Here is a 106,598-nt window from a genome sequence, read left to right on the forward strand (position 1 = left end):
CATTTTGTTAGATTCGGTCTTCTACTGGTGGCATGTAAACAAACAGATGGTAAAGTGTCGGGTGCGACTCGTGTTTCTCACTGCTGCGGTCGGTCCACTTTAGCTAGCAGCGAGCAGGCTGTCTCAGCCAATCAGCGCATTCATGCATGCTCTTTCAGCCAATCAGCGCATCCATGCAGGCTCTCTCAGCCAATCAGTGCATTGTTGTCAAAGCGATGACAACAGAAGTGGGAACATGGGGGATATTTGACTAAAAATGAAACAGAATTTAGCGATAGAATAGTAGCGCATAGCGATAGATCGGCTAATCATACAAATACAATCTCGGTTTTTTTATTATAACGTGGCATTTGCTCTGGGTCCGCAGAGAGGTGTGCCGTGGTCCGGTCGTGGACCGCAGTCCGCTAATTGAGGACCCCGGCTCTATATTATATATTGCAGTACTGTACTACCACTACTACCAACTAGGCCTAGTATTTTTTGTTTTCCTACAAATAACTGCAAACTACGTGTTCTGTGAGATAAGCCAAGAGTTGGCGACCGTAGCCTCATCATTACGGTAATGAGCGTCACGTAACGGAAGTGCTATTGTTGTAGCATTTGGCAAGATCAAGGCTACCTACTCCTAGCTGCTTTTGCGTTCCATTTTTTTCCTCGCCGACGATACTTTTCCACCGGCATCGGGCTGACTAATGTCAACAAACATGCCGACGGACAATTTGAATCTTGAGTCGCAGCTTTTGTCCATCATGGACGTGCTGGTGAAAGCGGCGGTGCTGGAAATAAACCAGCTATTCTCAGAGAGCTCGGCGTCCCTGCGGCTCCACCTCAGCCAGAGCCTGAGGGACAACGAGAACCTGAGGATGAGGATGAAAACGATGAGGAGCGAGATCTTCTCCCTCCGCCTGCAGACCAGGAGCAATCGGCCAGCCAGTCGCTTCTCCGCCTTCAGAGCAAATGTGAACAAAACCCGAAGCAAAACACCAGGTAAGCAAGCTGCTCAGGCGCGAAAAGTTTAAATCACAACCACCGAAATCATTTTGTTGTTGTTTTGCTTTACGTTCAAAGTCGTGATGAACCCTTTCAGGGACAGTGATCACGACAGTGGACAGCTTTTCAAAAGTGGACTCTTAAAGTTTTAACCTTTTGTATGATAAGTGACTATTTTTGGTCTTTATAAAAACATCTTAAATATTAGTAACTTGTTTTTATTTTAATATCAAGCATTAATGGATTGTTTTTAATTATTTCTATACTGTATCATTATAAATGCATTTATTTGTAAATGCAATGCTAATGAAAGCAAAATTAATGATTAAAAAAAAAAGAATAAAACCAGAAATACACTGGACCTAGTATGAGTTACCAGATTGACTTTCATGGATCTGTGACTTTCCTAGCCAGAAATGGACAGGGGGTTGATTTTTGGTCTGCCCGAGAAAAGATGCCGACCTAAAATGCACCCCACTTTAAAAAGGTTTTGTTTCAGCCAGCTAGAAATCATTTTCACTGTGCAGAGATGGACCTAGTATGAGCAACCAGGGTGAGTTTCATGGATCTGTGACCTTCCTAGCCAGAAATGGATGGTGGTTCATTTTTTGGTCGCCGCACGAAAAGACACCGGCCTAAAGTCCACCCCACCTTAAACAAGGTTCTGTTGCAACCAGCAAGAAATGCTTTTCACTGTGCATGAGTAACCAGAGCGAGCTTCTATGACTTATGACCTCCTAGCCAGAAATAGATAGGGGGTTAATTTTAGGTTGGCGTGTGAAAAGCACCCCACCTTAAAACATTTACTTTTGGAGCCACTATTAAATGATTTTGCATTTTGCAAAAATGGACCCAATGTGGGTAACCAGAGTGAGTTTCATTCACTTATGACTAGGGAAGGTTGTGCATATCCTGGCACAACACATCCCGCTATGAAATACGTTCACTTTGGCACCAGCATCAGGTACATTGATCAGGATATGTTTGGATCATTTGTACGTTATAATTTCACACGTTTGGTGTGCCAATGGTAGGTAGGTACGTTATTTATTCAACCATAGTAAAATGTATTCATATGTTACGTGTCGTGTGATGACGAGAACAAAGTGAGCAGAAAACATTCGTCTCCTGTCTTGTCTGTTGAGAAATTGAGCTTATTTAGTGTAAAAAGGTCTACGGGAGAGCACATAACATTTTTCAATGCATCTGGTACTCAGAAGGTTACTGTTTTGAATCACTGGCTAATCTCAATTAAAGAAACTCGTTTACCTGTCCATCGATTGCGTTATTTTGCCGAGGTAAATACTTTGAACTTATTCAAATGCTTTACTGCTCTATGACTTTACCAAAAATTACATTTTAAAAAATGAGATGCAAAGTAGTTTTCTTCCTTTTGTCGTAGGGATATTAAGTCTAATCGCTATACTAGCGATGTATGCGCGCTCCTCCCATGGCGTGCATTTTACGGCGCAACAACGGCTCCAAGTAACACTAACACTTTTTTTTTTCATAGTACATATTTAACTGATTGAATGTCACTAACGGCGATGAACGTCCAATTCATTTAAACTGGGCGGACAGGCAGTGAATGCTCATCTTCAGTGCCATTGACATTGACAATACTAGACGACCCTCCCAGTCAAAGTCGATTGGACTTTTAGTACAGTCAATGGCAGCCAATGAGCTAGATGAGTGCCCTGCCCATTGGTGTTTGCCTGGCTTAAAGAGAATACGACAGGAGAAAAAAAGTCTTAAATAGCATTATTATGTGAATTAGAATCATATTTTTAGACGATTCGACTATATACAACAATTTAGCAAAGCGCAGATGACGAGAAATTAGTCTTTTAATCTGCTGGTTAGCCACGCCTACCATTATAGGGCTCAAGTGTCCCCAACCAATGGATGACGTCAGCGGGTGACTGGGCACATCGGTTTTACTATTCAGCCCATTAAGGGGGAACTATTCACAACGAGGAAAACACGACGAAGAGAGCTGCAAAATGTCATTGTTTCTGTCTCTTTACTTCAATATTTTTTAGAGCTGTCCCGACTAGTCGACATAGTCGACGTCATCGATGACGTAAATCCGTCGACGAGCACAACATCCCGTCGACGGTTAATGAAGGGTTAAAAAAATATATGCACGGAAAGTTCAGAATGTCGGATGCTCTGTATGCAAGCGGGGAAAGCGGCACAAAGCCAAAAAACCGCACCAGAGTGTCCAAAACATTGACTTATTTCAAAGAAACAAAGGAGCGTACACTCTTCCGTCCTGTCTCTTCAATGCCAAGCTTGGCTAAACGTCGGCCGTGAATAAACACCTCAAGCGCCGTAACCCAGTTTGTAATTTTGTTTTTTTTGTTTTTTCATTTTTTGTACACCAGAGGGTGCTGTCGCCTTACTAAATAATAATGTTTCATTGACAATGGGCCTGTAAGCGCTATTAGTATTGTTCTTAATGCTAACTGAAAGGTTTATTTCATGTTATGGTTTATTTTATAGTATAGAAAATTATATAAGGTTAAAAGGTCATAAATATATACAGTATATACAGTGATTGCACTTAAGGGAGAGATTGTCAATGATAAGGTAATAAATTAAGGTAAAGGCAATTCATATAGGCAATTCATTGATATATAAATAAGGTTTAAAAGGAAAAAGGTGAAAAGTTTTCGTTAATTTCTAATTGTGTTGTTTTATTTGTGTGCACCGTAGCTTTTACAGTGTGATTACATCAAGGATGGAATAAAAGTTGTAAACCATCAGTTTAAGAGACCATCTTTTCAATCAGGATGCTACACTAGTTAATTCTATCAGCATTTCAACTCATTGTTTATTTGTGATTTATTATTGTTATTTACGTGCTTATTTGTACTTTAATAAATAATGTAAGTGTTCCAATATGTTTTTTGTGAATTGATAAGCGTCAACAAAAATTTCATTGCTAAATTAGAAAGCAAAACAAAAAAAAATTTTTTTTTTTTAAATTATTAGATTAGTCGACTAATCGTAAAAATAGTCGGCTGACTAATCGGGAGAAAATTAGTCGTTTGGGACAGCCCTAATATTTTTACAGGATATTCTTTTTATCCAAGTATTTTCCCCAATTGCTAAATAAATGGCTTGAGAAGGACCAGTCAGCCCGTCGAGGGGGAATTATTCACAACGAGGAAAACACGACGAAGAGAGCTGCAAAATGTCATTGTTTCTGTCTCTTTACTTCAATATTTTCACAGGATATTCTTTTTATCCAAGTTTTTTCCCCAATTGCTAAATAAATGGCATGGTCATGGCAAATAACAGTCTTGTGCTAAATGGAATATGAAATAATAAAAATGAACTTATTCAGGATGACATGGCAAAATTACTCCATAATGGTCAAAACTGTCGACTTCACCTTTACTGTCGCACCTCCCGAACGATATTTTATGACACATAAATCGGACATATGTCATTTCCCTTCCCCGGCTTCGGAGAATGTAAACAAACCAAGAGGCGTGACAGCTAGCCGACATGCTAACCCGAACCCATAACACATAACTAGCCCGGATTATTTGACATGACGACTGGGTTGTCGATTGTCTTCGCGGATCGGCAAACCGCCCGGCGGAGAGCTATTTACAGTTCGTTCCCCGGAGGAGGGCGGCTGCAGTTGTTTTGCAGCTAACGTGCAGCTAATGTGCATGAGGAGAGCTTTTTATATTCCTATCAATGATCAAACGTAAGTAGTCCTTTATTTAAAGAAAGTTTGTAGTGTTTACTTTGTAATCGCTGTGTTCGTATTTGACATAATACAAAACAAGATGCTTACTCACTTCTTCGGAAGTCCAATGGTCCCACAGTAGTAGGGCTTGTTTTGGCCAATATCCACGGTGAATGGAAACCTTTTGAAACTCCAAAAAGGCGCACACGTCTCTCCCTCATAAAGCAAGATTTTTCTGCAGCCGTTTGGCTGGCGTGATGCGAAAAATAAACGTATTAATCCGCAAAATGAGCTGAATCCTTAGTCCTCATACACAACAGTACCGCTGTTTAGTGAAGAGGACGCCTTCACCCGTACACGTTACAGCGCCCTCCTCCACAGCCGGAAGTCACTCATTTTCATGGCGCGGGATTAAAAAAACTAAATAAATATAGCGATCGCTTCCACACACATCCAAGCAGTCCATATCATTCAGGAGCATAAAATACCGCGTGTATTATGAAATAAACATGCTTTTTTGTGTCACATGCACTTTAAGGTGTCCATAGTTAGTAGGTTCCTGAATGAACTAGGTTGATAAATAAATCATACCCCTGATCCTTTGAGTCCTTCGGTTGGTTTTCAGCACACAAGGTGAATTAGCAGACTTGATTGTTGTGCTTCACTGACTCACCGAAAACAACTCCCAACTCATATGATATGGTTCGCCGACCCAAGCTGGCTTACTCAGATGGTTAGGTTCACTGACGCAATGCATTCACAGGAAACACAACAGACACATGATTTGGTCCACTGCTCTATCAAGTGAAGCATCAAATATTGTCTGTAACAAGTGGTTGAGCACAGTGACTATTACAGAGGTCCTATAATCTTTTTTTTTTCTCATTCCATAAAATATTTAACATCTGAATTGAGAAAGAAAAAAAAAGTAATTTTGCAAAAAATATTTTACTGGGATATGAATCATTATTGGGTCTGGAAATGATCTGTTTCGGGATACACATTTTTCTCAATATTTCACACATCTACCTTCAGTTTTTAGTTGCTACAACAGAACAGTATAGTACAGTGATCCCTCGTTTTTCGTGGTTAATGGGGACCAAAACCAGCCCCATAAGTGAAAAACCGTAAACACGCACAAAAAAAAATGTTTGTTTTTGTGTTTGTTCAATGTATTTATTCAGATTCCCTTTTTTCGCTCTCAAAGTATAATAAAAAAATGTATGTGCATATTTCAATAAATGGTTTTTAAGCACTTCAAATGTAATACTAATGTGTTAATCATGTTACTGTCCCACCGAATGTTTTTAAAGAAGAATACAGTATAAAAATGCTTGTCTTTATTAAATGCTTCATTGAGTGAGTCCACTCAACTCCGCTCCAGCTCCTCACTTACACACAATGAGTTGCCACAGCAACTGTTTAACAATTGAAACGATGATTGACGCATGCAGCGCTTCGATGCTGAGGCTTCCAGGGATCTGTGGCAAGATCAAACAGAAGACATCTATCAATCATCGTTCACTTTAATAAGCAACTCCAGTGTACAACAAAGGGCGGAGAGAGGGAGGGAGAGTGAGACTACGCAATTGGCTCGGAACAGCTCATCTGTATTTTTTTTTTTTTTAATTGGAAAAAAAAAAGCGATGGACTGCGGGCGCGAAGTTTGAAGCGTGAAGTAGCGAGGGATCACTGTATAACTTTTCCACATTTTACGTTGTTGTTAAGTTTGGGTGTTGTAGTTTTTATGTCTCCGTCTCGATTCTTACCACACAATTTTGAATTGGATTTCCAGTTGTCTTAAAGCCTCCAGCAACCCAAGAAACTGCTTCAGCTCCTGTGCACGTGGCAGCTGAGGCATCCCCTCCTCATTCTAAAGAGGTATTTTTTTTCTCTTGACATTTACTGCTACACCAAATGTAATGTGTTTTTAATGCACACATGCTTTTTTGTTAGCGTGCCGTTGAAGACATCCCTGATATCATCTTGATCAAAGATGAAGAAGATACTGGACTAGAAAGCGAACCAACTGAAAGTGAGTCAAGTGTGTGTGATCCTATTCCATAAAACAGTTGTTGTCCGATAATGACTTTTTAACCGATAGCCAATATCCCGATTAAATCTGGGTGATATGACAATTTTTATCGTGATAACATGTTTTTTTTTCATTAGTCAATATCGATAATTATCACGATAATTTTTTTCTTTCAAACTTGAAGTCCGATTTTTGCCATTGAGTAATTTGACAAAATCAGATGCTGCTTTAACCAATCTTTAATGTTAGATGGATGCATGGTGAAAAACTACTACACATCATTTCAGAAATATGAGGAACATTGTACAAAATTAAAAGTTAGCAAAATGCAGAACATTGCACATAAGGTAATACAAATGCACAGCATTGCATGTCTACCTTAGATTTTGTGCGATTTCTGTCTCTAGATACAACAGGATGGCGGCAAAGCACTACATTTATTTTAAACAGGTCTCACCATCCCCTTACTTCAACATTTTGCTGTAGCAAAATTTACCTTGGAAGGTGCCAAAACAATACTTTTATTATTAGGCAGCAATATGCAGGACCAAGAGTGCCAAAATTAAATAATGTGTCGTGAACATTTCAGTATCTCTAAACATTGCAATGAATGCTTGTATTTTGTTCTTAACGGACTTCTGAGCTTTCTCAGTGATATTTTATTTGTGTTTTTACAGGTCATGATGCCTTCATAAATCCCTCTGCACAGAGAGAGAGTGTAGCTGCTGTGGCACCAAATTCAGAACCAGCTGGATGTTCTTCTCAGATAGCAAGTAACGAGGAGCTGAAAATCGTTAGCGTTCACGGGCGAGCGCATGGGCCTCTCCAGGATGAGATTGAAACTCTCTTTGCTGCGGCTGACCAGCAGGGTATTAACTCACAGGAAGTTTTCCATGATGGTTTCTTGAACATCCTCCCTGGTGGCAGTGACAGAGCCGCGCTGAGAAACAACCAGCTGGACGGAATTCACTCCTCTCAAACGAACTCATTAAGAACAGTGGACAGTAACGGAAGACATCCCGGTCACATGGTCCAGTACCCCCAGCAGATAAACCCTGTCTTGCCATCTCACACTGTCAACAAATCCATGGATTGCAATTTCTGTGGTGTGTACTTCCCCAACCGCGAGGAGCTGATGGCGCACCGGGCAACACACACGGCGGAGCCGCTAATTTCCTGCTCAATGTGCGGAAAATCATTTGCCAGCAGGACCACGCTAGGCATCCACATGCGCATACACACGGGAGAGAAGCCTTACGCGTGCTCACTTTGCGGGAAGCGCTTCACACAGAACGGTAGTCTAAAAATCCACTTGAGGACTCACTCGGGGGAAAAACCGTACTCATGCTCCCAGTGCAAGGCCAGTTTTAACAACCCGAGCAATCTCCGCAGGCATATGATCACACACAATGCTAACGGACCACTCTGACTGTGAGAAACATCATATACAGTGCAATGACACAAAGTAATTGCCTGGTTCCCACAAATACAACACAAGTAAATATAAAATGCAGTTTTGAATGAAGATTTTATTGATAATTAGCACTCCTGGCAGCAAAGACAAATTAGCGATAACTGGTTAGGAGTTTTTGTTCATTGCTGTGGAAGTATTTTGGCTTACTGATCTTCTGAAAAATACTATAACATAAGCTTTTTATCATCTGCCTTACCATCTGACCTGGATTGAAATGCAAACTTTGACTTAGCCATATTTAACTTTCGTTTTGTTTGTAGCCATTCAGAGATAGACTTCCAGGTAATACAAGTGTAAGAAATTTGCAAAAATAATAAATCAGGAAGGGCAAATGCTTTTTCATGTCACTGTTGTGTTTTCTTTGCAGTTTTTAATGCACCTGAACAAACAAGAAGCATTTTGTCACTTTCCTTTTTTTGTCCACAAAAAGTGAAAGTAAAACAACATGAATGACTCATATGCTACTTACTGTAAGTGGATTGGCTATTGTGATATATGACTATTATAAAATCAGGACGGGGCAATTCATGTCACTATTGTATGCTTTCTTTGCATGTTTTGTGAAAATGTCTAGTAGTTTCAATGTGGTTTGGAAACAAAACAAATATGGCGTGATACGAATACCAGCAATTGCAACTGTGTATACAGTCATACACCCCGATGACCAAAATCAATCCAAATGATATTGCTTTTTATTGCATTAATTCTATTTCCCTTTCCCCAGCCACCATCAGCGACAAGTGAAGACAATGGACATCATTGTACTTATAGTAGAGGTATTTGCTAGATTAGATGAGATATATATCACCACTTAAACTTAACATTAGGTTTTAATTAATTTCTTTTCATTGCGTGATCACAAAATTGCAGATTTGAATTAAACATTTCTTCCAGTTTTCAGATCTTTAAAATGTTGAGTCAATTTTTGCAGTTTTAAAAGAGTAAATTTTGTCTGATTTATTTTAAACCAGAAAATTTGACCTATTGTGACACATGTCTCAGCGGTAATTTTTCTTTCAAAGGGTATTAAAATGGTTGAATCTACCTCCATTGTTGTTAAAATAGTGTGAGCTTTTTGTACTTTTGTACTGTACTTTCTACTAGATACTACTGGAGAACCTTTAGTGTGTGTGCGCGTATTTTTGTGTGTTCTTTAGACGATAAATAAATAACAATGTTTTACAATTACAATCCATTCTCACGAGTTTTTTTTTTTAGTAGACGCAATTTTCAGTTTACACCGCTAGAGTGCAGCCTTTCTGTGTTATGATTACTGTCACAATGCAGAGCAATTTGGCTTTGGGAATTCAACTTTATAACTCATTGAGCATTAGTACCCCGCCCATATTTATTTCAATACTGTAGGTTTGTATCTCCGTCAAAATACTTAATTGAAATGTATATTTCAAATGTGCTTTATTATATTTTGAATGACAAAAATACGTTTGAGATATTTTTGTGTACCGTATTGTATAGTCAAGGACCAACAATATGTTAAAAGTGGTTTGAAGTAGCAGCAGGTTGTTTCTTTTGATCAGAAAGTAGTGGAAGGCTTGTGTGTAGCGTGTCAGTTGGTGTTTTTTTTTTTTTTTTTTTCTTGTCATAGGCCTGTGGAATGTCGTGCGTGTATTTCCACAAGTGGCGCGCTTCCTCTCGGGCTATTGTTCTTGAGCAATCACTGAAATGACATCAGTGTGAGTTCATGTGAACGAGAAATGGGAGGAGAGGTGACCAGTTTTTGTTTCTGCTGTAACAGCGTTTAAATCCCATATTACTCATTCATAACTTAAGAACAAAATCTTATGGCAAACATTGCTCAAACTGTTATCATGTCACGCAAGATCTAACATCATTACACGGTTGTCAAATATACTGAAGTCGTGTCTCATTAGTAATAGGGAATGGGACGTACTACGTCATTGTTTGGACGCGCCTCCATGCTGGCAATATGATTCACTTCCGGGCCGGCAGACTCAATGCGGATTGTAATGTGTGGTCGTGCTAAGCTAACTCTTTCGGTGTTTTAGAAAGAAATTATGGGTGTGTATTGTTGTGTTACCGGGTGCAACAGCTTCTCCTACGACTAAAAAAAGGGCGAGGAAAACTCGACTCACTTTTCACCGTTTTCCTGCATGGAGGACCAAATATCAGATCACGAAGGCACGAAGGATGGCTGGGGCGCAGCGGTTCGTTGGAAAAGCATTTCTCTTGATCATATTTCTGCTGGAATGAGAGTATTCCCCTCATCTCTACTCTTGTAAGTTGAACGATTTATCCGTTTTGGTTTCAATACGTTTTTTTGTGTGTTTTTTTTACTGTTGTGTAAATCTGCCTCGGTAGCAATGCTAACCTTCTCCTCCTCCTCACCTACCTGTTGTGTTACTAGGAAAACCTGCATATGAAATGCTGACAACACATCCTGAATGGTCACCATATCTCTTCTTGGGTTATTCTGAGGTCAAGCGCACCACATCGGAGCGTTATGAGAGGTTGGAAAGGCGAAGAGTGCACGCTGAAACTTCAGTTTGCTCTGCTCTTACAAACACGATCCCAAGTGTTGTTGTGAAAAGTCAATAAAATATGAATACCAAAACATGACTTGAGCAACTTCTTGACAAACTGTAACTGCTTGTTGTTTACTTCAGGTCTTCATAATAAACAGGTGTAATAATTACAAAGTCAGGTGACTTAATTTTGTTATTCTATTTGGAATATGCATTGACAATTTTTGGACAGTGTTGTAGACAAGAACTGGGACTGATAAGTTGCAATAGAGTTATTTCAAGTAATGCAATTTCTCCAATACGATATTTGAATTGACAGTTTAAAATCTTTAAATTAGTGCAAACAAGGCCCACCCTCTGACGGTGGCAGCAAATATTATATAATTATAAGTAATACACAAATACAAGATCACAATAAACGTGTCTTTGTCAAAGCAGTTTAAAACACTATTTACTGGCCTTGGGTAAATTGCCAGACAGGATAAATATGTGCTTTAAAGTTCTTGCATTTCCATTTTAAGTATTGCAAGTACTAGTCTCCAACACATTTTTTTTGAACTGACAGTTTAAAATCCTTTTAGTACAAAATGCCCACACTCTGGCAGGGGGCAGCAAATATTATAATACATAATACATTATAAAAAGCTATATACTATATAAATACAAGATCAAAACAAAACCTGTATTTTTCAAAGCAGTTAAAAAACATCCAGTGGCCTTAGGTAAATGAAGGTGTATAAATATGTACTTTACAGTTCTTGCATTTCTATTTTAGGTATTGCAACTTTTCCAACACTATTTGAATTGACAGTCTAAAGTCTACATAAGTGCAAATAAGAATATTATAATTTAAAAATAATAATAGAATATATAAATTCAACATTACAATGAAACGTGTCTTTGTCAAAGTGGTTTAAAAACAAAAACAAAAAAAAAACGTCACTGGCCATAGTTAAATAGCCAGGCAGAATAAATATGTGCATTAAAGTTCTTGCATTTTCACAAGTTAAAAGCCCGCAGTTCATCGACGAGAAGGGCAGACCCAGATGGCGTCTGCTGCAGGGGCTTGTTTGAGTCCGACACAGGACAAATGGAACCACTCCATTGAACAAATTTTCTTTGTCAAATGATCCAAGAAGAGAGATGGTGACCAATCGGGATGTGTTGTCAGCAGGTTTACCTAGGAACACAACAGGTAGGTGAGTCGTAGTAGGCAAGCATTGCTACCGAGGCAGATTTACACAACGGTGTAAAAAAACAAAAACGTATTGAAACCAAAAGTGGATAAAGCGTTTAACTTACAAGAGTAGAGATGACAGGAACACACTCTCATTCCAGCAGAAATATGATCATAAATGCTTTTCCGACGAACCGCTGCAATCCAGCCATCCGTCGTACCTTCGTGATCTGATATTTGGTCCTCCATGCAGGAAAACGGTGAAAAGTGAGTCCATTTTTCCTAACCCGTTTTTTTGTCGTAGGAGACGCTGTTGCACCCGGTAACGCAACAATAAGCACCCATATTTTCTTTCTAAAACACCGAAAGAGTTAGCTTAGCACTACCACACGTTACAATCCGCATTGACTCTGCCGGCCCGGAAGTGAATCATATTGCCAGCATGGAGGCGCGTCCAAACAATGACGTAGTATGTCCCATTCCCTATTAGTTGTCCTAAAGTTTTTCCTAATGAGGACAAAGCGTGTACCTGTACAGCGATTCTCACCTGGTGGATCAGGACCTAAAAGTGGGTCACAAATACATATTGGGCAAGGGCGTAGGTTTGGTCTCAACATTGGTAGGGACGATAACCTGCACTTTTTGCTTGGGATGGCACATTAATAAGACCAAACAGATTGGGTGAACGGGGGTCAGGGCTACAGTTCTCACGAATATGAACCTAATTAATTGATATGCTAAATCAGGGGTGCTCATTACGTCGATCACGATCGACCAGTCGATGGCATTGCTAGTGTGGGTAGCTCGCGGCATCCCCCGTCCAAATGTTTGTTTTTTTTTAAAAAAAATGTACTTAGTTAGTGATGATTATGTTGTATGTTGTGTTGTGTGAGGAACATATGAGGTTATGCAGCACACTTTTCTCTCTAAGCAGCTTCTTGCTCATATTTTCCTAGTTCATAGTTTCCAACAGAGAGTTAACTACTGTACACTTCTCACAGTTTAATTAACGTAAACAGTGGTAAACACAAACAGCAGGACACTTCACTCTAAGGAGCTTCCTACTCGAGTTTTGCAGGTTAGCAAGTTGACACAGTTTAATGCTATTTATGCTAACTCTCATGCAGGTTGGACTTTCAGTAGCAAAATTAGTGGTGTGTTTCCCACCTCCACAACATTAGCGTCTTTTTAAATACCCACAGTTGCTGCTGCAAGCGGGGGAAAAAAACAACAACATATATCCTCTCCTTCGAAGGGGGTGGAGCAGCAGCATGTTGTCGACATGCATTTCTGTCGGGGCTGTGTGAGTGTGAGCGTGCGGGTGTGTGTCGGGAGTGGGTGAAGTCATCAGCCGATCAAACGTGCGTTTGAGGGAGGAAAAAATGGACTGGCGCATTCAGCAAGTGAAAAGGGGTAAATGTAAGTTTGAACATAATGAAAATAATTAACTTAATCATGGTAGGGTCAATTCTATCCTTACAACATATGGGAAGACTATCTAAATGACCGAAAAAACTGAACTCATTATATAATGCATATAAGGTTACTTAAAAGTTGGTGGGGACAATTTGGGCATCCTGAAAAGTTGGTAGTGTTATGTCCCTACCGTCCTATGCAAACCTATGCCCTTGATTTTGGGTGATCACAAATATGCAAAAAAATAAAAAACAAATACACTAAATTCTCCATTGGTGTGATTGTGATGCGATTGGCTGGCAAGCGGTTCAGGGTGTGCCCCGCCTCCTGCCACTTGTTTGCCGGGATAGGCTCCAGCACCCCTGTGATCTCCGTGAGGATAAACAGTACAGAAGATGAATGGATATATACAGTACAACACTCTACAATACTGAAGCAACACAGTACATATAATAACGCGACAATAAATACTTCTTCCTCGCACCCAAACCACTAATTAAGGTGTAACTCAGTTTAAGGCTTGTGGACGTGTTGGCTAGTAATATGCTTAATGTGCATGTTTTTAATAGCTCTTATAAAGACGGCTGGTGGCTTTGCAACAGTAGGGAAAAAACTACATTCATGAACTAGTAGAACAACTTCGTCGTAGTGCATTTTTCCCATTGCACTAGCATAACTGCATGTTACTACCAAGGCAAGATTTTACACATGGTTTATTGACATCTCTGTGCTCATAGTATTACCAGTGAAGCAATCTTTTTATAATTATATATATTATATATAACAATTTTATAATGCCACTAGTAAATACTCTATACTACTGCACAGTTTTGTGTACGGATTGTTGTTTAGCTTTCTTTATGTAATTGTTCTGTACTCTTTTATTTATACTGTGTGTATATACAGTGCCTTGCAAAAGTATTCGGCCCCCTTGAACCTTGCAACCTTTCACCACATTTCAGGCTTCAAACATAAAGATATAAAATTTTAATTTTTTGTCAAGAATCAACAACAAGGGGGACAAAATCGTGAAGTGGAACAAAATTTATTGGATAATTTAAACTTTTTTAACAAATAAAAAACTGAAAAGTGGGGCGTGCAATATTATTCGGCCCCATTGCGTTAATCCTTTGAAGCGCCACCTTTTGCTCCAATTACAGCTGCAAGTCGCTTGGGGTATGTTTCTATCAGTTTTGCACATCGAGAGACTGACATTCTTGCCCATTCTTCCTTGCAAAACAGCTCGAGCTCAGTGAGGTTGGATGGAGAGTGTTTGTGAACAGCAGTCTTCAGCTCTTTCCACAGATTCTCGATTGGATTCAGGTCTGGACTTTGACTTGGCCATTCTAACACCTGGATACGTTTATTTTTGAACCATTCCATTGTAGATTTGGCTTTATGTTTTGGATCATTGTCCTGTTGGAAGATAAATCTCCGTCCCAGTCTCAGGTCTTGTGCAGATACCAACAGGTTTTCTTCCAGAATGTTCCTGTATTTGGCTGCATCCATCTTCCCGTCAATTTTAACCATCTTCCCTGTCCCTGCTGAAGAAAAGCAGGCCCAAACCATGATGCTGCCACCACCATGTTTGACAGTGGGGATGGTGTGTTCAGGGTGATGAGCTGTGTTGCTTTTACGCCAAACATATCGTTTTGCATTGTGGCCAAAAAGTTCAATTTTGGTTTCATCTGACCAGAGCACCTTCTTCCACATGTTTGGTGTGTCTCCCAGGTGGCTTGTGGCAAACTTTAAACGAGACTTTTTATGGATATCTTTGAGAAATGGCTTTCTTCTTGCCACTCTTCCATAAAGGCCAGATTTGTGCAGTGTACGACTGATTGTTGTCCTATGGACAGACTCTCCCACCGCAGCTGTAGATCTCTGCAGTTCATCCAGAGTGATCATGGGCCTCTTGGCTGCATCTCTGATCAGTTTTCTCCTTGTTTGAGAAGAAAGTTTGGAAGGACGGCCGGGTCTTGGTAGATTTGCAGTGGTCTGATGCTCCTTCCATTTCAATATGATGGCTTGCACAGTGCTCCTTGAGATGTTTAAAGCTTGGGAAATCTTTTTGTATCCAAATCCGGCTTTAAACTTCTCCACAACAGTATCTCGGACCTGCCTGGTGTGTTCCTTGGTTTTCATAATGCTCTCTGCACTTTAAACAGAACCCTGAGACTATCACAGAGCAGGTGCATTTATACGGACACTTGATTACACACAGGTGGATTCTATTTATCATCATCGGTCATTTAGGACAACATTGGATCATTCAGAGATCCTCACTGAACTTCTGGAGTGAGTTTGCTGCACTGAAAGTAAAGGGGCCAAATAATATTGCACGCCCCACTTTTCAGTTTTTTATTTGTTAAAAAAGTTTAAATTATCCAATAAATGTTGTTCCACTTCACGATTGTGTCCCACTTGTTGTTGATTCTTGACAAAAAATTAAAATTTTATATCTTTATGTTTGAAGCCTGAAATGTGGCGAAAGGTTGCAAGGTTCAAGGGGGCCGAATACTTTTGCAAGGCACTGTATATATATACAGTATATAAGCTCAGGTCCTGGGAGCTTGAGGGTCCTGCGCAGGATCTTAGCTGTCCCTAGGATTGCGCTCTTCTGAATGGAGATGTCGGACGTTGTTCCTGGTAGTATCTGTTGGAGCCATGCACCCAGCATGGGGGTTACTGCCTCTAGTGTCCCAATCACTACTGGCACCACTCTTGCCTTCACGCCCCACATTTTCTCCAACTCTTCCTTCAACCCTTGATATTTCTCCCTTTTTTCCTGATGTTGCTATCGCTCGGGATTGCTACATCTATCACTACTTCACTACTGCTGTCTTCTGATGTTTATCCACCACCACTATGTCAGGCTGGTTGGCCATCACCAGTTTGTCTGTCTATATCAGTGCTTCTCAATTATTTTCTGTTACGCCCCCCCAAGGAAGACGTAAATGTTGCGCGCCCCCCCCAACTCATGCCACCACTGTAAATAGTATCATTCGTCTATATTACTATTATAAGTACGCCTCAGCCTAACATTGTGTCCTTTTTTTTCTATTAAAGAAAAAAAGTAACATAGATCAACTTATAATAAAGTATAACTTTTTTAACATTGTGTTGCTTGTAACAGAAAAGACTTAACGCGCATCAATTTGCCTGAAGTTAAAAAAAAAAAAAAGTCACATCCAAACTGTAAAAATACACTCAAGGTACATTTTTGACCATTTGATACTGAAAAATAAAATGTAATAAAATCAGTAAATAATAACGAATTCAAATTGATTAGACACATTTACTCTTCAGGACAACGTGCCAAAACATTTGACCGAAAAACAAAACTGAATAGAAGGGGGGGGAAAAAGTCTTTGGACAGAAGGAAAGTTTTTATTTTCGCTGATTCACCACAGTGCTCACTGGTTTACTGATATAACACTGACAAAGCGGGACGATTGTGACAATTGGCAATATTCGGCACATTTTCGCTGAAAAACAATCAAGCGACTTATCAATGAGATTGAGGTCGAATGTCTTTAAGTGGCGTCTTAACTGATTTGGCTTCTCCGCTATAATCATTTTTAGACTCAGTAAACAGTGGTCTTTCCTCATTTCCCACTATATTAAAAGTCAAAGGCAAACGGCCGCAAAAAAGCGCATTCTCGGCGGCCGAGGTAGAACCGTAGGTGAGGGCGGTGGTCGTGACGATCCCAAGCCGAAAACGGCACTTCTCGGCCGGACACGTGAGAACCGAAGAAGACAGTGGGTCGCTGCGTGAGTCCAGCTCTGCATGAGTCTCTTCCGTGTGCTCTTGCTTACTTCAAAAATACTGCACGCACTTTGAAAATGAGAGCGCCACTGCCACCCACGGAGTGGATGTGCAAGTACACTTTATTCTAGTACGGCAAAAAAAAATAAAAAAAATAAAAGCATGTTCCCCGAGGTCACTCGCGCCCCCCCTGGCATCGCTCTGCGCCCCCCTGGGGGCACCATTTGAGAAGTACTGGTCTATATATATATATATATATATATATATATATATATATATATATATATATATATATATATACAAATGTATATATTAGGGCTGTCAAAATTATCGCGTTAACGCGCGGTAATTAATTTTTTAAATTAATCACGTTAAAATATTTGACGCAATTAATGCACATGTCCCGCTCAGACAGTATTCTGCCTTTTGGTAAGTTTTACAGCAAGGCTTTTTGTGCTGTCTAACAGCGAACTCTTGTGGTCGCTTTGCGACATGGTTTATTTTTTTCTTGCCAGTTCAATATGGCTGCACGACGTTTCGGGCTGACGCCGACGTTGTAATGTTGTGCTTATATGATCCTTGGACAAGATTTGTCCGTAAGTATGGTTGTTGTAAAGAATGTACATATTATGTTAGTAAGCGAAATGTTCTATTTTTTGTATGAGACGCTTTTTGTTTATGTTTAGTGAACCTGTATAGCGTGCTAAGCTAACGTTGTTGCTAATGCAATGCTTGTGTACTTTTTTTTTTTTTGTAGTTTTACGACGGTCTAAAGAGGACAATGGTTTGAGGCTATTTTATTAATACATCAGATGAAAAAGGAAGAAGTCTGATTATTAAGGCGTCGTTCACTAGCTGTCTAGCTTTGGAAAAAGTAGACGCTTCGGAGTGAGGACAGCATAGACAGATTTAAATGACAGTAGAGTGAAATGCCCACTACAGTCCTTATGTACCGTATGTTGAATGTACAATGGGGAGAACAAGTATTTGATACACTGCCAATGGATTGGCAGTGTATCAAATACTTGTTCTCCCCACTGTATATATCCATCTTGTGTCTTATCTTTCCATTCCAACAATTTATTTTACAGAATATATATATATATATATATATATATATATATATATATATATATATATATATATATATATATATATATATATATATATAATTTACAGAAAAATATGGCATATTTTATAGATGGTTTGAATTGCGATTAATTGCGATTAATTACGATTAATTAATTTTTAAGTTGTAATTAACTCGATTAAAAATTTTAATCGTTTGAAAGCCCTAATATATATATATATATATATATATATATATATACTCTTGCAGCCCTCTTTAAGATAAACTGCTGTATCTAAAGCCAAAAGAACTGTTGTGTTAGATACAACAATATGTCTATATGCTGCCATAGCAGTTTCATGGCGCATTAAGCCCCCGAACTATTTTTAATTTGTCCATTTTACCCTGGAGACACCCATTTACAGAGACTGCGCAACCACTTTGTTTCAGCCCAGAAATAAAAAGAAAGTAATTATATTTTTTATGTGTAATGTCTATCATTTTTAGCTTAGAATCATTAATTGATGTCTAATATTTAGTTATAAAAAAAAAAAGAGCGACTTCAAAAAATTATTCACTCACATATTTTAAACTTTTAAACAAATTACGTCACAATGAAAAAAGTAGTGTCTGTAAATAGGTCACAGATGTCTACCTCATGTCACGTATTAATGTTTCAGCTATTAATGTATTAATGTTTCTGCCATTAATGTCTCATCTTCTTGCATGTGTAATATTTCAGCTAGTAATGTTTCATCATATTGCTCCACACTCATACATCACAAAACCCTTTATTATGTCGCTTCATACTCATGCATCACAAAGTCCTTTATTATGTCATAAAGAATAACTGAGAAAACTATAAAAGCCTCGAGCAGACAACATCCAGTGTCAGGTCGTTAGCAATTAAACATAGCCTTACATGTCAACTTGCCATTATCGCTTGACCTGATAGTTTTCCCTTGCCTGTCAACATCAATAAAATTCTGTGTCTGCGATACGCAACTGGGTCCTCCGTCTCGTACATGACACCTCATAACTATCGCATAATTGTATTTTTTTTTTTATTACTGTCACATTTTCCCCGATATTTTAGATCATAAATAATTGATCCAAACAAAGAAAAAATGGGAAAAAAAACATTTAAAAGGGTAAATATTTGAAAGAGATAATGTCGACCACTCCTTGACGTCTGCGATTTCTGCATTGCGACCCTTGTTATATTACCGTCTTCCACCAATAAACTCCCCAAAAAGTATGGCTGTGGCCATTCACAGTTGTATCTTGACACTTGGTGATAACTTGCTACAATGAGTTTTTGGATCAAAATTGGGTAAGTACGCGATAATATCTCATTAAAATAATGGTGTCTTTAATTATGCTCTCTCATGCTCTCACCTTGAGTTAGGGTTTAGGGGTTAATTTTTTTTTTAAATGCCCTCCAGCTCAAAAAATTTCTTCCACCAGAAAATAGTGATTTTAAGCTTTCCAATGATGTATTACGCATGCACAATTTTGAAATTTGGCCAAATTGGGGGTCTCAGAGCGGAACTTCAAGCCGCCTGAGTATTTTCCACCATATATACTAGTATACATACATGTACACACCAAGAGACATCATAGAGTTGTCCATCAAAGAGGTGGCACCTATTTAGGAGCTTTAACATAACGCTTAACAAAACTGTGCATGTGAAATTTGTTCTTACGCTTCTTGAGTTATGTGTCACTGCCGTGCGAATGATAGACCCTCCCAGCCAAAATGAATTAGTCTAACAGCGTCCAGTAAGAGTTCAGGTCTGCGTAATAGTTTTGTACTAGTGTGCACTTGCACAATTCACATCATGGCAGTACAATCTGTCTTACATTGTATTGTTAGGATATGAATAAAATGTGTGTAGGATTGTATTTTTATAATGCACAGTTCACTTCATTACAGTGCATCATGTTACATTGTATTAGTGAGAAGTGATTTGTGCAAGCTTGCTTTGATCATGATTTTCTTGTGTAATTTTATATCAAAAATATATATTCCTACGAGTGCATTTAATTGTCTTGCCAGTGAGTACTAAAGATCAGTACTGTAGACAAATACAACTACTATTACACGGATGTGTAAATTAAAATAACCGCCATGCATGATTTTGTTCAGAATTACGGTAAACCGCTAAATAGGCTCCACCCCCCTCTTTGATAGAAAACTCTGTGATGTTGCCTAGCTGTTGAAAAGCTTTTGACCCAGAAGCCAGAGAAGGAGAGAAACAGAGAGAAGAAAGAACATACACACCAAACGGAATAACTCGAAGGGACCCTGGAATATTCTAGCGTTAAGGTAAGCGCGTTTATGAAGCTTAATGAATGATATAATATTGGTGTTTTTGTCGCGGAAATAGCGGGTGCACTGCAGCGTTGGTAAAAGGAGTGGTCGTGGTCATGTCCATCGGGAGACCCCCGATACGACTCACGCAGGCTTCGCTTCCAAAGTCAGCTTTTTTTCTTTCCTTTCGCTCACTCTTAACGCTTCCAGCCAATAAATGCCACACAGCAAACTCTCAAAGCGACTAATAAGCGTTTACATGTACCGCTATACGAGCGTAAACGGCCGCTAAATCCGAGCGGTTGCTAGGCTAAAGTTAGCTCGAGCCGCCGTCGTGGGTTATTGTGATGCTAACGTAGGGCGACAGCCGAACCAGGTCACACGGCCACCAAGAGCGGAGTGGGCCTGATTTGATGTCCGACGTTGTCATTTATCACCGTTTGCGTGGAGCAACAACGTGCAGCCCAGGCGTTCCTTTTGTTCGCGGAGTCATTTTTTTTTATATGGCCAACGTACGTTTCGATGATTCCGGAGACTTGTTGAAATGGGAAATCAGAATCTCACATGACTCCTAGTTTAGCAGCTCAGCTGGGTTCTGTTCTTGTTCCCTATTGTAGTGGTGCTTGTGTGCATTGACCTAGATATCTTATCTCGTGTGTTTGCTTCGCTTGCACATCAGCGTTGGATGCGGGCGATCGAATCACCTCGACAACGTCCGTAAAGGAGGACCTGGGACGCCGTGCGAGGTAAACTGAGACGTCTTGTTTTTTGGGTGGTGGTCCTCCTGCAGCTTTGGTCTGTTAGTTTGTGAACCTGTTGGGTGGGTCCTGAGAAAACTTGTTTTGATAGGGATGCCTGAATGGGGAGAAGTGTCTGTTGCCACTATATTATGAGCCATTTTACTACATTTTGATTATATCCCTTTAAAATATATCTTTTATGCTACTGTTTCTATCAAAATCGGTGAGTTACTTGATTGTATCTTCCCGTGCAAAGTCCCAATCAAATATTAGGTTAATTCTTCAACAGGGATAAAAGTGCATACTGTACCAAATTTGTTTAAATTGTCTTAATGTAGTTGCATTTGTTTAAGAGAATTCTAATATGATACTCAAATAAACAAAATAGAGAAGAAGGAAAACAATGTTTTCTTAATTGCACTTCCAACAGGTAGCTGCTCATAACTTGTTCATCTTAAATTGAAAGTATTTAACAATATTGAACTGCACAGTGCTGTAGGTTCTGCTGCGAGGTTACCAATGCAAGCGATCATCTTTTTCAGTTGCCTTACCTGAATAAATTTATACCTAGAACTAGAACTTAACTTTATATATGTACAGATAATAATTAAATGTCTAATTGACTTATAAGTCAATAAGTATCTGCTCTTTTGTTCTAATTGATTGTAAATTGGCTGTATGACTTCGAATGCTATGTTGGCTTATAGATAGTGCCACACTCCTTGCTTGTGGTAAACTTCTGAGCCAGTCCACCTAACGATGATTTAAGCGGCCGTCGTTTTGCCACCGATCAACAGTTGAAAGAGCCGGTGCACACAAGGCTTGCTGCTCAAATGAAAGCTTTTTTTTTCTTGGGCTATTAGAAAGGCTGTGTGCAATGATGGACCAAATGTATTTAAAAGCAGGGTGACATTGTTGAAACATGATGTAAATGTAAGTTTTGTAATGTTGTTGTATACAATAATAAAAAAGTAGTGTAGATACATATTGACCTTCGTCAATACAGGGGTTCTTTAGGTTACGATGTCCTAGACTTGCGGTGTTTCGACTTTACGACGCCCATGCCTTGTACACCATTTGATCCCCAGCTTCTATGTTTCTGCTTAGCTCGTCCATAGTGATTGCCTGTATTTGTGCAGCAGCCGGGAGGATCTTTGCCTTTTTTCATCCTCCTTTTTTCACATGATGGCCCCGAAGAAGAAAGCTGGGTCTTCTAGCTATGCATGTACAGCCAAAAGAAAAGCGGTTACCATGGAAACAAAGCTTAACATTATAAAAAATTGGAGAAAGTAGAAAAACATTGGCCTGAACGAAGAATATCTTCAAGTTAAGTCGTCATGCGGAAACGCGTCGCTCGTCGCCAAAAGCGGTTTTGTGTTCACAGTGTAAGTCCGTAAAACCAAACATTTACTGGTTCATTTAACGTAAAATAAGTATAATAATGTAATTAGTTTGCATCTATGTTTCAGGTTGTAATGATGATGTGTTCAGTGTTGTTTCTGGGCTGTCCCTAAAGGCACAGCAGCTGGAGTGGAAAGTGGGAGGAGTGGGCAGCGCGAGATGTTTTGGTTTCTTTTTGTTGGCGTCACAGTAGTTGTGTTGTAGTGCTTTCGGTTGCAAATAAACCATTGAAAACCATAACTGTCCATCTATGGAACCCCAAAAAGTCATAATTAAATGGATCAACATTTTGAAATAATTCCATTTATATAAATAACAAATTATGTCTCTTAAATTGTAAAATAAGGTATTATTATTATTATTATTATTATGATAAGGAAGATAAAAAGCGTTTTTCATTAACTATTTTAATTTCATAATGCTTTTATTTTTTTTACCACAATGACCATATTCCATAATGTCGTTTTTCTGCACAGTGAATTGTGTTCTGTCAATCACATACATAAGGCAGAGTCAGTTGAGTGATTGGCTGGATCGTGGAGTTTGGTTAGCTTCGTTAGCATTTGGTAGCTTCGATAAACCATCTCAGAAGCCATCTCATCAAAGACACACTGCTGATGAAATGCATTTCACTTCTATATAACTGATTCGCAAGTTCTCTGAGTAACTCTGAAAGTGACACTACCAAATGCTAACGCAGCTAACCAGACTCCACGATCCAATCACTTAACTGACTCCGCCTTATTTATTTGATTGACAGAACACGATTAATTGTGCTGAAAAATGACATTATTGTGCAGAAAAAACATTATGAAATAAACAGGCCATTATGGAAAAAGACATTATGAAAAAAAAAAAAAAAACATTGTTAAAAAAATCCCTTTGTCTTGTAAAATCTTTTCCATAATAATATTACCTTATTTTACAATTTAAGGGCCATATAACATAGTTATGTATCAAATTTGTATTTTTTTCAAAATGTTTTTATTTAATTCACTCTTGGGGTTCCATCTTCATTTACCGCTCAGCAGTAATGATAAGTGCAGAGTCTTATTTTTATTTTAATATGTTTTTGTTTCTGACTTGCATGGAAATTTGGGTTGCGTTTCCAGTGTGTAATGTCATAACTTGTGTACGGTGTACAGAAAATATTCTCAAGAACAGGCGTGTACAGAATGATATATTTTCCGTTGGTGATCCTTTTGTAGCTGAAGAACTATGCAGGCGTCTCCAAACTGGTCCTTATTTTGTTGTAACTGATCAAACACAGGCACTTTAAGCTATGAGATTTTTGCTAAAAGGAGCAGCACCTGACTGCAGTCAACTGATTACACTTGTAACACTAGGGTTGGGCATCGAGCATCGATGGGAACCAGTTCTAACACACCGATGCTCCCGGAATCGTTCGAATTTTAAAATTTCGATTCCTTGTTTCGATGCCCAGACTGCCGAGCGGAAAAAAATTGCACGAGTTTAAAGACTAATATTGATATACAAGTTATAATTAGCCCTGTGAGAAGGTCATTTAATCTGAAAAAATGTCAAGTTAAGACTTTAATATAAACTATGCAATTTTTTAGACCTTGCATTTTTTTTTTGACCCTGCCTCTTAAAAGAATTGGAATTGGGAATCGTTCGGAACCAGAATCGAAACGTGGAATCTGAATCGGAACCAGAATTGTTCAATTTCAAACAATGCCCAACCCTATGTAAGACACTAGATTGGTGAAAGATGTCATCTTGTTTTTTTGGAATGAAATTCTGCACCCTCTGTGGAATAGTTTGGAGACCGTTAGTCTATTGCTCTGTGAACCTGTTGGGTCGGTATTGCACAAACTTGTTTTGGAAGCAATACATCGGTGGGATATCTGTCAACCTTGCTATAACATAACATGATCCTACATTAATTTTATTCAAAGCAAATGTGCTTGCTGCATAGCATTGACAATAACAATTTCCTAGAATTTATAAGCAGACACTACTTTACTTTGGAACAATTTGTATTCCAAAAGGAAATTTCAGTCTCTAACTGTTAATAAAGAGTGTTATTTTGCCTTTTGTCTATTACAATCATTTTTTAGCATTGCTTTTTTGTCAGCACTAGCTGTAAATTTTTAACTGATGAGACTGATGAGCCGTAACTCTTTGACAAGGTTTCCTCAACAGTGTCTTCTCTAGCCTTAACCTTTAAAATTTTCAAAAAGGTTTCGAGCCATTTTTTGTGTGAGCATGAAGTTAAGCGGCACCCTTCTCTGCTTGCATAAGTCCCTCACAAAGAAACTTTAGTGAGAACAAATGGCTTCTACTATGGGTCACTTATAGACCCTACCCACGTGACGTCACAACTCCTTCCTCCTGACTGGTGCCGCCCAATTGTCCGTCAACACATCATGTTTCCCTGTTACGGCTACGTACATTCCTCCTATTTACGACGTGTTTTTCTGCTCGTTAACATTAATAATCAAAATGGTGAAGGCGTGTGTGGCGGTCGGTTGCAATAACAGAGAAGATAGACGGAGAAGACGGAGAGACTTGAAGTTCTACCGGATTCCGAGAGACCCGGAGAGAAGAGAGCGAGATGGGCTGCTGCAATTCGACGAGAAAACTGGGCTCCAAACGATTACCACAGATTATGTAGTAGTCATTTTATATCTGGTAAGATGCATTTAATATATATTTAGAGGGTGTTGGGCTGACAACCACAATTAAGATCATTGCTAGGCTAATCACCGACAACATACACGTATGTATGTAGTGAGAGTGCTATCGCTAAACCATATAAACATTAATAGCCCTAACTCCTTTGACAAACGACATGAAAACTTTCGTGAGAATAGGCTGATTTTGTGTGGACAAGATAGTTGTACAGTTCAGGGTAGCTAGCAGATGTCAGGCAAATACGGCGGAGACAGCGGGTCGAAAAACATCGATTTAGGCATCAAATATGGATCTGGCGAATGGATAAACGGAAGCTTTTCCACATAACGCCTTTTATGCAACGCATCAAGTGAGTTTACGGCATCCGAAAGCACCGGGTCTTCCATGAAATGCATTATAAATTGCTCGATCAATTGAGACCATTGATAATACAGACACAAAATGACGGACAAGTGGGCGGAACCATACAGCGAGCACGTGATTTTGTGACGTCGGTGGGTAGGGTCTATATCACAACGCACTTTGAACTGAACGCAGTCTATTTTTTTGTATGTTCCTATGTTTGTGAAGCACTTTTGTAATGCAAGTCATGTCTTATAGCAGACACTTATTGAGTAATCAATATATTGAGGATGTTTGCAGTGCCATATTAGTCACTAGCTATAGTACTGTAATTGGTAATTTCACAGTAAACTTGGGCCGTTAACTTGTTTTGATTGTTGATGTTATTGTGTGTGGTGTCTCGAGGTGTGCAGGTTAATCCGAAGGGGCCTCATGTCTGTGCATGTACATGAACATGTATGTTTGTGAGTTGCTAAGTGGATTAGTGGGTTGAAGCTTGAATCCCATTACAAAACATGCATGTCTCCAATTCACACCAGTGGCATCACGCTGATGAAGTTCTGCCGTCTGATTAGAGATGGCATACTTTAGTTTTGACAGTGTGGTTGCTGCGGGATTTCATGTGTTTGACAAATGCCATATTGTTGTCAATTTGCCATCGGTCATGGATGTCTGGCAGTCTTGAGTGAGTCATGCTGACTGATGGTTCAGAATCAGGTGAAACTGAGACTCGTGATGTGATAAGATGTTCGAGTAGTGTGTGTGTATGTGCACTACCCTTTAAAGAATGCCCTCTTTGACAATCCCACCACTCTTCCATGTTGTATTTTCTGTCGTCTTTTCATTTTCAAGGTGTAGGATGTGTTTTTATGATATTTTGACTCTATGAAACGTAGTGTATTTTTCAAATTCGATGTTTGACGACATTTTAAGGGTTACACAACAGTTTTTCTAAGATGCTAGGGTAGTCTAATTTTTTAATACTAGGAGTGTGTATTGCCTCATATCTGGCGATACGATTAGTGTCATGATTCGATCCCAATTAATCCTGATACCACACTTGATTTTGATTGAATCATTGATGATGATTTTGCAACATCTGTATATCACTTTAGAAAATAAACAAATCAAAATGGACATGAGTACATTTATATATATATAAATTATGTAAATTTATGAATAATTTATTAATCATATTGGTTGTGCAGCCACCTTTGCATGATATCGCTGTGTTGCAAATGTTGTACTGAGCTGACTGGTCATTTTGCTTTGTGAAGTTGAGCCACACTTTTGAGCGCCGCCGCACAGTGTCCATGATTAAGATCAAGTTGCAATGCACAAACACAAACTTCATGTGGCGTCTTCAACGCGGTGTTCGGCAGCTATTTTTTCCGGTCAGCGGTCAGGGCATCGAAACTTGGAATCGAAATTTAAAAATGCGAATGGTTCTTGGAGAATCGAAGTGTTAGTCCCGGATCCCACCAATGCTCGACGCCCAACTATTTGTTTCTTTAGCAGACTGCAAAACAGTGCTGCTGCGCGCTGCTAACTTGTGGTCGGGAGTAGAAGTGCAGCCACTGAATTGTTTATTTCAACCAAAAATACACGTGTAAGGAGTCGAATCAGCTTTTGCTGCTTCGAGGATTTGTTTAGAGTGACATTGTAATTAGTGATGCACGATAATACATTTTTTCAACCGATACCGATAACCGATAATTTCCTCCTCATTCCTACCGATAACCGATAATGTCAAGCCGATAATTCTATTAAAAGATTTATGTAAAATTTTAAACAAAAGAAAATATTACTGTGCAAAAATATAATTTATTGCTCTTTTTTTTTTTTCAACATAAAATATGAACAAGTCGTCAATTCCAACATCTAAATAATGACATTGTCTGACATTGTGTAATGGTAAACTTTTGGCAACAATTACTTACAGAGTAAATACCTAAGTTTCACAAAAATGCCTTTAAAAGTAAGCCATTCCTAACATAACATTAATACACTGCAAAACACACTTCCTTAAAACTAGTCAGTTTTAAGTGTAAATCTATTGGAAATAAGTGAAATAATCTGACAGCGCTTCAAGTGTATTTCAGATTTCTTTGGAAGAAAAATAGCTAGCTGAAAATAATCTTAACAGCTTTATTTTAAGCAATAAATTATTATACTTAATCCTAAAAAAAACTTGGAAGAAGAAAAGATTTTGAATATTTGTGGCTACAGAATATTATTGTTATTTCATTACAACAGGAATGTGCATATTTAAATTAATAAGTGCCAATAAATTTAGATTATCTACTGTGACTGTAATTGAGCAGACAAATAAGTTAAATTAATTTGAAAAGTGATTGCTAATGTTATATGCTTTGTTGCACACTGTGAAAATGATTAACTCAAAAGAGCGAGATGTCATGTACCCATTCTGCAGCGCTTTGTTTACATTTGCGGCACTCACGAGTCGCGACATTCACTTTACAGCAGCTAAACTGATAAACGGCAGTACTATTTGGATGCAGTTGGAGCTCGCATCTCCGTGCGTGTTGTTTTGTGCCTGAGTTTTGTTAAGCCGAAAATAAAGGCACCATTACAAAGTCATCTGACCGCTCGTCATTTTACATACTGAATGCATTATTGACGGGCTGACTTCGTTTTCTCCATGTTTAAATTATCATCTAACCACTGTGCGGTCATGATAAGCTTGCTTATTGGACATCACTTTTCCAAATGTAGTGGTGAAAATGTGATTGGCATGTTTTTCATGAAGAATGGTGGTCGTATAAACTGCATTATTTTTTTATCCAGGGCTTTGGCTCTCGGGTCATTTCGGTAAAAAAAAAAATCGTGTCTCGTCTCGGCGGCAGCTACGTTCGTACCGGATAATCCGCCCGCACCGGCCGGTTTGCCGCGGCGTATTCGGGGCCTCGCTCTGCTCACACGCCGTGAGGGAACGCTCGAGAAACCGGGGTGTTCGCCGGAGGTCCTGAAGCCGGGGAACCGGGCTCTACCCGCCCCGCCGACGGCGAGGCGGCGGCGGCTGCCTGCCGGACCGGCCAGAGCGGCGGGCTCCGTCGGAAGACTGCTACTTGCCGACTATCGGTCTCCAGCCGTGCCGGTGTTTAGCCTTAGATGCGAGTTTACCACCCGCCTTGGGCTGCTTTCCCAAACAACCAGACTCTGTATCGTCGCAAGCCCCTAGTTTAACTTAGTGTTTACAATAGCTTTAGCATTCCCGCTAGCAGCAGCAGCCTGGCATTCGTTCCAAAAATCTTTGTGATGCAGTTTTAAATGGATGCTGGGTTAGTGATTTTGAATGAGGACGCTTTCTTTCGGGCTCTTGGAACTTCTGCGGTACATGTTTCGCAAATGGCGAGAGCGTCGTTTTTTTTTTAGTAACAGCCGCCATAATATTCAACTATTTCTTGTCGTGTAACTCCGCCTCCTCAGCCCCTCCTCCCTCAGGGGCTTCAGAGAGGGGAGGGGTTGAGGAGGCGGCGTGCTGAATTCTTCGGTTGTGCACATTTGGAGGCAAAATCAAGTATATAATTATCGGATTGCATTATCGGTTGAATTTTTTATTATCTGGATTATCTGTGTGACGTCATAATTGCCATTATCGGCCGATAATTATCGGCCACCGATATTATCGTGTATCTTTAATTGTAATGATTGGTTTTGAAAGTAAATTTAGGTGTGGGGGCATATACTGCCCTCTAGTGGCAACAGTGAACATGCCATAACTTGAATGCATCTGCTCCGTTTGTTCAGACCAACATGAGTTATGTTTTTTATTGAGCTATTATGTTTGTTTATGCATTCATTATTTAATTTAGAAGTATATTTAGCAGTTTTTTTTTATGTGAATATGTGTTTGAAGGATTTGTTAAGAGCGTTGTAAAAAAAAAAAAAAAAATTAAAAGTTGGCATTACATAGCATTTAAGCTAGCGGACTTTTGCTGTGCACGTTAGCCAATTGTTCTTTTGTTGAACAGTACTTCCATCATCATCAGGTATTTTAATTTATTTTTTAAATGCATTTATTGCTTTTGTGAAATGAAAGTGCAATTCTGCAGAGAATGAAGAACTCCGGAATTTGATTTTGTACTTGCATTTATTGTTATTTTGTAAGTGTAGCAAGTCAAACTAAATATTAATGCAAGCATAAACACTTGTTTATTTGTTTTACATATCCTAAAATTTATTCTGTAACTCATTAAATGTTAATAAGCCGATTACTCTATTATTCGAACTGATTGATAGATTAATCAATTACCTAAATAATCGATAGGTGCAGCCTTAATGCGCAGGATAACATTAAATGCAGTATTGTATTAATATTATTTCTAATTAACAACAAACTCTTATCAGTTGTATGATATGATTTAATTCAGTTTCTTTGGACTATAATTCTGTTTTGATTCTTTTCGCTTGTGATCCAGTGATTGATATTGATTTAAATCAGGAGTGTCAAATTCACCAGCCCTTTGTCAATAAATCCTTAATTAACATTTCTCTGTGTTTAAAATCCCAAGATTCATTGGAGAAATTATAGATTTATAGAAATAATAAGAGATATTTACTTTGAAAATACTTATAGAAATACTTTGGCGATTATTTGAGAATTGTTTGTGAAATGAAGATTGTTTGTTTTAGCCGGATCCTTGGATCATCTCAGGGATTATTTCTCACCACAGTACAGTCATTGAAAGGTGGCAGCCAACTTTATCTTTGTGTGTAAACTGGCTAATTTGCGAGTGTTATTTTATGACCTCTGATGCTTAAAGAGCATATGACACCAGAAAAAAAATCTTAAATGGCATTATCATGTGAATTAGAATCATATTTTGAGACGATTCGACTATATACAACAATTTAGCAAAGCGCAGATGACGAGAAATTAGTCTTTTAATCTGCCAGCGGTAGACTGGGCTCATCGGTTTTACTATTCAGCCCATTGAGGGGAAATTGTTCAGAACGAGGAAAATGCGACGAAGAGAGCCGCAAAATGTCATTGTTTCAGTCTCTCTACTCCAATATTTTTACAGGATATTCTTTTTATCCAAGTATTTTTCCCCAATAGCTATATAAATGGCTTGAGAAGGACCAGTCAGCCCGTCGAGGGGGAACTATTCACAACGAGGAAAACGCGACGAAGAGAGCGGCAAAATGTCATTGTTTCTGTCTCTTTACTTCCATATTTTTACAGGATATTCTTTTTATCCAAGTATTTTCCCCAATTGCTAAATAAATGGCATGGTCATGACAAATAACAATCTTGTGCTAAATGGAATATGAAATAATAAAAATCCATTTATTCAAGACGACATGGCAAAATTACTCCATAATGGTCAAAACTGTCGACTTCACCTTTACTGTCGCACCTCCCGAACGATATTTTATGACACCTAAATCGGACATATGTCATTTCCCTTCCCCGGCTTCGGAGAATGTAAACAAACCAGAAGGAGTGACAGCTAGCCGACATGCTAACCCGAACCGAGGGATGTTTCAAAGTCTTCGAAGTGGAAAATCACACGTAACTAGCCTGGATTATTTGACATGACGACCCGGTTGTCGATTGTCTTCGCGGATCGGCAAACCGCCCGGCGGAGAGCAATTTACAGTTCGTTCCCGGGAGGAGGGTGGCTGGAGTTGTTGTGCAGCTAACGTGCTAACATCTAACTGCTAATGAGCATGAGGAGAGCTTTTTACATGCCTATCAATAATCAAACGTAAGTAGTCCTTTTGTTTAAAGGAATTTTGTAGTGTTTACTTTGTAATCACTGTATTCGTATTTGACATAATACAAAACAAGATGTTTACTCACTTCCTCGTAAGTCCAATGGTCCCACAGTAAATATCCACGGTGAATGGGAACCTTTTGAAACTCCAAAAAGGCGCATATGCCTCTCCCGCACACAGAATGATTTTTCTGCAGCCGTTTGGCTGGCGTGATGCGAAAAATAAACGTATTAATCCGCAAAATCAGCTGAATCCTTCGTCTTCATACACAACAGTACACTGTATAGTGAAGAGGACGTCTTCTACCGTACACGTCACAGCGCCCTCCTCCTCAATGCAAGTCCGAAGCCGGAAGTCACTCATTTTCATGGCGCGGGATTCAAAAAACTAAATAAATATAGCGATCGCTTCCACACACATCCAAGCGGTCCATATCATTCAGGGGCATAAAATACCGCGTGTATTATGAAATAAACATGCTTTTTCGTGACACAGGCACTTTAATGCCTACAGTTTATCAACAGAACGGAAGAGTGAATCTTGGCTAACCACGGTAGCTCTCTCATCTCTTGTACTCTCTTCTGATGTCAAATCAACAACATCCTGTTTGTCAGGAAGTGTGTTGAAGAGAAAAAAGCGGGGGTGGATTGGCTGTGGGACAGAGGCAATTGTTTTCATTGTTCTGTGATAGTCGCCACTGACCTCCAAGGCCAACAGAAACAGCTGAATTGAAGAGACGAGTGGAGGACAGAAGTCAGATAAGCACAAAACATAGTTACGGCTTCGAGTCCCTTTTTCATTTCTCATACTTGCTTACAAATGTGTTCACGTTACTCCAGGTTCCCATTCGGACGGACAGCTGCAAGTTCCCTCTTTTTGCACTTAATAAACAACCCCGGATGCACTTACCAAGAAATATCACAGTTTATAATTCATCTTGTATAAATGACAGCTACACTCATTACTGAAGGAGATACTGTGTAACAAGCTAATGAAGATGATTAGTCACTCTGTCGAAAGTTGCGATATGGAAGGATCCAGTCCTCATGTTAAGTTGCTGGACAAGAGTCTTTGAGAGTGTGGTTGGGGCTACAAAATAGCATTAAGTGTTGTATGGTCACACCAAGGTCATTTGGCTGCGGTTGAGTGGGTGGGCTGCTGTGCTGAATTGACAGAAGACAATGTTAGGAATGCAAGATTAGCTTTTATCTTGAATCCACTTTGACTTTACTTATCTTACCCCTCCTCTTCTCGTTTGCTTTTGCTCCTTCTCATGTATTTTTCCATCTTGCTTTTCCTTTGATTTTTTTTTGGGGGGGGGATCAGTAACTCAGTCTGTCTGCAGGGTACAAAACAGCCCAGGTCTGGCTTTGACCATTTATGGGCATGCGTGGTATTGGATAGTGTGTGTGCGCCCTCCACCCCCAAACAGGTGGGAGGTCACTGCTCCGGGGCTTTTACGTGACTGTACCCTATACGCGAATAGCGGTTTTTGTTCTGACGAATTTCCTTGTAGAGTTGTGAAATGCTCTAAAGCCCCGCCACTCCTTGTTTTCTCATCAGGCCGTCCTACCTTCCTCGCTCGCAATGCGCTGAGCATCCCCCCCCAGCATAGCTGTCTCTGTGTGTTGAGTCATTTGTTGGACAGACATACAGGAACAGACACTCAGCTGACTTCAGCTTTAACAATAAAATGACATGTAATGCTGCGTCACTGTAACGGTAATGGTATTTATCACCTCTCTTTCTTTATGTTAGTATCATATTCGAACATGCCATATGCCCCTCGCACGTAGACCTGCTGCCTGAGATGTAATTAGCTCCGTTTGTAGGCCATGTCAGCTTGTATTTACAGTATCTTTGTGTCTTGGTGCATGGTGGCAATACAGAGGCCTATTGAAAATATTTAACCCATACCCCCCCCCCCCCCCCCCCACTCTTGCTACCTTGAACAACCGGTCATGCAGGTGTTTGCTAAGCAGTGGTTAAGTTTATTCAACTTGTGGAGGTCAGCTGACCAGACTCCTGAGGGTGTAGCCACTCTCTGATAAGAGGATCTGAGTCGCCACTTGTTGGGCCCGTATAGCAAAGTGTCTGTTTCTGGGAGGGGTCAGCAGAGATAACAGCAGAGCTAGGTGGATAGGTGTTAAACCCTAGGTCGGTCCGTTTAAGAGCAAACACATGCCTGCTGACACATAGTTTGGCATTCTCACTATGTTGCTGTTTTCCAGTGAACCCACCATTCACTGAAACACTTGTCTCTTTGTTTTTCTGTTTCTGCGAGCAGTCCTCTGTTTCTGAGCTTGGGGATTCACTGAGCTTCTCCCAATGACCAACTAGAGCTTCACCTCTGGCCTTGGCGTGATCCCTCACCTCTTCCGTCAAGCCACACCCACAGTTGAAGGTGTGTATTTTTTACTTTTGATCAAGCAGGCATTTCTACATAAGCATCACAATAAGACACTCAAGTGTTTACACAACAGTGTGCTTTTGCATGTTGGTTTGACTTGATTGAGCATGAGGTTTGCCGTGGAATATTGTCAGCTTCACTTAATTGGTGTTTTTGGGTTGGAACAATAATTCGAGTGTTGCTTCAATAATTTGATTTTAAAATTAAAAAACAAAACAAAAGGGGGGGGGGGGTCATAGCTTTGCAGTGATCATTTTTACCACACAGAATATTGTCACAATTGAGGTAAGCCATTAGGACGGAGTACATAAAAAATGTTTGGGCTTATTTAACATTTAAAAATTATGAAAAATTGCAATGTGTCATTGAACTAACAGAGCGCAATAGCACACTTGATTTCAAGCACAAGGTATTGTTAGCTAATTTTGTATCACCTACCAGTACTTCTTAAAATAGTATTTCAATGCCTTTGGAAGAGGGCAGTATAAATGCAGTCGCTGTGTTTGAACAAATGGAAATGAAACAAACGCATAATAAACACTGTCAGTTTGCAGCTATACCCTAGTTCAATAAAGAGGTGTGTAATCCATGTCTGCGTTTAACCTCTTTAGTTTTTTAAACTGCCCTTAAACCATAATAAAAACAAAACAAACCCCTTTTTCAGATGATGAATAAAACCCGCATAATTCCAATTTTCCATACAAACTGTAACACCCCCTCTTTCCCCTCGGGGTGGTGTAGTGTGTATGGAGCAGTGCGAGAGCGCAGCAGCTCTGCTGGAGTCGGTCAGGGAGCAGGAGGTGCAGTTTGAACAGCTGACCAGGGCGTTGGAAGAGGAGCGGAGGAGAGTGGGCCTCTCTGCCACTAGCCCTTCGGCGCTGGGTCGTCCCCTCCCTCACGCACAGGTAACACCAGCAAAAAAATAAAAGTGTAGCCCATGTTACCACGCTAATACCCTCATTCAGATCTATATCATCGCCTTCCGGTCATCATAATTAATGCATCAGTTACTCCTGCTGACTCCAGTCATCCAGTAAAAAGGTTTTAGAATTCATTACATGCCATTTTGCATTTAAAATGCATCACTCAAGTCCCATCCATCTAAAAATCATGGTGTGTCTAATGCTAAGGCATCAGAGCTTGTCATCTTTATCTTTGCCATCGCATGTTTTCAGCATGCCTTTGCTGTCACTCACCAGAAACGCACGTTTTGTCAATCTATTTTCTCCTTCCTGTTCGAGCATGTTATGGAATGCAGATTTTTGTCACTGTCGCATGCACACAGTCGTAAAAATTTTCAGGGTTTAGTTTGCCTCTACACTACTCTATACCAGTGGTTTCCAAACTATTCCACATATGGCCGCAGTGGGCGCAGGATTTCTTTCCGACAAAACAAGACAACACCTATGCACCAATCTGGTGTCTTACAAGTTTTATCAGTTGATTGCAGTCAGGTGCTGCTTGTTTTTAGCAGAAACTTAATTGGTTAAACTGTCGGTACTCGATCGGTTGGAACAAAAACCAGGGCCCACAGAGGCCCTTGAGGACCGGTTTGGAGACCCCTGCTCTATTACTGACCATACAAATTATGGTACATGGGGGGGGGGGGGGGGGGGGTGTTTATTGTTTATAGTTTGGTAGCCATCAGTATGTCATAATGATTTTACAGAACTAAGGTGGAATAGTTGGAAAAACAGAAATCCTAACCCTGTATTGGGCAAGTTACTGCATTTGTTAAATAAAAAACAAAACTAATCCCCATAACGCAACCCCACGCTTGTATATGAAATGTTAATATTGTGGCCTATATGATCCAAATTGTGATGTCCACAAATGTGACAGCCAGGTATAAGTTAGAATCAGTGTTGTTTTCGTCAGCGATGACGAGAACGAAAACATTTCATTAACGAACATTTTTTTCATGACGATGACGTCATGATGCGCCGAAAACGCTCTTGGATGACTCTAACGTGACGAAAAGATTGCCAACGTACGTCTGACGAGACGACAACGACATGGAAATGTGCCTTAATACCTGATATGTGTTGACAATGCGTGACATTTGATAGTTGTGCACGTAATTTTTTTTTTTTTTTTTTTGGTGCTGTCAGCTTGCTTCCGAGCCAATCATTCACGTGATTTGCGCTAAACAATGTGGAAAATCCACACGTAAAATGATTAAATCAGCAGGACAATATTTTTATGGACAAAGATTTGTGATAAGAGTTCTGTTGTTTATGTCAGGTATGTTGAAGAGTGGTGAAAAAAAAAAAGTGTTTTAGCGAACTTTTAATTTATCATTAGCACATGAGTTGTGCTTGTAATCGAATACGTGTTGACTATATTCAATTCAAATATATAATCTTTTTTTTTTATTCAGGTAGCCCATTACTGGTCTGTTTATTGTATTGTTTTGCACTTTGAGTAATGTCGCTGCACGTTTTCTTGCAGGATGTTTTTTTTTTCTTTTTCCACATGAGGAGAAGGGTTACAGATTGCACTTCAATTTGGACTTGTTCTGAGTGGGCCAGGAGTTGGTTATTAGTTTTGTGTTGTTTTACAGTTTTCAGGGCTTGACCCATTTTAATTTCCAAACATGTTATGCATGTTTCCTTAAGTTCCTTATAAATTGTAAGCTACATATGACTTTTACCTCCCTGCACAGCAGGGATATTATTTTACTGCATTCATTGTGTAAATCTCATCAAAATAAAGCTAGTGTTGTGGAAAATAACAGTGCTTACTTGACTGTCAATGTTCATTCGATATTGTTTGAATCCTTTATTATATTTTTTTTTTAACTAAAACTTTGTGTATCCGTCAACCGATACTAGTTTAATTTTTTTCTTTTCATCACTAGACTAAAACTTGTTTGAACATTCGTCGACTAAAACTAACACATTTTAAAATGACTAAAATATGACTAAGACTAATAAGTATTTTCGTCCAAAAGACTAAGACTAAAATTAAAATGGCTGCCAAAAACAACACTGATTAGAATTACACATATTTTTTATCAATTTTTATTTTTATATGGATTTAATGAATTAATACCATTAAATTAAAAGCATGTTAATGAAAACTAAATGAATAAAATTAGAATAAAAACAAATGCACTCTGGTTTTGGCGTCCCTAGTTTTTTTTTTTTTTTTTTTTTTAATTTCGAAGTATTTTTAACTGATTGACTGCCGTTGACAACAAAAGTTGTCCAATTCATTTAAATGAGATGACTGGCTGTGAATGCTCATCTTTTAGTTTGTTTATAGGGTCACGTTGTGCTGGTTTGAGATGGACAGCTCAGGCATCTCTTGGCCTGCGTGAATTCCATGTGTAAATATTATTCTTCCTTTGGGCTCACTGACATTCATATGACTGTTTTGACTGTGTGAATCCTTGGGATCACTTGATTAGAGGACAGCCCAAAGATAAGGGCCGGCCAGGACAGTGGCATTGACAGTGTAGGTTCATGTTGACTCTTAAATTGCCAAAGAGAGTAACAATTGAGTTATGACTGTCCTTAGAATGCTGCTATAAATTCAGAATAGACTTGAAGTTACGGGAAGGAGCAGATTTTGCAGAACTCTTCTCTTAAATTACCACTTCCTATTTTTAAAGAAAAAGGAGACTTCACTGCCATTAAACTATTGTTTCTGCAGGAGATTCTTTGAAATAATCAAACTGTAGGAGGTGCGACAGGATGTTTTAGCCGCCAACCCCCCCCCCCCCCCCCCCCATAAAAAAAGCGATTCAGCTTGAGTTTACTGTGGCTTAGTAACTTTTCATTATTGTATTGTGTGAAATTGAGTGTTATTCAGGGTCAGTAAAGTCTCTGGTATATACAGGATGACAGACATCGATTATGTAACTGATTAGAGGAGGAAGTAGGGTGTAAAGATGAATGGCCGCATTCCAAAATGTCCTCCCTCATGTCTCGCAGTGACTCAGACTATAAACACAGAGGTATGGTTGAAGACCTTATTATTATGGGTTTTGTAAGAGACGTCCCTGAAAAGATGTGCCTTCACACCCATTTCTGCCTCAGTAGAACTGTTGATGTTTGTACACAATTTAAATGACTCTCTTTGTCACATTCCAGAACGGGCGTTTGGGGGATGCGGACATTGAACGACTGAAATTGACAACTCTTACATAAACGGCACACAGGTACATGACTTAGTTTGTTTACGAACATTGTTTTATTATTGGGTTAGACAATGTTTAGAGTTTATAAATAGAGGTGGGGGTTGTTACAGTACAGAATGGTGGACCCAGCACACGGCGCTCTTGATGAGAGCTACACACCAGAGGATGACTCCCACGAAGCACATTCTGTCTTTTCTGAAGAAGGCACCACACGCCGGCTAGATAATGGGGTAGATTTTTTTTGTATCAACCTTGAAATACAAGTTGAGACAATATAACAGTACCGATAACAAAATTATGTGGCATATATCTGAATCTGAAAAAAAAAAAAAAAAAACTTGTTTCATTTTCTGTCACAGATGAAGAAACCCATCTCACGCACAGTCCTTCCAAATGATTCCATGTCCATCAATGGAGGCATGTCAGTGTCTGGTATGAGCGGTTACAGCGCCACACTGGACCGTCCGTACAGACAAGCGGGAGGGGACTACCCCACTGCCACAGTGCCAAGAAACTACCACTACGGCCCCGTAGGAGGTTATGATGACTACCGAGGAGGACCGCCATCTGAGGCATACACAAGCTTGAGCAGAGGCTCGCATATGGATGATCGTTACAGGTACATGACCCTGTATGCACGCTGTTTTAGTTCATAGATGGTTGACTTTATTCTGACACACACGTTAACATATCATATTTCCTGTGGGATTTTGCATTGTTCTGCTTTTTCTGTCCAAGTGTGTCACATTTGCGTCACGATGCTTGTGACTGTTAAGCTAGACTTATTCACAACTAGTGAAATGTGGGCAAATTTCCCCTCCAGTTTTTTTCAGTCCATGAAATCAAAAGTGACTAAAAGAGGCAAAAATATACTACAATAAATGGTTTCATTAGGAGTGACTGTGGTTCAGTCCACCAATGAATAAATAGACAGCAATTTAAATCCGGGCTCTGAGTGTCTGCTCTAAGTGTCTTTGGGTAACAAACTGAATTGCCTTCAGAATTGGCAATGTTAAGAAACTGTTCTCATTTGCCACTCCTATTAAAACAAAGATCGAATTAGGGGGAAAAAATAAGAGAATAAACTTAACATTGAGTGTATTTATATTACTTCCTGTACATTTATGTAGGGAAAATACTGACATAAATATAAAATGATAAAACTTAAAACATGACTTTAAAATTAAATGTTTTTTTTTCTTTGTACGTTCAGTGGTATCTTGACCTAGTAGGTGAAATCTACTGAAGGCGGAGGTTATGTCCAATATGTCTGTTTGTGTTTAAGATAACTTGGAAACAAACAAAGATACTATCAAAACTGCAGATTTGTTTGTTGTATGAAATGAAAGGGGTATTCAATTTGGGGTAATGAGTCAAAAGACAAAGGTAACAGTGATCAGAAAAGTGATTGTTCATTCAATTATGAATAACGGCTATCGTAACGGATTAGACCATATAACTCAAATTTTCAGCCCTAACCCTAGCCGTGACACAAAGTGAACATTTTTTTCCCCCGAGTCTGCTCACATTTCAAAACTTAGGAATTGAGCTACCGCAGTACAGTGTATATATATCCGCTTACTGCTATTTTGCCCTCCTTCTTTCTGCAGGCCAATTGATGGATATAGAACTCTGGATTCTGGATACCGGGCTCCGAGCCGCCAGCAGATGGACCCCTACGCAGCACAGCCCCAGGTGGGCAGGGGAATAAGGGCCATGGGCTCGGCAATGGACATGCGATACGGCCACGGACACTACGGTTTGGAAGATGACCAGCGAAGTGCAGGCTATGACGAGTACGGCATGGGTCCTCCTCCCATGCACCCTGGAGGTTACGGCACATGCCGAGGCTGGGTCCTGGCCCTGGTGGTATGGACAGGCGAAGACTCAGGTAAAGCCGCACATGCACATGTCATACTTTGAAACCGTACCTTACAGCATTTATCTCATTCTTCACACAGAAGCTGTGAAGATACTCTGGATGGTGATATGGGAGGAGTTGATCCATATACTTGGGGGGTTCCCATGACCCTCGACAGAGGGAGCATGGCTTCATTAGACAGCACCCTGAGGAAAGGTCCTCCCTCCTCATGGAGACAACCGGAGCTGCCAGAGGTGATCGCCATGCTGAACTACCGCCTTGATCCCGTCAAAATCAACGCTGCCGCATTCCTCCAGCACCTCACATTTAAAAATGATAAGGTAAGACAGAGTTCCTAATAAATTACATCTATGACGCCCTGAATCTTTGCTATTTTGCTGATTTTAATTGGGATTTTTCCAGGTTAAGTCGGAGGTGCGGCGCCTTAAGGGTATCCAGCCTTAGTGTCACTGCTGGACCACCCCAGCAAAGATGTGCACCACTCGGCCTGCGGAGCTCTAAAGAATATTTCTTATGGAAGAGATTCAGACAATAAGATTGCTATCAAGAACTGTGATGGAGTGCCAGCGTTGATCCGATTATTGAGAAAGACCCACGACCAGGACCTCACTGACACAATCACAGGTACGTGTCATTGACGTGTATTACTTAAATGTTGAATTATATTAGTTGGATGTAGAAATGGGGAAAACAAATATTTATGATCCAGCCAATTAAATGCTCATTAAGCCAGCTCTACTCTGGCTTTTTCACACATACCAAAACATGTTTCAGCTGACTCAAAGGCTCTAAAATTTGGAGTCCTACGTGTGGTTTTTTTCTTTGTCTACAGTATATGTAACACTGTGATTGTCTTAACCTGTTGATGATGATGGCCCAAAGGCAGTTGGCATAGTCTTGTGACCCAATTGAGGACTAGTCGTAACGATGATGGATATATAATCATCAGAAATTGATGGTTAATGTCATCCTACTCTTGAATTGAGCTTGTCATATTTTCAGACCCAGGAGAAGGATATGGAGGCTTTAATGAAAAACATGACACGCATTTTCCCCTTTTAGAAATTGCCCACACTAACGTCCTTTCTGAAAAAAAAAAACGACTCTTATTTCACGGAAAGACAAATATGGACACTAAATAACCACTAACTCAAATGCAATATGCAATAATCACTAGATAATAAGAATTATTTTTAACCCTTTATAGGACACTATTTCATGGTATTTAGCTCATTGACTGTCTTTGAAGGAACTATAGACCCTACTCACCTACGTCACAAAAGGACGTGTCGCTGTATCCGGCCGCCATGTTGTCCGTATTTTTTAGACCTATTCTCATTGTTTTCAATTAGTCGTGCAAGTTATAGAGCAATTCATAGAAGCCCCGGTGTTATCTGATGCTGTAAACTCATTGGATGAGTTGCATAAAAGGCGTTATGTGGAAAAGCTTCAGTTTATCCATTCGCCAGATCCATATTTGATGCCTAAATCGATGTTTTTCGACCCGCTGTCTTCGCCGTCTTTGCCTGACATCTGCTACTCTGATATTTACAACTATCTTGTCCACACAAAATCAGCCTATTCTCACGAAAGTTTGAAAAACTTTAAGAGCTTGGAGGCTTATAAATACTTCGTTGCTGGTTGGGTGAAACAGGTCCTCGTCCACGAAAATTCGTCAGGGATCTATCTTGTGCTCGGGAAGGTGAGTTGCGAATTTTCAATTAAAAATCTTTTGTTCTTGCTAACATCCACTGTCAAGTCTAATGTATTTCATGTGATTTGTCAATGGAGCTAGGGCTTTTAATGTTTATATGGTTTAGCGATAGCACTCTCACTACATAAATATATAATATGTAATAAATATGAAGTGCGATAGCACTACTCCAGATTGTCCCTAGTTGAATTTATTTTTTGGCTTTTGACCTCAATAGTGAAATTGTAAATTAATTGTATGACAACTGTCTTATTATCCCCTTATAATTATATATTTTCAGGTAGTTCATTCACAACGTCTGAGTGTATGTTGTCGACGATTAGCCTAGCAATGATCTTAATTGTGGTTGTCAGCCCAAAACCCTCTAAATATATATTAATGCATCTTACCAAATATAAAATGACTACTGCATAATCTGTGGTAGTCGTTTGGAGCCTAGTTTTCTCGTCAAATTGCAGCAGTCCATCTCGCTCTCCTCTCAGGGTCTCTCGGAATACGGTAAAACTTCAAGTCTCTCCGTCTATCTTCTCTGTTTTTGCAACCGACCGCCACACACGACTTCACCATTTTGATTATTAATGTTAACGAGCAGAAAAACACGCCATAATAGGAGGAATTTACGAAGCGCTAATGCATTAACATGACGAGTAGACGGACAACATGGCGCGAGGGCGTGGTTGTGACGTCACGTGAGTAGGGTCTATACGTCCTATTAGCCCCTCGCAGTCAATATGGATATGGACATATACCTTCGTCAATGACACTGAAAGATGAGCTTTCACAGCCAGCCCTACCAGTTTAAATGAATTGGACATCAATTGTGGTCTGACAGGCAATGAGTTAAATTATATGAAATAATAATTTTAAAAAACCAACAAAACATTTAGAGTATTTTTGGGATTCATAACTAGAGTGTATTTTAGTTTGTATTTATTTTAATCTTATATTTGTTCATTTAATAATGAATAAATGTTACTTAGATATAGTAATTAATACTAATAAAATAAACAATATAATTATGATTGAAACACAGACATCACATCTAGGGCCATATAGGCCTGCACTTGGTTACAAAATATATATTGTGGCTTACATGACCCAAAATGTGATCCCCACGTGTATTGACGCCAGGTCTTTCTTACCTTGTTTTTTTAAATGACCAAAAATAGTCACTTAAGTATTAATCCTCTTTAGGTTATGTTGCCTTGGCTGCTCCTGAAAGTGTTTGATCTAAAAATAAATAAGTTTCAACAAGCTTCCCACAAAAATTCTACCCCACAGTAGCAGACGAATGATCTCTGATGAAAGTTCTACTGTAATTATCTGTTGAGGATAACTTGTGAACATGTTGCATTTGACTGTGATGGAATGTTTCCTTCACCCTAGGCACCCTGTGGAATCTCTCATCCCACGATTCTGTGAAGATGGAGATCGTGGACCACGCCCTGCATGCTCTGGCAGACGAGGTGATAGTGCCGCACTCAGGCTGGGAGCGAGGCAGCAACAGCAGAGAAGAAAGCTGCAAACCACGGCATCTGGAGTGGGAGACCGCCTTGACCAACACTGCTGGCTGCTTACGGTATGAAATCACGAGAACGTCGGAGGAAGAACACAGCCCAGGGACATATTTAGACAAACATGTAATTATATGTTCAAATGTCTTCTGTGTGCAACAGAAATGTGAGTTCAGAGCGCAGCGAGGCAAGGAGGAAGCTGAGAGAGTGCACAGGATTGGTGGATTCGCTCATGTACGTCGTGCAGTCCCAGATCAGCCGCAATGACGTGGACAATAAGGTCATTCACAAGTTCAGAAATGTTTGGTTCTTGTTCCAATTTCTCACTTTACTAATGGAACCTTTCTGTTAAAAAATCATTTGTCTTTCCTGCAGTTAGTGGAGAACTGCATGTGCCTCTTAAGGAATCTATCCTATCAGGTCCATCGCGAGGTCCCCAGCTGTGAACGCTATGCAGAGACCGCACCCATTAACCAAGGCCCTTCGCCTGGCTCCAACAAGGGTGGCTGTTTTGGCTCCCGAAAAGGCAAAGGTTAGTACCAGACCACCTGACGCTCAGTATTACAAACAAGGTGTCTGCAGCTTATCGGTGGCGGTTTACACTGTTGCAGTGTTTCACTCGTTGTTCTTTCTCTCCTTACGCTCCCTCCTCCTCTTGCTTTCTTCCTCTTCTGATAGATGAGTGGTTTTCCAAAGGTAAGATTTTCTTCGGTGTTATGATCACACCATATGATCATAACTAACAGAATGCTTTTCTTAAGGCTGGGTTTACACAGCATGTTCAAGTGCACGACAACAATTTTTAAAGCCTGCATTGCTATGTGTTTATTACTTAAATGCACATCTGAAACCCATCTGTGTTTGCACCAAACACATGAAATAATCCACATGCACAAATTACAGGGAAATAACTTTCCAAGCAGCAACACCAGACAGTGACAACAGTAGCGAAGAATAATTCAAATGTTAAACGTTTTTCCCCCCCATTCTTCGATTCCAATAAAGGTAACCTTCTCACTCATCCCTTCTGAAGCACAAATATTCTATCAGATGTTACCAATCTGAAGATATCCGATTCCATGTGGAATTTTTCTCCTCTTTATGCTGCCATGACATTTGTCAGAAATGTGTAAGTCCAGCCCCCTAAAATTAATTAACAACGATGCCATGCAACCTCCAACGCATGCTAACTTTGCCTGTCTTACTGCTCGCATGGCTGCACCTCACGGAACATAAATGCACAACAGTCTTTAAAAAGAACCTCTTTTCTGTTTTTTTGCTTCCCTATAGGAAAGAAAGATGGAGATGACGGAAGTGCAGACCAAGTTGACATTCCAAAGAGAACAGTACCTGCCAAAGGTGTGTTAATATTTGTAAAATGGGGTATTGAAAAGATTTTAAACACAAGCCCTGCTTAAGACGTTGTGTCTAATTTCTAATTTTGTGTTAATCAGTGTTGTTTTTGGCGGCCCTTTTAATTTTCGTCTTGGTCTTTGGACAAAAATATATATTAGTCTTAGTTAGACATGTCCCGATTATCGGTTTCAAGGTATACCGTTGTATGAAAACGTCAAGGTTTCAAAACCGCAAAATGTTCCATCATACCGTCCCTAAGGTAATACCTATTTCTTAATGTCCCTAAAATACATGGCGAAATCCCTCGCTTCAGCTGTAAGGCTCAACCCTCCCCCACTGATTATTGCTTAGTGTCAGTGAGTCAGCTGTGCTACACGATGGCTGGAGGAGGTGAACTTTTTCTCCCATCAAGGAGGCAATACCTCCAATATGATTTCGCATTTATACAAAATTAAAGGTTAGTAAACACTGTCATGAACGTTTCCCACCAGCTCCGAGAGTTAACTCCAGCGTGTTTAGCGTGTCAGGCGCTGGTAAAATGTGTTTTGTTCTCTCTGGCAACTGTCTGTGTTGAAAAAGAGAGTGTGTGTATAATGTAAACATGATACAAGACATAAACCTATGCTTTTTATGAAGAATAATTCAATTATTTTTGTTCTGATGGATATAATGTTTAGCTGTGGGTTTAGGCTCACCTAAAGGACTGCATTTATTTAAATTTTATTTAGAATAGTTTTTTTTTTTTTTTTTTTTTTTTTTTTAAAGATTTATTTTTACTTCACATTATACTTATTTTCCAATTCGCTAATACTACAAATCCTGTTCAATGGATTTTTTTTTTTTTAAAAAACTCTCATATCTCAGAGTAACACATTTTAAAGCTGTAATTGCGATACTGTGAAACCGTGATATTTTGGCGTAAGGTTATCATACCATCAGAATATCATACCGGCACATGCCTAGTCTTAGTCATATTTTGGACCTCCGTGAAGTTTGCTCCCCATTAAATGCAAATTTATAGAACAATTATGTCAATTAACAATTGTTTTATAGGTCAATCTGAGGTCAACCAGCAAACATTTTGAATAAAGACGGCTAAAAATGATGTCAATCGTTTTGCTACGTTTGTGCTGGTTTGTGCTGCTACCCCCCCCCCCCCCCCCCCCCCCACCCACACCCCTTTTTTTTTTTTTAACCTGTCCTGTTCAGCTGTTTGACACAGAGAATGGAAGTCTAAGTGCCCGGGTTGTCTGAACAGTTTTAATGTTTCACATTGAGAGTCTGATATACTCCCATTGTGATTATTCAAAATACCTTTTTATTATGACAAAGCAGCGAACAGGAAAGGGATTATGGGGGGACAGAAGAAAAGCAACACAAGAGAAGAAAGAAAAGAAACACATACACAAACAACAACAAGAAATACATAGAACATCTAGACTAATTATTAATATGCTGGTGCCATCGTCAGCGAGATGTATTTCCGGTTTACATCATGTGGGGGCCTATTGAGATATTAATTTCGAGTGAAGTCATGTAGCCCCCTCCATTTACTGCAAAATGTACCAATGGAAGTGGTGCCATTGGTTAATTCTACGTTTTTGCTGTAAACATTTTCCTTTGTGCTGCTATCGTTTTATATATATTGAGATATGAATTTCGTGTCAATTGCAGTGACTCCATCGCGGCTGAAGAAGTGTACTAACTCATTAACAGAAAGGTGTTTCAACAACTACCTCAAACATAGCACAAACGAATGGCACCCCTACAGGTCCATTTTGCAGTGAATGGGGTGCTGCAAGTCACGTCATCACTCGAAATTAATATCTCAAGCCCCGCATTTACTCTAAAATGGACCCAGTGCCATTCGTTTGTGCTATCTTTGCGCTAGTTATTGCGACACCCCTCTGTTATTAAGGTGGGGTGGGGATTCTTCGTCAGCCACGACGGAATTGCTGCGATTGACGTCATCACTCGAAATGAATATCTCAATATCTATGAAACGATAGCGCAAAGAAAAATTATGACAGTGTAAACGAATGGCACCATTTTGGGTACATTTTGCATTAAATGGTAGGCTGTGTGACTCCATCACTCGAAATTAATATCTCTATCCCAAAAACGATAGCAGCACGGATGAAAATCTTTGGAGCACAGACCAACACAAAAGATTGACAACATTTTTAGCCATTTTTAATCAAAAAGGGGGGCTTGTTGACCTCGAATTGACCTATAAAAGAATTGTTAATATCTCAAAAACAAAAGCAGCACAAACAAAAAAAAAATTCAGCGCAAACGAATGACATAATTTTTCTATAAGATTGCATCTGATGCGGGGGCCAGCTTCACGGCGGTATATTTTAGCCATTTCAAAAATGTTTGTCTTCGTCTAGTTTTAGTTGACAGTTACTTCGAATGAACATTGACAGACGAGCACATACTTGTGGAGTGTACAAGGAAATCACAATGTATTTTCATCACAAAGAAACTCAAGAAAAACGTACATTATTTTCTATTAATTAAACTCATCTGGATGCCACAAACTGTATGTAAAAAGTTTTCCGAGAGTTTAAGACGACACTCACAACGCTAAATGCTAATGCGAACGCTAAAAGCACCCGCTGACATGTTTCACAAAAGGCAAGTCTGGAGCCTGGAGAGACACCGGAGAGTAAGCCTGTGTGTGAGGCACGTCACGAGTGACACGACCAAACACTGCTACGATGTGTGCTAACTACACATAGATAAGTTTACAATGCGTGACATTTTCTTATCACGGAAACTATGGTGAATTTCATCTCGTTCTCGTTTTGTCAGATGAAAACCGGCATTCATCTCGTTATGTTTTAAGTCACCCAAAACACCTTTTTAGCACGTCATCGTCATGAAACAAATCGTTCGTCGACGAAATATTTCGTTTTCGTCATCGTTGACGAAAACAACACTGGTGTTAATGAAGTTTAATGATATTATGAAAATGTGTTTTAATAACTTGACATGCATAAAGTTAATTGACACAAATGTGTTTCAGGATATGAGCTGTTATTCCAACCAGAGGTAGTTCGAATTTACACGTCGCTGCTCAAAGAGAGCAAGAACCCTTCGGTGCTGGAAGCAGCTGCTGGGGCCATCCAGAACCTATGTGCGGGCCGATGGACTGTAAGTACTCATACATACAAATACTCACTCCTTGCCAATTTTCCTCTTCTGTAAAATAGCTGGACTTCGGCTGTACTCACAATTTTTCTCTGGCTTTCCAAATTAGTATGGTCGTTACATCCGAGCCACTGTGCGTCTGGAGAAGGGTCTTCCCATGATTGCTGAACTGTTGGGTCACGGAAATGACCGTGTGGTGCGGGCCATGTCTGGAGCCTTGAGGAACCTTGCCATCGACAACAGGAATTGCGAACTTCTCGGTAAAATATTTGTTTCTATTTACTATAGATGATCTTGCTTACAATATGATGACGTGCATTGCCAAAACAATGGTAAATTACATAGTGTCAGTAATTCCTTCTACACTAAAAAAAACAACTTCCTATTAGTCATGCGAAGTGGCGGACTAATATTTTAAGTAGACAACTCAAATTATTCAGTTCTCTTAAAAAGGCACTAAAGTCTTTTAGTGTGTTATGTTTTTTTTAAATTGTAGTCTCATTTGCAAGTTAAACTGACCTTTAAACGATAGGTTTTTAATAGGGCTGTCAAAATTATCGCGTTTACGGGCGTTAAGTAATTTTTTAAATTAATCCCGTTAAAAAATTTGACGCAATTAACGCACTTGGCCCAGTTTAGACAGATTTAAATGACAGAGGAGTGAAAGGCCCACTTGTTAATTGTGTTTTGCGGAGTTTTTCTGCCCTCTGCTGGCGCTTGGGTGCGACTGATTTTATAGTGTAAGTACAGTGGTACCTCTACATACGATCACTTCGACACACGATCTTTTCGACATCCGACGTAAAATTTGAGCCGCCATTTGTTTCTACATCCGACGAGTTGCTCGAAATACGACGACATGACAGCACTGGAAACGAACGCACGGTGGATTTTCTTGTGTGAGAAATCAACACAGTTTTCAAAAAAAGTTGATACAGTTGGAGAAACAAGGAAAAAAATGATGCTTACCTTTGAAACGAAGATGCAAGTTAAAGAAAAATATGAGCTTGGGGTGCGCGTCCCTGAACTGGCTCAACAATACAGCTCCGTGGTCCTCTTCCATACTCTTCCGACCACCGTTCGCCACTATTTATAAGTTAAGGTGACAGTTACCATTGTGGTAACATTGCCAAGGAAATCGCCAGCTTCGTCACGTTTTTATCATTTATTTAAGAACTTATCCAACACAAAACGCCCATTGTCTTAAGCACTTGACTGCTCTCAAGAAAACGAAAGTATTATCTCTACCGCACCGACCTATCTCACTGAGACGTCAGCTTCGCGGTGCGTTCAGGGACAGTAAAAAGTGTCCGCCATATTAGAATCCGCTTCGTTACATTATTTACAGGAATAATTATTAATTATTCTTATTATTATTATATTATTCTGAATTATGTATTCATAACTTATTTGTTTTTCTATGTTTAATTGCCATTTGTAACAGTGCCAGCAGTATTTATTAAGAATTTAGTGTATGTTTTTAGGCTTTGGAACGAATTAATGGAATTATAATGTATTCCTATGGGGAAATCCTGCTCGACATACGACCATTTCGACTTACAAACAAGGTCCTGGAACGAATTAAATTCGTATGTAGAGGTACCACTGTAATTATTGCCATCAACAATGGCGGGCTACAAGTTTATTTTTTGATTGAAAATTTTACAAATTTTATTAAAACGAAAACATTAAGTGGGGTTTTAATATAAAATTTCTATAACTTGTACTAACATTTTTCATAAAGAACTACAAGTCTTTCTATCCATGGATCACTTTAACAGAATGTTAATAATGTTAATGCCATCTTGTTGATTTATTGTTATAATAAACAAATACAGTCCTTAAGTACCGCATGCTGAATATATATATATATCCATCTTGCGTTTTATCTTTCCATTCCAACAATAATTTACAGAAAAATATGGCATATTATATAGATGGTTTGAATTGCGATTAATTGCGATTAATTACGATTAATTAATTTTTAAGCTGTAATTAACTCGATTAAAATTTTTAATCGTTTGACAGCCCTAGTTTTTAAATTTGGAACTTTGTGACGTCCAACCGTGCCTTATGATGCAATTGCCTCTCCTGTTCGATCTTCATTCACTAATATCAGGAGTGATGGGCCTGAAGGTCGCCGTTTCCTAGTTCTAAAATGTGCTACATCAAGCATACTATACAGTATATTAAAAAAACACACTATTTAAATTTATAGATGTGATTTATAGATGTGCATTTGCTGTTGTTTAGTACAATACATTTGTTTGTCTGTTTTTGTCACTTTTTTACTTAAATATTTTTTCGCATTCAGATTTTTTTTTTTCATGATTGAAATGTTTTATTTTTTGATTGAAGTGCTTTTTCTTTTGAAAATATATGGCAGAAAACATAGACAAGACTGAAAAAGCAGTTTCTGCTCTTGCACTCCTCTTTAAAATAAACTGCTGTATTTTAAGCCAAACCAACTGTTTTGTTTGATAGAACAATATGTCTATATGCTGCCATAGCAGATTCATGGCACATTAAGCCCCCAAACTATTTTTAATTTGTTCGTTTTTTTGTTCGCCGAAAACCCCAGTTTACAGACGTCGCGCAACCACTTTTGTTTCAACCCAGCCATAAAACGAAGGTAATTAATTATATATTATTCAAAATGTCTGTCATTATTAGCTTAGAATCAGTAATTGATGTCTAATATTTGGTTTAAAAAAAAAAAAAAAAAAAAAAAAAACTTATTCACTCGCAAATTTTAAACTTTTAAACAAATGACGTCACATTGAAAAATTAACGTCTGTAAATAAGTCACGTATATCTACCTCATAACTATCGCTCAGTTGTATTTTTTTTTGTTACTGTCGCATTTTCTCTGATATGTTAGATAATCGTTCCAAACAAAGAAAAATTGAAAAAAAAAATGTTTAAAAGAGTAAATATATGGAAAAGAAAACATCGACCACTCCTTGATGTCTTCGATTTCTGCATCCCTTGTTATATTACCATGTTTCACCCATAAAATCTCCCAAAAATCCAGCTGTGGCCATTCACAGCTATGTCTTGACACTCAGTGATACATGCTACATGGAGTTTTTGGATCGAAACAAGGTAAGTACGCGATAATATCTCGTTAAAGTCATGGCGTCTGTAATTCTGCTCCCGCGTGCTCTCACCTTCAGATAGTGTTTTGCTGTTTTTTTTTTTTTTAAATGCCGTCCTGTTAAAAAAATTTCTTCCCCCAGAAAAAATGAGATTTTAAGCTTTTCAATGATGTATCACGCATGCATATCGGACAATTTTGAAATTTGGCCAAATTGGGGGCTCAGAGCGGAACTTCAAGTCACCTGAGTGTTTTCCGCCATATATTTTTTTGATAGAATAATAAAGAGTCAAATGTCCTAGCCAAAATGTGGCCCAAACGCAAAACAACATTACTTCAACGAAAAGTTTTTTTATTTGAAGCAACTTTTTTGGGGATTGAATGATAAAGACACAAATCTACCTCCATACACAGCCTGTAGTGTGCTAGCCACACTTTAGCTTGTTTCAAGGTAATTCAGTTAATCAAGGTCAAAATATTAACTTGCATAATAAGGTATGTTGGCCATATGTACGTTTTAGTCAACTGGGCTTAAAATGATACGTTGTGTAAAACAAGTGCAGCCTCACTTGCGATGTATTCAAAAATGATCGATGGCAGCAGGTCTGTTAGCCTGGGTGATCTGCTCTTACATCGGGGGCCTTCCCCCGTGGCACACCTTGCCTGCCACTGACAACAGTATGTATTCAATTCATTAGTGAGAACTGACTGTGAACCTTCATGTTTCAGCCTCTCCCAGTCAAAATGGATTGAACCTATTTGCATTGTTAATGACAGCTAATGAGTTATATGAGTGTTCTATAAAAGAGTTAATAAGGCTACTGTAATTTCTCCTTGCAGGTTTGCATGCCGTACCCCACCTTGTAGCGAACCTGCCTGGTGGCCAGAACCAGTCAAGTCGCAACCTGTCAGAGGAGACGGTGGTGTCTGTGCTCAGTACGCTGACTGAGGTGCTCGGCAGCAGCTTGGAGGCGGCGAAGACCCTCCGGGCCTCGCAAGGCATCGAGAGGCTCGTCCTCATTAATAAAGATGGGTAAGATAGAGCGAAGTACAGCTGCTTCCTTTCATTTGGCTTTTATGACAGGGCTGAAAATTGCAAATTGAAATACATTTTGTCTCCTTAATGCAGTAAGCGGTCTGACCGTGAGGTCCGAGGGGCTGGCCAGGTGCTGCAGCTGGTGTGGGCCCACAAGGAGCTGCGTCGGCCACTGGAGAAAGATGGCTGGAAGAAGACTGACTTCCAGGTCAACCTAAACCCCGGCACCACCAACGGCCCGAGCACTCGTGCCAACGGCACTTACGGGGACAGTACCACACCACTGCTGGACAGAGGTGAGCATTTACCTTTCCGCTGTTTGTTATTACTGGGAGAATCCACATTTAAACTTGCAATGCTTCCTACCACCGCAGGAGAAAAACGAAACATGATTCCACTAAATGACCTCGGCTCTGGTACGTGTTGAAGCAGTATATTTTGGACATGCAATTTAATAGCGTGTATCAATAGAAATCTCATTGTGGTCTTCTTTTTTCAGAGGCATACTCAACACTGGACCAGAGGGAGCGGAGACACACTCTCGACGACACCACAGAGTCTCTACCGGTGAGTACTTTTTTATCACTATTCACTTTTAACAACATTAAACCCTGGCTGTGCCTGACTTAGCTTTTTTACAACCTCAAATTTAACCATTTCTTTTTCCAACATTCATTAACTCCCCTCCCTTTTTTCTCTTTCTCTCTCGCTCTCTGGTTCTCTCTCAGAGAGGGGTGTATGGGGGAAGAAAGGGCTCCCTGCCTCTGTTGGACTCCTATGATGGTTAGCCCTCCCCCCTCTACCCCCCTCTGCATGTAACAGCATGGTATGTCTTCCTAACTTTTAATCCTGCATGAAACGCTGATCAGTGGAGTTTTTTGGTCTCTTATGACATCAAACTCTTGGGCTTCTTCTTTTTGATATAACCGAATCCTGGTTGAAGTCTACCTGATGGTCTACACTATGCTCTGTTGTTGTGTTTTTTACTCTTGTGATCAGTCATGCTGTTTTGAGACCCTGCCATTTGTTTTTGTCATACTCATAATGGCATAATCTATTTTAAGTGAAAATTTTGGGAACGACACCTGCAAAGTCGAAAAATGCCACAAGATGGCGGCCAAGCATCACTTTCTAAAAAGAGAAGCGTTGGCATGTATAAAAAGCTCTTTGAACTGACATTCTCTTTGAAGATTTTTTTTAAAAAAACAGGCAAACTAAGGAAGTATAAGCAAAAATGGGAAAAGCTATATTCTTAGAAAGATATACACATTGATCCTTAGAGCCCAGTTTTTGTTGTTGTCTCTGGCGGATATGAACTACTTTTTTTTTTTTTTTTTTTAAGTGTATATATTGAAAACAACTACAAATTGTGAAATTCTATAATAGGAAATGAAAATATAGCAATTTTTTTTAATTTTTTTTTAATAAAGAAGTAAAGATTTTTAAAAAGAATCTAGATAAATATTTAATAAACTTAAAACATTATAAAATACAAAAAATACAGAAAATACAATAATTACACATAGAGGAGGAAATAATAAATTTCTAAAATTTTCTCAGTTTTTATAATTTATTTAAACATAATTTTCATTTAGTATTTTTTTTTAATGTACTTTAATATTCCTCCAATGATTTATTCATATTTTTCAACTCATTGGCCTTCAATGACAGTGCTAGTTGTCCAAATCCATTCGACGTCTACTAGTGATTGGTGGGAGAATGATAGGACGTCTGGCATCGTCGATGCCATGGAAAGAGTTAAATGTACATTTGGGCATCTAGGGGGTACTCGTGAGATTAAAATTTTGAATCCTTCGTTAATCTTGAACAGATACAATGAAATTTGGCAGGTATGTCATAAGCGTGGATACGCCTCGATAATCTGAGCCCCGATTTATAATTTCTAGTCTCATGGCTGATTATTTGCGCATTTATGGTTGCCTGGAGAGTTACAGTATTATTGTTAATATCGAAAACATTGATGATTAAGAGCTTTCCCAAATATTACATGAATGTTTCATAAATTCACTGTGTTGTTCCAACAGAAAAACTGATCGTGTGCATCACCCAAACTGGGCCGTCCCTGCCTGACCATTGCTACTGAGGAGGGAGGGTCCACATGCGCCGCACGCCTTCCCTGTCGTGTCCCTTCCCCAATCTCCTGTCAGACCAATGAGGTCGGGAGACGACTGTTTGGCATCCAAAGAACATGTTTGTGTTGACAAAAACGACGCTGCGACACAAACACCTACAAGCCTGCTTTTTCTTTTCCCCCCTCTGTATTTTTTTTAATGTTATGGTTATCAATTTACAGTAGCAACAAAATTCTAGTCTGTGTTAAGTTATAAATCCTTAAAGGCAATCATCTATGTTGACAATCATTTGATTCCGGTGTCGTTCTGCTTTTGTACGTTTGCTATTAGCAATGTTGTGGTTAAAGTTATTTGCTCCCGACGCCCGCATTTTGACAAGGGCTTGTGTGTAGACTTCTGTGTAGGATATATACTGTACATAGAGAGAGAGAGACTGCGCACACGTTGGCTGGTTTATTTAAATGATCCTTCACAGGGATCGCTGGGAGGTCAGGATACGGTATGCAGATGAGAGCAGGTTTGTGTTTATTCCACATACACCAAATGTGTGCGTGATTGTACGTTCAGGAGGGGACCTTATGGACCTTGTTTCTTCCCCTCCCAGTGAGATTTTGTATGACCTGACCTAGACCAATACCGTACTTTTGTTTGTTTTGTTCACATGTCAGTTTTGGTAATATGTTCCCCTCCTATTTTTCTTGGTTTTTTTTTTTTTTTTTTTTTTTTTGCATCTGCCTCTTTGCTTTTGATGTGTGGGGAAAAAAGATCCATTCCTGTATGCTTTAGATCCAAAATCTGGCATAATGATTGAAGGATGTGAAGACCACTGAACCACTCATATTTAATCGCTTATTGGTAGATAAGCAACTTAAGATTCAAATTCATCTTTCATTACCTAAATGGTTTTATTGGCTCTCATTCCACGCAATTTTGGTGCATTACATAAATATGCAAGGTTTATTTGCTTTGAGGAGACTCATTTGTGTACAGTTTGAGTTCTGTTTGAATTTAGGCAGATAAGATGCATATTTCCTGTTGTCATTTGTTTGTTTTCTATTTTGTATTCTACATTTCTGTCCATTTGTGATTCATCCACTATTTTTGCAGTGGGTGAGTGAGATCCGTATGCAATTTCTTTTCCACCCTTCCGTGTTACTTCCAGTTCTCCAGACATGGTTTATTTGTAATGTTGCCTGTCCATGTAAAATTGTCACATACCATTCGTACCTGCCTTGACAAGTTGCTTTTTTCAAAAGTATGTTACTGATTATACTGATTTTTTGATAAATAAAGATTGTTTCTTAGACAATATTTTCATGTCTGGTTGTTGTGTGTTTGATGTGTCAACCGTTAGCACACCACTTGGTAGGTACAGTTGGCTGCGCAATTCCAAATTCTGTTCCACTATAAGCCGTTTTATTGTTCATTTGGTATGGATATTTGCCAGATTTATTTTTTTCTTTTTAATTTCCAACTTGAGTTAGTACTTCACTTTTGGCAAGTTGAACACCATGAAAATTAAACACCCCAAGAAATAAATTCCTTGTATACTTAATATGTTAGTCAAAGAATATTTATATAAAGGAGATTTGTCATAATACAAAGTTGGTCTTTGAATTTTTTAATTTTGACAACTCTGTGACACAAATCTGCCTGTCCACAAGAATGTGTTCAAACATTGCACTACTCTAGTTAAACACAACACATCTACTCACATGAAACACAGGTCAACACAGGCAGGGGCGGACTGGGACTAAAAAGCAGCCCTGGACTTTGACTCAGCCCAGCCCATAAGAATCGCTATACGAAGGGAAACACAGACCCCATAGGGGGGTCCGGGAACATGCCCCTCCCGGGAGAATTTTTTTTTTTTTTTTTACATTTTATTGTAAAATGCACCAATTTCGTGCACTTTGAGAGAAAAATGAAGAAAATGTGTCTAGACTGTGACTGTCTGACTACGGGCGCTCAAAGTACTGCAAGGCTGAACTGGAGTTGGATTCATTTTCTGTACTAGCTCTATGATCAACCTGAATAAACAAATGAAAGAATTTATTTTTCAAAGCAAGTTTTATGTATCCAATTGATTATAATATATCTCTATAGATCTCTGTCTATAAAATGACTTCATTGTTTATGCCATAATTCAGTGGTCTCCAAACTATTCCACATAGGGCTGCGGCGGGCGCAGGATTTCATTCCAACAAAACAAGACAAAACCTCTGCACCAATCTGGTGTCTTACAAGTGTAATCAGTTGATTGCAGTCAGGCGCTGCTTGTTTTAGCAGAAACTTCATTGGTTAAACTGTCGGTACTCGATCGGTTAAAACAAAAACCAGGCCCCACAGCGGCCCTTGAGGACCGGTTTGGAGACCCTTGCCATAATTAATCTTGCCATACAAATAATAAATTTCAATGAAAATACAATACACATTTCAAGACAAATCCTGTATACATAAACTTCATTGGAAAGTATTAACCAGAAAACAAAACGATATATAAATGATTAATAATGTATATAACATCAATTTAACTACCTAAACTTTAAAGTAAAACCATTCATTTTATTAATATTTTGTTATATTTCTTCTGAATTAATATTGCTATGCTGCGTGTGCATACATTGTTTTACGGCTAAAATATTTTTTCTTAGGAGAGGGATAGTAGGACTAGCATACTGTAACTTGACACGATTGCAAACGGGTACATCGACTAGCTGGCACTAAACCTTTAATTGTCATTTATTTGATTTAAAATGTAGCTACCTGATGGATAACAATTGCCAGTTTACAGAGCAAGTAACCCTCTTCATCCCAATTTACTTGCCCTGCGCTTGTTTGGGGAACTTCCAACAGTTTATCGTTGCCCCCTCCCTCTTCTTTTCTCTCTCCCAGCACCGTCTGCACGTCAGAGCGGCTGCAGCTCCCTCTCACCATCGCCGGGAGCTGAGCTGTTGTTACCCGACGTGGCCGTTGCAGCCAGACTGCTGCTTGCGAAAATATTTGTCGATTTATGACATTTTAATGCTTCACTCTCCAGTTTCTTTAATTTTTTTCTCTCTAACCTTCTCCGCGCCACCCTGCTCTTTTCAGTTGTTTTGCCATCACCATCCATATTGTGCATTAACACTCGTCGCTATTTTGCTTCCACAAGGAAGGAACCAATGAAGGCTACTCTGTGCTTTCGTCGTTCCTAGTCTATCAGATTGGCGGTGAAAAACCAGGCGCATTGCTGCCACCTGTCGGATTGGATGCGAACTGTAGATAATCAGAGGATAGGGGGGATAAAAACAGTGATGCATAATGAATGGCGGCCGCCCAGGGCACCGGCCGTTCTGTGATCCTCCAGAACCCACAGATTACCAGTCCGCCCCTGAACACAGGTTATAAACATCATTGTCACCTAAATAACACTTGGTGGTGTAACAATTAATGGATCTGAATATGCCGATGTGTTAAGCACATTCTGATAAAAATAATTCCAAATGCAAAATATCAATTAACATCGTCCTCTTTTAATGCTGTTTTGTTAATTACAGCGATCCCTCGTTTTTTGCGGCTAATGGCGACCAGAACCCGCCGCGATATGTGAAAACCCGCGAAGCAGCAAACGCTCCCCTAAAAAAAAAAGTTTTTTGTTTTTTTTTGTTCAATGTATTTATTTAGATTTAGCATTGGAAAGAGATACTTATCGGACACTTTTTTTTAACTTTTGTTTCCCAAAGTATAATTAAAAAAAAAAAAAAAAAAAAAAAAATATATATATATATATATCAGGCATGCAAACTTGCCACCTTTCGGCGAAATCTCGCCGTTTTGAAATCAAAATGGGTCATTCTTCTGAATCACGTAGATCCGAGGAGAAAAAAATGGGGCATGGGGGGGGGGTCTGTCAACGAGCGAGTGAAACCGTTAACTTCAAAACCGTAGTCCATGCTCAAAACTACACTCTAGTCCAGGGGTCCCCATCTGCTGGGCCGCGGACCGGTTCCGGTGCGCATTTGCTACCTGGCCGCACAGAAATAATAATTTAGTAACGACCGCATTCTGGTCAAATTAACCCTAATACTACGGGATAGATTAGATTGTCGTCATAGAAATCCATTGATTGGACCGCTAGCAGTACATCGTTTGTGTATATAATATATCTATGTGCGCTTGTCCTCGATAATAACGTTTTGGTAGGCCGTGGGCGCTACTTTGTCACCTTTTTCACCCCTAACCAGTTTGCATGCCTGATATATACAGTTGTGGTCAAAAGTTTACATACACTTGTGAAGAACATAATGTCATGGCTCTCTTGAGTTTCCAGTTATTTCTACAACTCTGATTTTTCTCCGATAGAGTGATTGGAACAGATACTTCTTTGTCACAAAAAACATTCATGAAGTTTGGTTCTTTTATGACTTTATTATGGGTTAACAGAAAAAGTGAATGGCGCAAAGACGGGCAACCATGATTTTACATAGTTGGTAAATTCATGACCTGCGTGACTGCTCTGTTAACAAACACAAAAATCAATAATCATCATTTGATCTGCCCACTGAAGCAAAGTTAAACTTGTAAATCTCAAAAATAGCAGTATAAATCTGAATCAAATATTCTTTAATATAAAACTGAGCCGCATCAGCGCTGCGGGTTGCCAACCCCTGCTAAACAACATGCATTCACATGTCAGTGTTGTGTGACTGCCATCGACTCAACTTTAGTGACTGTTGTCGTATCATCGATGCCGTTGGCTTTTGCTCGCTGTGATGCGAGTTTTCGACAGTGCAAAAAAACATTCAGTGGATGACTAAAAGAGAACAGGACAAGGATTGTCAGAGCGATGTTCACCTGCAGACACACAAAGAGATTATTATTTTTATTAAAAGAAAAAAGTTAGCAAAAAATAATTCTTGTAACACAACTTTTGTCTAAACTGTAATTTATTGTGTTTGTAAATGCTTCAGCTATCTGTTTTTCATCTTTACTCTTCAGGACTCTTGAGTTGACCAACCTTTTTGACAAAAGGCAGCACATTTTTCTCGCAAATTCCCTAATATTCCTGGTACAGAGTCAAAATACTTAGCCTTATAGTGTAATTTTCTTTGATTGCTTCATTTTGACATTTGTAAACCGAACTGATGTAATGGCCCAAAATCTAATTTTCTCGCAAAGAAGCTTTGAAGTTATTCACTCATACTTTTATAGCTTGCAATGCTTGATTTTCTTTCATCAATCCTTTGTCATTTTATCTTTTTCTGACAAATGCCAACAATTTCATCCACCTGTGAATGCAGCTAAATGTGTAATATTATCTGTAGTCACTAGTCATGCACTCACATATAGAGGATCTCCGTCTAAAACGTCCTCCATCACAGCAAAGCAGGCATATTGCAGTAAACAGAAGATTGCGGAGATACCAACAAGAAGTCCGTAAATCTTCCCAAAATGACACGGTGGGAAACTATACACAGATTACACACAGATAAACAACAGACAGAGTGGTGAGCAAAAAGTCAATATCACAATGTCAAATTTAAGCTGGCATCTTGAAAGAAAACAAAATACAGCTAGTTGACACAAAAAGGCACGGTACCGTAATTTTCGGACTATAAGGCGCACCTGACTTTAAGCCAACATCCACCAAAATTGTCGGGAAAACAGCCTTTGTTCGTAGATAAGCCGCACTGGACTATAAGCCGCAGCTGTCCTCACTGTGTTATGGGATATTTACAACAAAAGATATTAACCTGTAACACTATACAGTGCCTTGCAAAAGTATTCAGCCCTCTTGAACCTTGCAACCTTTCGCCACATTTCAGGCTTCGAACATAAAGATATAAAATTTTAATTTTTTGTCAAGAATCAACAACAAGTGGGACACAATCGTGAAGTGGAACAAAATTTATTGGATGATTTAAACTTTTTTAACAAATAAAAAACTGAAAAGTGGGGCGTGCAATATTTTTCGGCCCCCTTGCGTTAATGCTTTGTAGCGCCACCTTTTGCTCCAATTACAGCTGCAAGTCGCTTGGGGTATGTTTCTATCAGTTTTGCACATCGAGAGACTGACAATCTTGCCCATTCTTCCTTGCAAAACAGCTCGAGCTCAGTGAGGTTGGATGGAGAGTGTTTGTGAACAGCAGTCTTCAGCTCTTTCCACAGATTCTCGATTGGATTCAGGTCTGGACTTTGACTTGGCCATTCTAACACCTGGATAGGTTTATTTTTGAACCATTCCATTGTAGATTTGGCTTTATGTTTTGGATCATTGTCCTGTTGGAAGATAAATCTCCGTCCCAGTCTCAGGTCTTGTGCAGATACCAACAGGTTTTCTTCCAGAATGTTCCTGTATTTGGCTGCATCCATCTTCCCGTCAATTTTAACCATCTTCCCTGTCCCTGCTGAAGAAAAGCAGGCCCAAACCATGATGCTGCCACCACCATGTTTGACAGTGGGGATGGTGTGTTCAGGGTGATGAGCTGTGTTGCTTTTACGCCAAACATATCGTTTTGCATTGTGGCCAAAAAGTTCAATTTTGGTTTCATCTGACCAGAGCACCTTCTTCCACATGTTTAGTGTGTCTCCCAGGTAGCTTGTGGCAAACTTTAAACGAGACTTTTTATGGATATCTTTGAGAAATGGCTTTCTTCTTGCCACTCTTCCATAAAGGCCAGATTTGTGCAGTGTACGACTGATTGTTGTCCTATGGACAGACTCTCCCACCTCAGCTGTAGATCTCTGCAGTTCATCCAGAGTGATCATGGGCCTCTTGGCTGCATCTCTGATCAGTTTTCTCCTTGTTTGAGAAGAAAGTTTGGAAGGACGGCCGGGTCTTGGTAGATTTGCAGTGGTCTGATGCTCCTTCCATTTCAATATGATGGCTTGCACAGTGCTCCTTGAGATGTTTAAAGCTTGGGAAATCTTTTTGTATCCAAATCAGGCTTTAAACTTCTCCACAACAGTATCTCGGACCTGCCTGGTGTGTTCCTTAGTTTTCATAATGCTCTCTGCACTTTAAACAGAACCCTGAGACTATCACAGAGCAGGTGCATTTATACGGAGACTTGATTACACACAGGTGGATTCTATTTATCATCATCGGTCATTTAGGACAACATTGGATCATTCAGAGATCTTCACTGAACTTCTGGAGTGAGTTTGCTTCACTGAAAGTAAAGGGGCCGAATAATATTGCACGCCCCACTTTTCAGTTTTTTATTTGTTAAAAAAGTTTAAATTATCCAATAAATGTTCTTCCACTTCACGATTGTGTCCCACTTGTTGTTGATTCTTGACCAAAAAATTAAATTTCATATTTTTATGTTTGAAGCCTGAAATGTGGCGAAAGGTTGCAAGATTCAAGGGGGCCGAATACTTTTGCAAGGCACTGTATTTGACAGCAGCAGACCAAATGAACCACAATGAAGCTTTGAACCAATTGGCTCAAAGCTTCATTGCTTCTTGAAGCTTCATTGCTTCAAGAAGCTTCATTTGGCCATCACTGCTCCTTTATGGGAGACAGTCAATCTCTGCTGCCACCTGCTGTCAACACTGCTGTCATCCAACATGCCTCCTAGCATGCAATGCAGCACTACAGATGAAAATAACAATCAAAATTCATGTTCGGTGCTAAATATTTCATTAATTGTTAGTTATGGTATTTGGTAACACTTTATTTGACAGTGGCGCTATAAGCCTGTCATAAGACTATCAAAATGACAACATGACACTGTCATGAGCATTAATGAATGCTTATGGCAGTTGTCATTTTGTGTCATCCAGCAAATTATCTCACTTTTGAATGGATGTAAACATCCGGGCTGGACATAAATGGAGTTAGTGACAGAATTCATAATGTCATTCATGCCCATGATAGTGTCATGTCATAATTATGACAGTCTTATAGCAGGCTTATGATGCCGCTGTAAGAGAAAGTGTTACCTATTAACCCTATTAAATCAAAAAATAAGCTGCACTGGACTATATGCCGCCGGTTTCAAAATGAGGGAAAAAAAGTAGCTGCTTATAGTCCGAAAATTACGGCAATTAATAAATCGAAAACGAAATGAAATTTAGTCCATGTTGAAGGGAACCTCGGACTTAAAGATTTATAGGCTGTATAAAAGAATAATATTTAGTACATGTTATGACCTACGGAGGGCGCCATGTTTTATGCGCGCAATGGAGGCTGGGGATGATGACGACGTAGTCACTGTCGCTAGACGAACACTACCGGGTTACTCCAATTCCATCTACGCAGCGCGACGCCAAACACATGCGCACATCGGTTAAAAGCGGCGAGTACTTCCTGTTTGTGTTTTTATTGAGTCTTTTTTTTTACATTTTCATTGCCTAAAAATACTTTTTGCATGTGCTTTCCTCTCATACTTTTAGGCATTGTGTTTTCTTGTGATACCTTTAAAGCAGATTGTTGATCTGTTGACCATATTAGTCATGTAGCATATTTAAACCAACCCTTATATGATATTACTACGCTTAATTATTTTCTCAAGGCATCTTTTGTATGTTCTGTTTGTATGCATCTAAACAAAACAAGCTGAAAGCGCCAAAATCGCCTCTTGTAGACCTTCGCCAGTGTAGCACATTTTGGCAGAACACCATTTTTTTCCCTACTCTCGTCTCGTGTAATCCCGTCTTTCCTGTTCATTTTTCCTTTGTTGCTTGTTTTGTGAAATATTGACAGTGCTGTCATTCTCTCGCGTTCAAATTGAAACGCTTGAACAGATGATATGTTTATGTCGCTAGAGTCATACTGTGGAAGCCCGGCAGCGTAACCATGTGACGTCACCGCCCTGCGACGTCAACAACAATGATAATGGTAATAACGTTTATCATTTATGAACTTCAATCTTTTCTATCTGTGGTTCCCTTTTATATGATTTTATTTAACATAAATGCTAGCTTATGCTGAATCAAATAAACTGTTTTTTAAAAATAGCCTATTATACTGTTGGAAGCACTTGTAAACTAGCTGCATAATTTTCTGAAAAACTATTTGCCCTCTTCTTGATTTCTGATTGTTGCATATTTATCACACACAAAGGTTTCTCACATGTACTCTGTTGACTTCATCAAGCTGTGATCTTTAACTCTTGCTGGAGCGGTTCATAAATGAGTGTGAAACTGTTGGGATGAGAATCAGCACCTTCGATTCTGAGACCATTGTTCACGGTTGATCAAGTTGGAATGCCCTCTTCGGATCAAGGATTAAGTCTTTCCTAATTGAAGGAGTATTGGTAAAGTATATTGGGTTCTTTTCCATGAGTGAGGGAAGAATGGATCGACAGGCAGATCGCTGTGGCGTCTGCAGTGATGCCGACTGTATTGGTTTGTCATGGTAAAGAAAGCTGGGTCGAAAGGCAAAGCTCTCTATTTGACCTCTCCGCCTATGTTGCTATCGTCAAAAACTGTGAGTCATGATCAGAGGTGGGTAGAGTAGCCAAAACTTTTACCCAAGTACAAGCAAAAAAGCATTTGTTGAAAAGAACACCCAAGTAATGAGTAACATTGTGAGTAACTGCTTACGATGTTTGATTTTTTTTTTTTTTGTAACCGTGGTGTTTTTTTTTCTCAGCACAAAGTTATCTTTATATTAACTGTTATTGTTATACAAGTACTTACCTATCCGCATTAAGCCAAAGGGGGAAAAACATCATTTAATTCTGGCGAGAGAGAAAAAATTTGCAGAACTGAAGCATCATTCGTCCAACTCTGCCCTCTAATGGAAAAAATAGTTCCTAGTTTGAATAATTGAATGGTGAATAGTTCCTTCGTAGTTCCTAATATGAAATAAAATACTTCTTAATAGGACTAGTTGTTATAGATCCCAAAGTAAATTAATCAGCACAGCAGTTGAGGTCCTCTTGGGTGGGGTGGACTTAGTCACTGACTGAGCGGTGCCACCAGCTCGACACATCATCAGTTGTGTGCCCCAGCTTCATCAGGTGTTTCGGCCACTTAACACAATACACCCTCTGCTGGGGTTGGCCCACCACAGGCTGATCAGACCTGGGTGAGTGTCAAGCGGTGGCACCGCACGGTCACTTGGCAGCCCATGTTGCGTCCCTGCGTTTCAGCCACAGCCAGTGACTGCTCCGCTCTGCTGCAGTGGCAAGTTCTTTGATTGCCTTCCGTTGGGCCTGCCCTCTGATCCCCACCTCCTTCAGGAGCCTTGTGGTGGACCTTGCTACAAAGTCTCTGCAGCCGACCTCCACTGGCCACACCTTCACGTTCCAGCCCCGCCCCTCTGCTTCAGCGGCTAAGTTGGCATACCGCAGCCTCTTCCGTTCAAATGCCTCATCGATGGCATCCTCCCACGGGACAGTCAGCTCAACGATGAAAACATGCCGGCAGGATTTGGACCAGAGGACCAGGTCTGGTCGCAGATTGGTTGCTGCAATTTCGGGTGGAAAGGTGAGCCTCTGGTTGAGGTCCACTCGCATTTCCCAATCCCGGGCTCAATGGGGCAGATTCCGGGGGAGATGACTTGTTCCGCCGTTTCTCCCCTTCCCGGACAAACATTTTCTGTGGGACGGTAACCTGGGCGTTTAGAGGCATGGCATTGGTGGATACCCTCTTGTTCTCAAGTTCGGCAGCCAAACACTTTAAGACCTGGTTGTGGCGCCAGGTGTATCTTCCTTGGGTCAGGCCGGCTTTGCAACCCACCAAGATGTGTTTGAGGGTTGCTGAGGCTGCACATTGGTGACAGGCTGGGTCCTCTCCATACCAAAGATGAAGGTTGGTTGGAGAAGGCAGGACATCATATGTGGCTCTTATGATGAAGCTCAACCTGCTAGACTCCATGCTCCACAGCTCGTTCCAGGTGATTTTCCTCCTCTCCACACCCTCCCACTTCATCCAGCGAGAGAGAAAAAATTTGCAGAACTGAAGCATCATTCGTCCAACTCTGCCCTCTAATGGAAAAAATAGTTCCTAGTTTGAATAATTGAATGGTGAATAGTTCCTTCGTAGTTCCTAATATGAAATAAAAGGATAATATCTCTGATTTTCCATGGTCAGTCGGCGCCAAATAAAAATTGGGGCAGAGGTTAAAAAGTGTGCTTTCGAGTCATGTTGAGGGCAGCGCTCTATGTCAAATACTTCATTTTTTATGGTCCTTTAAAGGTGCAACGTGACTGAACAGAATGGCGTGATAGGTATATTGGAGTCATGTGATTATTGTTGCGACATCTCATTGTTGAAACTGTAACAGCTACTGTTGGCATCGCTGGACACCTCCCTGGTGAAGTGTACTGGGCACATCTCTTTGGGTGGACACCCTGGGGTCAATCAAGGAAACTCTAGGAAGACTTAAAGTGCTCCTCTACATTAAGTACATGTAGGCTCTAATTAACCACAATTGTTCTTTTGTACTAAAATATGTTGTTAGAAACACATAAAATGTTAAATCAATGGCAATATTTTATAATATTTAGTACACATTTTGACCGATAGTTGGCGCCATGTTTTGCGGGCTCGCAGTGATGACATAAATGGGAATGCCCCGATGTCCTGCTTTTGGATGCAATTTCCAGTCATATGGTAACTAACAAGTGGAGTGACGTGAGTGGTCAAGGTGGAATTATTATTTTTTGGGAATAAATGTGCATAAGTGGAAGCTTCTCCCCTTTTTGGTATCCTACCTACCACGCGTTAAAACTGGCGCCCGGACATTTTTCTTGGATCCGCAGTCAAGTAAGGGATCCGTCTAATTTCTGGATCCGACGGTCCCACCCCGGCGGCAATATTGGTTTCGGATCAGTCTATTTTGTGGATTCGACGGCCTGATCGCGGTTGCAACATTGCCATGAGATCGGTCTAATTCCTGAATCTTCGAGTGAGTGAAAAAACGCGGTTTTGGATTACCATCGCTATCTTTTTTGTTGACTATTCTTCGTGGGAGTTTTCCCCAAATCATACCAAATAATTAAAGCACTATGGCACGCTACAGTGACTCTGACATGGACCTTACTTTTATGTTGGAGTTCGTCTGGAAACGCGTGTGTGCGTACCGCTGAGCTCCCGAGTGATGAGTGGTCAAGGTGAAAATATATATATATTTTTTGAATAAATGTGCATAAGTGGAAGCTTCTCCCTTTTTGGTACTTTTATGCACGTACCCTAACTACCACGCGTTACAATGTACAAGACATGGATTACACTCAATTCCAGAATTTGTTTCCGTCAAACTGTTGGCTTGTACTGTATGTAAAGCATACGACAGCTCTGGACACTAACAATCTACATAATTATACTGTGATAAGTTTGAAAACACAATGTCTTACCTTGAAGATCTGCCAACAAAAACTGGAGTTCTCAACAGCATACACTCTGTCGCTCCGTTGTCAATGAGACGCACTTGCAGCGAGTACATCACCAGTTTTGCCCAGTTCTTCTCTTATAAGGTACTGTATATCCTGTTCTCATTTTGCCTTTGCTGCTCGTCTTGTGAACGACCGACAGTGCTGTCCTGCTCTGCACTTTTCCGATCTGGTTCAAATTGGAAGGGCAGAACCGACCACATGTTGGAGTAGCTCAGAGTGACACGCTGGAAGTTCGGCCCGGTGACGTCACGCACTGCGATGTAACAAGAATGGCGACCTATCACTTAAAATAATTTTAGAAATGTTATTAAAACGAAAACATTAAGAGGGGTTTTAATATCAAATTAGTATAACTCATACTAATATTTATCTTTTAAGAATTACTTGTATTAAAGATTGAGAATCACTTTAAGTCTCCTGGCTGGCCTGGAAACGCCTTAGAATTCCTCTAAGGAACATGATGAAGTCACTGGGGACAGGGGACTAGGCTTCTCTGTTGAAACTGCTGCACCTGTGACCCAAAATTGTATGAAGCAGAGGAAGATGGCATGCTGGCTGGCGATGTACTCACATGTACTTGTACTCACATCAGAAAATTGCAAGTATATATAAACTGCACTGTGCTTTAGCGGCGGGTCTGTGAGGTGTTTTATCAAATATTAAAAAGACACGCTATCTGGTAATCTATGATAACTAACATATTTTCATCTCATGGAATGGATACCCTGTTTTTTTTTCTTCCAAAATAGAATAAAATAGAAAAAACCCTTTGCTTTTCTTCAAAAAAAAATTTTTTTTGCACAAGTTTACTTACATCACTGCGACAAACACAGTCATTCCGCCATACAGGAAGCTGATGTTGATCATTTGCATGACAAAAGTGAAGTACTGAAGTGGTAGCACGGGGATGGTAGAGCAAATTGAGAACACCAATGCCATCAATGACGTCAGGAAGAAAGAGAGAACTGTGGAATTCAGATCTGCTTCCTTTTCTGTTATTCCTATTCGTGAACATATGCACACACAAAGCCATCTGAGTTAAGATAGGCCACCACTATTCTTATTAATTAATGTTTGTTGTATTTTTACACTAAACATTCTTTCATTGGAAAAGCATGCTTCTGTCTGCATGAGACTTCCCCACAGTATCTCAGGGGTCGGGAACCTATGGCTCACGAGCCAGATCTGGCTCTTTTGACGGCTGCATATGACTCCCAGACAAATCTTTAATTATTAAAAAAACAAAAGTTTTGTTATAATCCTTTGCACATTGCGCGAAACGACGATGATCACCGTCGACTAAAAAGCCAGTTCGCAGTAATTTTAGTGGGAAATTGGCAAACATACATCTCGTTGTGTCTATCTATCTATCTATCTATCTATCTATCTATCTATCTATCTATCTATCTATCTATCTATCTATTCATTAATTGCATAGGCAACGCAGGTGAGGCAGAGACACTGTTCAAGTGGGGTTGCCGTACTTTGCTGTCAAAAATAGTGGCCGATGTGCGTAAGTGCATCAGGAAGTAAACTTCCCTCATTTTCATTTTCATTTTCTGCGTTGTCAGCTAATTTTATATACCCTTTTGAGAAGATGTCAAAAAGAAAAAAAGACAAGGAGTATCGTACTTTTCAGCGGAATGGACAGGATAAGACAAGACAATTAAACAGACAAAAGACATGCCTCTGTCGGCAAGAACTGTTCACGATCCAACCATCATGACGTCATATCAAATTGAGGCAACGCAAGTGAAGGACATACTGTAAATGCAGCACCGTTTTTTTTCTCTCGCTTTGGGTGATACAATTTATCCCAGTTCAGCGTGATTGCAAGGTTTTGACTATAAACGGGACAACAAGAGGGGAGGATTTATTCAAGTCCTTCACTGAATTCGCTAAAGAAAAAAAATCTACAGATGGATATATTTGTTTCGCTGTGGACTGATGGTGCTCCGTGCATGGTAGGGTAAAACACAGGATTCGTGGCGCCTTTGCGTGAACATGAAAATAGATGCATCTGAAGTTTCTTAACGCCTGCATGAAGCTTAACCTCACCAAGCATCAATCAGACTACAAGGCCATCAGCAAAACCATGCAGCAATAATGGTAAGAAATACTCATCATTGATTAGCAACAGCATAACAATGTTATTAAAAAGAATTCCGTGACTTATTGTAATTTAAAAGAGTTGAAATTACATAAAATTCAATTAATTAATTAATTAAAATTCATTTTATTTTTTGTTTGAAACATATTGTATGGCTCTCACGGAATTACATGTAAAAATATGTGGTGTTCATGGCTCCCTCAGCCAAAACGGTTACCGACCTCTGGTGTATCTGATGTGAGATGGAGTGAGATATTTTTGCAAAAAGATCGGAGAAAGTTACAGACGTTCAACCACAGTCGTACCTGCCACCGGGGGTTTGCGCTTGTGTCGGTCTAGGATGGCGCCATGAATGGGCGCAACCAGCAGTCCGCACAGCTGGGTAAACGCAAAGGCGTTGATGTACTTGCTCACTGCCAATGTATAAAAAGTGAGATACAGTGGGGCAAATAAGTACTGTATGTAGTCAACCACCAATTGTGCAAGTTCTCCTACTTGATCATCCTGTGGCGTCAAAATGATAAGAAGAACGGTGAGCAAAAATCCCAGAACCACATGGGGGGACCTAGTGAATGACCTACAGAGGGCTGGGACCACAGTAACAAAGGCTACTATCAGTAACACAATGCGCCGCCAAGGACTCAAATCCTGCACTGCCAGACGTATCCCCCGGCTGAAGAAAGTACACGTCCAGGCCCGTCTGCGGTTCGCTAGAGAGCATTTGGATGATCCAGAAGAGGACTGGGAGAATGTGTTATGGTCAGATGAAACCAGAATTGAACTTTTTGGTAGAAACACAGGTTCTCGTGTTTGGAGGAGAAAGAATACTGAATTGCATCCGAAGAACACCATACCCACTCTGAAGCATGGGGGTGGAAACATCATGCTTTGGGGCTGTTTTTCTGCAAAGGGACCAGGACGACTGATCTATGTAAAGGAAAGAATGAATGGTGCCGTGTATCGAGAGATTTTGAGTGAAAATCTCCTTCCATCAGCAAGGGCATTGAAGATGAGACGTGGCTGGGTCTTTTAGCATGACAATGATCCCAAACACACAGCCAAAGCAACAAGGGAGTGGCTTCGTAAGAACAATTTCAAGGTCCTGGAGTGGCCTAGCCAGTTTCCAGATCTCAACCCCATCGAAAATCTGTGGAGGGAGTTGAAAGTCCGTGTTGCCCAACGACAGCCCCTAAAACATCACTGCTCTAGAGGAGATCTGCATGGAGGAATGGGCTAAAATACCAGCAACAGTGTGTACAAAGCTTGTGAAGAGTTACAGAAAACATTTGGCCTCCGTCATTGCCAACGAAGGTTGCATAACAAAGTATTGAGATGAACTTTTGGTATTGACCAAATACTTAATTTTCCACCATGATTTGCAAATAAATTCTTTAAAAATCAAACAATGTGATTTTCTGGGTTTTTCCCCACATTCTGTCTCTCATGGTTGAGGTTTATCCATGTTGACAATTACATGCCTCTCTAATATTTTCAAGTGGGAGAACTTGCACTATTAGTGGTTGACTAAATACTTATTTGCCCCACTGTATCATTATGAATTTTCAATGTCATCATTAGCATTTAAATCAATGGTGATCATACCAACCAGGATTTTACTGTTGTGGATTGATTGATGGATACTGGTAATGTGAAGTCTGTGTAGTCATCTGGAGTTGTATAGGCAACATGTGTTGGTGTTGTTGGGACATAGGCTATAATTTTTGCGCGAATAGTGTATGTACAGTATATGGTCAAGTATCGGTGTTTGTGTGTGTGTGTGTGTGTGTGTTGTTGGCTTGTTGGGTGGGTTCCAGTATGTGTTTGTGCGGTGTCAGATCCATGTGAGGGAGACTGCCTGTGTGTGTGCATGTACAAGGTCAACTGTCGATTTTTTAATGGGTTGGTGTAGTGTGGGTTCAGGTATGTGAGTGTGTGTGCGCACATACCAATTGTTGCATCTCCATCAACCAGACGCTCCAGCACGGGATTGAGGGTCCCAATGAACACATTGTGTCACAGTTGGATCACACACAACCAGAGGAGGACCAAGAAGAAGAATTTGGACAGAATGCACTCACGGAAGGTTTTCTCTGAAGAAGGCAATGTGGGTGAGCTGTGTTCAGCATGTTTACTTTGTATAATTTATAATTGCACTCACCAGGGTTTTCAGAGTCTTCCTTTTCAGGAAGCTTCTCGTCTGTTGGCATCTGAAAGTCAATTGCTACAGTTGTGTTGGCCTTTCTTGATCTGCAGGGTATCCTGAGGTCAGAGAGGAGAATCATAAAAAATAGTGCGTCTTCTACGGTACTTCAATTTGCTAGTATGGAAAGAGTGATGCAATTTTTACAGCTTGAAGGCCTGTCAAGTCACCACTTAGATGTATTTTCTTCTTTTTGTGGACACTTTTAAGTCCTACTCCTTCATCAAACAGGATCCAATCATCTTAAAACTTGGCATGCAGCATGGACAAGTATCTATCAATTCTCAGATCCCGATTTTTTTTTTTTTTTTTTTAAATCAAGACTGTAAATTCTGAGTGAGTCATTGGAAGGCAGTGCAGACTTATTATTGCCTATACGTTACAAGTTAGCCAGTAGAGTGCAGTCTTTAGCCTGTAATAGCAGACTAATCTTTGTTTACGACCTCATTTTTTGCAGCATATCCTCTAATATTGCAAGAATGTGTTGTGACGGATTTCACCCATATCGTATCATCTTGGCTCATTTGGACCCTCAAGTTGAAATTTGTCTCACAATTTCCAAGGTAAAATCAGAAGGTCAAATTAAGTTCACCTGTAAAATGTTAACGTGTTTTAGATTCATCCTAAATTTCACCCTAAAGAACAATATTCATATTTTTCGTGACTTGTGTATATTCAATGGCACTAATGTGGAAGAAGTTGGATAAGAGAATTTATTGAACGATCAAGCGTAAAAAAAAAAATAATAATAAAAATAAATAAATAAAATTACTACTAATAAATTAATACAAAATCATTTTTAATGTAACACAGGTTACTTGTCTTGAGCTGCATGAATGAATGAGCTTGGTCATGTTTTTTTTTTGCCTTGAGATACAGCCAAATTTTTGAGAGGATTTGAAAGTATTTTCTTATCACTGGATAGCAGTTGCAAATTTCACAATATACTGTTAATGGACCAAACCAATTCTTTTTTGTTTTGTACTTACTTTTTTTGTTTTTTTGAGTTGCTTGGAGAGCTGGTTTGTCACGCCTGGGTGTGGGTTGTCATGTCTTGGTATATTGTTGTCTCTTCCTGCTTTATTTTGAAGGCTCAACCTCCTGTTTCCACCACTCACCCTTCCTGCTGTCTCACCTGTCTCTGATTATGATTAGCTGTTGTTCCCACCTGTGCCCCATTCCTCATGTGCTTAAATTGTTGTCACTCCCTAGTCTTGTGCCAAAGTGTCTTCGCCCTTCGTTGCCACCAAAGCCAGTCCATAGCCAAAGATATTCAAAGTTGTTCATAGTATTCTGCCATAGCTCTTTGTTATTTTGTGCCTCATGCATAACCCTTTGTTGTAATTGTATACTCCAGTGCATTTTGCCTGGCTCTCTTGTTTTTCATTTTTATTTTGTTTCATAGCCCGTTATTTCCTCCTACTGGAGCGCCCTCAGTTTGTACTTACCTCTGACCATTTTATGTTATTACAAGACTGAATTCTGCATCTGAGTCCGCTCATCTTGTCTAAGTGTGACATGGTTTTATCACTGTGTGATTTTTATTCAGTACAATAATGTTGAATGTAATTTTCTTACAAAAAACCCCCACATTAATACAAAAGTTGGTATTTTTGGGGGGTGCTGGGATAGATTGACTGCATTTCCATTCATTTCAATGAGGGAAAATGTGATTTGGGCATTTTGCGATAAGAGTGGTTGTCTTTGTTACTTTCAACTTTATCATTTACACTTGTTCGTTAAGCATTACTTAGGACTCATACCCATACTTGTAGTCATGAGGCAGCGGGTATGGGATTGAGGTTCTGGGAAATAGGAAGATCGTCCTGAGCAAGTGATGAATGCTGCCAGCAGCCAAGAACAGGAAACCGGCCTTGAGAGGGATGCCAGATTCGTATGCTAACTGTAAGGACAAAGCTGAGATAATCATTGATGAACAAATCCTGTTAATTTGACAAAACAATGTCCCTACTTAGAGGCACCTTAACAAGGACGAATATGCCCGTGGAAGAGTCGAAGGACCCACTGTAGATAGTGATGATGGTGGAACGATGAGCACCAAACAGATTTGCCACCTTCAGGGGTAGAACTTCAATGAGTGAGTGCCTTGCCTCTAGTCAAACTGTAATTTTAACATTAACTCGAACAGCTGTGGAAATTAACACTTAAATAAAATCGGACTGTGACTGGGGTTGCCAAAAGTCCAGGATTGCTCAGGACATCCTGGAATTTAGGAAGTTCTGATAGGTACCACCGTTGGCAACCCTAACTGTGACTGTCAGAGCCACACACCAAGAAATACCGAATAATCTGTCGTTGTGTATTTGTTGAACACATTGCGCATCCACAAGTTACATGGCCTGCAGAGAGAACAACTGGAAACTATGATGAGATGCTCTACAAAAGAAAAGAGATACAGTGGGGCAAATAAGTATTTAGTCAACCACTAATTGTGCAAGTTCTCCCACTTGAAAATATTAGAGAGGCCTGTAATTGTCAACATGGGTAAACCTCAACCATAAGAGACTGTTAGGGTGTGCGACGAGAGGGGATCCAAATGCAGACAAGCAGGGGTTGTGGCGAATAATATTTTATTGGCGAGCACAAACAATAACGTGGCGGGCGTAAATTGTTCTGCTCGGTGTAGCTGAGCCGACGCGGGGTGTGGAAGCTCGGAAGGAAGGCAGGCGTGGGATCCGATAGGGGCGCGCAAAGTCAGGACCTGGGGCGAGAAGAGAAAAGTCGTGAGCCGGGGATCAGATAAATAATTAAGTACGCGAGACACAACTGACGTGGTAAAACAGACTAGTTGATCGGGCGACGAGGTGGTGGCGTCCACTGGCTTATGAAGATGGCTGATTGTCATTGCCAGCAGCTGTGGCCGCTCCACCCGTCTGGCGTCCAACCTGCAAATCAAAAACACTCACACCTGCCCAAGGTGGGCCAGGGTTCAGGAGGGAGGGGCTGAGGCCCTAACAGGACCCCCCCGCCTACGGGCGCCACTTGGCGCCCGACGAAGACGACCGGGATGGGCACGGTGGAAATCTCGGATGAGCTCGCGGGACAACACCCACCGAGCCGGGATCCATGACCGCTCTTCAGGGCCATAGCCCTCCCAGTCGACGAGGTACTGAAGCCCACGGCCTCGGCGGCGGACATCGAGAAGCCGCTCTACCCTGTAGGCAGGACCCCCATCGACAGATAGCGGCGGCGGAGGCGGCGGAACAGGGGGTGCCAAAGGACTCGTGGAAACAGGCTTGACTTGGGAGACGTGGAAGGTAGGGTGGACTCTGAAATGGGCTGGGAGCTTGAGGCGCACGGCGGTAGGATTCACCACCTTGGTGATTTCAAAGGGACCAACAAACCGGGGGGAGAGCTTAACTGACTCAGTCTTGAGCGGTAGGGTCTTTGAGGAGAGCCACACCTTTTGGCCAACAGTGTAGACGGGCGCAGGCCTACGGCGGCGGTCAGCCTGAGTACGGGATTTCTCGGACGCGCGGAGGAGTGCGGAGCGCGCCTTCTCCCAGACCCTGGAGCAACGACTGATGTGGGCTTGGACCGACGGGACGGCAATGTCACGTTCCTGTGAAGGGAACAACGGGGGCTGGTAACCCAGGGAGCACAGGTAGGGAGACATACCTGATGAGGCATTTGGCAGGGAGTTGTGCGCATATTCGATCCAAGGCAGGTGATCGCTCCAGGTGTTTGGGTGAGCTTGGGTGGCACAACGGAGGGCTGCTTCGAGCTGTTGGTTTGTTCGCTCGCACTGGCCATTGGTCTGCGGGTGGTAACCGGAGGAGAGGCTTACGCCAACGCCCAGGGCAGCACAGAAGGCCTTCCAGACCTGTGAGGTGAACTGGGGTCCCCTGTCAGAGACAATATCTACCGGGATGCCATGTAAACGGAATACATGTGTGGTGAGCAGGGTTGTGGTCTCTGTGGCTGTTGGTAGCTTGCGTAGGGGAATGAAATGGGCGGCTTTGGAGAACCTATCCACAATTGTGAGTATAACAGTGTTTCCCTTGGAAGGAGGCAGACCGGTGACGAAGTCCAGGGCTATGTGGGACCAAGGACGGCTTGGGACGGGTAACGGGCGGAGGAGTCCAGAGCTGGGCTTGGTGGTGGTTTTGCTGCGAGCACATATCGTACATGCCAGGACGTAGGATCTGGTGTCCTCTGGCATTGTCGGCCACCAGAACCGCTGGCGTAGCACAGCCAGCGTCCTCCGTATGCCAGGGTGGCAGAACAAGCGGGAAGAGTGAGCCCACTCCAGCACCTGGGAACGGAGTGACTCCGGGACAAAAAGGTCAGTTTGAGGACCCTCTCGTGGGTCTGGATACTCACGGTGGGCTTCCTTCACTTTGCTTTCTATTTCCCATTCAATGGAGGCAAGGAAGCAGGTCGGCGGAAGGATCGGCGTAGGTTCCCCCAGGGGTTCGGTGACTTGAAACTGGCGTGACAGCGCGTCGGGCTTGATGTTCTTTGAACCTGGGATGTAAGACATGGTGAAATTAAATCGGCAGAAAAACATGGCCCACCTGGATTGTCGGGGGTTCAGTCTTCGGGCAGACTTGAGGTATTCCAAGTTCTTGTGGTCCGTTAGCACAGTGACGGGCTGTAGTGCTCCCTCGAGGTGGTGGCGCCATTCCTCCAAGGCCAGCTTAACTGCCAGGAGTTCCCGATCCCCTATGCTGTAATTGCGTTCAGAGGGGGACAATCTGCGGGAGAAAAAGGCACATGGGTGTACCTTGCCATCAGCTGGCTGACGCTGGGATAGCACTGCACCCACTCCTATCTCAGATGCATCGACCTCCACGATGAACTGAAGAGACGGGTCGGGATGGACGAGCACTGGAGCAGTGGTAAAACGCCTCTTGAGGTCGTTGAAGGCGGAGTCGGCGGAGTCCGACCAGCGAAATGGTATGGCAGTGGAGGTGAGGGCAGTAAGGGGGGCTACGATCCGGCTGTAGTTTCGGATAAACCTCCGGTAGAAGTTTGCAAAACCAAGAAAACGCTGGAGCTGTTTTCTATCGGTGGGGCGAGGCCACTCCAGTACTGCTGTTAACTTGGCTGGGTCCATCCGCAGGTTCCCTTTGCCCACAATGTAGCCCAGAAATGCCGTTTCTGGGACATGGAACTGACATTTTTCAGCCTTCACAAACAGCCTGTTCTCGAGTAATCGTTGTAGGACCTGACGGACGTGGTTTTCATGCTCTGTGGGGGTACTTGAGAACACCAGTATGTCGTCCAGGTACACGACCACAAACCGATTAATCATGTCCCCAAGGACATCGTTGACCAGGTTCTGAAATACCGCTGGGGCGTTTGTGAGCCCAAACGGCATGACCAAGTATTCGTAATGTCCCAGTGCTGTATTGAAGGCGGTCTTCCATTCGTCTCCCTCTCGGACACGGACCAGGTGATATGCACTACGCAGGTCTAGCTTAGTGAAAATGGTGGCACTATGGAGGGGGGTGAACGCGGAGTCAATGAGCGGAAGAGGATATTTATTCTTGATGGTGATAGCGTTAAGTGCTCTATAGTCAATACAGGGTCTCAGGCCACCGTCCTTTTTGCCCACAAAGAAGAACCCTGCGCCGACTGGGGAAGAGGATGGACGGATTGTGCCGTTGGCTAGGGACTCCGTGATGTATTTCTCCATGGCCTCCCTCTCTGGTGGCGAGATGTGGAACAACCGCCCCTTGGGAAGCGCAGCACCAGGAAGGAGGTCTATGGCACAGTCGTAAGGGCGGTGTGGAGGAAGCGACATGGCGTGGTCCTTGCTAAAGACTTGTCCGAGGTCATGATAGCACTCGGGGACTTTGGACAGGTCTGGCTGCACCAGGTCCTGGACCGGACTTGCAGGCACCAAAGCAGATTTCAGGCAACTGGTGTGGCAGAATTGGCTCCAGGTAGTCAACTTGGGGTGGGTCCAATCAATGGAGGGATTGTGTGTTCTGAGCCATGGCAACCCAAGGACCAAGGGTGTGCGAGGACATACAAAGACAAGGAAGGAGGTGACCTCTTGGTGGTTGCCAGATAGGAGGAGGTTGATGGGTTCTGTTTGTTGGTTGACATGAAAAAGAAGTTTGCCATCCAGTGCAGTAGTTTTTAAAGGCACTGGGAGTGGGCGTGTCACCAGGCCGAGTTGAGTTACCAGTTCATGGTCAATAAAATTCTCGTCGGACCCACAATCCACAAGGGCAGTGACTGTGCGCGACTGGCCCTTCCAGGAGAGCGTCGCAGTGAGCTGCAGCCGGCGTGAAGAACTGTGTGACATGTGACTCACCCTTATTCCCCCTTCTATTGGCGAGTTAGGACGCACAGGACAGTTGTGTCGAAAATGCCCACTTTTCGCACAATATATACATAGGCGTTCTGCATACCGACGTGAGCGCTCCTCCTGAGTCAGCCTGGTGCGCCTAAACTGCACCGACTCGGCACGAGCAGCAGGTGGCGATGTCGCGGCATGGGCTGGAGGCGGGGCCGGCCGAAAGACCGGGGAAAGAGGAAGTGGTGCGGCAGGCTGTTTGCGACGCTGTCGTTGGCGTTCACGAAGTCGATTGTCCAGACAAATCGCCCTGTGTATGAGGTCATCCAGCGAATTTGGCGGCTCTTGGGTGGCCATTAGGTCCTTGAGGGACTCGTTCAAGGCACTGGCAAACACGGCCTGTAGTGCTTCGTCGTTGAAGCGGCTCTCTGTGGCTAACGTCCGGAACTCAACTGAGAACTCGGCGACGCTGCGTCTTCCCTGTCGAATGGACATGAGACGACTGGCAGCCTCCCTGCCGCGGACGGGGTGGTCGAAAATCTTGCGCATCTCTTCGGTAAAGCGGAAGTACGAGGCACACACCGCGGAACCCTGCTCCCATACTGAGGATGCCCAATTCAGCGCCACACCCCGAAGGGAGCCGATGAGGTAGGCGATTTTTGCTTTTTCCCCCTGATACATGGACGGCTGCTGTTCAAAAACCAGGCTGCATTGGACCAAAAAGGCCCGACATGCACCAAGGTTTCCGTCGTAAGGAGCGGGTGCGGGGACGTGAGGTTCACGGCTCGTAGAAGGTGACGCCGCGTTAGATGCGGGCATGTGGCTCGGAGGTGCGGCGGTGTGACGTGGGGCTAATTGTGCCTGAAGAATGGGTGTGAGTTCTGCTTGTATGGCCTGGAGTGATTGGGAAATGTCTGTTACCTTATTGAAGAGTAATTCTATGGCTTGGTGGTGGTCTCGGAGTGACGTGGGCGAGCCAGTGGGGTTGTCTGCGGGATCCATCGTGGCCCGATCAATCTGTTAGGGTGTGCGACGAGAGGGGATCCAAATGCAGACAAGCAGGGGTTGTGGCGAATAATATTTTATTGGCGAGCACAAACAATAACGTGGCGGGCGTAAATTGTTCTGCTCGGTGTAGCTGAGCCGACGCGGGGTGTGGAAGCTCGGAAGGAAGGCAGGCGTGGGATCCGATAGGGGCGTGCAAAGTCAGGACCTGGGGCGAGAAGAGAAAAGTCGTGAGCCGGGGATCAGATAAATAATTAAGTACGCGAGACACAACTGACGTGGTAAAACAGACTAGTTGATCGGGCGACGAGGTGGTGGCGTCCACTGGCTTATGAAGATGGCTGATTGTCATTGCCAGCAGCTGTGGCCGCTCCACCCGTCTGGCGTCCAACCTGCAAATCAAAAACACTCACACCTGCCCAAGGTGGGCCAGGGTTCAGGAGGGAGGGGCTGAGGCCCTAACAGAGACAGAATGTGGAAAAAAAACAACAGAAAATCACATTGTTTGATTTTTAAAGAATTTATTTGCTAATCGTGGTGGAAAATAAGTATTTGGTCACTACCAAACGTTCATCTCAATACTTTGTTGTGTACCCTTTATTGGCAATAACGGAGGCTAAACATTTTCTGTAACTCTTCACAAGCTTTTCACACACTGTTGCTGGTATTTTGGCCCATTCTTCCATGCAGATCTCCTCAAGAGCAGTGATGTTTTGGGGCTGTCGTTGGGCAACACGAACTTTCAACTCCCTCCACAAATTTTCTATGGGGTTGAAATCTGGAGACTGGCTAGGCCACTCCAGGTCCTTGAAATGCTTCTTACGAAGCCACTCCTTTGTTGCCCTGGCTGTGTGTTTGGGATCATTTTCATGCTGAAAGACCCAGCCACGTCTCTTCTTCAATGTCCTTGCTGATGGAAGGAGATTTTCACTCAAAATCTCTCGATACATGGCTCCATTCATTCTTTCCTGTACACCAGTGGTGTCCAAACTATTCCACATAGGGCCGCAGTGGGTCCGGGTTTTTGTTCAAATCCATCATGAGGATGACCTTTCAACAATCTGGTGTCTCACAAGTGTAATCAGTTGATTGCAGTCAGGTGCTGCTTGTTTTAGCACAAACTTCATTGGTTAAACTGTCTGTGCTCGATTGGTAGGAACAAAAACCAGGACCCACAGCGGCCCTTGAGGACAGGTTTGGACACCCATGCTTTACACAGATCAGTCGTCCTGGTCCCTTTGCAGAAAAAAGCCCCAAAGCATGATGTTTCCACCCCCATGCTTCACAGTGGGTATGGTTTTCTTCGGATGCAATTCAGTATTCTTTCTCCTCCAAACACGAGAACCTGTGTTTCTACCAAAAAGTTCTATTTTCGTTTTATCTGACCATAACACATTCTCCCAGTCCTCTTCTGGACCATCCAAATGCTCCCTAGCGAACCGCAGAGGGGCCTGGACGTTACTGGCTTCAGCAGGGGGACACGTCTGGCAGTGCAGGATTGGAGTCCCTGGCGGCACATTGTGTTACTGATAGTAGCCTTTGTTACTGTGGTCCCAGCTCTTTGTAGGTCATTCACTAGGTCCCCCCGTATGGTTCTGGGATTTTTGCTCACTGTTCTTGTAATCATTTTGACGCTACGGGGTGAGATCTTGCATGGAGCCCCAGATCAAGGGAGATTATCAATGGTCTTGTATGTCTTCCATTTTCTAATACTTGCTCCCACAGTTGATTTCTTTACACCAAGCATTTTACCTATTGCAGATTCTGTCTTCCCAGCCTGGTGCAGGTCAACAATTTTGTCTCTGGTGTCCTTCGACAGCTCTATGGTGCATAGAGCTGTCGAAGGACACCAGAGACAAAATTGGAGTTCGGAGTGTGACTGACTGAGGTTGTGGAAAGGTGTCTTTTATACCGATAATGAGTTAAAACAGGTGCAATTAATACAGGTAACGAGTGGAGCCTCGTTAGACCTCGTTAGAAGAAGTTAGACCTCTTTGACAGCCAGAAATCTTGCTTGTTTGTAGGTGACCAAATACTTATTTTCCACTCTAATTTGGAAATAAATTCTTTAAAAATCAAACAATGTGATTTTCAGTTTTTTTTCACATTCTGTCTCTCATGGTTGAGGTTTATCCAACCCCTAAAGGCCTCTCTAATCTTTTCAAGTAGGAGAACTTGCACAATTGGTGGTTGACTAAATACTTTTTGCCCCCCTGTATCCATCTTAAATCTGTCCTACAACAATATAGTAAAGCATTGACAGCAAGAAATAAAGTACCATCAATTACAAGAAAGTCTAACAAAGTGAACTCACTGACTGAGGAGCAGTGCATTGAGAAAGAACTATTTGTAAGTGAAAGAGTTACAGTACAGATAGCCTAAGATTGCAAGAGACACAATTTGAGATCAAATGGAGGAAATAGATGGCCTTCAGAAGAAAAGAAGATGATACCAACAACCCAAGACACTTAAGCTCTTCCACTCTCGGCATGTACATTCCATCAACTTGAAGAGGGCAAGGCACCTTTTTCTGGTCGAGCGCCATGGCGTCGGATTTGGAGATGTTGATTTTCATCCCACTTGTTCGACACTCTGTTGTAAACCGTCCCAGTGCACACCAACTGAAGTGAGATCCTGTGGCCTCTCAAACAACACCACCTCCAGCCCCTGGCTGCGTCTAGAAATTCTGTCTGTCTTGCTCATTAAAACTCTTTCAGCTTTAAAAGGCACTCAGATGTACTATTCTCTATGTCTCATATAAATAATAATATAAAGGAAGCTATAGCGATCGAATTGACAAGATCCTCAAAGTACTCCTCCCAACGCCAAACAAAGTCCCTAGTCGAGGTTAAAAGCTCCTTGCATTTTAAACGGAGCACTGCTTCCCCTCCTCAGGTGCCAGACAACGTGCCAGATTTTCTTTAAGGGTGACCAAAAATCCTCTCCTTGGCCTCTCTGAATTCCTTCTGGACCTGAGTTTTTGCCACTGCAACGGCTCGAGCCACGGCACGCTTGGCCTGCCGGTACCCGCCAACTTTTTCAGGGGTCACAGTAACCAATATAGCCAGATAGGTTTCCTTCTTCAGCTTGATGGTGTCCCTTACGTCCAACTGCCAGCACAGGGTTTGGGGATTGCCACAACGACCGGCACCAGAGACTTTGCAACCACAGCTGAGCGGCGACATAGACAATGGATAATAGAACATGTCTACAGCCTCCCTCAGAATCCAGGAGAGTATTCCCGGCGGTGGGAGTTGACAGAGTTCCCCAGCAAACCCTCACGATACGTATGGGTCTAACAGGTCGAACCGGCTTTTCCCCCTACTAGTAAATCCATTTTACCGCCAGTCAGTAATCAGTAACTCTGCCCCTCTCTTCACCTGAGGGGCCGAGACTCGTGTCCAGATGTCAGGACAACAAACTCCTTTGTTCACCGCATGTCTTGGTTATCCTGACGCCTTGTGCACTTATTGACACACCTGCACTCAAACATGATCATGATTGACAAAATTTGGCAAGCACCGAATCAGCCTCCGGCTTGAACACAGCCCTCCCCTCAGCAAGGTGACATTCCACGTGCCAATCACCAGATTTCATGTATGCAGAATAGGTTCTCGAGGCACCTGCCTTCGACAACTGCTCAGTCCTCTCAAAACCCAAACCTCAATGTGGGTGGTGGTTAAAAAGGAGGTTGGCTCTAATCCCAATAGAGTTCCTAACCTTTGGCCATGTCTCAGTACTTGTTTTTTGTAAGCCATAGGTTTTTGAACAGTTCTGTATCTGGCACGTCACCTAGGACCTGTCTACAATGGGAGACCCTGCTGGGTGCATAGTGCCTCAGACAACTTACTATAGCTCCTGGGATCGTTCGGGCACTCCAACTCAACCACAACTAAAAGGTGGCCATTCAAGGGGGAGACATACCTAAACCCTAACCTAACCCTGTTATGTGTATAGACTAAAGGTGTAACGGTACATGTATTTGTATTGAACCGTTTTGGTACGTGGTGCTTGGTTCGGAACGGAGGCTTACCGAACGAGTTTCTGACGTAATGTAACCCTTACTTTTCGAGGCGGTGAGTCGATCGGGTTACAGTTTCTTTGTGTAGATCATATTTACTCCATCTTCTCTACTATAATGAGGACCAACACGGTAGGACAGTATAACCCAGAAACGTCAACGGTGCGACAAAGTGGCCGCCACGAGAACGCAGTGAAACGCGGGCGTTAAAGTCAATCAGCCACTGCAGACCAGTCGCAGTGCGGCCGCGTGTTAGACGCGTCCCAGAAGCGGCTCAACACGACGCACGCGAAAAGAACGGCAGAGTTTATTATTTGACACGAGACGTGACCCTCCTGCGTCAATACTACTACCGGTAGCTAGGATCGGGCAGACCGGAAGTCACTCGTATAAAAATACGGTGGATCCGGTCGATTTTCAAACTAATATGCAATCGAAACCCACTTTTTGAGTCCATCAGATCCCTTGAGTGGTAGATCGGGGCACAGTTGACTTGTCTTTGTTGATTTACTGCTGTCTTCTCCGCTTTCAGGCAAATTATTCCATATTTTGTGACTGTCAATGGTTCTCTTTCTTTGGCCAAACTATCCCACATTTTTGTAACTGTCATTGATACTGATGATGATGACAATAAAAAAATTCATTAATTAATTCATTCATTCATTCATATTAATAACCAACACGGCCCCGTGTTCAATACAAAACCCTCCTACCACAACAAAACAAGCAGGAACTAATATTCACATAGGAACTAAAGTTATACAACATAAAATATACTGTACAATATAAATGAATACTACATCACATTTGTAAAATATAACCACATAATACAATAAATAATAGCCCCATTTAAATAAAATAAACTGAAATGAGCTAAAACTTGTAACTGTAATTAAATAATAAGAATAATACACAGACCCTGCTTACACAATTAAATTTATTAATTTCTGTGTGGCGCTTTAACTTGAGAAAATCCACCAATAAAGCTTTTGAAAAAAATGATTCATTGAGGCATTTCATTTGTAAAATAAATGTTAAAAACTTTGTCATTGGGATTGCTTTTCTCTTTAGCACAAGACTTCTTTTTTTCTTCTTTCTTTCAGAAAGAAAGCTGACCAATACGCGGGGTCTAAAAGGCAAATTGTTGTTGGATTATCTTTAAATACCCGCTACTTTTTGAGCAGAATTCTAGCTTTGTATAGGCTAATGTTCCTATTGTTGAAAGCACAAAGGTGCGTAATAAACAACTAGCACATTTATTTTTTGCATTTTGTTTTCTTACTGTACCGAAAATGAACCGAACCGTAACCTCAAAACCGAGGTACGTACCGAACCGACATTTTTGTGTACCATTACACCATTACATAGACCGAAATCTTGAATTTCAAGCATTAATTATTAAGCAATTTTCTTGCAATATGAGACCACCACAATATCAAAGCAGGCACTTTCAATATCGCAATTATTGTGACATCTATATTGATTTGCCATAATCCTCCACATGGGGGAAAGAGTCATTTGAAGAGCACAAAATCTATCGGCGACTACCTACCTGCATGTTGGTGAGGAACAGCATCATGCCACCCACAGCTATAGACGAGAGTGCAGGGTAAAGCAGCATTGACAGAGCTGATGGAGAAAGATAAGGAATATGGACAAGGTGAATCTTCACCTACAAGAAAAAAAAAATCTATCTTGACAATCTATACCAGGGGTGTCCATACTTTTTGTAGAGGGGGCCAGATTTGGTGTGGTAAAAATGTGGGGGGCCGACCTTGGCTGACATCCTTTACGTAGAACAATATATTTAAGCAAATTTTAGCAAGCCATTCTGTGCGTCACATTTGCTTTATTATTTTTTTTAAATTAATAATTTCAACAATCTCGCAACTAGCCTTTGTGGCGTTCTCTTTCGACTCTCGGGCTCTTGCGAAATACTACTGTGAAATTAAACTAGCTTCAAGTTCTCGCTGCGTATCTTCCCTGTAATCTTGTCGTACATGTCAACGTGTCTTGTTCGGTAATATCGCCTCACACTGAACTCTTTAAAAACAGTGACTGTCTCTTTGCAAATGAGGCGGACACAGTTGTCGCGTATTTTAGTGAAGAAATAGTCCAATTTCCACCTGTCCTTGAAGTGTCAGCCGTCGCAGTCAACTTTTTTTTGTTGATTGTCGACATTTTCAGAAAATTGGGAGTAAAGGGTCACACGGGGTAATATTGCTTAGAGTGCTGCTGCCATTTAGTGGGTAAATGAGGAGCAGCATTTAGTGTGTAAGCTACTTTAAATGCTGGTAGCAGTACTGCTGACCAATTTATTAAGTCTGTGTGTGGGCCAGACGTTATTGATTTTAGGACAGAGGCTGGGGGGCCGGATGAAATTTGACCACGGGCCGCATTTGGCCCCCGGGCCGGACTTTGGACATGTCAGATCTATACAATGAATAGTCTAGGGGTCAGCATCAGGGTGCCCCAAGTAGAACATGAGTAGCTCTCTTCTAAAAAGATTTTACTGCTTAGGGGACATTGAGATTCCCAAGGAATATTCATTTATAATCATTTTCATACAACCAAAGCTGAATGTTACTGCAATGATGATTTGAAAACGTAAATTCTTGTATACTTTTTTTTTTTTTTTTTTTTTTTTTTTTACAAATTTAGCAATGACATTTTTGGTGACGCTAATTAATTCACAAAAACATTTTGAAACACTTAAATTCTTTATTTATTTGTTAAGTACAAATAAACACGTAAATAATAACAATAAATTGCAAATAAACAATGCGGTCAAATGCTGATAGCATTAAGTAGTGCAAAAGAATGGAATGTAAACAGATTCAGAACACTGACTTTTGTCTTTCCAACATGATTAAAAACAATTCTTCAAAAATATCTAGCATTAATATTATAGTATACGACTATATTATAATCGTAGTAGTATGTGAAGTATGTGGGATTAACCCCAGAAATCGTTATTATATGACGAATATGAGGTGCTTTTATTTTGAAATGTTCACTGGAGGTACGTTCGCTAAACCGCTAACAGGAAGCTTTACACGCTGCAAAAAAAAGCTCTTTTTTTTATTGCATGGGGTGTCAGTAATCATTTTTTCTTCATTTTTTTGTTTGCAAATTCTGTTGAGAAGCGATTTTTCATGTTTGAAGTGTCACCTTTTAACCGCAAGTTTGCGTTTTGGAGAAGACTGCCCGTGTTTTATAGCAGGCTAAAGTAGGTTGTCTTTTTTCCTCATTAGCCTCAATGCAGCAATGCTAACATTTACAGTGTTTAATATAAGATGCGTTTCCTTATTTTGTATGTCTGAACTTTAATTCTACCACGTGTTAGTGACCAATAAACATCTGTGAAATGAACTTGAGTCTCATATGCAATCAACACGCACGTGTACACGCACGCACAAATGTACGCACGCACAAACGTGACGAGTAAAATTACCGCCCTCGTTTTTATTTACCGTGCGAGAAATTGATTCATTGCATATCATTGCATATATCGTGACCGGCTTAGCAACTTCAATAAAACATGTCGTTAGTTAGTTAGATGGGCTTACAATCTGTCAGCTTGTCTCCTGTCGTCTTCCAAAATTACAACTGGGTGACGGCGCTTTAGGTGCTCATTCACGGCCGAAGTGCAGCCAAGCTTGGCATTGAAGAGACAGGACACAACAGTGTATCCTCCTTTGCTTCGTTGAAAGAAGTCAATGTTTTGGGCACTCTGGTGAGCTTTTTTTGGCTTTGTGCCACTTTCGTCAGACATTAATAAAAATCTCACTCACCCCCACCCCCCCACCCCCCCTTAAATATTTTCTCCCCGGATCTACACAATTCATGTAGGTCACCCTTTTTGACTTCAAAATGGCAAATTTGGCCAAAAGGTGAGAGATTTTCATGCCTGAGAGTATGTCTGAAATGCTCAAGTTGTCACGTGTTTAACAATCTGACACTGATCGCATTAGTCTTAATAGAGGGTAAATCTGACTGGCAGAATTTGATCTGCTGACTGATTGAAAGGGTATGATTGGCTATCAATGCGTCTGTGCAAGTTTTCCCACTTGAAAATATTAGAGAGGCCTGTAATTGTCAACATGGGTAAACCTCAACCATTAGGGACAGAATGTGGGAAAAAAAACAACAGAAAATCACATTGTTTGATTTTTAAAGAATTTATTTGCGAATTATGGTAGAAAATAAGTATTTGGTCAATACCAAAAGTTCATATCAATACTTTGTTGGCAATAACGGAGGCCAAACGTTTTCTGTACCTCTTAACAAGCTTTTCACACACTGTTGCTGGTATTTTGGCCCAGTCCCCTATGCAGATCTCCTCTAGAGCAGTGATATTTTGGGGTTGTCGTTGGGCAACACTGACTTTCAACTCCCTCCACAGATGTTCTATGGGGTTGAGATCTGGAGACTGGCTAGACCACTCCAGGACCTTGAAAAGCTTCTTACGAAGCATCTCCTTGGTTGCCCTGGCTGTGTATTTGGGATATTGTCATGCTGAAAGACCCAGCCACGTCTCATCTTCAATGCCCTTGCTGTTGGAAGGAGATTTTCACTCAAAATCTCTCGATACATGGCCCAAAAAGTTCTATTTTGGTTTCATCTGACCATAACACATTCTCCCAGTCCTCTTCTGGACCATCCAAATGCTCTCTAGCGAACCGCAGACGGGCCTGAATGTGTACTGGCTTCAGCAGAGGGACATGTCTGGCAGTGCAGGATTTGAGTCCCTGGCGGCGCATTGTGTTACTGATAGTAGCCTTTGTTACTGTGGTCCCAGCTCTCTGTAGGTCATTCACTAGGTCCCCCCGTGTGACTCTGAGATTTTTGCTCACCGTTCTTATCATTTTGACGCCATGGGGTGGGATCTTGCATGGAGCCACCCAGATTGAGGGAGATTATCAGTGAACCTGTATGTCTTCCATTTTCTAATAATTGCTCCCACAGTTGATTTTTTTGCACCAAGCGTTTTACCTATTGCAGATTCAGTCTTCCCAGCCTGGTGCAGGTCTACAATTTTGTCTCTGGTGTCCTTCGACAGCTCTATGGTCTTGGCCATAGTGGAGTTTGGCGTGTGACTGACTGAGTTTGTGGACAGGTGTCTTTTATACCAATAATGAGTTAAAACAGGTGCCAATAATACAGGTAACGAGTGGAGCCTCCTTAGACCTCGTTAGAAGAAGTTAGACCTCTTTGACAGCCAGATATGTTGCTTGTTTGTAGGTGACCAAATACTTATTTTGCACTCTGATTTGGAAATAAATTCTTTAAAATTTTAACAACGTGATTTTCCGTTTTTTTCCCCCACATTCTGTCTCTCATGGTTGAGGTTTACCCATGTTGACAATTACAGGCCTCTCCAATCTTTTCAAGTAGGAGAACTTGCACAATTGGTGGTTGACTAAATACTTATTTGCCCCACTGTATGTGCAAACTTTGAAAAACCCTGCTTGGAACCAGGTAAAAATGCAAAAACACAAAAAGAGCAAACTGTGTCATTGTCATTGGTGTTTCCATTAAAGGTGCTATGACATACAGTACAGATAACAAAAATCAAGAGGACTGAATTTATGTAATTTTTCACCTGACACTTAAATCTTGCGTTTTTTTCCCCCAGTTCATAGTTATTCCATCCAAAGTAATTCATCAATGAACGCACACATTTTTATCCAAAAGTCGGCAATCAGTCATTCTCGTTGTGATGTCATAACCAGAAGGAATAATTGTGACTAGCTTTCTAATGCTATGCTAGTACTGTACGAATACTAGGGTTACCAACTCTGTGAAAAAAAAAAAAAAGTGACACCTCATTGGTAGAGCTGGCCGGCCTGATAACTGTCACCCTTTAATTTTTTTTTTTTGTATGTGAAAAGTGAACTTTATTAATTGTTATAATATTATAACAATTTTACTCAAACCTATATTAAATAGGTACATATTTGAGTGATATAAGCACAGGGGAAAAAATAATTATGCACAACATGGTAGCAGACTGCAAGAATTTCCAGTGTCTAGTTGGGAACTCAAATCTATTTTATGAATTACAGTGGTACCTCTTCTTATACAAGTAATTGGTTCTGAAGGTAGTTTCTTAACTTGAAAATTCTGTACGTAGAGACACATTCTCGATGTAATCTGTTCCCAGACCCCCACAATTCAGTGGAAGTCCATTTTAACCAGCTGGAAGATGCTAAACAATAGCCAATGGCAGAGAAGCTATAAGTATGTTACGTTCAGTAAACTCTGGGAGCTGCGAGTACCAGCCATTTTTGCCTTTCTTATCCTGAAATTTCTTTTGTAACGAGAGGCAACTTTTTCCCGTTGAAGCATGTCTTAACCTGAAAATTCTGTATGTATAGACGTTATTAAGTAGAGGTACCACTGTATTTAGTGGCATCTGAGAAAGGAGCCCTTCGGAGGACTAATTTAATTATTAAGCTTTTCTGTCACTTTTCCCCCCTGTCATTTTAAAGTCACTTGCGTAGTATGTCAAACCGCATTAGCAACATTATGAGGTACCTTGCACGGCAAATATTGTAAGTTCCTTTTTTTCCCCGATGCTGTAAATCTGGTTCAATATACCCCACACAAGCAAGTACAATTGGTAGCAGGCATGTGATCATTTTTCAAACCTTTTGCCTGCCATGCCTTTTAAGTTAATTATAAGCCTCAGACACTACAATATTTTGTGACCGTACAGGTAACAGAAAGATATAGACATTTACTTGGAGTTGCGAAGGCCAACATCAGGAGTCCCCCAGTGTGAAGAACTCTGGTGCAACAAAACACAAATCATGAGTAGTAAATTCATCTAATCTAGATCATGATGCAATTGTAGACAGAAATAATTTTAAAAAAGGAAAGAAAAAGGAAAAACAAAAAAACCCACCAGTTTTAGTGCCAAATTGGAGCTCAATATATTAATATTTACGTATATATACAGTATATATATATATATATATATATATATATATATATATATATATATATATATATATGTATATATATATGTATATATATATATATATATAGATAGATAGATAGATAGATACAGTGTATCACAAAAGTGTGTACACCCCTCGCATTTCTGCAGGTATTTAAATATATCTACATGGGACAACACTGACAAAATGACATTTTGACACAACGAAAACTAGTGCAGCTTATATAATAGAGTTAATTTCTTTTCCCCTCAAAATAACTCAAAATATAGCAATTAATATCCAAACCCCTGGCAACAAAAGTGAGTACACCCCTTAGTATTCAATATTAACATACAACATGCCAACTGTCAATATTTTGTGTGGCCACCACTATTATCCAGAACTGCCTTTACTCTCCTGGGCATGGAGTTGACCAGAGCTTCAATGGTTGCCACTGGAATGCCCTTCTACTCCTCCATGACGACGTTGTGGAGCTGCCGGATATTTCAAACTTTGCGCACCTCCACCTTCCGCTTGAGGATCCCCCAAAGATGTTCTATTGGGTTCAAGTCTGGAGACATGCTTGGCCAGTCCATCACCTTTACCCTTAGCCTCTTCATTAAAGCAGTGGTAATCTTGGAGGTGTGTTTGGGGTCATTGCCATGCTGGAACACTGCCCTGCGACCCACTTTCTGGAGGGAGAGGATCATGCTCTGCTACAGTATTTCACAGTAAATGTTGGAGTTCATGTTTCCCTCAATGGAATGTAACTCTCCAACACCTGCAGCACTCATGCAGCCCCAGACCATGACATTCCCACCACCATGCTTGACTGTAGGCATGACACACTTATATTTGTACTCCTCACCTGGTTGCCGCCACACATGCTTGAGACCATCGGAACCAAATTAATCTTTCATCTCATCAGACCATAGGACACGGTTCCAGTAATCCTTGTGCTTTGTTGACATGTCTTCAGCAAACTGTTTGCGGGCTTTCTTGTGTACGGTCTTCATAAGAGGTTTCCTCTTGGGGTGACAGCCATGCACACCAATTTGATGTAGAGTGCAGCGTATGCTCTGAGCACTAACAGGCTGACCCCCCACCTCTTCAATCTCTGCAGCAATGCTGGAAGCACTCCTGCGACGATCTTTCAAAGAAAGCATTTAGACGTGACGCTCAGCACGACCAACCCAAGGCCTGTTCTGAGTGGACCCTGCTCTTTTAAAACGCTGAATGATCTTAGCCACTGTGCTGCAGCTCAGTTTCAGGGTGTTGGCAATCTTTTTTTAGCCTTGGCCATCTTCATGTAGTCATCTTTTAAGATCCTAAGAGAGTTCTTTGCCATGTGGTGCCATGTTGGAACTTTCAGTGACCAGTATGAGAGAGTGTGAGAGTTGCACTACAAATTTGAACACACCTGCTCCCTATGCACACCTGGACCTAGTAACACTAAGGAGTCACATGACATTTTGGAGGGAAAATGACAAGTAGTACTCAATTTAGACATTTAGGGATGTAGTTTCTGAGGGGTGTACTCACTTTTGTTGCCAGGGGTTTGGATATTAAAGGCTATATTTTGAGTTATTTTGAGGGGAAAATAAATTAACTCAACTATATAAGCTGCACACAGACTACTTTTCATTGTGTCAAAGTGTCATTTTTTCAGTGTTGTCTTGTTCCATGAAAAGACGTACTTAAATATCTGCAGACATGCGAGGGGTGTACTCACTTTTGTGATACACTGTGTGTATATATATACATATATATATGTATATTTATATATATATATACTGTATATATATATATATATATATATACACACACACACACAGTGGGGAGAACAAGTATTTGATACACTGCCAATGGGTTTTCCCATGGGTTTTGCTTCTTCTTTTGAGGACTTGTTTGCCATGGGTCACCCTGACAGGGCATAAAGCCCCAGACAACATAGCATTCTAGGATCATTGGGACACACAAACACTTCTCCCACGATAATGTGATGACTCATAGAGGGAGAAGACAAATTCAATTTATGAGTACTAAAGCTGGGCAAGTTAACACATTTTTATCGCCTTAACGTGCTAATTAATTAGTGCTGACAATTCTTTTTCCTGCCTTCGACGGAGGCGGAGGTGTTTCATCCCTGCTCCTGCTTTTTCTGCTATCTGCTATCTCTGTCAGTCTAGTCAGTCTGCTTTTTGTGTATCTTTTTTCCTCTGTGGACCAACTGTCGCCGGTCTCTCACTCGAAAATTTGGATGTGATTAGTTGGTCCCTCAGTGCCCAGGAGAGCCGTCCTGCCCGGAAGGGACCTTTGCGGCGGGGTACGTGAGGAACTGATGGGACCACTGGAAGCCCGCCTGTCTCGCTGTCCTATCCGTGGAAGACATCGAGGATATTTGGCTGTTTGGCGTGACGGTTGTGGGGTTTCTTCTGCTTGGCTTTGGAGGTGTCGTGCTGTACCGGAAAGTTTCCAAGATGGCAGCTTTCAAGGTCATTGACAAATTGTCCACGAATCAAACGGTGCAATTCAAGGCTTTGGAGGACCGGGTGGAAGCTCGGATTGTGAACTTATTCCGTGAGAACACGGTGCAGTCCGAGGAAGGATGGAGAAAGGTCGACGTCATCTGGCGCCAAATGGCAGAACTGTTGAGGCAGACCGCGACTGTTGGCAATGACTTGAGGGAACTAGGGTCTCGCCTTAACCTTGATGAGCGCGATTTTGACTGATGACCAACTGTATATGGACGTATTAAATTTTTGATTCGGCTTAATTGATTATAACTTTCCTTTCCCTTTCCCCCTTACCCCCCTCCCTTCTCCTAGAAGAGCCAGCAGATGGCCATATCTGTTGCCCTTGATTCTCTTCCCAAGGCTGGTCGCAGGGTCCTGCGACTTTTATTTTGTCAACAAATACTGATATACTTGCGCACACACACACTCACACACACACACATCCCTCCCCCCCTCCAGTCCGCTTCCGTCTCCTTCTTTCTCCAATCTCTGCACCCCCCCAGTTTTCCTTTTTTGTCGTGACAAAAAATTCCTGCACGTGACCTGTGCGTCGTGTCATATCCCTGCTATGTTGTATGATATATTTTGTGTATATGTAACTTAACTGCTCTGTACTTTCTGAAGTTGGCGGAGCGAAACGATTTGCAGCAGCCTGATGCTTTCCATCAAACACAATTTCGTTGTCATCTGTACATATACTGTATGTCAATGACCATTAAAGCTTTCCATTTCCAATTTCATTTCCATTATTTTATTAGTCATTATCCTTGATCATACAAATCTTACTTTGAGGAGGCAAAAAAACAAAACAATTTTTTAAAAAAACTTGAATGTCTAAATCTACCTATCAATGTCTTTCAAGCTCTATGTCTGCGCGTGAAATTACCTTTCCTTAAAAAAAATTGTAATCACAAGGCCATTGTCTATGGTTTTCTCAATAAAACGAGTGACACTGCCACTGCTTCCCACCTGGCACAACTCACCCCATTTCCTTCATATACTGTAGATAGTAATTTATCTATCGCTCCACATACTTCGTATACAATATAAACCGTACATACACAATCAAGCTATTGTATATTTTCATTTAGAAAATGAATCCTGGTCTTTTTCAAGGTAAGTGCATTCCTGTTGACTATTGACAAAAAAAACTGCTATACCCCCCTTAGGTGAGCCCATGAGTTTTTAGTTCATAATTAGAGGGAAGAAGAACAAACTGACCTTGGACCTGCGAACCATTGCTATTGGTGGTGTTGACACAGAAAGAGCCAAAGAACCCCTTCAACTTAAAGAGGAACCCAAGTGAGGCCCACCCAAATATAATTCCTGCAAAGAACAGACACTCCACCATGCCAGTGATGAAGGTCAGACATTTTCGTACGTTGAAGTTCTTCAAACACTGCGACAACATGGTTCAAGCTTCTTGCGCACACACACCTGCCGAAAAGGAGGTGAGGTAAAGTAAGAATTATGACTCTCGTTGATGACAGCTTTGCATGTATTTTTATGTTTTGGAGGTGACAAAAAAGTCCCATTAATTTCCTATGGCTTCCTCAGCTTCGAAACATTCTCATTCATTTTTCATGAGATTCGCATGAACTTTAATACATCTTCTTTTCCTTTCGGTGTTCCCATATAGGGTTCGCCACTGCGAAGCAGTTGTCTCCATCTAACCCTGTGCTCTGCGTTCTCTGCTCTCACACCAACTATCTTCATATCCTCATTAACTACATCCATAAACCTCCTGTTTGGTCGTCCTCTAGACCTCCTGCCTGGTATATGGAAATTCAGTATCATTTTGCCAATATAGTAGCCGTACTGCATATGCACGTAAAAATTCTTCTTTTTGTGATTAATGGTGGATTGCAAGCAATTTTCAGGTGCATACCTCCACCAATGTACAAAATGGACAGCACTCATTCCTCCACCTTTACGATCTATAAATTGACTTATTGTCTATCAAAGAATTTAAAAGTGCTTTCCTTACATACTTACAGTGAGGAAAATAAGTATTTTAATACCTTGCGATTTTGCACGTTCTACCACTTAGAAATGATGGGCTGGTTTGAAATTTTCATGGGAAGTGCTTGTCCCCTGTGAGAGACAGAGTAAAAAAGAAAAATCCCGAAATAACAGCGTATGATTTTTTAAGACTTTATTTGTATTATACTGTTGCAAATAAGTAATTGAACAACTGAGAAAATCAATGTTAATATTTGGTACAGTAGCCTTTGATTACAATTACAGAGGTCAAACGTTTCCTGTAACTTTTCACCAGGTTTGCACAGACTGCCGAAACACAGAGTTTCTATTGGGTTTGGGTCTGGAGACTGGCTAGGGCCCTCCAGTACCTTGATATGCTTTTTAAGAAGCCACTCCTTGCTAATTCTGGCTGTCTGCTTCAGGCTATTGTCATGTTGGAAGACCCAGTCATGACCCATTTTCAATGCTCTAACTGAGGGAAGGAGGTTATTCCCCAAAATCTCACAATATATGGCCCTGGTCATCATCTCCCTAATACAGTGCAGTCGTCCAGCCCCATGTGCAGAAAAACACCCCCAAAGCATGATGCGACCACCCCCATGCTTCAAAGTAGGGATGGTGTTCTTGGGATGGTAGTCATCATTGTTCTTCCTCCAAACACATATGAGTGTCATTAAGACCAAAAAGTTCCATTATAATCTCATATGACCACATGACTTTCTTCCATGATGCCTCTGGATCAGTCAAATAGTCACTGTCAAACTTAAAATGTGCCAGGATACGTGCTGATTTTAGCAGGGGAACCTTCCGTTCCGTCAATGATTTTTAACCATGACTTCTTAGTGTATTAGCAACTGTAACCTTGGAAATGGTGGCCCCAGCTCCTTTTACATCATTGACCAGCTCCTCCTCTCTTAGCTGATTCCTCACTTTTTGGATCATTGAGACCCTACGAGGTACAGTCTATCACAAAAGTGAGCACACCCCTCGCATTTCTGCAGATATTTAAGTATATCTTTTCATGGGACAACACTGACAAAATGACACTTTGACACAATGAAAAGTAGTCTGTGTGCAGCTTATTTAATAGAGTTAATTTATTTTCCCCTCAAAATAAATCAAAATATAGCCATTAATATTATAAACCCCTGGCAACAAAAGTGACTACACCCCATAGAAACTACGTACATCCCTAAATGTCCAAATTGAGTACTGCTTGTCATTCTCCCTCCAAAATGTCATGTGACTCGTTACAGGAGTGCTGTCAGCATTGCTGCAGAGATTGAAGAGGTGGGGGGGGGGGTGTCAGCCTGTTAGTGCTCAGACCATACGCCGCACTCTACATCAAATTGGTGTGCATGACTGTCACCCCAGGTGACCCCCCCCCCCCGCCTCTTCTGAAGACAGTACACAAGAAAGCCCGCCCGTCTCATCAGACCATAGGACATGGTTCCAGTGATCCATGTGCTTTGTTGACATGTCTTCAGCAAGCTGTTTGCGGGCTTTCTGGTGTTGTCCCATGAAAAGATATACTTAAATACAGTGGGGCAAAAAAGTATTTAGCCAGGCACCAATTGTGCCAGTTCTCCCACTTAAAAAGATGACAGAGGCCTGTAATTTTCTTCATAGGTGTACCTCAACGATGAGAGACAGAATGAAAAAAAAAATCCAGAAAATCACTTTGTCTGATTTTTAAAGAATTTATTTGTAAATTATGGTGGAAAAGAAGTATTTAGTCACTTACAGACAAGCAAGGTTTCTGGCTCTTACAGAGCTTTAACTTCTTTAAGAGGCTCCTCTGTGCTTCACTCGTTACCTCTATTAATGGCACGTGTTTGAACTCATTCTCAGTACAAAAGACAACTGTCCACAACCTCAAACAGTCACACTCCAAACTCCACTATGGCCAAGACCAAAGAACTGTCAAAGGACTTAACATAAACAAAATTCTAGACCTGAATCTTGCTGGGAATACTTAATCTGCAATAGGTAAGCAATTTGGTGTGAAGAAATCAACTGTGGGAGCAATTATTAGAAAATGGAAAACATGCAAGACCACTGATCATTTGCCTTGATCTGGCGCTCCCCGCAAGATGTCACCCTGTGGGGTCAAAATTATCCCAAGAACAGTGATCAAAAATCACAGAATCACTCGGGGGAAGCTCGCGAATGACCTGGGGAGAACTGGGACCAAAGTCATAAAGGCTACTATCAATACCCCACTCCGCCAACAGGAACTCAAATCCTGTAGTGCCAGATGTGTCCCCCTGCTTAAGCCAGTACACGTCCAGGCCCATCTGAAAATTGCTAGAGAGCATTTGGATGAGCCATAAGAGGACTGGGAGAAGGTCATATAGTCAGATGAAACAAAAATTGAACTTTTTGGTAGAAACACATCTTCTCGTGTTTGAAGGTGAAAGAATGCTGAATTGTATCCATACCTACTGTGAAGCATGGGGGTGGAAACGTCATGCTTTACCACATTTTTTCTGCAAAGGGACCAGGACACCTGATTCGTGTAAAGGAAAGGATGAATGGGGGCATGTATTGTGAGATTTTGAGTGAAAACCTCCTTCCATCAGCAAGGGCATTGAAGATGAAACGTGGCTGAGTCTTTCAGCATAACAATGATCCCAAACATTTTGCTGGGGAAACAAAGAGTGGCTTCGTAAGAAGCATTTCAAAGTCCTGGAGTGGACTAGCTGGCCTCCAGATGTCAACCATATATGAAATCCTTGGAGGGAGTTGAAAGTCCGTGTTGCCAAACGACAGCCCCAAAACATCACTGCTCTCGAGGAAATCTGCGTGGAGGAATGGGCCAAAATAACTGCAACAGCGTGTGAAAACCTTTGAAGACCTACAGAAAACGTTTTGACCTCTGTCATTATCGATTTAGGGAATATAACATAGTATTGAGATGAACTTTTGTTCTTGACTAAATACTTATTTTCCATCATAATTTGCAAATAAATTCTTTAAAAATCAGTCAAAGTGATTTTTAGGATTTTTTTTCTCATTCTGTCTCTCATCGTTTAGGTACACCTATGAAGAAAATTACAGGCCTTTGTCATCTTTATAAGTGGGAGAACTGGCACAATTGGTGGCTGACTAAATGCTTTTTTTGCCCCACTGTATCTGCAGAAACGCGAGGGGTGTACTCACTTTTGTGATACACTGTAGATCTTAATTTGAGCCCCAGTCCAAGGGAGATTGTAATTCATGTTTGGCTTCTTCTATTTTCTAATAATTGCTCCAACGGTGGATCTTATATCACCAAGCTGCTTGGCAATTGCGCATGACCCCTTCCAGCCTTGTACGGGTCTACAATTCTGTCTCTGGTGTCTTTGGACAACTCTTTGGTCTTGACCATATTAGTAATTGGAGTCTTCCTGATTTTATGGGGTGGACAGGTGTTTATATGCAGCTAACCGCCTCAAACAGGTCAAAAAGTCAGACTCAAAAAGTCTACCTCCACTCCACCTATTCATTGAACTTTTTAAAGGCGACCAACAGGTCTTTGAGGCTCACAATTCTAGCTAATAGACAGGTGTTCAAATACTTATTTGCAGCAGTACAGTATAATACAAATAAATTGTTAAAATTTTTTTCTTTAGATTGTCTCTCGCAGTGGACAAGCACTTACCATGAAAATTTCAAACTCGCCCACCATTTTTAAGTGGGAGAACTTGCAAAATTGCAGGGTGTTCAAATATTTATTTTCCGAACTGTCTTCCTCTCCCCTCATCCCAATCAAATCCTTCAGAGACCATCCATGTTGTTAAAATTGAAAAAAAAAAAAAGTATCTAAATGTACAGACTTTGTTACATCATAGAAGGTTTTTCAGATATCTACACCTTAACTAACCTTTTTTAGTGAGTCTTTGATAAGCTATACGTAACAAACAGTGTTATTGTCAAAATGTACGAAGGCATCCTATATTTGCATATGTGAGTATAGTTTGTTTGAGTTTATGTTCTACACATGTACATCAAAACGGTTTCAACCTTTGAAGACATTGTGTTTACGTCTATCTACAGTGTAATCATTAGATTACTGTTTGAGAAAAAAGAAATTACAATGGGAAGTGACCCAATATTAACAGGACATGACCCATAATGTCAAAAGGGTGAAAAAGTACTGCTTCCAACAAAATTAACAGTTACCCATGAAAATGTGAGCAAAAACCCGCACAGAGTATGTATGTAACACACTCAAATGAACAGATCTGTAACCTATTGTGTATGTACAAAAAGTGAAAACAAACAAAACAAATGGATACAGACCTTGTAATTCCTCACTGGAGCTCTCTAGATGCTGTTACTTCATCATTGCCTCACACTAATCCTTTATACAGAGGAAGCCTCATTGGTAATAAGCAATCGCTGCACGAATGTCATATCATATAACTTTTCAGGGAGTTTTCTTATTCTATAAAAGATTGTTTTACCTGATACCAGGTAGGTACAGCAGGTACAGATAACACCTATCGTGGAACGCAGTATCTGATGGCCAGGGCTGTGCAAACTTGTCCTCAAGGGCTGCTGTGGGTCCTGATCTTTGTTCCGACTAATACTGCACAATACATGTTAAAGCAAAAACCTTCACCCAGTATGGCTCTTTGTGGAATTTGCCCACCCCTGCTTTAGATGTGTAAAAAAATGTTGTTTTTTAAACATCTTCATGCATCAATTATCAGGTGTCGAGGTCACAGCAGGTGACTGCTATGGCTCTTGGGTAACACATAACAATAAGGGTCCCTTAACATTAGTTTATGCATTTTTGGACAGTAACTAATGTTTAAGTAACAGTACATTAATTCATATAATCTTTTATTTAACATTTATGAATATAATAATTAACATTAGTTAATGCTTTAGTTAATGCATAACCAGACAGTAACTAATGGTATTAAAAAAATGTATACAATACATTACTCAACATTAATTCACATATACATTAGTGCATTAATTCACGGTATTAATGTATACTTGTATGAGTAAATGAATATGTTATTTCAAATTGAGGAACTTTGCCCTGTGAGTCCTTGGGTGCTGCAAACCTAACTTTAAGTGGAATGGAATTATGGAATTATTTGACGTTAATGTGCCTCTTAAGTATTACTTAACCATAGTTAACTATTACTGACTACGGTTTGGACTCTTATTGTAAAGTGTAGCACATGTGTCCCTTAACTAAGAAATTATAAATGCTTAAGTCCCCCCGTTAACCTTTATTAACCATTACTGAATGCTTTTTGGACCCTTACTGTAAAGTGCAGCACATGTGTCCCTTAACTAAGAAATTATAAATGCTTATGTTCCCTCCCTTAACTTTTATTAACCATTACTGAATGCTTTTTGGACCCTTATTGTAAAGTGTAGCACATGTGTCCCTTAAGTAAGAAATTATAAATGCGTAAGGTCCTCCCTTAACAATAATTAAACATTACTGGATGCTTTTTGAACCATTATTGTCAAGTGTAACACATGTAACCCTTGGGGTGCAGATAAGATGAACTATGAATAGTTCAAAACGTACATATTTTATTGAAAACAGTCAAATGTTCTTAAAGATTACATTTTAATTCCAGCAGTTACATGTGTTACGAGGGAATTTTTAAGTAGAAAATGGTTGGACATGTTTTGAAGATGAGTACATATGAATTATTTTTCTTATATTATATTGTGGTGTTGCTATCTGCATATTTCCTTATAGGAACATGTTGTGAGTGAGTTCCGCCCGGACCCTTTTAGGGTACACACTCGGCTCTGGTTTCCCATGTGCCTCGTGTTTGCTATGCGAGTTCTGTTCTTGTGAGAAATAAATGTCTTCAAGTTTTGACCACAATACTCTGCCTCCGACTCCTTCCTGGCACTACACTGGTGACCCCGACAGTGGACTTGCAGTCTCCAGGACCACAACGAACACGATGGCTGCGAAGGCCGCACTTAAATTGCCGACGAAGAGCCAAATTTGCTCTTCTTGGAACTGTTCCAACATAATATCTATATTTTTGTGTGGCCTTTAGGCCCACTGTTTTCCATAGCTGCCGTGAAAGTGTCAGCAGGACTTCCCTGCTGAGATTTTCCTGCAGAGGCCAAATATTGCAAAGACTCTTCTGTTTAAAATATGCGAGTGAATAAAAAGTCATTGTTTTTCAACACAATATTAGATATCAATTAATAATTCTAAGCTAAAAATGACAGACATTTTGAATAATAAATATAGTTAATTACCTTCATTTTATGGCTTGGTTGAATAAAAAGCGGTTGCGCGACCTATGTAAACGGGGGTTTCCAGGGTAAAACGGACAAATTAAAAATAGTTTGGGGGCTTAATGCGCCATGAATCTGCTATGACAGCATATAGACATAATGTTCTATAAAACAAAAAAAAAGGGGTTTTGGCTTAAAATACTGCAGTTTCTTTTAAAGAGGAGTGCAAGAGCAGAAACTGCTTTTTCAGTCTTGTCTGTGTTTTCAGCCATATATATGTATACATGTATATATATTGGGGGAAAAAAACGACTTCAAAAAATTCACTCGCATGTTTTAAACTTCTAAACAAAGTACGTCACAATGAAAAAAATTGTGTGTGTAAAAAAGTCACGGATATCTACCTCGTAACTATTACTTATGGTATGTTTTTTGATACTGTCGCATTTTCTCCGATATGTTTGATGATAAATAATGGATCCAAACAAAGAAAAATGAAAAAAAAAAAACGTTTAAAAGGGTAAATATATGAAAAGGAAACTCGACCACTCCTTGATGTCTGCGATTTCTGCATCGCGACCCTTGTTATATTACCATGTTTCACCCATAAAATCCCCCCATAATCCAGCTAAGGCATTTCACAGCTGTGTCTACTCTTGACACTCAGTGATACATGCTACATGGTGTTAGGTCCTCTTCCCCCTCCTTCTGAGACATGCCCACCTCCAGCAGGTGTGCATGTTTTTAGCTGATTGCAGGTCAGACGAGTGGAGCGGCCACAGCTGAGAGCAATGAACATCAGCCAGCTTTAAAAGCCCAGCAGACGCTCCACCTCGTCGCCCGATCAACTCGTCTGGTTTCGCCGTCAGTTGTTTCTCGCACTCTTATATGATATTACTGATTCCCGGCTCACGACTACTTTGCTCTCGCCCCGGGTCCTGTCCTCTGCGCGCTCCTTGTCGGATTCTACGCCTGCCTCCTTCCGAGCTTCCACGCCTGCCTCCTTCCGAGCTTCCACGCCTGCCTCCTTCCAAGCTCCCACGTCAGCTCCCCTGCTCCGCTCCCAGCAATCTACACCCGAGACAGCCTTTTGATCATCAATAAAAGATTACTCATTTGATCACTGTGTGTCCACTCTGGGATCCCCTCTTGCTCCCGCACCTAACAGTTTGATCGGGCCACCATGGATCCCACGGACAATACAGCCAGCTCGCCCACGTCACTCCTGGAACAGCACCGAGCAATCGAATGCCTCTTCAGTAAGGTAACAGACATTTCCGAGTCACTTCAAGCCATCCAGGCACAACTCACGTCACTACCACATGCGCGCACAGCCCCGTCTCCCCTCCGCCACACGACCGCCTCGCCGAGTCACGTCACCGCAACTACCCTGGCGTCAACGGCTGCGGGTCGGGAACCCCACGTTCCCGCTCCGGCTCCTTACGACGGCAACCTGGGTACATGTCGTGCTTTTTTGGTTCAGTGTAGCCTCGTCTTCGAACAGCAGCCGTCAATGTACCAGGGGAATCGCGCAAAGATTGCGTACCTGATCGGCTGTCTTCGCGGAGCGGCTTTGGATTGGGCTTCCTCTGTATGGGAGCAGGGGTCTGCGGTGTGCAGATCGTACGCCCAATTCACCGATGAAATGCGAAAAATCTTCGACCATCCTATCCGTGGTAAAGAGGCTGCCAAGCGGCTAATGTCCGTTCACCAGGGGTCTCGGAGCGTCGCCGAATTTTCGGTAGAATTCCGCACGTTGGCAGCTGAGAGCCGTTTTAACGACGCGGCGCTTCAGGAGATCTTCACCCGCGCCTTAAATGAGTCCCTCAAAGATGAATTGGCCACGCGGGATGAGCCTGGATCTTTGGATGGCCTTATTAATCTATCGATCCAAATTGACAATCGATTGCGGGAGCGAAGACGACAACGCCGGGAACCGCCGAACCCCCCAGGCACGCGCCTAGCTGTCCTTCCACGCCCGCCTCCGCTTCCAGTACAGGCCACTGACGCTGCTCATGTTACATCGCCCCCTGCTGACAAACCGGAACCCATGCAGCTAGGTCGTGCCAGGCTATCCCAAGAGGAACGCACACGCAGGTACAGCGCTCAGTTATGTATTTACTGCGGTCAAGGGGGGCACTTTATTCGCAGCTGCCCGGTGCGTCCGGGAAACTGCTAGGCTCACCATTAGAGGAGGGACTACTGGTGAGCCACATGTCCCACAGTTCCTCACGCCGGCTCCAACTCCCAGCCACACTCTCCTGGAGAGGCCAATCTCGCACGGTCACCGCCCTGGTAGATTGTGGTTCCGACGAGAATTTCCTAGACCAAAGCCTGGTGAGCCAGTTGGGGCTGAGCACGCACCCGCTTCCTGCCCCTTTAATGACTACGGCGCTGGATGGACAGCCCCTGTTTAACGTGACCCGACAGACAGATGCAATTGATGTACTCATATCTGGCAACCACCGAGAGGTGAGCTCTTTTTTTGTTTTCCGTAGTCCGCGCACACCGTTGGTCCTTGGCCTTCCTTGGCTAAAAACTCATAACCCCGCCATAGACTGGACCCACCCTAAATTAACTGCATGGAGCGACTATTGTCATTCACACTGTCTTAAATCTGCCCTAGTGCCTACCTGTTCGGTCCAGGAACCTGCGCAACCTGACCTCTCCGCGGTGCCGGAATCCTACCATGACCTTGGACTGGTTTTTAGTAAGGACCATGCGGTGTCACTCCCTCCTCACCGTCCGTACGACTGTGCCATCACTCTCCTTCCTGGTGCGACCCTCCCCAAGGGACGACTTTACAACATCTCGCTACCAGAGATGGAGGCAATGAAGTCGTATATCACGGAGTCCCTGGCCACAGGTATTATTCGTCCTTCCTCCTCCCCAGTCGGTGCAGGGTTCTTTTTTGTGAATAAAAAAGATGGCGGTCTCAGACCCACCATCGACTACCGGGGCCTGAACGATATCACAATTAAAAACAAATACCCTCTTCCTCTTATTGATTCCACTTTCACTCCCCTCCACGGGGCTACCATCTTTACGAAGCTTGACCTACGTAACGCCTACCACCTCGTCCGTATTAAGGAAGGCGACGAGTGGAAGACTGCCTTTAACACACCCATGGGCCATTATGAATATCTAGTTATGCCCTTCGGGCTCACTAATGCCCCTGCGGTCTTCCAAAACTTGGTTAACGACGTCCTAAGCGATATGATTAACAGGTTTGTCGTGGTATATTTGGACGACATTTTGGTGTTCTCTGACACTCCATCAGAACATAAGAGCCATGTCCGTCAAGTACTCCAGAGGCTTCTAGAGAATCGGCTGTACGTAAAAGCTGAGAAATGTGAGTTCGACGTTCCAGAGACAGCTTTTCTCGGTTACATTGTAGGAAAAGGGGAGCTACGTATGGACCCAGCAAAAGTAGCTGCGGTTCTGGACTGGCCTCGCCCCGCCAACAGGAAGCAATTACAACGCTTTCTCGGGTTTGCCAATTTTTATCGCAGGTTCATTCGCAATTACAGCCGGATAGCAGCACCCCTTACGGCTCTCACCTCCGTTATCAAACCCTTTCTCTGGTCCGACGCCGCGGACGCCGCCTTCAGCGACCTTAAGAGCCGTTTCACCTCCGCCCCGGTGCTGGTCCACCCCAGCCCATCATTACAGTTCATCGTGGAAGTTGACGCATCTGAAACTGGAGTGGGCGCCGTGCTCTCCCAGCGCCAGCCCGCCGACGGCAAGGTCCACCCGTGTGCCTTTTTTTCCCGCAGGCTATCACCCACGGAACGAAATTACAGCATCGGGGACAGAGAACTCCTTGCGGTCAAACTAGCTCTGGAAGAATGGCGCCACCATCTGGAAGGCACCCCACAGCCCTTTGTCGTGCTCACCGACCATAAGAATTTGGAGTACCTCAAGTCTGCTCGAACATTAAATCCTCGACAAGCCAGGTGGGCAATGTTCTTCTGCCGCTTCAACTTCACCCTGTCCTTCATTCCAGGTTCCAAAAACATCAAGCCGGATGCCTTGTCGCGCCAATTTCAGACTGTCGAACCTAAGGAGGAACCCGCCCCGATTCTCCCACAAACCCGCTTCCTTGCCTCCGTGGAGTGGGAGATCGAGCGCAAAATAAAGGACGCCCAGGGTGAGAACCCAGACCCTCGAGACGGTCCCCAGTCTAACCTGTTTGTACCCCAGGAGCTCCGTTCACAGGTGTTGGAGTGGGCTCACTCATCCCGACTCTTTTGTCACCCCGGCATCCGGAGAACGCTGGCTGTCCTGCGCCAGCGATTCTGGTGGCCCACTATGCAAGATGACACACGATCCTACGTCCAGGCTTGTACAGTATGTGCCCGCAGCAAAACGTCCACCAAGCCCAGCTGTGGACTCCTTCGGCCGCTCCCCATCCCAAGCAGACCCTGGTCCCACATAGCCCTGGACTTCATCACCGGTCTGCCCCCTTCCAAAGGAAACACCGTGATCCTCACTATAGTGGACAGATTCTCCAAGGCCGCCCATTTCATCCCCCTTCGCAAACTCCCGTCAGCCACCGAAACTACAACCCTCCTCACTAACCATGTTTTCCGTTTGCATGGCATCCCGTCAGACATAGTCTCCGACAGGGGACCCCAGTTCACTTCTCAGGTCTGGAGGGCTTTCTGTGAGGCCCTGGGCGTTGGAGTAAGCCTCTCCTCGGGTTACCACCCACAGACAAATGGCCAGTGTGAGCGTGCAAACCAACAGCTTGAAGCGGCCCTCCGTTGCACCACTCAAGCTCACCCCAACACCTGGAGCGATCAACTGCCCTGGATTGAGTATGCTCACAACACCCTGCCAAATGCCTCGTCAGGTATGTCCCCTTTCCTGTGTTCCTTGGGTTATCAACCCCCGTTGTTCCCCTCCCAGGAAAGTGAGATCGCCGTCCCATCTGTTCAAGGCCACGTCGACCGTTGCGCCAGAGTCTGGGAACAGGCACGCGCCGCACTCCTCCGCGCTGCTGAGAGGTCCCGTACCCAGGCCGATCGTCACCGCTCGCCCGCACCTGTTTACACTGTCGGCCAAAAGGTATGGCTCTCGTCCAAGTCCTTGCCCTTGAAGACGGAGTCCGTGAAGCTCTCACCCCGGTTCGTTGGGCCCTTCGAGATCACCAAGGTGGTAAACCCCAACGCGGTGCGTCTCCGGCTCCCTGCACATTACCGGGTCCACCCCACATTCCATGTCTCCCTCGTGAAACCGGTTTCCACTAGTCCCTTGGCCCCCCCTGTTCCGCCCCCTCCACCGCCTCTGTCGGTCGACGGGCATCCGGCCTACCGGGTGGAGCGGCTTCTGGATGTCCGCCGCCGTGGCCGTGGGCTCCAGTACCTAGTTGACTGGGAGGGCTATGGCCCGGAGGAGCGGTCCTGGATCCCTGCCCGGTGGGTGCTGTCGCGGGCGCTCATCCGGGACTTCCACCGTGCCCATCCTGGGCGTCTCCGTCGGGCGCCTGGTGTCGCCCGTAGGGGGGGGGGTCCTGTTAGGTCCTCTTCCCCCTCCTTCTGAGACATGCCCACCTCCAGCAGGTGTGCATGTTTTTAGCTGATTGCAGGTCAGACGAGTGGAGCGGCCACAGCTGAGAGCAATGAACATCAGCCAGCTTTAAAAGCCCAGCAGACGCTCCACCTCGTCGCCCGATCAACTCGTCTGGTTTCGCCGTCAGTTGTTTCTCGCACTCTTATATGATATTACTGATTCCCGGCTCACGACTACTTTGCTCTCGCCCCAGGTCCTGTCCTCTGCGCGCTCCTTGTCGGATTCTACGCCTGCCTCCTTCCGAGCTTCCACGCCTGCCTCCTTCCAAGCTCCCACGTCAGCTCCCCTGCTCCGCTCCCAGCAATCTACACCCGAGACAGCCTTTTGATCATCAATAAAAGATTACTCATTTGATCACTGTGTGTCCACTCTGGGATCCCCTCTTGCTCCCGCACCTAACAACATGGAGTTTTTGGATCGAAACAAGGTAAGTACACGACAATATCTCTTTAAAATCATGGCGTCAGTAATTCTGCTCTCACGTGCTCTCACTTCCAGATAGGGTTTTGCTGTTTAAATTTTTTTTTTTTTTTTAAATGCCCTCCTGTTCAAAAATTTCTTCCCTCAGAAAATTGAGATTTTAAGCTTTCCAATGATGTATCACACTTGCGTATAGGACAATTTTGAGTTTGGCCAAATTGGGGGTCTCAGAGTGGAACTTCAAGTCACCAATTATAATTCCAATAAAAATGCTATTTAAAGATTTCATTTTTTTATGTCATGTGTAGTGCTGCAACGATTAATCGAGTAACTTGAGTAATTCGGTTAGAGAAAACTTCTAATCAAATTTTGCTGCTCGACTATTCGTCTAAATAGAGTGGCGTTATAATGGTTTGTTTGGATATTTAGTTTTTTTCATTTAGGTGAATATAACATAACTCATTTAACATGGCAGAATTCTGCTTCTCCCTGTTAAGACCAAGATACAGTAAGTTTTTGTTCAGCTAATATGTTTGTTTTATGCATTCGTAATTTAGTTTAAAGATATATTTAGCCATTTGTTGTAGAAATATGTGTTTGAACGATTTGGTAAGAGCATTGTTATAAAAAAGTTAACATTTTATAGCATTTAAGCTAGAGGACTTTTGCTATGCAAGTTAGCCAATTGTTCTTTTGTGGTACTTAGATCCTTTTTTTTTTTTTTTTTTATATACCATTTAGGCTAAGATCAAGTATTTTAATTCATTTTGAAATGAAAGTGCAATCCTGCATAGTTTGACGAAAAACTAGGGAATTTTATTTTGCATTCACATTTAATACAGTCATTTAACCACATGCTCAACACACGACAAACCACAGTGATCAAACAAAACAGTGAGTACAGAAGTGGCATTTACCTAAATGCTGCAGTTGATGGCCCATGTCTAAATAAATAAATAGATAACATATGGTGGTGTGTACACAATCCTTTTTAAAATCTATTCCTTAGTTATTCATTCACATTCAGGATTAAGTCTATATTCTCTGGGCCAATGTCCATCGAATCTTGAAAGTGTTTTTCGAAGTGTTGTCCTGATTAATTAGTACTGAGATGAGAACAAGGAGAGCCTCTTGTAATTCAATACAGATATTTGAGAGGAGAATACCTCTCAAGCCCCAAAGCACAATTTTAATTTCACCAATTATTTAGCATTTTAATAATAAATTAGTGATTTTAGAAGTTAGAAGTGCTGTTTTCCGAGGCTTA

At 41.4% G+C, this 106,598-nt stretch overlaps 2 protein-coding genes, 1 long non-coding RNA gene and 1 pseudogene across 3 annotated transcripts; 3 read left to right on the top strand and 1 right to left on the bottom strand.

Moving 5' to 3' along the window:
• Positions 1 to 361: 361 nt before the first annotated feature.
• On the top strand, positions 362 to 9,359 carry LOC130924148 (zinc finger protein 813-like). Its single transcript, XM_057850529.1, has 4 exons — positions 362 to 987; positions 6,492 to 6,577; positions 6,653 to 6,731; positions 7,409 to 9,359. Exons 1-4 carry the CDS (start codon positions 693 to 695, stop codon positions 8,158 to 8,160), a joined length of 1,212 nt encoding a protein of 403 aa, XP_057706512.1. The 5' UTR covers positions 362 to 692; the 3' UTR covers positions 8,161 to 9,359.
• A 9,948-nt stretch (positions 9,360 to 19,307) lies between these two features.
• LOC130924006 (uncharacterized) lies at positions 19,308 to 33,744 on the top strand. The gene is made up of 3 exons (XR_009064815.1): positions 19,308 to 19,470; positions 20,332 to 20,466; positions 33,625 to 33,744. It is a non-coding gene; the product is annotated as an uncharacterized LOC130924006 (long non-coding RNA).
• Positions 33,745 to 37,876: 4,132 nt separating this feature from the next.
• On the top strand, positions 37,877 to 55,050 carry LOC130924005 (catenin delta-1-like). The gene is given in 21 exon segments (XM_057850279.1): positions 37,877 to 37,912; positions 38,002 to 38,121; positions 38,251 to 38,510; positions 39,502 to 39,728; positions 39,731 to 39,782; positions 39,853 to 40,093; positions 40,176 to 40,203; positions 40,206 to 40,397; positions 42,874 to 43,066; positions 43,164 to 43,281; positions 43,377 to 43,533; positions 43,680 to 43,697; positions 44,292 to 44,360; positions 47,389 to 47,516; positions 47,623 to 47,773; positions 51,451 to 51,643; positions 51,740 to 51,942; positions 52,021 to 52,062; positions 52,146 to 52,213; positions 52,375 to 52,472; positions 53,692 to 55,050. Coding segments are annotated over 19 exon segments (2,514 nt in total). The 5' UTR covers positions 37,877 to 37,912; positions 38,002 to 38,007; the 3' UTR covers positions 52,435 to 52,472; positions 53,692 to 55,050.
• Positions 55,051 to 58,151: 3,101 nt separating this feature from the next.
• Positions 58,152 to 92,502, bottom strand: LOC130923723 (equilibrative nucleobase transporter 1-like; annotated as a pseudogene).
• Between the last annotated feature and the right edge of the window lie 14,096 nt (positions 92,503 to 106,598).

The sequence above is a fragment of the Corythoichthys intestinalis genome, chromosome 11, assembly GCF_030265065.1.
Source record: "Corythoichthys intestinalis isolate RoL2023-P3 chromosome 11, ASM3026506v1, whole genome shotgun sequence".
Classification (NCBI taxonomy): Eukaryota; Metazoa; Chordata; class Actinopteri; order Syngnathiformes; family Syngnathidae; genus Corythoichthys; species Corythoichthys intestinalis.

Coding starts and splice junctions, on each gene's coding strand:
- LOC130924148 (XM_057850529.1), top strand. CDS start 693: ATGTCAACAAACATGCCGACGGACAATTTGAATCTTGAGTCGCAGCTT. Junction 988..6,491: donor AACCCGAAGCAAAACACCAG/GTAAGCAAGCTG, acceptor TTGGATTTCCAG/TTGTCTTAAAGCCTCCAGCA. Junction 6,578..6,652: donor CCCCTCCTCATTCTAAAGAG/GTATTTTTTTTC, acceptor CTTTTTTGTTAG/CGTGCCGTTGAAGACATCCC.